Source organism: Oryza glaberrima, chromosome 5 (assembly GCF_000147395.1).
Source record: "Oryza glaberrima chromosome 5, OglaRS2, whole genome shotgun sequence".
NCBI lineage: Eukaryota > Viridiplantae > Streptophyta > Magnoliopsida > Poales > Poaceae > Oryza > Oryza glaberrima.
In genome coordinates, this window is record NC_068330.1 from 2,234,899 (window position 1) to 2,356,794 (window position 121,896).

General features: G+C 40.6%; 16 protein-coding genes, 1 non-coding gene and 3 pseudogenes across 19 annotated transcripts; 5 read left to right on the forward strand and 15 right to left on the reverse strand.

The window, feature by feature from the left end:
* Positions 1-876: 876 nt before the first annotated feature.
* On the reverse strand, positions 877-950 carry TRNAN-GUU (transfer RNA asparagine (anticodon GUU)). The gene has a single exon. It is a non-coding gene; the product is annotated as a tRNA-Asn (tRNA).
* Positions 951-9,830: 8,880 nt separating this feature from the next.
* On the reverse strand, positions 9,831-15,137 carry LOC127772522 (general transcription and DNA repair factor IIH helicase subunit XPD). Its single transcript, XM_052298458.1, has 11 exons — positions 14,188-15,137; positions 13,948-14,030; positions 13,437-13,840; positions 13,141-13,334; positions 12,717-12,897; positions 12,208-12,332; positions 11,485-11,574; positions 11,222-11,300; positions 11,034-11,110; positions 10,501-10,609; positions 9,831-10,237 (listed from the first exon to the last, which is right to left on the reverse strand). The coding sequence occupies exons 1-11, from the start codon at positions 15,009-15,011 to the stop codon at positions 10,127-10,129; spliced, it is 2,277 nt and encodes a 758-aa protein (XP_052154418.1). The 5' UTR covers positions 15,012-15,137; the 3' UTR covers positions 9,831-10,126.
* Positions 15,138-23,872: 8,735 nt separating this feature from the next.
* Positions 23,873-27,524, forward strand: LOC127773642 (probable sucrose-phosphatase 3). Its single transcript, XM_052299777.1, is given in 9 exon segments — positions 23,873-24,014; positions 24,630-24,721; positions 24,827-25,130; positions 25,213-25,310; positions 25,407-25,601; positions 25,704-25,991; positions 26,311-26,497; positions 26,722-26,768; positions 27,166-27,524. Coding segments are annotated over 8 exon segments (1,272 nt in total). The 5' UTR covers positions 23,873-24,014; positions 24,630-24,661; the 3' UTR covers positions 27,259-27,524.
* An 813-nt stretch (positions 27,525-28,337) lies between these two features.
* LOC127773643 (E3 ubiquitin-protein ligase SIS3) lies at positions 28,338-34,528 on the reverse strand. The gene is made up of 10 exons (XM_052299778.1): positions 34,236-34,528; positions 34,100-34,138; positions 33,334-33,400; positions 33,186-33,259; positions 31,697-31,835; positions 31,521-31,613; positions 30,972-31,037; positions 30,612-30,728; positions 29,958-30,071; positions 28,338-28,934 (listed from the first exon to the last, which is right to left on the reverse strand). The coding sequence occupies exons 1-10, from the start codon at positions 34,262-34,264 to the stop codon at positions 28,512-28,514; spliced, it is 1,161 nt and encodes a 386-aa protein (XP_052155738.1). The 5' UTR covers positions 34,265-34,528; the 3' UTR covers positions 28,338-28,511.
* A 151-nt stretch (positions 34,529-34,679) lies between these two features.
* On the reverse strand, positions 34,680-36,643 carry LOC127773644 (uncharacterized). The gene is made up of 2 exons (XM_052299780.1): positions 35,892-36,643; positions 34,680-34,756 (listed from the first exon to the last, which is right to left on the reverse strand). Exon 1 carries the CDS (start codon positions 36,613-36,615, stop codon positions 36,073-36,075), a length of 543 nt encoding a protein of 180 aa, XP_052155740.1. The 5' UTR covers positions 36,616-36,643; the 3' UTR covers positions 34,680-34,756; positions 35,892-36,072.
* A 4,709-nt stretch (positions 36,644-41,352) lies between these two features.
* On the forward strand, positions 41,353-44,454 carry LOC127773452 (CRM-domain containing factor CFM9, mitochondrial). Its single transcript, XM_052299510.1, has 3 exons — positions 41,353-41,800; positions 42,404-42,805; positions 43,101-44,454. The coding sequence occupies exons 1-3, from the start codon at positions 41,486-41,488 to the stop codon at positions 44,043-44,045; spliced, it is 1,662 nt and encodes a 553-aa protein (XP_052155470.1). The 5' UTR covers positions 41,353-41,485; the 3' UTR covers positions 44,046-44,454.
* A 270-nt stretch (positions 44,455-44,724) lies between these two features.
* LOC127773451 (VIN3-like protein 1) lies at positions 44,725-49,150 on the reverse strand. Of its 2 annotated transcripts, none has more exons than XM_052299508.1 (4): positions 48,837-49,150; positions 47,320-47,937; positions 46,304-46,605; positions 44,725-46,200 (listed from the first exon to the last, which is right to left on the reverse strand). In XM_052299508.1, exons 2-4 carry the CDS (start codon positions 47,751-47,753, stop codon positions 45,113-45,115), a joined length of 1,824 nt encoding a protein of 607 aa, XP_052155468.1. In that variant the 5' UTR covers positions 47,754-47,937; positions 48,837-49,150; the 3' UTR covers positions 44,725-45,112. The 2 variants fall into 2 exon arrangements, with proteins under 2 accessions (XP_052155468.1, XP_052155467.1); XM_052299507.1 differs by having other exon boundaries at positions 48,834-49,150.
* A 1,594-nt stretch (positions 49,151-50,744) lies between these two features.
* On the reverse strand, positions 50,745-56,848 carry LOC127774479 (pentatricopeptide repeat-containing protein At4g35850, mitochondrial). Its single transcript, XM_052300737.1, is given in 14 exon segments — positions 50,745-51,272; positions 51,534-51,635; positions 51,796-51,873; positions 51,953-52,018; positions 52,813-52,903; positions 53,342-53,418; positions 53,834-54,043; positions 54,131-54,248; positions 54,753-54,850; positions 54,966-55,031; positions 55,118-55,280; positions 56,450-56,603; positions 56,688-56,811; positions 56,813-56,848. Coding segments are annotated over 14 exon segments (1,491 nt in total). The 3' UTR covers positions 50,745-51,164.
* Positions 56,849-58,097: 1,249 nt separating this feature from the next.
* LOC127774504 (uncharacterized) lies at positions 58,098-62,649 on the reverse strand. The gene is made up of 12 exons (XM_052300762.1): positions 62,133-62,649; positions 61,648-61,791; positions 61,414-61,568; positions 60,450-60,725; positions 60,230-60,357; positions 59,771-59,888; positions 59,555-59,647; positions 59,373-59,450; positions 59,167-59,254; positions 58,701-58,763; positions 58,485-58,553; positions 58,098-58,318 (listed from the first exon to the last, which is right to left on the reverse strand). Exons 1-12 carry the CDS (start codon positions 62,536-62,538, stop codon positions 58,275-58,277), a joined length of 1,662 nt encoding a protein of 553 aa, XP_052156722.1. The 5' UTR covers positions 62,539-62,649; the 3' UTR covers positions 58,098-58,274.
* Positions 62,650-63,291: 642 nt separating this feature from the next.
* Positions 63,292-64,660, reverse strand: LOC127774920 (uncharacterized). The gene is made up of 2 exons (XM_052301209.1): positions 63,820-64,660; positions 63,292-63,695 (listed from the first exon to the last, which is right to left on the reverse strand). The coding sequence occupies exon 1, from the start codon at positions 64,658-64,660 to the stop codon at positions 63,839-63,841; it is 822 nt and encodes a 273-aa protein (XP_052157169.1). The 3' UTR covers positions 63,292-63,695; positions 63,820-63,838.
* A 1,534-nt stretch (positions 64,661-66,194) lies between these two features.
* LOC127773092 (uncharacterized) lies at positions 66,195-74,750 on the reverse strand (annotated as a pseudogene).
* Positions 74,751-76,173: 1,423 nt separating this feature from the next.
* Positions 76,174-78,584, reverse strand: LOC127773984 (uncharacterized; annotated as a pseudogene).
* Positions 78,585-80,841: 2,257 nt separating this feature from the next.
* Positions 80,842-88,276, reverse strand: LOC127773983 (uncharacterized). Of its 2 annotated transcripts, none has more exons than XM_052300241.1 (8): positions 87,960-88,276; positions 87,108-87,821; positions 83,574-85,789; positions 83,221-83,490; positions 83,060-83,140; positions 82,618-82,723; positions 82,461-82,527; positions 80,842-82,365 (listed from the first exon to the last, which is right to left on the reverse strand). In XM_052300241.1, exons 1-8 carry the CDS (start codon positions 88,033-88,035, stop codon positions 82,266-82,268), a joined length of 3,630 nt encoding a protein of 1,209 aa, XP_052156201.1. In that variant the 5' UTR covers positions 88,036-88,276; the 3' UTR covers positions 80,842-82,265. The 2 variants fall into 2 exon arrangements, with proteins under 2 accessions (XP_052156201.1, XP_052156199.1); XM_052300239.1 differs by having other exon boundaries at positions 80,844-82,365; positions 83,574-85,828.
* A 196-nt stretch (positions 88,277-88,472) lies between these two features.
* LOC127773471 (uncharacterized) lies at positions 88,473-92,764 on the forward strand. Its single transcript, XM_052299538.1, has 14 exons — positions 88,473-88,603; positions 88,776-88,834; positions 88,961-89,052; positions 89,144-89,744; positions 89,836-89,903; positions 90,037-90,119; positions 90,218-90,317; positions 90,471-90,556; positions 90,633-90,715; positions 90,860-91,002; positions 91,091-91,192; positions 91,298-91,591; positions 91,676-91,798; positions 92,127-92,764. The coding sequence occupies exons 2-14, from the start codon at positions 88,828-88,830 to the stop codon at positions 92,511-92,513; spliced, it is 2,169 nt and encodes a 722-aa protein (XP_052155498.1). The 5' UTR covers positions 88,473-88,603; positions 88,776-88,827; the 3' UTR covers positions 92,514-92,764.
* Positions 92,765-92,925: 161 nt separating this feature from the next.
* LOC127773473 (probable calcium-binding protein CML22) lies at positions 92,926-94,689 on the reverse strand. Its single transcript, XM_052299541.1, has 5 exons — positions 94,330-94,689; positions 94,012-94,228; positions 93,513-93,712; positions 93,219-93,393; positions 92,926-93,117 (listed from the first exon to the last, which is right to left on the reverse strand). The coding sequence occupies exons 1-5, from the start codon at positions 94,420-94,422 to the stop codon at positions 92,999-93,001; spliced, it is 804 nt and encodes a 267-aa protein (XP_052155501.1). The 5' UTR covers positions 94,423-94,689; the 3' UTR covers positions 92,926-92,998.
* A 125-nt stretch (positions 94,690-94,814) lies between these two features.
* On the reverse strand, positions 94,815-99,497 carry LOC127773472 (T-complex protein 1 subunit zeta 1). The gene is made up of 15 exons (XM_052299539.1): positions 99,208-99,497; positions 98,629-98,692; positions 98,394-98,529; positions 97,794-97,945; positions 97,644-97,691; positions 97,455-97,547; positions 97,097-97,203; positions 96,692-96,806; positions 96,526-96,612; positions 96,141-96,345; positions 95,962-96,056; positions 95,588-95,656; positions 95,396-95,503; positions 95,198-95,316; positions 94,815-95,123 (listed from the first exon to the last, which is right to left on the reverse strand). The coding sequence occupies exons 1-15, from the start codon at positions 99,339-99,341 to the stop codon at positions 95,048-95,050; spliced, it is 1,608 nt and encodes a 535-aa protein (XP_052155499.1). The 5' UTR covers positions 99,342-99,497; the 3' UTR covers positions 94,815-95,047.
* Positions 99,498-101,731: 2,234 nt separating this feature from the next.
* LOC127774319 (protease Do-like 2, chloroplastic) lies at positions 101,732-109,662 on the forward strand. Its single transcript, XM_052300545.1, has 21 exons — positions 101,732-101,990; positions 102,073-102,192; positions 102,778-102,831; positions 103,017-103,090; positions 103,507-103,570; positions 104,039-104,083; positions 104,758-104,865; positions 105,060-105,137; positions 105,797-105,863; positions 106,028-106,086; positions 106,870-106,969; positions 107,336-107,415; positions 107,536-107,592; positions 107,725-107,828; positions 108,201-108,288; positions 108,373-108,458; positions 108,542-108,566; positions 108,648-108,719; positions 108,810-108,860; positions 108,943-109,003; positions 109,094-109,662. The coding sequence occupies exons 1-21, from the start codon at positions 101,838-101,840 to the stop codon at positions 109,336-109,338; spliced, it is 1,791 nt and encodes a 596-aa protein (XP_052156505.1). The 5' UTR covers positions 101,732-101,837; the 3' UTR covers positions 109,339-109,662.
* Positions 109,663-110,137: 475 nt separating this feature from the next.
* On the forward strand, positions 110,138-113,059 carry LOC127772639 (pentatricopeptide repeat-containing protein At3g05340-like). Its single transcript, XM_052298592.1, has 2 exons — positions 110,138-112,108; positions 112,821-113,059. The coding sequence occupies exon 1, from the start codon at positions 110,264-110,266 to the stop codon at positions 112,043-112,045; it is 1,782 nt and encodes a 593-aa protein (XP_052154552.1). The 5' UTR covers positions 110,138-110,263; the 3' UTR covers positions 112,046-112,108; positions 112,821-113,059.
* A 160-nt stretch (positions 113,060-113,219) lies between these two features.
* Positions 113,220-115,498, reverse strand: LOC127772640 (uncharacterized). The gene is made up of 2 exons (XM_052298593.1): positions 114,242-115,498; positions 113,220-114,014 (listed from the first exon to the last, which is right to left on the reverse strand). The coding sequence occupies exon 1, from the start codon at positions 115,428-115,430 to the stop codon at positions 114,249-114,251; it is 1,182 nt and encodes a 393-aa protein (XP_052154553.1). The 5' UTR covers positions 115,431-115,498; the 3' UTR covers positions 113,220-114,014; positions 114,242-114,248.
* Positions 115,499-116,370: 872 nt separating this feature from the next.
* Positions 116,371-121,627, reverse strand: LOC127774851 (uncharacterized; annotated as a pseudogene).
* Between the last annotated feature and the right edge of the window lie 269 nt (positions 121,628-121,896).

Consider the following 121,896-nt stretch of genomic DNA (forward strand, 5'->3'; position numbering starts at 1 on the left):
CTACTAACTAAACTCATAGCATGAGATAAATCCGGATGGGAGCAAACCATGGCATACATCAAAGAACCAACAACACTAGAATATGGAACTCTTGACATGTATTCTACATCCTCATCAGGACTAGCACATTGTAAAGCTGATAATTTAAAATAAGGTGTAATAGGAGTACTAACTGGCTTTGCATCATGCATATTAAAATGCTGAAGTACCTTCTTAATGTAACTTCGCTCCGGCAGAAATGGACCTTTATTAAGTGCAAATGAATTTGGACCACAACTTAGCAAATCAAGTGGCAGAAGGGCATGAAAAAAAAAACTCCAATCTCTAAAATCAAATTTAACTCAAGTGGCAGGAGGAAAAAAATTCAAATCAAATGACAGAAAGGAAAATTTAACAAAAAAAAACTCCAATCTCTAAAAATCAAATTTAACTCAAGTGGCAGGAGAAAAAAATTCAAATCAAATGATAGAAAGGAAAATTTAACTCTCTAAAATCAAATTTAACTCAAGTGGCACGAGGAAAAAAAAGATCAAATTTAACTCAAGTGGCAGGAAAAAAAATTCTATCAAATGAGTGGCGGAAGAAAAATTCAAATCAAAATCAAATTTAACTCAAGTAGCACGAGGAAAAAAAAGATCAAATTTAACTCAAGTGACAGGAGAAAAATATCAAATTCAACTCAAGTGGCGGGAAAAAAGAATTCTATCAAATAAGTGGCGGAAGAAAAAGTTCATATCAAATTCAACTCAAGTGTCAGGAAAATAAAATTCTATCAAATAAGCGGAAGAAAAAGTTCATATCAGATTCAACTCAAGTGGCAGGAAAAAAATTCTATCAAAATAAGTGGCGGAAGAAAAAATTCAAATCAGATAAATCCGCTAGAGGGAGGGCTTGAACCTCCGACCTTGTGGTTAACAGCCACACGCTCTAACCAACTGAGCTACTCCAGCTCTTTGTTGGAAATTCCCCAGTTCAATATTTATTTCTGAAAAAAATTATTTAAAAATAATTGTACTTAACGAAGGAAGTTGCATAGCACTTGAACCCTTAAACTATTTCTTGTCTCATTTTAAACCTTGAATTATTAAAAAAAAGGGGTAAGCTTACTCTCTAATGGCATTTCTCTTTTCTTTTTCTCTCTATAGATTGTATCTTGCTCTGGAATTGTGTACCTTGCAATGGATTTGGGTAGGATTGATAGATGCATTATTTATCTCTCAACTCTTTTAAATTGTTCTATCACTATTTACATACTTCCGCTGTTTCATATTATAAGTTGCTTTGACTTTTTCAAAGTCAAACTTTTGACCAAGTTTATAAAAAAATATAGCAATATTTATTGCACCAAATTAGTTCGGTTAAGTATAGCATTGAATATATTTTGATAGTTTTTTTATGTTGAAAAATATTGCTATATATATTATTCTAAAATTTGATCAAAACTAAAGAAAATTTTAACTTAGAAAAAAGTCAAAATGACGTGTAAATATGAAACGAAGGTAGTAGGTTGGAAACCATGAGACTAATTTAACATCGAGATTTTAAATTTCAAGCAAATAATCATGAAAAATATTTTGGAATAATAGTGTCATCTATGGATCTATAAAATTTTAGCTTAAAATACGACCAGTATAAAGAGAAAAAAAAGTAAGCAGTAAAATGAATCAATTTTAATAGTTTAGGAAGTACAACGAGTAAAAAAATAATTTAGGTGTTACATGATCCAAAGAATTTGGGGGAAGTAAAATATAATTCCTTTTCCCAACTCATCTTTCTTAATTTAGGCTGTGTTCTTCCCCTCTTTCCTAACTCATATTTCTCGTTTTTCACGCACACATTTTCCAAACTACTGGAGGTATGTTTTATAAAAGTTTTCTATATAAAAGTTGTTTTAAAATTCATATTGATCCATCTTTTAAGTTTATTTTAATTAATGTTTAATTAATTATGTGCTAATGCGTGCTGGAGAGGAGGGTTCCCAACCCCTCTTTCTGAGCACAGCTTAACGCTATGTTTGGAGGTGGAGTTTAGAACTCCGCCGAAAACATGGTGGTTTATTTATGTTTAATTAATTAGGTATTAATTACAAAAATTTTAAAATGGATTAATATGATTTTTTAAAGTAATTTTTCTATAAACCGTTCAGTTTAGTAAGCGTGTACACGAAAAACGAGAAAATGAGTCAAAACGAGAAAAATGAGTCGGGAAAGGGAAAATTTGAGAAAGACGAGTTGGAAAAGGAGAGGAATAACACAGCCTGAAGATCTCCAAATTCATACGGTAATGAGATGACGCTAGCCCGTCACATTGATTGAAGAGGATTTCCTTCTCTTATACTTCCTGGTTAGTGATTAGAGTCTCTGGGCCTCATCGGTTGCCCGGTACCTTATAAGCCAAAGCCAAAATTTAAATTTTAAAACTTAATTTTGAATTTGATTTTAATGTTTTTTCAACATAGTTTTTTTTTCAATTTTAGCTTTTCGATCACTAAGAATATATATATATATATATATATATATATATATATATATATATATATATATATATATATATATATATATATATATATATATATATAAGTTTTACTTATATATTATTTTTTAATCGCTAATAAGCCGTTATGGCTTATAATAAAAAGTGGGCAACCGATGGGACCTCTCCTTTAACGATTTCTGTATTCACAACTTACCATTTGCTCAAGAACGCATACATCCTATAACAACCTGCATGCGGAAGTGCAGATGGATATGCTACGGCGCGTCCCCTGCTTTTGCTGGTGAGTGGTGACGGAGGTCCCGCCGAAGAAAGTTTCGTGGACTTATCAGCTAAAATTTAAAATTTAAACTTTTAAATTTGAAGTTGATTTTAAAGTTTTTTTTATCAAACTTTATTTTTTAGCTTTTGCTTTTAGATAGCTAAGAACAATTATATAAAAGTTTTATTCACAAATTACTTTTTATTTGTAAATATAAAGTTTCGCTTATTCACGATGGTTCGGTTGATCGTCTCGCTACATTTTGGATCTTGGCACGTGGTGATGCCCCCCTGCACGGTTGTCGGCGTGTTTGCTGCACTGCCTCCGTCGCTGATGGATGCCACCAGCTCCTACTGCTCCGTGCTCTGTATACCTGTATTACATGTCGCTAAATTTGTTTCAGCTTTATTAAATTTATTCAAAAATATAGTAGTACTTTAAACATAAAATAAACATGTTATCAAAATATACTCAATACTAGATTTAATAAAATCAATTTAATATTTTAAATGTTGTTAACTTTTTCTATAGGTTTAGTTAATAAACTTTGACGTAGTAAAAAAGTGAAAGCGATTTAACATAAAGTAAGTACGGTTGTCTACATGCAAACTGATCCTCTTCTCTTCTTTTTTCTGTTTTCTGGAAAGTATTCTCTGACTTGACTACTGTGCAGTTGAGTCACTAACATATGAACCATAGTAAAGTGGGACCCACATATCAATGAGTCAGACGGTCTGCTGTTTTCTCATCCTGGACCTTTACGCTTGGACCAAGGAGGACGTCTTCATCGTCACGTCTAAGCGTCTTCTCTATATTGCTCTTGTGCCTCCTCCTCGCCTACATATCCTCCCGTGAGTCCATGCTTGCCATGGCGATGCTCCTGGTTTGGGCCTGACCTAAGGACATGTTCTTTTCTGATTATCCTCGGTTTCGTGCGAAAACATTTTATACAGAAGTTGCTCTAAAATATAAATTAAATTCATTTTTAAGTTTTTAATAATTAAAATTTAATTAAATATATGTGGACCCCCGATTTTGAAAATCGAAAATCTTCTGTGTTTATCTGTACCAATCCCTGGATCAGTATTTGATACACACATACATAGTTGGATCACAACATATCACGAATGAATTCAGGCTAAAAGAGTTAAATACTTACATTAGGGCCAGGTAGGCCAACAACTATCAGAGAACAACAGCGGAAGACAAAATAATATAAGGGCCCGGTTAACATGCCACAGGCAGTCGACTGAGGAAACGAGACCTAGAACAAGACCGCACTCCGATCATCTTGTTGGATACGCAAGCGTACCGACAAGGGCTTCTCTTCAACACTCTCCTAAAAGATATATAAATAGCAAGGGTGAGTACCAACCGTACTCAGCAAGCCACCACAACAACAATGCATATGATAGAGGGTATTTCAAGGAATGGCTTCAGGTTCTTTTGCATAAAGCTAGTTTTGCAATTCTTTTCACAAGCCTAAGACCTAGTATAGACTGATCAAGTTTTAATACCAGTGTTCACATTAAACAACGACGGTTCTGTCCACCATCCATTGTAATCCCAAGGATAGCTTCCCGCCATTGAGTCGTCATGGTTTTCTGAGGACGTCTACCTTCCCTCCTCTCAGGAAGTGTCTCCATCAGCATAAAATTCATCATGCAATATCCCATCCCACACAAGTTAAGAATTTAGAGTCTAGCCAAGTGTAATACATGTCCTGGTGCTCAATAACTGCGAGCACGGCTATTCGAATAGATTTGGTTTACTCACACTGCAGTGGATGTACACTTTACCCGCACTCCGCGACTGCCCAACACATGAGCCTCGTCCCAACACATGAGACGCGCCACGGCAAAGCTTTTCGATAACCTCGCATTGGCAGTACCCGCTCCATGAACTTTTCATCCTCATGCACTCTAGGCGTACACAGTTTCTAGCAGTGAGAGGAGTTCTGGCGCTCCTGGGAAAGGAAGTCTCACACACTCATTAAGTTAGTTTCTCTCTCACACACTCATGGCAGTCCTACCAATGGCGACACCGATGTAGGGCACGCCTCTCGGCCCTACCTCAACGGCTGTCCCACGGTAGCGCACCTGCCTCACTCAGGGGTGAACCATCTATGCAGGGATACTGCCTCCGCTCGGCTATCTAATCCGCTAGGTTTATACCCATACGAGAAGTGCGGTTGTACGGGAGTCGTTTCATGCTTAACTTCATGGCTCGGTCCTTAATTGACCGGGGCCGGTACTAGCCTTTTCCAGATACCACCCAAATCCTCCGTCTGCCCCAGTCGAAAACAGTTGTTTAGTTTTATTTCTCCTTTCACAAATCATGTCATCAATATCATGGCAATGTGGCGCTCATGTCTCCACATGCTGCATCTCAATTACCTTCCCAAAGGTAATTGCCCAAGCATATAGCATTTGATAAACATGAGTATGCATAATTCTAGAATAGCATTCCTAAGCAATTGTCATAATTGACTAGGGACTCATACGTAAACATGGTTACGAAGGAATAAGGGGTAAACAATAATCAAGGCATGGCATAATCACAAGTAGGATGTTCATCATTGCATGCAATTTTATTTGTAAACAAAATAATTTCGCAATTGGGATCAACATGTTCAAAGAATAGTGATGACTTGCCTGCTCAGAATAGGCCTTATTCTTGATATAATCTTGATCAACCTTCACCTCCTGGAAGTTGCAAACGTTGCCTCACGACTAACCGATACACAAGGTCTATAATACGCGAGAAAAACCAATATTTAAACAACAATCAAATATGCACAACAAAATGTACTATTTGTGTTTGCTAATGGATTCCAATCATGCTAAGGGCTAAAGTTTCTTAATCTTTCTTTTGTCATCGTGGTCTATTTAGGAGTTAACAAACATAGCATTTATGGTATACACATATATTTGGCTAATCGATGGTTTAGTCTATCAAATGGCTATGGAAGGATTATGGCTATATATGCATCTATCTAAATAGCACTATTACATAACAGAGGTTCTGTTGTTAGATGGATTTAGGATCAATCAAATAATGAATCATTTGTATTATTATTTAATTGATGGATGCTTTACTTTAATTATGAACAAATTTTACTTGTCACAATAAATTATAAAAGGTTAATAATTATCCATGCTTTGAATGTTAGAGTTGTTTAGGTTAATCACATTATGGTTACAGATTATCCCTTAATGAACAATCCTAATTTACAGTTGAACTATAATTATATGAGGTCAAGATTTATAACTAGTATTTATCTAATATTCATGTTTGTCATAGACTCCTTAGTTTACTATATACAAAAGATTGTCCTTATGTATGAATTTAAATGGATTGTATAGTATATGTGATCTAAGTGGGTTGACAAGTGATTTTACTGTTGGAGTAACTATTGGATGCTAACCAAGTTAACTATATGCTATTCCGTATGCTACTGATCAACTTCATTTTAGTAGTCTATTTATAATAGGTCTGTTATTGTTCCTCACAAATAAGCTAAGGAATGATCTATACGTGTTTATATTTTTAGTTACAAATATGAGGCTAAACTTTATTTAAATAACCTATCAGTCATGGGTTTAATTATATTTGGACATAGATTAATAAATGGCACTATTATTTTCCTATACATCCATTAATCTGAAACATTGATTATGATTAATTTATGTGGTTTCTACAGTGACAAAACATGTTAAGGACCAATATTATTACATCTACTCTACTGTACAATATCAAATCTATTTATTAGCACATTTTTAAGTTGACTATTATGCATTATCTTAGTATTAATTATTTAATAATTATAAATGTATTTTATCAAATAGTGAATTATATACCATTGGAAAGCTTATGAATTTAGATAAATTTAGGTTCAAGTTTCACTCAAATCGGAGCTAAAATGAATAAGTTATGCTAGTGTAAAGATTCAAATTTGAATTAATTCTAATAATTGCGAAATGGTACTGTTCCTAATTCATTTATTTATAATACAACCTTATCTACAAGCTATAGTGACTGACAGGTGGGGTCTTCCTATTTTCTTTTCTTTCTTTTTCTCTCTTTCTTTTCGCTCCTCTCTTCTTCTTTCTTTTTCTCTCTCTCTCGGCTCTCTGCCTACTCGGGGCGGCAACGGCGACCGAACGAGGGGGAGGGCGGCGGCTTACCGACGGCGGCGGCGGCGACGGCGGCGTAAGGCGGAGCGTCGCACGGCGCGGCGCGGCGGCACCGAGGGCGGCAGCGCGACGGCGCGAAGGCGGCTGCGCGGCGGCACGAAGGCGGCGGCGCGGTGGAGGAGAAGGGGAAAATGGGGAAAGAGGAGGTGGGGTGGTGTGGGGTGGAATGGCGACGGGGGGGGGGGATTTATAGGGCGCGGGGAGGGGTGGCCGGCCCTAATGGCGATGGGACGGCGCGGGGCGCGTGGCGACGGTGACGCGCGGCGACGCGGGGCTCGGAGTGGCGACGCGACGGGCGGGCGGCGCGGCGCGGGGCTCGGCACGGGGCTCGGCGCGACAGGACGGGCGGGACGGCGACAGGCGAGCGGCGCGCGGCGGCAGCGACGGGCGATGGCAACGGCGCGGCGCGACGCGGCGAGGGTGACGGCGACGGGTGACAGCGACGCGCGCGGCGCGGTAGGGGCGCGGGGCGCGAGGCGGCGCGGCACGGGGCGCGACGCGGGGGCGACGACAACAGCGTGCGCGGAGGGGAGGGGCTCGAGACGATGCGACCGACGACGGCGACGGCGATGTGGGCGGCGACGCGACGGCGATGGGACGGCGCGCGGCAGCACAGGGCTCGGGGCTCGAAGGTGCGGCAGCGCGACGGCGATGGCTCGCGGCGCGCGGCGATGGCGACGCGACGACGACGGCGCGGCAGCGGGGACGGGATGCGACGGCGACGGCGCGCGGCGTGGCAGCGGCGACGAGACGTGACGGCGACGGCGGCGCGGGGCGCGAGGCGACGCGACGGCGCGTGGCGCGGCAGCGACACGGGGCGCGACGCGATGCGGCGTGCGCAGGGCTAGGCACGGCGCGGCAGGGGGAGGGCGGCGATGGGACGCGGGTCGCTGGGTGTTCGGCTTGGGCTCTGGTCGAGCACCTGGCGGCCCATGAACAGTAGCCGACTAGGAAAATCACAGAAAAGAAGAAAAGGGAAAAAAAAAGGGAAAGATGGAGGGGCCAAACTGAAAAATGGCTGGGATTAGAATTTTATTTGAGATGCAACCTATACATTTTGTTTTTGGGAACTCAAATATTTTATTTGAATTTTTATTTATTCATTTGTTTGTTTCATCCTAAATGAATTTGCTTTCAATTAATTTATCCTAGAATTATCCTATATAACTTCTAGGCTTTGATAGTTATAGAATTAACTAAAATATTTTAATATGATCTATATTGACACAATAGCACATTGGTTGATCTTATTTGCATAGCAATATATTTTACATGGATAGGTTGAATCTATTTATTTTATAAATAGTAGATTGAGACTCAGTACAACATTAATTTAATTGTTTAGTTAAACACTCACATATTCTTATTTATATATAAAGCTTAATTTATTTATATGACCATTATTTTATATGAGTGATTTTCATGTCATGAGGAACTCGGCGAAATGTTCTAAGTATCAATCTATATATTCTGGTGAATTACTTATTTATAAACACGATCATTATAGTGGTGATCATCATTTCATGTGTTCTTATATTTCATGTGAGATTGGATTAGATTCAATCTTACTATTTCTTTAGCTAATTGTGACATCAAGCTATCAATCATGGTTCAAATATTTAATATCTGATTTGTAATTTATATAGAAATTAATATTTGACTTTACTATTTTGTGCATAAATATTGGTAGGGTTAACAATAATATATTCTCGTAAATTATATATCTATTGCTTAAATGTCGATCTTTTCTCTACTTTCTTTGTAATCACTTACGGTTTGGCAAGCAATAGCAATCATAACAACTGGCATGATGCAAAAGTTTTTAAAAAGTTCAAAATTTTAGTGATTTTTATTATTGAGAATTTTCAGGATGTTACAATATATATGTTAATGGTTTGTTTTGTTTTACGTGCGCCGAAAAATCTTTATCTTAATCTAATTCGAACGGAACCATAAGTAATCTACATACATAAGGAGTTTGTATTGAACTCTAAACTATGTGTGCAATCGACTTTAATATTTAGGTGATGGGCATTCTATTTGGCTAATGGTTGATGAGTGATGTCACGTGTGTTTTAAATTATAGACTTTTATGAATATGTATTACATATGTATGCCAATGGGAGGCTATCAAATTTATAGGAATTGACATTTTTACGTTTTTTTTCAATTATCTGACATTTTTCTATATTTTACTGATAAAAACAAATTTGATTTTTCTCGTAGGTTTCTTGACAAAACCGATCAGTTTTCACTAGAAACCGAATGGTTTTTAGAATACCTTGTCTTCTAGTTGTCGAGTAAAATTTCGATGGTTTATGTCGGAATTTCACCAAAGCCGATTCATTTTCGTGAACATATCGGTTAGCTCAGAAATTTTGAATTCAAATTTTGGTTCATAAAATTTGTTCGGAATCTGTCAGTTTTCCACCGGATTTCGTGAATTCAACATACCGCCAGTGCCTGGAATGGTAGGACATTTTGGAATTGTAAACCCTGACTCAGGAATCACAGCTTCATCAAAATCTAATCTACGGGAATTGGACGAGAGCCGTACCGAGTCAAGATCGAAATTGAATCGGATTCTCAATCAAATGCTTGTGTTGGGATCTGATTGGGACAGCAGCAGGAGAGAAACCGAGAGAAACTGAATGGATACGAGTAACCAAAACGTTCAGAGAAAGTAAAGTAAAATTCATACGGAAATAAACTTCACGATGTAGACATCATATAATCTTACATAAGAGTTCAAAAGAGTACATGTAGACATCATATAAGCAGCAGAAGGAATATTGAGATATCGTATGTCTAAAAACGTGAAGCAAATAATCCGTGGTAATAATACGGTGAATAAAGTTGTAAAGAACAGAACGGTTGGCTGTAGGCAATGTAACGACACGTCTGAAATTCAGAGGCCGCCATCATATTCAGATATAAGTATCCGGAAGGACTTTAAGGTGTACATACCTATATCAGATGCAGAGTAATATCACATGTGCTTGGAAGGACCAATTTGTTAGCAATTTAGCATGAACCGTGCAGCTCGAATTCATGCTGGTTCACATGAGTAGCCAAAATTTTTTTGTACATTAGTGACTTCTACCTCAATTTTGAATGTATTGTACAGCAGAAAACTCTCTCTCCCCCTCCCTCTCTTTCAATTTCTTTCATGGTTTCACATCTCCATGGCGTCCTGCGCCATATTCTGCAAATCCTCTTCGGTTAAGAGAGTCTTGTTGCCGCCGCTCCCCGTCTTATCGTAAGGCTGCGCCATCCTCCGTAGGAACTGTTATACAAGATGGTAATACCAGATGTTAGAATATATTCAGCACAGAATGCGACAAGTCTGAACAATTTCTTGCACAGGTTGCTATACAAGAATGTTTATCATGCAAATTGTGCTTGTGTTGGAAAATAATAACACGGGCAAGCATAGCTTCATTATCGGTTAGAGATAAACTTGCTCTTTAAATGATTACAAGTTACAGTACTTGAAGCAATTCAAACTACATAGCACCAGTCAAAGAAAAATAAATGTATGGAACATACCTCACGAGCTATATGCAAAGCCATATCAGTGCTCAGATTTAGGTGCGCATCATGCAAGTGTGACAGTATCCACCCAGGCAGTTTAGACCGTTTATCATGGCGACTGTATCTGCAGGTGAGAAATACCATGATATTAACAATCCTGGAGTATGAAAGCTTGGTCACCAGTAAGGCAGGGAAATGGACAGGATGCGTGTGACAAATTAGAATTGCTTTTTTTTTTCTTTGACAGAATCAAATGGAAACATAGAAGACCTCAGGACCAAAATACCCAAAACAAATTTGCAAGATATATTTAAGTAACTGTCGTTTGTCATAAAGTAGGATGTGATATCCAAGGCCACATGCTCAATACAAGAAACCGGGAGCCTATTTGTTCAGCATATGCAGGTCGAAAATCAGGTTGCTAATCTACGCAGCACAAGAATTGGAGCTTTCTTGTCAACCATAGGCAGCTAACTATAACGAGGCTTTCTTGATGATTGGCGAGGTTCTAATTTTCTGAGTTAAAAGTCAAGGCAGTGATCAAGTACCTCTTGTCAGCAAATATCATCATTCCATAATCTGCTTTAGAACGGATCACACGGCCAACACATTGCGCAGCTTGCCTCTGGCATTAACAGAATCCAAAATGTCAAGAAAACTTTGTTGGATGTCTCTAGAAAAATAAAGCTACAAATCATCCAGCCCTACTTTCCCCTGGCAGAAGTAGTATTATTACCAAAGCATCGAAGGTCAGGAAGTCACCCTCCTTTATTTGAAAAGTTTCTCTTAGGTACTCCAACCTAGCAAGTAATATCCTGCAAACAGTGTAGACACAAAAGAAGCTGTCATTATGCCAGTAAGTATCCATGGATGTTGCTATTGAGTAGATAATGTTTTATAATATGATGAACCATTCGTAGGCACAGAAGTAATGCTCAGGTATAGAGATCAAGGGTTGCACAAAAAAATGGATCTTAAGTTCAGACAATAAGTCCTCACCTGCTGAGTGTGTACTGGAAAGGAACACCAAACATGATCACAAGTCTGCCATAGTGTCGATCAAAATCAATACCTTCGGCTACTTTGCCCCTGGATTGAGCATAGTGGTAGTTAGCTATGAGCCATATGTCCATCATATTATGTAGCCATGAGTCAAGACCACTTAAACATTTATAATAATAACACTTGAACAGAAGTAGCCAATCTACAATATACTGTAATGATGGTAAATTAGCTCGTGGTGCCTACTGGGTTATGCTTATTGTAGCCTATTGATCAGCCAGATGATTAGCTAATGGCAGCAATTTATTTGAGCATTCAGGGACAAGATAATTTTTTTTTTGCAAGAAATAAACTTAAAAACTCAACGTATGAGTTCCTCATGTTTACACATCAATGAAATATTGGTGGATGCCTGATTGAAGCATTTTCTGAAATTACTTACTGAATTGCTGTACCAACTAGGACATTCATTTATTTTGGTTAACACATAATTACACCTATTTTTGACTAATACTGTCTTCGTTGTTTCGGATATACTAGGAATAAAGAAACCATTGGCCAACCAGTAATTATATATCACCTTTGACATAATTATCACCTACTTGGGTCGATGTTAAAATAGCTGTAATAGTCTCAAGCAATCCAATCAATTGCGAAGCTGAACACTGACACTAAATTTGAAGGGTGCTTTTCGACAAAACCAATATAAAGTGAACCAACCTGGCAACGGAAAAGAATATAGCACCTCTTCCACAATCACACGACTTTCTGTAATTATCAAGAGCCAATGTTGTCTCAACAACATCTGGTGTTTCAATGAATACCAACTTATGCTGCATGATGTCCTGCAAATTGAAGTCATAAGATTTTCATATTAGGTGCTAATGCATTGCGTGTTATCAAGGCTTTGCCAAGAATGCTGTATTCATGAGAACAGTAAAAGCATTAATCATGTGAAATCAGCTCAGACAATGCACTTTTTAGCAGTACAATGAACTGCACATGTAATAAGAACATTAGAGGCTTAGACACCATATATAGTACTACAAGTGACTGTTCCAGAGCAGTACTACAAGTTTTTCCAACTGAAACAATGCATTTGTGAAATTGTTAGACTTTATATGGTGACATAACGAGATTCAATGTCATAATCCATGAAGAGTTTTGCACTAGATTTATATTCTATAGACTGCTCGATACCAGAATAATGTACTGGTAAAGAAACTAACCTGCAAAATACCCATCTCATTCCAGCTGTTGACAATGCCATCCATATAAGAGTAACTGACAAAAAAACAAACTATGCCATCTGGCACAGCAGAAGCCATCTCCAGCAAGAGCCGACCATAATTCCTTACAACGCCAGGATCGCTACGCATATCAAACTTCGTACTGACAGGTAGCTGGTCACTGAAAATGTGATGGAATATTTGAAGTTATACATCAAGATTTTGCAATATCACCAGTAAGACTAGAATTTTGAGAGCCAAAACCCAATACAAAAACTAAACTAAGTTCATGCGATGATGCTCTAAAGGATGAAGAAAGATTCAATAGATGCTATGCTAGTATTTAAAACATGCAATGGATAAATTAGTTGCTTGCTTTCAAAATAATATATGCCACATGAAATTTTGAAGGCCCGGTCCATACCTTCCTCTTGTCAAGACCATGGGACATATGCAATCCCTTGTTAAAGACATTGTGAAGCTCCTGCTTATAACAGGATTAAAGTTCAAAAGGCGAGGGTAGAGGTCTATTGGGCTGAGAGTACCAGAAGTTATGACTACTGTTTGAAAACGCTCAAAAACAGGCTGTATTGCAAGCGATGCATCATGGCAACTGAGCTGCAACACATAGAAATTGATTAGGATATCAATAATGCACTTTGATGACTTTTGATGACAGTTAAGATTAGAGATTATTGTCATATAGAGAAGAATGAGTACCTGAATCACAGGATCACGGATATCAGGCATTCTCTCATCATAGGGTTCTATTATTATAGAAAAGCCCCGTGTATAAGTTCCAATCAATGTGGCAAAGTCACAAATTGTCTGGATGTGCATGAACTCATCTGTATCGGTTATCTCCAAGGTAAGCATTAGAGAGTGTAGCCGATCATAACAAAACCTTAACATTTTCTGGTCAATTCCAGCCTGGGAATGGATTGAAGCAACAAAGGCAACAGGCATTTCATTCTCAACATTCTCTGTTTCCAGGCGTCCATCTAGGAACCTGACAAGCCTCCGCAAAACAGCAAGAAAATGCTCAGCCCTCCTGATGTTTCCTGGTACAGCCTCCTTCAGAATGTCCTCAGGCAAGGCCGGGTTCGCGAGCCAAGCATCCGATACTACATCACAAGAAATATTTTATCGTAAACTATTAACTGACCCAGAAAGACCAACCACAATGAGCAGTCTAAGACACAGAATTAGTGAAAGAAAAAATGGTACTCACTTGGCAGGTTTCCCCTCTGTGCCAATCCATCAACCAGCCTGTTGTATTCAGCACGAAGCCTATTGGCATCAGTGGCCTTGAACCTTCCTCCCAGATAAGGCAATTAGTGAGCAAGCAAGCTTCAACTATTTATCACAAAGTTGGATGCTCTTAAGGAAATCATAAAAGCAATCCTGGAAACAAAGAATTCATGTTTTTTTATGCATATTAGTAGCTGCAAGCTTCTTCAACACCAGGTACCTATCGATCTCTTGCGAGATGCGCCGCAAGTTTCGCTCGGCACCTTCGAGCGTCTGCTTGCGGATGCTGACACTGAGAGCCTCAATGCAGACATTATCGATGTTGTGCGCCTCGTCGAAGACGACGACGCACTCCTTCTGCATCTCCCTGGACACAATGCTGGCCACCTTGGGATCAATCAGGTACTGGTAGCTGTAGACCACGACATTGGCGTACTTGACCATCTGCCTCGCGAGGAAGTAGGGGCAGATCCCGCGGTCGCGGCCGAGGGCGCGGAGGTCGGCGAGGGTGTAGACGCCGGGGGGCATGTAGGAGGCGAGGTCACCGGCGGCGGCGGCGCGGTCGAAGGACTCGAAGAAGTCGCAGAGCGGGGTGGAGTCCGGGTCGGAGGCGGCCCTGTCGCGCACCCACGACGCGGTGAGGCGGCGGCAGGCGGTGTCGACGGAGTCGCGGGCGGCGGCGGCGGAGGCCTGGGGGTGGACGCAGAGGTTCTTGCGGGAGGAGAGGCCGAGGGCGAGGAGGGAGCGGGAGGCGGCGGCGGGGAGGTGGGCGAAGAGGAGGCGGAGCTCGGCGAGGGTCTTCTCCATCTCGTGGACGGTGCGGGTGCAGTAGATGAGGCGGAGCGGGCGGGACGGGCTGGCGAGGGAGTAGGAGGTGATGAGGGAAATGAGCGCCGCCGTCTTGCCGGTGCCCGTCGGCATCTCGAGCAGCGCGTGGCCGCGCGCGTCGAGGGCGCGCTTCAGCTCGCCCATGTACGCGTGCTGCTCCGGGTAGATCGCCGCGTACGGGAAGTGCACCGTCAGGCCCTCCAGGTCGAACTTCATCGCGGCGGCGAGGTCGGGGCCGGTGGGCCGCCGGAGTTTGGAGGAGAGGCGGAATCGCCGGCTGCAAGCGCCGCCGCCGCCGCCGCCGTGGGGAGGGGAGGGTGTGCGCGTGAGGTGTTCGTTACAATGCCGTGCCCGTGCAAGAGCAACACGACTATGGTGGGCTAACTAGGCCGGACAGATGGGCTGGATTATGGGCCATCTCATGGCCCAATACTAGCAGTAAAAAATTTATTCTTCCGCTACAATATATAAATCTTGCGTTAACAATGCCTAGCTAGTATTGTATAGTTTCAACGCATCAGATATGGTTTTGTTATATTATCTCTTTTTTAATATATACATACATATATATATATATATATATATATATATATATATATACATATATATATATATATACATATATATATATATATATATATACATATATATATATATATACATATATATATATATATATATATATATATATATATATATATATATATATATATATATATACTATTCTACACCCCCTCCCTCCAACCCACCTCATCTCCTTTTAAGGGCCCAAAACCCACCTCCCACCTCAGTCAAAGAAAGGTCCCTCACGTCGGTCAAATCTCGGTCAAACCCGCCAATGACTTCCCCCACCACCCCCTCTCTTCTTAGCTCTCGTCTCGGAACGATTTAGTAACGTCTTGTTCATCGTGCAATAACACCGTGTTTTACTTGCAGTAACAAAATTAAAATTCAGTCATAATATAGTCATGATAGATCTACTTTTAATAAGCACTTTTTTTCGAACATCATGGTGCAAACAGTTTTTAAAAGTAGTACATGATATGAGAGATATTGCCCTTCAAAGATTTGTTCTTAAAAATTTAACTCTCCACAAACAGTAATAGTATATCAAAGGTGTTACTAGTGAATGTTTTGCGTTACTGCAATCACATCATGTCGTTAGTACAAGATGTAGTAATGATTATAAGTTTCATAGTAACATAGTGTGTTACTGCAATTACTTGATAACATTACTAAAAGAATATGGGGAATTGGCTCGGTTTACTTGTTTGTTTTAACCCGTATATTTTTTTATTCCTGGTTTACTACAATTTCATCACGATGTTACTGCCAAATTAAGATGCAGTAACGCTCTATATGTACTAAAGTAATAAAGTGTTTTTTACTACAGTTCTTGGATAGTGTTACTGCATAAACATGCGGTAATGTGTAACTGTCAGGTGGTAACGTGTATCTGCCGTGCAGTAACATTTTTACTTTTGTGCAATAACAAGTATATGGTTAGCATCTGAGACTTTGAACCCATATATTTTTGTTCCAATTCCAGATGTACTACAATTCACCACAATATTACTGTTAAAAGTGCAGTAATGTCATATACATGCACGCAGTAACACTATATTGGAGGGAGGAGACCGGATTTCTTGAGAAGAGGGAGGAAGAACGATTTCTTGAGGAGGGGAGTATGTAGATGAATTTTGAAGTTTAACCCTCCACATGCAGTTGCACTATAGCATTATGGTGGAAACGGTTTTAAAAAATAATGCATATCTTGTAAGATATTGCTTTTCAAATATTGGCATTTTGAACTTTAACCCTCCACATGCAGTAACAGAATGTGTAATATGTAGTAACAGGGGAATATACATGCAGTAACATGGTTTGACCAAATGTATAAAATTGTTGAAAACACTCCTACATCAATCAGACCTCACTCAAAGCCAACTACAGACTTTACCTATGGCCCACCTATTCAATCTTCATCTTGTAAAAATGACATAGTAAAACTACAATTATCATGCAGTAACATAGCTACTTGGAAGTGGTAACATGCACCTATTATGTAGTAACACTTCTACTTTTGTGCAGTAACAAGTATTCCCTCCATTCCAAATTGATCTACATATTTCATAGGTACACTAAGACCAAGAAAAACTAATAATTCTCTTATACTACATTTACTCTAGCAACAAACTAATACATGCACCATCCCCACTATTTTCTAGCCAATAGCAAATCAAGATATTGCATGTGGGTTATAAATACTTGTGTGCATGGATGCATGCATCAATGTCTATTTACTCCAATGCACAGATAACGAATAGACTTAATGAATGAACACAAATATGTTGATCATTTAGGAGTAACCTAAAAAAAATATATGTAGATCAATTTGGAATGGAGGGAGTATATGGTTAGCATGTGAGGCTTTAACCCATATATTTTTGTTTCGATTCCTGGTCTACTACAATTTTACCACGATGTTACTGCCAGAACTGCACGACGTTTCTGCCAGAACTGCAGTAACGTCCTATGTGTTCTACAGTAACGTGACGTGTTACTTACTTTTACGATAATTTTACTACTGGAGCATAGTAACATGTTATGAGTTTCGTAGTAACATATCTTTATTTTTTGTTTTACGGTGGTAGTGAAAGATATTAGAATTGATAATCATATTACTTTCTCACAAAATTTTTGAAACAAATAATATCATTAGATGAATTGGTTAGAAGAATGTGCTTTGAACTATGAGGTTATGGGTTCAAGTCTTAAATTTGACAAATTTATTTTTTATTTTCCTAGAAAAGAGAAAAAATGTTTTGGGAAGAAAAAACCAGAAAAAAAAAGGGAATAGAGAGGAGAAAAAAAAGGGAATCGGGAGGAGGGGGGAAGTCGGGAGAGGGTGAATCGGGAGGAGGGGAGAAGTCGGGAGAGGGAGAGGGAGGGGGAGGGAATCAGGACGAGGGAGGGGGAGGGGAGGGGCGAGGAGGGGGAATCGGGAGAGGGATCGGGTGGAGGGAGGGGGAGGGGTGGGGCGATACGGGATGGGGACGAGCTGAGAATACATATGAGAAAGGGAACTATTCTATACCCCCGGGTGTAGAATAGTCTCACATACATACATATACATACATACATACACACATATATATATATATATATATATATATATATATATATATATATATATATACATATATATATATATATATACATATATATACATATATATACATATATATACATATATATATATATATATATATATATGGGGATGGGCAGTTTTGACCACTATTTTTTTTATAATAATAATAATAATAATAATAATAATAATAATAATAATAATAATAATAATAATAAACAAGCTTATAATATAGCAAAATTACTTATAAATAAAAGAAACAAAAGTCTATTTTACTACTCCGACTACATCACCGGAACACAACACTGTAAAGTATTTATTGGCTCATTTTACCACCTAAACTAAATTATTAAAAAGTCGTTCACTTTACTCTTTAATAATATTTCTCTTGTTTGTTTCTCTTTATACGAGTATTATTTTAAACTAAAACCTTTTAGATCCATAGATGACACTATTGTTGAAGTTTTTAAAATATTTTCACCACTTTTTGCTTGAAATTTAGAACATGTATGTTGAGAGGTACTCCCTCCATCCCAAAATATAATAATTTATAGCATCTAGAATTTGTCCTAAAATATAATAACTTATACACCAACATTCTCTTCTCAACCAATCACAAACCTCCATCATTCAAATTTCCCACCTACCTCCACTTCTCATTCAATCACAACCCTCCTCTATTCAAATCTATCTATTTTTTTAATAACCGTGTCCAACTCTAAAAATGTTTATATTCTGGAACGAAAGGAGTAAGTTATAAGGCATCTGTCAATCTCACCGATTTTTAATGCAAAGTACGATTTATATAGAGAGAAAACAAGAGATAGATGCCATTAGGAAGTGGCTTGAATTGTTTTCAGTAGCTCGGGTGTAAAATGAACCAAAAATTGTTTTTGAGGTTAAGTGCTCCGGCGAAATAATTTATGGAGTAAAATGGACTTTTTTTTGTCTAAATAAAAATCTGCCATGTGATTTTTATTGTTTTCAAACTAGTAAATATTCTGAAAGGTAACGATGGTCAAAGGTGGTTTTTATAGTTTGACCGAATAAATCAAACGGTCACATATTTTTCTTAAGGCTAGACTTCATGATAGACTCTCTACATTCACTTGATAGTGTATGGTCACTTGTTCAATTCCCAACACAATATTTTTTTCTTTTAAAATATTTAGAGGGACATCTTTTCCGCTAAATCTCTCCTTTTTTTTTATGTCAGACTCTTGGAAATTCCTAGGAGAGCCTAGTCATATTTTTATCACTTTATGGGAACACAAGTGTACCTTTTTATATTCTTATTGGAAATAAAAGTTGAATATGAATATGGTTTGTCAAATTTTCCACAAGCGAAATCTGGAGAAGATCGTTCGCACGTTCCATAGGATGGAATGCAGGAGGGAAAACCTCCCAAATCTGCAGTTTTCTGCTTCTTCCTTGGTCAATATATATGTTTCTAGCTAGAACTTTCAGTTACCGAGTTCTTGGTTTTCTGTGCTAGGGAGAAGTTGCAATCTTAATTAGGTTCAGAGAATTTGGTTTCCACCGTGGAGTTTGTTCTTTGATTGTGTATGCAATGCTCTTGGACGCTCGATGAGAATTGTTCATGATGCAGGAAGAATTGACCAAAGATCTCGTGAGGATAGAGAGATGCATTTTGAAGGAAAATTGGGTTCGTTTGCCATGTTGAAATGTTGAACACCCTGGAATGATTCTGTGTCCCACTATTTCATTTCTTGATACGTTTTCCCTCAATTAGTGTTTCAGTTTTTTTCTTAATCAAAGACTTTAATCAAGTCTATTAGAAGAAAATAACACATCTAAGATACCAAATAAATACACTATCAACACATATTTCATGATGGATTTCAATAAAATTAATTTAATGTTGTGCTATATATGCGTGTGTATTTTTTATATGTAAACTAATTTAATAAAACTAATTTAATTAGGAGTTGATCTGTGTGGCTCATGAGAGTTATGTGTGCATGTTTAGTACCACATTACTAATTTAGCAGGATGAAAACAATTTATAAGGGCTTGTCCCTCCAACCATATTATTCGTGGGTTTACCCATTTTACACGAAGGGATGATGAAAATATAAGTTATATGGTATGTGTAAGTGTGCCCGTCCGTTGGATAGATAGATATGTGCGGTTCTTGAGGAATGGCTGTTATGCGAGTAAGTTGGACCGACGAGAGTTGGATTGCATGGGTCGGTTTGGAGGGAGCTCTGTTACATAACAAAACAGAAAGAACGGGAACAGAGAGAGTAGTTCAATTACTTCTACAAGCAAGTACTCCCTCCTTTTTTTAATATATGATATTGTTGATTTTTTATATATATTTAAACATTTGTCTTATTCAAAATAAAATTTATATAATTATCATTTATTCTATTGTAATTTGATTTATCGTCAATGTTTTTTAATGTTTTTTAAATATGACTTAATTTTTATTTTTTAAAAAATTAAATAAGACGAATAGTCAAATGTATAAAAAAAAAGTTAACGACGTCGTATATATTAAAAAACCAGAGGTAGTATTCAGTTATGCATTCCCTCGTGATATGTATTTCCTATTAAGGCGCCGATTGTGTTGATAGCGATGGTTTTGCCTTTTGTGATATCACTGCCGCGATAAACTTCATACTTGGATAAACAACAGTTTGATGCTTCAGTTTAGAATTTATTCTTGTCTTTTTCTCACATGCTTTTGTAATATGGGTTGAAATACTTACACGGTACACGTGCATGTGCATCACATTATTTGTGTTCACCTTTTTTTTTCCTTTTCACGTGCCATTTCAGTGACATTCATTTTAGATTCATACGTGGTAACCATTTTTATGCTAATTGTATTCATCAGCTTGAATACAACTCTTTGTATGAAATTCAAGAGCGAAGTAGTTGCATGGTTATATACATATTTTTTTGATAATTAACATGGGCTATATATATGCCACAGCCGGAAGATTGAGAATTTTTGTTAAAAAATAAATGTACAACGAAGATATGAATTTTTACGTAATTTGGATCCATGCCATTATAGTTTTGCAAAGTTTGAGATATGCCATCGGTATCTCAATGACATGTAGGACCCACATGAGTCAATGACATGTGGGTCAGGATGACATATCTCAAATTTTACAAAATTATAATGGCATGGTTACAATTTTTCCAGGAAAAAAATCCCCACATGCTCCAACTAGCAATAATCACTGCTGAGAAATTAATTACAAATGCAAGAGATAACAAAGCCACTGTGCTCTCCCCGTAATCCATGGTGGATACTCTTTTACTACCTTCATTCCAAAACATAAGTGATATTGCCCGTATAAACACACGTCAAAATTCTTTTATTTTTGGACGGAAATATTAGTTACTACCTTCGAGCTGATAATACTTATTATTTTGGATAAGAATATGTTCTTCAAAAATATTTTTGACCACTATTTTCTATTATAATATATATAAACATATTAATAAATATATGATTTTATTGAAGTACGTTTTAAGACCAATCTATACACATGATCACCATATTTCTAGGACAAATGTTTTAGATATTATTTATAGCCAATTTTTTTTAAAGTTTGACAATAATCTTGTTTAAAACGATAAGTATTATCAATCCGGAAGAAGTAGGAAGCACGAATTCAGCAAGTGTGCATAGTTGTTCCTAAGCCGCAATATATTCCTTTTATAAAGGCAATGACTCATTTGCTATTAGAGCATAGAAGAGATGATGCCAAAATGCCAAATACGCTGTCAAAGTTTTCTTTTTCTTTGTCCCTTTTCTGATCTTGGTGACAAATAAAGGATTTCAGTTGGAATTTACACAATTAAGTTTGCTATGACAACCATGCAAAAGTATAATACCCATGAATCAAAGAAAATTCATCAAATTGTATAAAAAAGGGCAAACGACTTTTTTTTTAATTTTAAACTCCTCTTATATTACTGTGTAACTTAAGATTGATTGAACTACCAATTTGTTACTCCCTCCGTCCCATAATATAAGGGATTTTGAGTTTTTGCTTGCACCGTTTGACTACTCGTCTTATTTAAAAAATTTGTGCAAATATAAAAAATGAAAATTTGTGCTTAAAGTACTTTAGATAATAAAGTAAGTCAAAAAAATAAATAATAATTTCAAATTTTTTTGAATAAGACGAGTGGTCAAACGGTGCAAGCAAAAACTCAAAATCTCTTACGGTCTGTTTGGTTGGAGGGAGTTTTTAGGAGGGATTGAGAGTTTAGCGGGATGAGGCTATTAACTGTTTTGTTTGTTTAGGGGGCATGGGAATTTTTGTAGGATGGGGATGGAGAATTGAGGAATGAACTTCCTCCTTTTCAATACTTGGGTAGGGGCAGGTAATTGGGAGGAATTCCTCCTTTACTTCGCCTAAACAAATCTCAGCCATCCGTTTTCATTAATGATCTAATCTCCAACTAAACTCCCTATCAATTTCTACCACCTCTACCAAACAAGAGACTGGGATGAAAAATCAAATTCTCATCTTAATCTCACCATCAATTCCCTCGTGTAAACTCCCAATCCTCTTCCCTCAAGTTGCCAAACAAGCCGTTATATTATGGGACGGAGGGAGTACAAATTTATGCTTTGCCTGGCTATGCAAGCAGCAAGCACAATGGTTATTTGTTGATGTCAGCAGCAGAGGCGGATCCAACGTGGGTGCAGGGGGGACTCGAGTCTCCCCTACACCCACAAGACCCATAGATACCTTCGGAGCATCCCTTTTAATTTCTTCATCATGAATGATAAACTAAAGGTTTCTAGATGGATGGAGGTTGAAGAAACTGTGTAATTAAGCCCTTAATTTTTTGTTTGGGGATCCGCCCCTGGTCAGCAGGGAGATTTGGAACAGTCTGATTTTATACTCGTTAAGCCCTTAATTTTTTGTTTGGGGATCCGCCCCTGGTCAGCAGGGAGATTTGAAACAGTCTGATTTTGTACTCGTTCAGTCCACATCTGATGCGGGTGGTCCTTGCAAGAACTTTATTTTGACTATGAGGGCTCCGTTAGTCTCTTTTAATTTCGTTAATGTTGAATTCAAAATGCCAAGATATTTAAGTAATAATGAAAGCTTGACGCAACTATGTACATTGATTGTACAAATAGAATTACATCAGTTTGAACATTTTATTGAAAAAAAAGTGATAAGATAAAGCTCGTGCCTGACGTGCTACGAGATATTCTAGCATACACTACCTAACATAGGCAGAGATACGTGTCAGTGACACAATATCACCTTACGTTATAGACGATGAAATGCTACATGGATATAAAAGACTTTTACTTGTTGGAAGCCTTCAAAGTATTTTTCTACGTTCTAGGTAAAGATGTAATTTCATTATCAATGAAGTGAAGTTCTCATCATCGAAAAATTCTTCTTCATCCAAAGCCACTTTCATGATTAAAAAAAAAGTGAATTATATTTTAGGCCACATTTTATTAGCAAAGTTTTACTTTGAACCACCCTTGAAAATATAACGCTTTGGACCGGATAAATTTGCCATTATTACGATTTGGACCACCATTAACAATTTTTTTCAGTACAATCAAACGACCTTAAACACATCAGCTCTAGTATACAACCGAACTCCTCTATGTACGGTTCATATGTTTGCTGAAAGGGAAGTTAGACATGACGAGAAAAATTATTCATGGTAGTCCAAACAACAACAATGGTAAATTTACCCAGGCCATATTGAAAAGATAGGTTTAAGGGTGGTCCAAATTGAAACGTAGCTAATAAAATGTGGACTAAAGTGCAATTTACTGTTAAAAAACAAAGATACGTATCTTAATTGGAACCAAAAAATAATATTTTTTAGGTGTAAAAAATAATATTTTTAGGAGTATAATATATTCTCTCAGCCTACTTGGACGCAGGCAGCATATGATTCATGTTCCCAGCTAGTAATAAAAGTCTCTCCTTTTTGTCGCCGCCTCGGCTCCTCGCCTTCGCCGGTCGCCGCCCGCCTCTCCTTCTCCGGCCAGTCCAGCCGCCGCCGCCGCCTCCTCCTCCGGCCGCCGTCCCGCCACCTAGGTGAGGCAAGAACCTTCCTTACTCCCGTATCATAAGCTATCTTGGTAATCGATTACAAGATGCTGGGCTTAGCCGGCGATTGGCGATTCACATTGTGCATTTCGTGTCGCGGGTTCGAATCCGTGCTCGGCTAGTTGATGCTGATCGTGTTGCTGTATCCTGGTTGGTTCCGATTCCTTCTGGCCATCGATCTTATCTGGATTACCCCAAGCAGACAAAATCATCTAATCGATGCGTACACTCGTACTCCAGTACATTGCTTTAATTATCTCATGTTCTTGATTTCTTTCTTGTATATGGATAATGCCAGAGGGGACAAATGTAGTGGGGACTCATTGGTAGGTGGATCGTGGATACCAGGAAAGTGGTGTTGGACAGTTTGATAGGCTGCTTGCCTGCTTCCCTACTAGGCTATTGTTTGGGGGTAGTTGTCTTATTTGTAGCTTCCTTTTTTTTTCCTTTTTCTTTTTTTTAAAAAGAAGACCTTACTATTTACCAGAGATTGACCAAAATGAGTATTTAAGGATGAGGATGTGGTTTTGCACTTCCATGTTTGTTCACTTGTTCAGGGAAGTGTACAGGTTAGATTCTAAAAGTTTTCAACAATTTGCACAGGGATTACTTCTTCAGCTGCACCGCGAAGAAACATGGATAAGCTCGATGGCTCTGCCCGTCTTATGATAGTTTCCGATCTTGACCAGACAATGGTGCGTAGTTAAACTCATCCCTTATCTATCTAGACTCAAGAACTACCCATACTGTTATGTTCTGTGGCTACAAAATGATTGATCTTTTTTATTTTTTGTTTGCAGATTGATCACAATGATCCGAAGAACTTGTCCTTGCTTAGGTTCCAGGCGCTATGGGAGTCCGAGTTCTCCCAAGATTCTCTACTGGTCTTCTCGACTGGAAGATCACCTATCAGTTACAGGGGTTTGAGAACACAGAAGCCTTTGATCACTCCAGACATCACTATCATGTCTGTGGGCACTGTGATAGCATATGGTGAAGAGATGATTCATGATGTTGGCTGGGCTGAATTCCTTAGCAACAAATGGGATAGGGATATCGTTGTCGAGGAGACAGCTAAGTTCCCTAAGCTGAAGCCTCAGGCATGTTCAATGAATTGTTTGATTACAAATCCTAAGTAGGTTTTCCATTTCAATGAGTGCACTAAAAATTGTGTCGATGCAGCCAGAGAGGAGTCAGGGTCCTCATAAGGTTAGCTTTTTTGTCGACAAGGAGGGTGCTCGGGAAGTTATGGATTCTCTCCCTGAGACGTTAAATCGGCGTGGGGTAAGTCTGCGAAAGTGTGGGTGACTTACTTTTATTATGAGTGACATTGCTTAATGTTGTTTTAATTTTACCATGCTCCTTCTTTTCTATGATCAGCTAGATGTTAAAATAATCTTCAGTAGTGGTGAGGCCCTTGATGTATTACCGCAAGGTGCAGGAAAAGGCCAGGCTCTTCTATATTTGCTGAAAAAGTTCAATTCAGATGGGAAACCACCAAACAGTACTCTTGTTTGTGGTGACTCTGGCAATGATGCAGAATTATTCAGTGTCCCATCTGTTCATGGTGTCATGGTCAGTGAGTCACTGCACAAGGAATCACATGAAACTGTCCACTAAACTGATGGCAGTGGTTTTCGTTGTAAGCTTATTACAGGGTTTTGAAATCATGTTCAGGTCAGCAATGCCCAAGAGGAGCTGCTTCAGTGGTATGAAGAAAATGCCAGGGGCAATCCTATGATGATTCATGCAACCGAGAGGTGTGCTGCTGGCATCATGCAAGCTATTGGACACTTCAATTTAGGACCTAACGTTTCCCCAAGAGATCTTGAATTCCCTTACCCGAAGTTAGACGCCATCAAACCTGCAGATGTTGTGGTGAAGTTTTATGTTCTCTATGAAAAATGGCGGCGGGGTGAGGTTCAAAAGGCCCCATCCATTATCCAGTATTTGAAAAGGATTACTGTAAGTACATTCCTCAGCTACATTCTTAGAATAACTCAGTCTAGCTTTGTTCATAAACCCCTCCTTTTGAAATCAATCATACCTTTTGTCGACTGCTATAGTTAGGTTATGAAAAGAGGTAACTATATAATTTGTGTCAGCATGTTATCTATAATTTTGCAAAAGTAATTTCAGACCATATGATACCACTTGTCTCTTGTCTGGCGAAATGTACATATTTCTGATTTTTTTTTTTTTTGGCGAGGATATTACTGGTTCATATTGGTTTCCTTGAGCTACATTTAAACCGATCTTCTTCTTCTTCTTTTATGTGTGTTAGCATCCTAATGGAACAACTATTCATCCTTCTGGAAGGGAGTGTTCACTTCATGCATCCATTGATGCACTGAGTTCATGTTATGCTGATAAACAAGGCAAGAAGTTCCAATTATGGGTGGATAGAATTGTCGCTTCATCAATCGGTACAATTAATTGGCTGGTGAGGTTTGACAAGTGGGAAATGGAAGGTATATCCTCAGATTATTTGCACAATAGATTAGTCACAGTAGTTATTCCATCCCTGTAGTTTTTCTTTTCCTTTTTTGTTCAAAATTCTAAATGGTTTCTTGGCATAATTTTCCATTCTATTGCTCCATGATTATTTTATTCTTCTTATTTCCTCTGTCCACTTGTCCATTTTATTCTTTTTCATTGGCTTGCACGTCAATGTTAATGGTCCTGCTAATCTCAGGCAATGTTCGGTATTGCTGCCTCACAATTCTTCTGCTGACTATGAAGGTACACCCTCACAGGCTCACAGCTTTGTACATATACTAGCTGAATGTCCATGCTTTGCTGCGGATAAAAGAAAATACATCATAATACTGCCTAAAATAAAATTTTCATGAAATGTGTTATCCATTTTGTTTTCTAAAGAGAAGATTTACCTTAATTTGATTTTATATGTGGATATCCATTTAGATTTGATTGTTTCTTGTATTAAGAAGTTTAAGGGGTATTTGCAAATTTTACAATGGGAGTAGATGGGGTGGCAGATTCACTGCCACCACCACTAGCTCATTTTAAAGGAATATAGATTTCTATATCCTTCATGTTTACAGACTTTCTTGTGTACATCTATGTTCATATAAAATCTATATGTATCCTTAAATAAGGTTATCTGCTTAACTCGCAGCCTGAGACTGAAGATGGCTTCGAGATTACACACATCCACAAGACCTGGCTTGAAGGATACTCTGCAGGAAATGAGCATGCATGCATCCTGTAGGCCATTTAAATACATGCAACTTACACAGAAACATGAGGAAATTTTCATCAGGAGTCAAGATAGAATAACAAGTGTACTCACTGTTGCGTGGATTTGATCCCAAATACTCGTAGTGTTATACTGGGGTACTCACAAATGGATTGATGCTCTTGCTGATTCATGTACAGTTCATGAAATTAAGCAAATAAACTCACTGTACCAGAAATTTTCTCGATGTACATGGATCTTGATACTTTCTTAAAGCTCATTTTAAGGTTGTCATTTCATATTTTTGGCATTCTTTTCTGTGGTTAGCTAGATGTGAGAACAACTTTTCTGAGGTGAAGATGAGATGCCATTGATGTATAATGTATTACCAGGTGCTGAAAAAGGTCAGGCTTGTTAGCTCAAGAAGCTCAATGCAAATGGAAAAACACCCAGCAATTTTTGTTTTGGTGACTGGCAATGATGCACAATTATTTCACAAAAGGATCTTTACAGGTTGTGGATGCACCTGGAAATCCTGGTTGTAAGTTGGCAAAATACCTCACCTCTGCAATTGGTTTTTTACTTTTTAGTAGTGCAACCAGCAATTTCTTCCAAAACCAAGCAAGCCATCAAGCTGGAGAGACACGTCCAATTTCTGCTGTGCATTGGTAGAAACAGATTCACTGCCTGTATCCAAACGAATGGTCTGGAACTCTGATCGATCACATTGGTCTGAAACGATTGGTCCTTTAAAGGACTTTGATTTTTTTTTTTGTTTTTACGGGAGAGAAGAATATTTTTACTCGTGTGCTATTTCTTACACTCCTTAGTTCAAACTCAAACACTCGTATCAATCTAAATTTGTCAAAGTAGAGTAAACAAGCGAGCAACATTTCTTGCCCTCCTTAGTTCAAATACAAGCACTCGTATCAGTCTTGACCCAAGAAGCGTGAAACAAGGGAATGACACCCTTTCATTTCGTAGCTTCCGCCCCTGCCTATCTCCTGTACCTCGTGGCCGAGGAGACAGCAGCGGCTTTGGGCAGGCATCACCGGGTACCCTGGGAAAAAGACAGCTGGCCGTTTTACATATGAAGAAGCAAGCGACAAACATAAGGAAAAGGGAAACAAAAGCTTGTAATAATGATCTCCTTTACATAATATTTATATACTCTGCACACAGGAGATAAGATCAAAGAAAAAAAAAACATGCTGCTGCATAGCTTCGATCCTCCCCTTCCCCACACATAATACTATCAGTCTACATCACGCCGTCCGCCGGGCGCTTCAGCGATCCGGCAGCTGATGCCCACCATCAACCACTATGCTAGGCAGCTCGCTCTCCACGCCGCCGGTGGTCGCCGGCACAGTCACCGCGGCGGCCACATGAAGAGCGCCGTTCTCGGCGCTCGCCATGTCGTCGCTGCCGCCGTGCCGAACCACCACCTGCCGCAGCAGCAGCCCCTGCAGCCGCAGCAGGTAGCTCTGCCCAGCCGGCTGCGACGACCTCACGTACCGCGCCATCGTCGCCGCTGTCACCTCGCTGGCCGACGGCCGGTCCGGCTCGGAGGATGGCCGGAGGTTGTTGAGCGCGCTCAGGTCGAGGTTGGGGAAGACGGAGCACCGGCAACGGGGGCACTTGACGTTCAGCCGGAGCCACTGGTCGATGCACTCCACATGGAAATTGTGCGCGCACGGGAGCCCACGGACCTGCATAATGGAATGGGAAAAGAAGTCTGTCAGTCCTTAAAATGCTGGAGAACTTAACTTCATAAACCATCCCTAGTCTTGTTTTACCCTTGAACTAACAAAAATGCTCCACTTTACTTCTAACCATGCTTTTTTTTTTCTTTATACAAGTTATATTCTTCGTTGAAATTATGGCATGTACACATTATTACTTTTTTTTTGAATTTTTGTTCACTATTTGCATAGGTTGGACACACCCAAGATAAAAATTTAAATATAGAGATTCAAGACTGCATACAGAATTTCATGATAGAAGTATTTTGTAACGTACTCCCTCCGGGCTAATAATACTTACTCCCTCCGTTTCACAATGTAAGACTTTCTAGCATTGCTCATATACATATAGATGTTAATGTATCTAAACACATACATATGTCTAGATTCATTAACATCTAAATGAATGTGAGCAATGCTAGAAAGTCTTACATTGTGAAACGGAGAAAGTATCGTTTTAGACAAGGGTGGAGTCAAACTTTAGAATCTTTGATTATTAATCATTTTAAAAATATTTATCTTTCAAATATGGTGACTACATGTATAGCTTAGTCTTTAAAAGTACTTTAATAAAATCATATATTTGTTAACATTTTTATTTATATTATAATAGAAAATAATGGTCAAAGTTGTTTTTTGGAGACCATACTCTTGTCCAAAACAAGTATTATCAACCCGGAGGGAGTAGTTTATTTTGTCATCAATGGTTGTACAAATTTTAGCTTAAATATGACTTGTATAAAGACAGAAAAGAGATGCGTTACAAAGAAACAAGATAAGCTGTTTTTATATGTAGTTTAGGGGATAAAATGGGTAAAAAAAATATTTCAGGGAGTTGACTGCTGACAAAATAAGTTCAAGGGAGTTAAATGGACTGGACTTTTTTCCTGATGGATTCATGCCACATACAAATACATGAAGAAGCACCATGTGCAAATACTAGTAGAGTTGCAGTTCAATCAAGTTCTCTACTTGGTGTCTGTAATTTACCTCGTTGCCAACATGGAATTCTTCAAGGCAGATTGGACACTCACTGCAGTCTGTAGGAACAGCTTTCAGTCTGAACTTCGGGAGTTCTTGAATCAGTGCCTCAACTGCCTCTCTCTGCACAAAAACGACCAATTTAAAATCAATCTGCTCAATGACACTGTGGATTCCAGTATTACTGCAGTGTTCAACAATGGTCCCAAATGCATGCATTTGGGCAATATTGGAAAGAAAGGAATCTAAATGCCTTTGATCAGGAAACATCCCTCTCAGTTAGATTATCACAAAAAGATCTGCCAGTGCTTAGGAGCAAGATGAGGCAAAAATATTGCGGTTGCTAATTAGTACTAGTTTCTTTCCTGTCCTTTTCTACTGCCTCTATTGAGCTCTATTCCTTATACTCTCTGTTTTGCACTGACCTTTGCTCCTTAATACAAATCCAGAAGTCTTCAGAGACTACTTTGCATCTGTGAGACCGCTAGCAATTAAAAACATGAAAATTGTGTCTAGCTAGATTAGACCAACTAGCAGACAGTACAACCCCTTGAATCGAATGTGCAGCTAAATGCCTAAATATAAGCAAATAACAGAATCAATCAAAACAGAGACTAGCAATATGTCGAAAGGCGATTCATCAAATTGCGCAAAGCAACTTACTTGAGCAGCTGTTAAATAAAGACCAGGATGATATGCAGTATCTTGGCCCATTCCTCTCATTTCCAAGCCAACGGCCTCAAATGCCCAATCAGGCACACGGATCATGTCAACCAAAACCTGTAGATGATGACAATTAAAAAAAATGAAATCCTCTCCTCCCTACTTAATATAAAGCTAGTAGTTGAGACAAGTAAGCTTCAATTATGATTTGCCATAATGCAAGAGTTGCACATACTGAATTGAACAGGCAAGCATGAAAAAAGAATGGGCAATGCTGTAGTTTCATATTTTTTCAAACTTCTGCCATTGACAGTTCACTGGACAAAATCAGCAGCTAAAACGAACGAAAAGAATCTTTACCCCATATTCAGAGACTGGTATTCCCTGTTGTGCCCTCTGCTGGAGAGCATGCCTTCGGCTTAGCCACTGCAACAAAATTTAAATTAAAACATGGCGATATGTCCTCTGTGAATTTAAATATACTTTTTTTAACAAAAAACACTGTAGCGGAAGCCCCCACAGTTAAAGCTTTATTAAAATAAGAAGGCAAAAATAAAATTACAAGAAAACTACCAAAATTCTGACTAACAAAAGATCTAAAGCCAGTACAACCATGAGGATTAGGGTTCTGCTATCAGTATGGCTTCTGCACTAATAGTCAATACGAAGGAAGATGTACACTACCCTTCATGCTTTTAAAAGAAGAAAAATTAGTTGGATATGATTTCTAGATGATGCAAAGAAGATATGAAATTATGAATACATCAATGCCAAATAACTAAAACCTTAACATCTTCAATCTAAATGACATCTAGATATGGTATGTATGACTGATGAAAAGCCGGTGGACGATAATATGCAGATCCAATGCAAGATTGCAGTTTGTACCAATATATCTTATAGCAGTACCTTTCCAACAGCCACACATGCAATACAGGCGAGACCACAGTAGCTGAAAAGCAGCCATATAAGGAAGCCCCATTTTTGTCCTTCCTCGGGTAACTACAGATAGAGTGAGTGTATGTTAAGTAGAAATTCTATATAATTGGTGATGAGCATAATACTATCACAATAAGAAAACTTACACAGCCTCTTGCAGTGCTAAACCACAATGTTCCTATCACAGTCCAAACCCAAAGAAAGGGATAGAGAAGAAGCACAAGAACCGACAAGACAACAATTCTCCCACAAAAACGAGCATATCTCTGTTGCCATCCAAGATCCCTACAATTCCCAGCCACAAAAAAGACAAACGTCATACTTTGGAAAAGTTTAGAAGGAAAACACCAACATACAAAGGTGGACACTGGCAAGTAAGCAACTCTATTTTGTAGACAATACTCAAGCCTCTTACAACTGTAAGAGGAAATACTTATGTGCTGTCCTATTGCACAGTGTTGCTTTATCATAGAAACACCTATTGCATACTGTTTCTTTATCACAGGATGATGAATTTGTTATATGTACTCCTTTAGAAAGAAGGTGGTGTGGTGGCAGGGAATCTGCTACCAACACCTCCACTAAATTACTTACTAGTTGCTCCCTTAATTCCTGAAATGACACTTCGGCCTTCCTTTTTTTCCCTTTTTTTTTGTATTTGGCGTTCTAAATTCGCAATTTTACATGGAAATGCCAAAGATGACCAAATTTTACAAATAGACATGTGTAGACATTGTCAAATGCTTCTTGTAACAGAAAAAAAAAAGGTTTTGCAGGTTCAATGCAACAATCACATTTATATGTTCCGAAAATCCAAACAGACTTATTTTATTCATTTTTATCTGTATCAAACATGTGGGCATACAGGTAGTCTTAGAAAATATTCTAAGAGCATATTCTGTTTGAACTTTGAAGTTACACGTTAAAATGGTAATACTACAAAAAATTGAATATGAAATATTTCAATGGCATATTACGGCAACTCTTCAAAATAAGACAGTAAGTTGCACAGAAGAAAATAATACAGTAATGGCTAAATAAAAATAAATTGAGACTTCTATCTTCTGAAATGTGAAACTACAAACTATATTGTTTTGCGCCATGAACTCATCCAAATTAGCAGACGGTTAAAAGGTTATATCTCATCTACTCAGGTAATAACCATGCAAAGAGGGCTGTTTAGCCTTATGTCCCTTCATAATCGTATTTTAATTATAATTTGCTCGTTTAAAAAGAGCGGAGGCTGAGGTTGCAATCAAGATGGTCAAGACAAAAATTGGTCAGGTTGCCTATTACAGGAATTTCCTTTTCTCCCAAAAGGGTACAAACGTCATTGTTAATTGTTTTTCTTCCTTTTTTGCTGGGCTGCTTTTCTCGATTTAGGGGTGACATCAAAATTTCCTGTATGCAAATTTCATACTAGTCCATAATTAAAAAGAACTAAACCCGGTGGTAAGTTTGGGGTCAAAATGGTACAGATTTGTTCTGTCTAGCAGAACAGAACAGCCCACCCAAAGCAGAGGAAAATGACAACCACTGTCTTTACCCCTACAATCTATTTGTAGGTCTACCATAGGTATATTGTGACAGGAGATGTGAGGTTGAAATAGATGGAGATAGTAGTTACAAACTTACAATCCCATGCCGGCGGCAAGGCCATTATCGACGAACATGAGAAGGCGGAAGATGAAGACGGTGGTGTAGTCGACCTGGGAAAAGACGAGAGAGTGAGATAGAGGAATAGCGGTTTGATTTGAGATAGATGTTGGATTGAGGAACTGACCACGATCCATATGTGCAACGGGTGGGCGCAGAGACGATACCTCTTCCAGTTGATGGAGACAATGATTCTGGACAAAGTTGAGGAGGAACAATAGCAATTGACGAAAATGTATCAGTAAAATACACATTGAACTCGGTAAATTGTTTCATTTTTCCACCAGGTTTTGTACATCCCCCCCCCTCCCCTTTTTTTTCTCCCTCTCTTTCCCTTCCTCTTTTTCATGTATCTTCTTCCTGTAAAACTTTGTAACCATCCATTTTATTGAGCCTCATCTTTTGGCTTATGCTTATGCTTATAAGCAAAAATTTAAATTTTGAACCTTAAATTTGGAGTTGATTTTAGGGTTTTTTCATCGTAGTTTATTTTTCAACTTTTGCTTTTAGATCGCTAAGAACACGTATATGAAAGTTTTATTTGCAAATTATTTTCCGTTTGCAAATATGCCGTTTCGCTTATTCCATCAATAAGCGAAACGATGGAGTCCGAAATGGCTATAAGTTAATAAGGTAGAGCTGGCTCTACCTTCTTATGTCAAAAAAAGAAAAAAGAAAATTCCACCAGGTTTAGTCCAAACTTTCACTTGGCATTCACATAACACCCGCCCAACCCATTTGGGTAAGATGTAGCGCACCTAGTCCGGTGCAAAGAGAAATGTAGGTTAATCTAGCTGGTGCAAAATGTAATCGACTCTAACAAAAACTGAGCGCGCGGCGAGCGAAATTCTAATAAAAACTGAAAGCATGCTGAGGAAATGATGAAAGGATACAGGCTGGTGGCGAGCATGGAGAGGAAGAATCCATCGTACCTGAGACCAATCAAGCAAAGCAACAGATGAATAGATTCCTCAAAGCATATTACAGCCATAGCAGGGAAGGGGGGGAGTAGAGAATAAACTTAAGTACCACTTGAAATCGACCCCCCGCATCGCCATGGCCTGCTAGCTAGATCTGGCCGGAGGAGCGCGGCAGCATCCACGCCCCGCACTCCGCTCACTTCAGTGAGCCCCACACTTCAACACCAGCTAGGGTTTCTCGCGAGGAGAGAGAGAGAGAGAGAGCGGCGTCGCACTCGGCGGCGGGGCGACGCGAGGAGGAGGGAGTACAGCGTCCCCCTCCCGGCGTCGACGCGAGTAGGCCCCCCGCGAGCGGCGGCGGCGGCGGCGGCGCCGGGAGGATCGCGAGCGGCGAACGCGCCTGAGGGGGAGGAGGCGGCGAGCGAAGAAGCTTTTCAGCGGCGAGTTCGTCGTCAGTGGGAAGGGGAAGTGGTTTGCGGGGGGTTTCACGCTGGCTCGATCCTGACGCTTCGTCTCTGATCCGACGGCTGATGAGATGCCACCGATCTGCTAAGAAGGGGTACAGACTACAGAGGAAGAAGGTGAACGACTGCATCTACCAGTTGGAACACGGCATTGTACTTGTACTACCTAAAATCAAGCAAAGGAAAGCAACAGATTGATAAATTTCTCAAATTAAATTTCTTTTTGTTTCTTTGATGATGACAAACTTCTGATAAGTATTTGATATGACAGAAAGCTGCTTGGACAGTTGTATTTAGGTACGATATAGTTATTAATTTATATTATCCTCTTTTCGATCTCCTACAATGAAGTAGAAGAGTGGCATTATGCTTTGCTTCAAAGGTAACTAAGGTTTTGACATCTAATTCCTTTTCAAGTTGAATTTGCACAGTATTTCTGTGTTTAATTTGGTGCCGATTTATTTCTTGACGTTCTAACATGCATAAATACTGAATTGAATGATTTAGAGCATAACAAATCGGTGGTGCAGTGAATCTGTTATGAAACTTCTAGTAGCATTCATATTGTATGACTCCTCCTTTTTTAGTTCCTCGGCAACTAAGGAGAAACAAAGTTTTTAATTAAAATCGCACTAATTTATTTCTTTGTGCAATTCTAGAACAAAGAAATTGGTATTTAAGAATATGCCTAGAAAATTCCAACCGAGGAATATGATTCATTTCATAGGAATTTTAAAAGTTTAACATGAGCCTAAAACCATCTCTCTCTCTCTTTTTTTTTTGATACATTCAAGCAACCAATTTCAACACTTCCTGGATTTTAAAGTTAGTATTACGGATTTAACTACGCATAGTGGTTCAGATTTGGAAATAAGTTGTGCAAAGTTCGTCTTTAGAAAAGGACAATTAGAAAGGTTAAAAAAATTAAAAAATAACTGCAAGGTGTTGTACCAGTCTAGATGGAGAGGGAAAGGTTTCTGTAAACAACAGCTATGCATAAGTTAAGTGTAGCATAGAAAATGATGCTCCCTCCGTTTCACTCGTTTTAACTTTTTCTAAGTTAGACTTCTTTATATTTGAATTATTTTATAAAAAAACATAATAATATTTTTGATAAAACATTGTATCAAAAATACATTCGATGTTAAATTTAATGAGATTAGATGTTGAAGAGTTACTATATTTCCAAATCTACAGAAGTTTGACTAAAAAAAAACTAAAAGCATCTTAAATTATAAAACAGGGGGAGTACCTTAACCCCTACAATTCAGTGCAACAAAATTAAAAGGATTTGCTCTTACATGTCCTGAATCTTTTGAAGATCTTGACCAGTGAAGCATGCATGTTCTGCATCACTCTCATCTCATGCAACCTTGTACAATTGGGAAACAAATCCAAAGCTGCTAGCTAGCTGTGTACATATGGATTACTGCTGATTGGCACGAACTGAATTATTCGCACGTAATCAATCCAAAAAAACTATTAGTAGCCATGGGCAATGCAAGCCTCCCAGAAGAGCCTGTTGCTCTCGGCCGTGTGGCCTCCGGCGTCCTCCACCGCCGCCGCCGCCGCCGGCGCACGACGAGCGCCGCCGTCGGTGGCCTTCGCTTTCGCCGCCGTCATCGGCGCCTTCTCCGCCGCCCAGCACCACCACGGCACCGGTGTCATCATGACACCGGCCTTCTCATCCACCGCACTCTCCACGCCCTCCTCCTCCTCGCCGCCGCCGACGACGTATTGGCCATTGCCGTTCTTCCTCCCGTATCCTCCGCCGCCGCCGCCGCTGCAGGACTCCGCGTCGTCGTCGTCGTCATCCGCCACCGATGATCCCTCGCCGGTGGTGAGCGACGACGACGACGACACGGCGGCTGCAGCGTCGTCGTACTCGGAGTCGCCGGTGCGTTCTTCCGCCTCCGCCGCGGCCGGCGGCGGCGGCGGCGGAACGTGGCCGCGGCGGCGGCGGTGGTCGTCGTCGGCGTGGTCCATGGAGATGATGGCGAGGGGACGAGACGTGAGGCGATCCATTTTTTTTTTTCCTGAAACGAGACGAAACCGTGAGCTGTGTTGTGTTAATTATCTGAAAATATTCTTGGGCTTGGCGCGAAATATATAGAGGGGGATGGCCCACGGAGTCGGAGTCGGGTGACGTGGAGAGATGAGATGATGTGGACTCTGGTTCATTAGCCGACATCTTTGTCAACGACCTGACTCAACACGATAAAATGCTAAACATGGATGATTTCCTTTTAGGTAGGAGAAAATAATCCTACGTACTATCATCCATCTGCCGTAACTAATTAAAGTGCTAAACAACACATTTTTTTAGGGAAAAAGAATAGCATCCTTTCTAACCACGTAAGGTTTTACTCCCTAAAAATGCAAACATTTCTAGTTGTTTACCAAAGATTGACATTAACGAAAGAAACAACAATTACCTTGTTAATTAAATTCTAAATTGGTTATATTCTCTTCTTAAGCTTATGATTGGTTGAAAATGCTTGAGTTTCCATTGCATTGAAAAATCATGTATCCTTCTAAAATGACATTGTAGTCTAATGTTAAAAATACTTATGTTTTAGGGGTAGAATGGAGCGAGTACAAATATTCCTAAGAATCCAGTTGCTACACGGAACAAGAAGATGTTCTGCTTTTCTACTCAGCCAAGATAGTAGTAAGCAAACTGAGAAAATATATATAGCGCTAGCTCAACAGCTGGTCACATAAACGTGAGAAACGAACAGGGATGAAGCGCAATGCTATTCATTCACAGAAAAGTTAACTAATATAATATCACTGCTAAGAGAAGATAAAAGATACCGGTTTTTCCAACCGGCAAAGATGACATTGATGATACTTATCATTGGTGCCGGTTTTGACCACAAAACCGGCACCTATATGGTTGTTATAGGGGCCGTTTCTAAGCCAAAGAGCCACATGGCTGTTAAATAGGTGCTGATTTTGACCTCAAAACTGATATCTATATGGTCCTAATATTAGTGTCGGTTCTAAGCTAAAGAACCACGTGATTGTCAAAATAGGTGTCGTTTTTATAAACCGGCACCTATATGGTCGGGAAAGGTATTATAAATGTCGGTTTTAGATGTTCCGGCACATATAGTGCGACACCTATTTGTATTTTTTTATAGTGTATATTAGCTATAATGTTAGCCTATTTTTCTCTCCTCTTACTTATTTTTAACTATGAATTTAATGCAAATATCTTAGAGTAAGTGTATAGCCAGCTATTGCATGAAAACCACCGTTTCTCTTTTTCACATAAGATTTTTTATCCTAGATAAGGCTTCCATCGAATGGCCTAATCAGCCAAAGAAAAAGCCAAATTTTAAATTTTTAAACTTAATTTTAATATTGATTTTGAGATATTTTTAATATAGTTTCTTTTTTAACATTAGCTTTTAAGTCACCAAGAATACATATATAAAAATTTTACCTACAAATTTATTTTTATTCTCTAATAAACCGTTTTAGTTTATTAGGGAAAAAGCCAAACGATGTGCCTTTAAGTTTATGGTTGATTTATACTCTACTAGCTCCAATAAACTGATGATGATGACATGGATGACGAGATCGATGACGTGGCCTGCATAGCTAGGTCGATGACTCGACGTGCACCCACTGCACGCATACGCGACCAATCCAGAAAAAAATGCATGTATACGCAGCCTGTGTAGTACTCCGTAGTACATATGCTGTGACACGTGCACATGCATGCACATAATCTGGTGAGTTTCCTTCTCCTTTTCAAAAAAGAAAAATAAAAAGGTTAATTTTCGATCCTCTGTTCATTTTGATCACGTCGAGACCGTCACGTACTCACGTTGTGCATGCGGCGGCGGCGGCTACCGCCGGATTTGTCGGTTTAGCTTTGGGAATCGGCGTGCGTGCGTGCTCCGATCGAGACAGGGGCGGCACGGCACGATGGAGTAGAAAGAGGACGCATGCGGTGGGGCCGGATGGGTTCTAGAAGCTTTCCATTATTATCTGCCTACCTACTTGGCGTTCTAGAAGACAACTTTTTCCTTTTTTTTGTTGCGGCAGCCGGCCGGTCTCTCGTCCTCTCTCTTGGCTAGCCGGCTGAAAGAGCCAGCATGTTTAAAGATAGGGCATAGGATCCACAAGACGAACATACTATTGCTGAGAGATCATTGGTGTTTCGTTGGATAGTGACGTGAACGGATCATCACCATGCCATCGTAATCAGTTACAAGAGTGAGGGCCCCATCGGCCACTACTACAAAAAACATCTTTCGTGGTGGCTATTTTGAATTTTTGTTGGTGGAATTTGGAGCCGCCACAAAGCAAAGGCCAGTGAAGATCAAGATCTTCGCTAGCGGTTATCAAGACCAACATAGTATTAGTGGGAGCTTGTTGGTGTTTTGTTGGATAGTAATGTGAACGGATCAGCACCGTGCCATCACAATCAGTTACAAGAGTGAAAAACGAGAACACATTTATCACATTTCGGCTCAGCAGTTCTATGGACTAGTGGCCTTTGGCCTCGCTCCGTCATCCCTTGTCACGTGAATGGATATAATCTTAGGAGGGACTTGCCGAAACAACGCCGCTGCCATACAAGTCCACTTAGCTCCTTAGTTTTATCCTTGTACATACTAGCAATTACTGTTTCAATGCAGATATTGGCTAAAATAATTTAACTCTAATTCGTGCAGACTACGTGTTTCTCTTATACATTTGGCGCATTAATCATTTTCTTTTTCCTTGCTAAGAATTGATTTTGGGAAAGAGCAGTTATTTATCGAAATTGGTATTCATAAGCACGCGTTGAAGCAATATAATAGGCATGTACTCATCTGAATTCATTAGCCAATAAGAATAGTGGACAAACTCTTTCAAACAGAGACCTCAAATAAAATGGGAAATTGCTATACTTGTAGTTAAGTTAAGAAAGACAAGAAAAAAAAGGAAAAGAAAGGTAAAAGCGAGAAGCAATGTAGTTTGTTAGTACACGACTAAGAAAAAAATATTGATAGTCGATTGCATTAAGGATGTTTTTACCTTTTTTTATAATGCACTGGCAGACCTCACTCCTCAAACTCTTTGGTATCATATAGGTTACCAAACTCTCAAAACATATTTTTTAGGTCTCTAAATTTGTTCCAAGCATCATCACTAGTCCAAACAGGTCTCAACCCACCCTGCGCGCCAACATTGCACGCCACAGTGGATCATTCATGGTCCCACACAAGGGTAGGGATCATTTGACAAGTGGGACCCACTTAGAAATCTTCCTTTCATTTTCTTTTCTCTTCTTACTCCTTCTCTCTCTCGCTTTCTTCTTAATGATCCATCATGCCATGCCACGTTAGCGCACTAGGTGGGATTGGGACTTATTGGGACTAAAAATATATTTTGAGAGTTTAGGGATCTGAATTATACAATGAGACAAGTTTGAGAACCTCAAATACTGCTTTCATTTACCACTTTTCTCACTCGAACAACATTTCCTTGTTGACGGTAAAAGTAATTTTTGTAAGTGTTTTTATAGTCAGATAGTGTTGATCACAGAATTATAGGTTTGGTGTGACTGCTGGACCAGCCAAGAGTTGGTCCATCTGCTGCTTTGACGCTGAAAGAGTGAAGAGAGAAAATCATGAAAAAATATATATAAATGATGAAAGTAGCAAGGCAATGACACAAATTTCAAAAAGAAATTATATTGCTTTAGTACAATCTTTTCACTTATTATGTGGAAAAAATATAAACCATATGTGTATTTAGAAAAACTCGAGTATATATGAATTTGGACTTTTGGCTAATAATTAAACCTACAACATATATATTTGCGTATTTTCACACCCACATAAATGGGATCGATGGATTCGTATTTGAACCTACTTCCGAATGATATTAATCAATTTCCTAGCCAGTGATGTTAAATGGTGAGATAAATTAATAAACTATTGAAGTTTAGGAGATAAATATGTATAGCACTCCCTCTGTTTCTCATATTAAAGTCGTTTCGATTTTTTTCTAATTAAACTTCTTTAGGGTTTAACTACGTTTATAAAAAAATAGAAACATATGTAACACCAAATTAATTTAATTAAATATAACACTAAATATATTGAATAAATTGTGATAATATATATTTTTTATGTTTAAAGTATTACTATATTTTTTTATAAATTTGGTCAAACTTTAAAAGTTGACTTATACGGAGTAATATATTACCTACGTCACATAATAATTGCATTTCTAAGATTCGAATTTTAGAAAAAAAAATTGTAATGAGGTGTGAGACCCAACAAATTTAATTAGTAGTAGAAGATATATTGTCTTCTAGTCTCCCATCTTTCCATCCCAGTCTCAATCTCCTACCCTCTTAATCAGTAAACAGGAATATGCATCCTAATTAATTACTTCTTGGTATTTGAAATCATGTCAAAACGTCAATAAAATTGACACCGGAGGGAGTAATCAGGTTTACGTATAAAATGTATGCACGAAGTGTGGTTATTAAATATGGTTATTGTGATCATTTGTTTGTGCTGCTTATTAATTGCGTACACGCATGCATACACACACGCATTGTATTATAAAACATATGGAAAACATAATTTACCTTATATTTGGAATTGAGGGAGTAATAATTATTTTTGTGAAAGTGTAAAATGGAGCGAGTAGGCAAAAAAATAAAAATAAAAATAAAAATGATTCAGGTGTGCTCGACGGTTGAAAAGTGAACCGCGGAAGTTTGATCCAAAGATCGGACGGCCCATCTCGACCAAACCCAATCCAACCCAACCCGCTTCAGGGTTTATCGCTCACGCCGCGCCGCCTCCTCACCCCCGCCTCCCGCCTCCGCCGCCGCCGCCGCTTCTCCCCGAACCTTCGCCGGCGACTGGGGCCGGGCATGTGGGCTGTGCGGAGTCTCCGCCGGAACCTCCTGCGAGCGGCCTCCTCGCCGCTCCACCCCAGGTGCCCTCTCCCCCCCGGGAGCTTCGCGGCGGGATGCGGCGGCGAGGCTGCGGCTGCGGCTGCGGCGTCGGCGCGGTCCGCGTCGCTGCCGCGGATGATGTCGACGACGAAGGGGAGGAGCATGCGGAGCAAGGTGGAGAAGCGGATGGCGAGGGAGACCGGGCGCACGCAGCGGGAGCTGCGGCGCGCCGTCAAGCTCAGGAAGAAGCTCATGACCGACGACGAGAGGCTCATCTACAGCCTCAGGAGGGTAACGCGCCATTTTTCTTCTTCCACCCATCCCCCTTGTGTGCTTTTCTTGCCGGAGAGAGAGAGAGAGGGGCTGAAATATCACAAAATGGTGCTTGGTGTATCCTGTAGCAATGTGATTTCGATTATGATGTTTGTCTTTGATGATGTTTATCGTAGCTTCCTCGTGCTGAATGAATGCAGTGGATAATTTCTGCGCATAGTTGTAGTTTAACGGTGACTGAATTGGCTCCATGGTACACTTCTGGAGAGAAATTAGAAATGTGTTGTCATCTCTAATGCTAGGGAGGAAAAAAAAGAAGTTAAAAACATTCCCATTGCTTAATTATTTCAGATCATTGTGCACCCCACCAAAGAAATACATGATATGTAGATTGTTAAGGTTTTTTACTTTGCCACTGAAGAAATTGATTCTTAGAAGTAGCAAATCTAACTTCTATGCTTGTCAATTAAGGTTAGCACTCTTTCAAAACCTATCAGTCGACTCTCAGTCAAAAACTCAAATGTTTGTTTTCACCACTATCTTTGTTCCTATTACAATATATATAATAGTTTGAACATAGTGAAATCATGGTCTTACTATACCCTGGTTACTTTCTTCCAGGCCAAGAAAAAAGTTGCTTTGCTTCTACAAAAGCTCAAGAAGTATGAGCTACCAGACTTGCCAGCTCCTCGACATGATCCTGAGCTGTTGACAGCCGAGCAACTACAGGCTTACAAGAAGATTGGATTCAGAAATAGAAACTACGTGCCTGTAGGAGTTCGTGGAGTTTTTGGAGGTGTTGTTCAAAACATGCATATGCACTGGAAATTCCATGAAACTGTGCAAGTTTGCTGTGACAACTTCCCAAAGGAAAAAATCAAGGAAATGGCAGCGATGCTGACAAGATTGAGTGGTGGCATAGTGATCAACATTCATAATACCAAGACGATTATCATGTTTCGAGGAAGAAACTATCGTCAACCAAAGAACCTCATACCTTTGAACACACTAACCAAAAGGAAGGTCAGTTTCTTGCAGTTAAGCTGTTTGTGGCACTTGCCAATTGGAGTTGTCTAGTTACTTCTATTCATGTGTGTTTATGCTTTGGATTATGCAAGCTATGTGTATGACATTCGCCACTTCCCATGGATTACCCTGATTTTTTTCATGTTTGATTCATCATTCATCTAAATTAAATCATGTTCTTTTAAACGTTTTGTGTGAATGACTAATTTTATTTACTTTTATACATTAACTTTCCTTGCATTACTTGCTTTGTGCATGGATAACAGAGCTTGCTATAATTGCCCTTATGCAGGCTTTATTCAAGGCTAGATTTGAGCAGGCTCTAGAGTCACAGAAACTAAACATCAAGAAGATAGAGACACAACTCCGTCGTAAGGGTATCAATCCGGAGGACCCAGTTGCCATGGCCAGCATACAGCGAGTTGCATCAACATTCTTCCGAGCCATAGATGAGCAGCAGGGTACTCCCTACGTCTTCCGTGGTGATACACAACCAACTGCTGGGACCACTGAAATAAAGGAACCACATGATCAGCAATCTGAGGATAGCGACCAGGAAGAGCTTGATCGCTTTATAGCAGAAATAGAGACTGCAGCTGAGCAGCAATGGGAGGAAGAAGAGGCAGCGGAGAAAGAAGAATCTTCTCGACTGCGATACTGGGACAGAGAAGAGGGGAGTGAGAGGAGGGGTTTCAATAGGAGCTACGACAACCCAGGCAATGAATATAGAGACCAGGGAAGATACACGAGAGATAACAACAGAAGGACAGCAGATTCAAGGAGGTGGGACGATGATAGCGAGATAGATGTGTCAGGTGAGGAATGGGACTCTGATGACGATAGGGATAATGTAGTTGGATTTGACAATGACGTAGATGCTCCTGATGAACACCCTCGACGATTTGAAAGCATGAGAAGCGAGAAGAGCAGATCCGATCGCAGTCGGAATTATACATCTAGGGGTTCCAGAAGTTCCATTGAGAAACCAAGGAATTCAGCTACTGCTTCTGGTAGAAGCGTGTTCAGGGAAAGTGAGGATGATGAGTTAGATACTGAAGATGATGAGTTGTGGGGACCAGATTTGAAGGAAGAGAGAAACTTGAGAGCCCCTAAGGTGAATTTCGCTAACTATCACAGTGGCACCAGCAGCGAGGAGGACACTGATGACAACTGGAAACAAGACTCCAGGACTGGCAATACGAGGAAGAATACTGATGAGAGCTGGGACAGTGACTAACGAAGAATAAGAAATCGAATATTTCGAAACTAGTAAGATATTTCATGGCTGCCACAGGTTACATTCTCGCCTAACGGTGAACTGGATGGAAGACAATACAAGCTTTGGTGAGACCAACTGTTCTTTTAACAGTTCATATTGAAACCTTCAGAGTTCAGACATTGCTTTGGTCCCAACTGACATCGCTATAAATTGCCTGCACTGGATCTTAGACTTCAATGACACTGCTATCACATCCTCAAATCAGGGGCCTGCATGTTTTAGACATGCGAATTCCTTGGGCTCTTAACAAAGGGACATGCACATATGCATACTTTGATGGTCCTGTATGTCATCGTCTATGTCGAGATATATGATGTATTCATTGAATGCTCTTGATAAGCTTAAGAAAGCACTGCCATTTATTTCAGCGCCTTTCGAACTGCAGTGAGCCTGTCTTGCCCTAGCTAGATTCAGGGCTTGTTTGAAATGCAGAAATTTCATACTCCAAAATTCCTTCATAACAAAGGAGGTAGAATGTTTTTCCCCCCTGTTCCCAGCCATACTTTTCTAGTAGTTCAGGCGTAGCACTAGAGCCACATTGTAATTAACCATGATAGAACATATAATTCAGACTCTGATCACTATCAACTGAAAGCCAAAGCAATGCTCAACGACTATCAACTCAATGACAAAGCAATGCTCAACGGGAAACATTTGAAAGATGTATACTAACCAAATTAAGTAACATATACACGAATATGAGCCTGTCTAGCCAATATCTAGTGCCAAAAAATTATTCGTAAGTTTACCTAGCAGAGGTAGCAAGAGATACAACACCACGAGACCTTTCAGATTTCGACAGGAAACTAGAAACTACTGAACCAATGAAAAAAAAAATTCCACAAATTCTTGGTGGAAAAAGAATTCTTTTGGTGCAGCCTATTTGGTGCCTAAAAATTTGTCACCTCCATCAATGTCCTCCCTCTTTTGCTGTTGAATCCTAAATGTAGTGGTCAACCGAAACAGATGTCACTGCATTTGATCATAAAAACAGTAGGATATCAATGAGTTAGCAAAATCTTGAATTATTGTCCTTTGTCATCATGCCAAAGCTCATTGCAGAAACCATTTCGTTGCCTCTTGCAGTTTATGGCTTCTCCAAAGGAATCAACAAGCTGCTCAGCCAGACCACTTGGCTCATTGATTAGTGTTTTGATGAATGTAGTTACAACTCTACGGTCATTCTCTGTTGATCTTAGACTAAACCAGGTCAAGAACTTCATCCTGAAATCATTATTTATGTGTCCCTTGCATTCCAGCATCCTGATCTTCTGCACACAGTACTCAAAGTCCTCATCCAACTCCCTCGGTCTTGCAAGCTGCTTCTCACGGCAAATAGTGGAAGCACCATCTTGTTCACAGCCCTCTGGCCGAGATTCAACAGCAGGTGGTTCAGCTTCAGCACTCCGGCCCACCGCGCAGGTCTCTGAGCCACCACTATCATTGGATCTTACTGGTACAATCTTTGAATTGTAACACTTGTCCGGGGAGATGTCCATGGGGACAGGTGCCTCAACGTTTAGGTCAGGAACAGAAAATGTGCTGAACTGAAGTTTGCGGCAAGCACCAAATAACAATTGACCCTGTTCACTGTTCTCTGTTTGCTCCACGTCTGTTACACTTCTGTCACATGAAGCTTCATGCATATCTTGACAAAACCCTTCAAAACGGCCTTCCTCAGTCCAAGCTTGCCGCAATATCTTCCCAACATCTCGGATCTTAAATCCAGTTGACTTAAAAGCCTGTGTCTTCTCTCTTCTATGTGTATGTGCATCTGCTCCCACTACATTCTGTGTGGTACGTTTAAACAATAACTCCTTGCTCCCCGTATAACATTTAGATTCAGAATGGCCTAGTATCCCATCATCTGTGAATGATATAATTCTGAAGGAATACTGTGTGCATGGGGCAAGGTTAAAAACAAGTACTTTTCTTTGATCTTTAGACAAAACTACAGGCTCTTCCATGCTTGGCTCCTCTCTGCTCTTCCAGTACCATAGTTTATAACCCCTTATAGTGTCAGAGGACGGTAATGGAGTTTCTTTTAGAATAATAACAACGGAAGAAGATGTTATCTCTACAAATCTGAATCTACAGGCAGCAGGTAAGGAATCTGCATGATAAGAAGTCCATTAGCTTCTTTTGCACTACCATCACCACGATTATATTATAGATACCAGTATGTAACAATGAAGGCATGCAAGGAAGACCATTACCTCGAAGATGCAGGTCTGGGGAACTCAGCAACTCATCAGCTCTTTCAATAGCTAGAGAGCAAAGTTTCTGCAAATCACTACCAGCAGGCAACCTGCTTACAATACCACGTGCCATCTTTGCCGACATTCCATCCAGTGGACCAACTTCACTTTCCAATTTTGCTTTTGCATCTTCAATAATACCATGCAATTCTTTAAAGCGGCTAGTTCCCCCCAGTAGCCGATAACTCAAATAGATGCGGTGGCAGAGCATATCTACTCGGCGTGCATCTTTGGCAATCACCAACTGCCTTTTCCAATAACTGCCGGAGTAAATATTCATGTGAACCACACGAATTAAGCATGTCAGTTAAAAAGTTTCCAAATAATCTAACAAGCAATACTACCTGTGAATTGAAGCTATAAATTCAACATCAGACAATGATTTCAACTATGCTCAACATGAGACGATTTCAACAATGCAAAATTAGTATATGACATCTTGAAGTGCGGCTATCTGGTATTATATTTGGTACCACGCAAAATTAGTATATTGTAGTGTGGAAAGTAACACGGAAATACTAACATTGTTAATGAAGACAATGGAGTTAACTTATCGTACACACTGTATCTTGGTCATATCTTATGCTTTAAATTAGTTTACAAAAGAAGAAAAAGGTCTGGGTTATTCTCTAGCTTATGCTTCTAGGGAAAAATGATGAGATGTTCTAGATTCCTAGTTGAGTTGAATAGTGCCTATGCACTATAAAAAATGTCTAGTTGTTCTTTTATTGATTGCCACTGAGATGTTACCTATCAAAGAAAAAGGAAGGACATAAAGTTTATAAACGAGCTTTTAATTTAATGCGCATAAATATATTGCATAGACAAAATGCCAATTGCAGCACTGTTTTCCATTAGAGAATTGGGACTAGATCATGTTATATTTTGACATTTTAATGAAGATGATAATAAAATTGTGACTAGAAACATATAAAAAGAATAAGGTTCGTATAGTTGCTACAAAGTGTGCTTACCCTAGTATTCCGGAAACCTTTCCACATGAAGCGCAAGAGTAACTCCCATCAAGTTGAATAATATTCCCAAGATTAAAGCAGCCAACCCTCTTGTGTTGGAGCGCACACTCAATATGGCAAGAAGACCCACAGCAGTTCTTGTCATCATTTTCAGATGCACAAACCAACCATAGACTAGGATCCTTATTGTCATCAAACTGATGGCAAATACAACATGAGCACCTCTTGCAGAAGGAATCTTCAGATGTTACAACAGCTTTACAGGCCAAATTCTTACAGATCCAAGTGCTAATGCATTTCACATCACGGACAGGACACTCGCCATTCACCACTTCCTTCTTACAAACATGGCCATTTGTTTCTTTTAAGTTAGTTGGAGATTGTTTCTTCAATTGAAGGTTCTTGCTTGCTTTAACAGGAGTAGCTTTGGTCATTTCTTCCCTTCGGTTAAGCAAGCCACCTTCCTTTTTTCTTTTTCCGTTCACGTACTAGCATCAGTAATAATCTTCTAGGGTAATAATTTCTAAACCCTCTCTGAACATCTTGCAGAATCTTTCGAAACACTGACCCACTTTATTGCGAGGACGTCATCCACCAAAGATAATCAATGTCCAATAACTGAAATGAAATATCATATCTTTGATAAGCAAGAACTGTTATTCCGAGTTCTAAACTAAACAGTATATGGTATATAATCAATGCAAGAGGGGTCCACACCGCAGGCAATCGTATAAAAAGGAATTAAAAAAACATCAACATGGCAGGATCCTTATAATAGTCTGGTATAACTACCCACATCATAAGACAATGTCTAGAATGAAAAACGCTATGTAAATTTTCTTACATTTATTAATGTAGCATCTTATTAATGAAGGCATGCCTGAAACAAACAGATTTGTATAACGGAACCGATGAAGAAACGCCTCAATCATGTTAACGGTAATTTAATGACCCAACTGTAATAACTTCAAAAACTACCAAGATCTATTTACTAAAGTAACATATGCATGGTTTGTTCCGATCTCATCATTAGTACAATCACAACATGAACAAATTTTAAAATGGGATTTTTGTGCTAGGGTTTTTCTGTCGGTAAAAATGGCGGGCGGAGAGACAGCAAGCAAAAATGGAACAAGTTACTAATATTGACCTATCGTTGATTAATCCAGAAATCATTTGGTTACTTCTGCCTATCCAACAAAGCTATTACACAAAAAAATGAAAGATAGCCCCATGAGGAACAGCAGCACAACTTCAAGGCATCGAGTTTCCATCTAAATGAGCCTAGAATCATCGTCAACTTTTAGCCGTTGGCACAATCAAGCGGCGAATCAACCGAGCTCCCGCCCAATCTCGCATCATCGGCATACAAACATAAAAACAAACAAACGAATCGCGGCACAGAATCACGCAACACCAACGCCCGCTCATCCTAAAGCTAGAACCCGTAACTCGCGAGGTTTGAAATCCACGGGTCATGTGGTGAGAGGGGGGGCCAGAGCGGGAGAGCATACCACCTTCCGCACCGCTCGATCCCCTTCCCGCCACCGCCCCTCACCACGGCGGCGGAAGCTAGGGTTTGCGGCCGCGTCAAATAGCCTTCCAGCGGTGCGCGGGGGACGGGGAACGGGAGATCCCCAATGTGCGAGGCGGCGACGCGGGAGGAGGAAGCCGCGCGCGGCTACCGCGAAGGGGAAGGGGAGGCGGCGACCCTCCGGCGAGCTCGCGTCGTCGCCGCCTTCGTCGTCGTCGTCGTCGCGAGTCAAGGGGAGGGAGGAGGAGGCGGCGGCGGCGGGTGGGAGGAGCGAAACAACGGTGGGAATTGAGAAGGCAAAAGAGAGAGAGAGAGGAGGCAAGTCAAGTCGAACAAGTCGGCGAGGGCGAGGCGACGTTGGAACGGAAACGGTAACGGTAACGGAACGGGAGCGGCGGGTCGCGTGTGAACTGGTTACTGGAGAGACTGGACGCGGTTTCGTTGGTGGGAAGCGGGCTGGTGGGCCGGAGCGACCCGGCACGTTGAACATTGGCGTTATCAGTTCATCGGACGGCCCATGGTCTTGCCACGCGGGTGCTGGAAGCCTGGAATTACTCCCTCCCTCCTAAAATAGTATAGTATACTGTACTAAGGGTGTGTTTGAGGAGAAAAGAATTGAGGAGATTGGGAAGATACACAAAACGAGGTGAGTCATTAGCTCATGATTAATTGAGTATTAACTATTTTAAATTTTAAAAATGGATTAATATGATTTTTTAAAGTAACTTTCCTATAGAATTTTTTTTTATAAAAAACACACCGTTTAGTAGTTTGAAAAGCGTGCGCGCGGAAAACGAGACTCAAATCTCCCCTATCTCCGCAGAACGAACAGAGCCTAATGGTACCAATTCGGACATGTTCACTACTAGTATCATGTATTAGTACTATTAATTAACAAAATATTATTACCATGAATCTAGACATGTTATCTATCCATATCCTAGACATGCTATCTATCCATATCCTAGTATTACAAATTGAAGATAAGGAACCTTATCTGTCTTACTATGAATCTAGACATTTCCCTATCCAAATACTAGGATTACGAATTTAGACCGTGTTTAGTTGTTTTGGCAAAAAAAAAAAATTGACGTATACGAACACACATTTGAAGTATTAAACATAGACTAATAACAAACAAATTACAGATTCTGCCTGTAAACTACGAGATGAATCTATTAAATCTAATTAATTCGTCATTAGCAAATGTTTACTGTAGCACCACATTGTCAAATCATGGCGTAATTAGCCTCAAAAGATTCGTCTTGGCATTTGCAATTGGTTTTTTTTCATCCACATTTTATGCTCCATGCATGTGTCCAAACATTTGATGTGATGGAAAAGTTAGAAGTTTGAAGGGAACTAAACACAGCCTTAGACATGTTCGCTATCCATGTCTTAGTATTACTAATCTAGATACGCTACTTGTCTAGATTTGTCGTATTAATAGGACATGTCCAATATTGGGTTTTATATTTTGGGACGGAAGAAGTATAAATTTGTAGCGTTGTACAGCAAATTACAAACCAAAATGATTGAATTTCAAAGTTCAGATTTTAAGGATAATTTAAGATACTTTATATCACTTTTCTTCTTAGCAATAGTGAAAAAGGGCTGGCAACATAAGTGACGAAGAAAAGCCTCTAAAATTAGTCTGTTCGAAAATTCTAAAATTGAATATTATCTCTGAATTATTATAATACAAAGCCTTGCCAATAATTATAGTCAAAAGAATTGCCAAGCTGGTACAACGTGTCAGACTAGGCTATACTACATGTTATTAGCACGATGGTATCTTGGCAGTTAATATGAAAGCAACATTGTTTTCATAATTATCACTTCTCCTTTTTCTACGAAGCAAAGCGTTTTCAAGAAGCAGACATGAACCAGGGAGTCATAATATTCCTTTGCATAAAATTCTTCCACGGATTCTTTGAAGTTGAGCTCACAACAATTATTTGTCAAACTGAGAAATGACCATTCAGATACACTCGCAGCTGAAGCCTGAAAGGTAGCAATGGAATGGACATCTAATGTCAAATTACTCAGTAGAATAAACTCTCTAAACCAGTGTGATAAGTAACATTCCGACAACAGTAACCAAGTTAAAATAACTTGAGAATCAGATTTTCGGCGACAGCGGATGAAAATCCTTCAGGTTGTCCTTGTCATCACGTTTGATGGTTTCATCTTTGCTTTGCGCTATCCTAATTTCAGTTCGTTGATCTTCTCAAGTCCTAACATATTGATGATGTATCCAGCAGCTTTATTAACACACAATCTAACTCGCATTGGATTAGTGACGACGACATTATGCCTGTGCGTTACTGTTTCTCCTTGGTCCAAAACGGATGCTCAGATTGTCCAAAACACGGCTAACATTCATGAGGCGTGGATCATCGGAAGGAATTTCACGTTCCTGATTTTGAAAAGAAGGGACGATGAGATGTAATTATAATAAAAAGAGAGAAACATGAATAAAACTCCCTATACTAGTAGTTTATAACAGTGACTTTAGGTCAGCATACTATGATATGTAAATATCCAATGATTTCAAAAAAAAAATCAGGACGGTACGCAGCTAATGAATTTACTCAATGCAATATAAGGAAACAATATCATGGGTGATTCCAGGGTGAATTAAACATACTAGCCACAATATTGCAAAATCTGAGCTTACCTTCAAACCCTTGTAGTATGCTTCAACAGCAGGAAGTGATGGAGTGATTCTGCGGTTTTGCATGAGATCCCAGACATAATTTGCTATTGTATATCCACCAGTCTGAAAGAATCCACAGAGTTTCAACCGTAAGTGATTTGGGAAGCTATTTGGATTCATTTCAAGAATATGACATAAGTAAAATAATTGTGTTTTCTTCAAATAGATGCATTAGCATTTGTAGGACTTGCAAGTACAGGAGGGTGGTAGCTGTGATACTTACCTTTTCACCTGAAGCTGCAAGTAGAAGATCAGTTCCCATCCTTGCGTTTAAGAAGAAATTTCTCGAAGTCATCTTCTCCTGAAAAATATTCTGAGATGTAAAAAATTGAATTTCTAAGTTGGAGAAACTAGAAAACCAAAACAGAAGGAAAAATTACTATGGTTTCTTGAGCAAGTTGCATTCCTCTTGGTGTATGCCCAATCATAGCTCCCTCAGCAAGTGTCTGCATGCCAATTATGCATAGAATACACACAAATATATATGAGAGCACAAAGTTCGAAACAAGAGATAGAGTGTCAACTGAAATGGACTACTTTTTTATGATTTCCATGTAGATCCTCAATGAGCTCCACCATGGTAAAAGTTATTTATTTATTTAGCAGTGCTGTAAAAGACAACGCTACTGTGACTAATAAGCAAGAAAGCAGATAGTATAAATCCTATATAGTAACTAAAATGTAAGAAATGGTATAGTGCCTTAATTTGTGTTTCAGTTCAAAAGCTTAGAAACGGCACAAAACCAGAGTAGGTTCAGCAGTGTATACTGTATAGTAAACCTGTTATTCACTAGAATTGTAAATTATGTAGAGGAATCCAAAGTTCCAAACCTATGTTGCTTGTCAACCAAAAAAGTAACAGTATCACTTTTGACAAGACAATGATCAAACTGATTTTTAAATTTCATGAAGCCACTAGGAATTGATGTAGTGAACACAAGAGGTAAGCTAATCGTGTGAACTTAACAGTGATTGATCTCAAACTTGTTTTTTTTTTTTATGACATAAGAATAGTAGGATCGTGCAAACTACACTACCTTATCGACTCGGTCTTTTTTTACTCTGTAGAGGGATTAGGTACTAAACATAAACTTTGTACTTTCAGAATACAGTTAGCACTTATGGTTAATGATTAATGATCTCAAACTTGTTTCATATTTTTTGTACTTAACTTTTTTCCCTGCCAAAAAAAATCACTTCCTCAACAAAAGTTTCCCTTCTTACTAAGGGTTTTACTCACCACATACAACTCTGCAGGCGGGGATTTTGAGCTTGTGTACTCTTCAAAAATCTTAACGGCGGAATCAATATCTCCACATTGAAGATAACACCTTTTTCAGTTAAAAGAATAACAAAATAGCAGCTAGAATCAGAAACTAGTTGGTAGTACAATAAAACAGGACACATGAAGGGGTAGCAAAACAAGGACAGACATGCCCAAAAAATAGAAAATATACCATTCCCAAAAGGAATCCATTAAAAAAAGCAATGATCCTTTGATATGAACAGTTATAATATATGTGTACTCAAGAAGGTTTTCAGCAAATATAATACTCAAGACTGAAAATTTAGAGAGCAGAGAAACACCAGATATTTTTTAAAGATGAATGTTCTTTCATACTTTAACAATAATAATGAGGGCATAGTGGGACATACTTCTATACTGTACACCTCTGGAACAACTAACAATGCAATTTGATCACTACATCATATTGTTCAGGCACTAAAACTTATATCAGGAAATGGTAAACATCCATAGAATAGATTACCTCATAGCTTGCATCGCAATGAAGGCATCATAAGTAAATCCATCTTTAGTAAGCATGTCAAGAAGTACTTCAAGTGTCTGCAGAATAGCAAAGTAAATTGAACTTCTTCATGGAACTAGGACATATAACTCAATGTTGAAGATTTTGGGCAACAGTAGGGTATGCGAAAGCAAACATTTATGTCAACTGTTGAGGCTGCTGAACAGCAACCACGAACTCACTCCGTCCAACAATATAAGCATTTCTAGGTTGTTTAGCAAATAAGGTTGAGGAGAAAAGATTTTAGTGCCCCTCATTTGATGGGAGATGGTTGGGGGGGGGGGGTAATATAGGAAGAAATTTGTATTAGAGATTGAGAAGTGAGAGGTGATTCATGTGACAAGTAGTGTAGGAATGCTTATATTCTAGGACAAAATTCAAATGCTTGTATTGTTGGATGGAGGGAGTATTAGTTAATGCAAAAAAGGTAACACAAAGGCAAAATAAGCACACCTCTTTGCTCTTCAGGTCTGCACAAGCATTGATAGCAACATGATAAATTGTCATCTGTTTATAGACAAATGCTCGTCTATGTACATATTCAGCTGTTGGCAGGTTATAAAGCTCTTCCTCTGACACATTCATCATTATATTTTCGGAGCTATCTTTTGATACTCTTTCAACATTTTTCCAACCTTTTGACTGCTGAACAAACTCGACAATCTGATAGAAAAAAATTGTAGTTCAAATTAACTGTTTGAACATGTTAAATACATCCATCTAATAATTGCCCATGTATGCAAAACATACTTTTGTCATAGTCTCCTCAGTGGTTGGTGCCTTGTTCTTGAATGCGGTTATTAGTCCAGCATAACAAAACTTGTTTAATCCAAGCCCAGCAGCGGTCATATCACGAACTATAGCATACCTGTCAAAACAAAATATTTATGAGAAGTTTCTCACAAAAGGGTAAATGGTTAAAGTAGAAACTGTAGTACGTTAAGTAACATTTCTATTAATATGGATGTATTGGCATGGAAGTAACAGCAAGTTAATTGTACTGCAACCTCCAGATCGGTTACATTGGTACTAACAATTCCAATATTCTTAAATTCAAAACATAAGTTATATATGATTTTACATTTTGTAATATCTTTCTACATTTTTTCCTCGCATGCTCAATCAGGCAGATCCATGCAGATTCAATAGAGTGATTAGCAGTTCGGATGAAGTGAACAGAAATAACAAAGGTAATGAGTTATTAATGTCAATTAGGCCTTGGCTTATTCATTGCTAGATGGTATTCAGTACTTCATGAAATCATGCTATGCATAGTGAACCACAATGTGTATAGACCAAACGATTTTATATTTCAGCCTCAGTTGTTGCCGTGGTCTACTGTTTGAGCAAAAGAATGTTGAGGAACCCTTACACTTGATCTGTACGCCCTGTTGCTGCAAGTGCATTCAAAAGACAAATGTATGTTTCACCTTTCAACTTAACGCCATGTGCCTTCATTTCTTCTAAAAGCTTTTACAGGTAGCAAGATGAAAGCATTAGTGAGCATAGGAACAAAGATAATACATTCCAAATAGGAGAACAGCACCACATGACCACAATAACAAAAACTCAATTATTGTCTAACCATGATCGCTGCATCTGAGTTCTTGCTTTTCCCACAAGTTGAGATCAAGAAGTTGTAAAGGTTAACCTACAAAATATAATGCCTTTAGCCCAACCAATCTCACAAAACCCTAAACAAGAGATGAAATTAATTCAAAGAAGACACGGTCTAACATCAGGCTGCAAACCCATTTCTTTCATCTGATCACGAAAGTAGAATGCATCTTGTAGCCGGCTGCCTTTCATGGCACCGACTATGAGATTGTGGAATGTGTCCCGCACAGGCTGAACCCCATCAAGCATCATGTCATCATAAGCATCACGCAATAGGTAGTGCCTAAAAACAATGCAAAAGTTCTGTTCAGACTTGATAAAGAATAGAGCCTAAGCAAACAGAGGTTACTACCATGGAACTGCTACCGACAAAACAAAGACTCACAATGGCACAATCATGCAGAACAAAACACATGGACGTATCAACATAGGGCATCAAATGGTTGGTAGTCCAAGCTACATAAATAAATTCTCAAGAATGGCTATCAACCAAAAGATATAGCTTAATGTGGCAAACATAAGGTGAAAAAGTGTTTGCCAAATACACCAATTGCATAAATGTACTGATAAATACTTCCTCCTTCCCAAATTGATCATCATATATGTTTATGCACCAAAACCAAGGATAATTTATAATTTAAAACACATCAATCAAGACATCATGCACACATTCTCCCACAATGCATGCATCGATTAAAACACCATGTCAATTACTCCTTAGCATGCACACATTCTCCCATGTTGCATTAAATGTATTCTGATGAAATCTGTGTTCATGCAGTTATATGATGATCAATTTGAGAAATTTTGAATTCCATTATATAATAATCAATTTGGGAAGGAGGGAGTATTGTATAAGAAAAAAGCGTTGACCATATATGATATATCTTATAAAATCAAGATGGAAGTTGACATTATAAAATGTGCATATTTTGGTCAAGAAAGCTACAAACTTGACAAACCAAACATGTGTACTAACTTCTGAACTTAGATGGTTTGCAAGTAATTCAGGTGAAACTAAGGCACTCTAGCTTCCTAGGCTCAGTGATAAGTACTTAGGGTCAAACTGTGGCACTAGAGCTGCCCATGCTCACTGGCGTATTGTATTGAGACAGACTGGAGGAAATACAGACGAGTGAATCAACCTACATTCAGCACAAAGACAGCCACCAGAAACAAGAATGCTTCCTGTACAGCACTAAAAATCCTTGTGTGCAAAATAGTACAATGGTCTACAATCGACACCATGTATAATTGTGTTCATCTGGCATTCTGGCCGGTAGCATGCCCGGTTGCAGAATGGCCACATTTAGGCTAGCGAGCGTTGTGCTCTTGTACAAACTAAATCATCGAGGAAGCAGGAAAAAATAATCACAACTAAGCCATCTCAACAAGCATGCCAGCGCTCGGCATTGCGTCGAACAGTTGGCATGCAAGAACCGAGAGACGTGCCTGCGCTGCGCGGTGAGGGACCCGAAGACGGTGTTGTACTCGGAGACGTTGTTGGCGTAGTTCCGGCGATTGTACTCCTCCGTCGACGTCGCCACCCCGCGCCGCCCCATCGCCGCCGCCGCCACCCCTGAAGCCGCCGCATGGCGCAACCGCCCTGCACAGCCAGATCCAAAAAGGTCAAGGAGATCTTGGACCACGCACAGGGCTCGGACCTAGGAGAAATGGAGGGCGGGTGTACCTTGGAGCAGGAGGGAGTTGCTGAGGAGGCTCATGGCGCCGGCGGCGCAGTGGAGAGAGCGGCGGAGGTGGTGGTGGCGCTGCCGCTGCGTGTGGAGGAGGAAGACGAAGCGAGAGAGAGAGAGAGAGAGAGAGGAAGAGGGTTTTAACTCGTGGATCCATTCGAGCGCTGCACCATCCGATCGTACTGGAATGGAATGGACGGCCACGATCAAAATGGGCTGAGATAAATCGAGCTCTATCGGAACATTCGACGAGACGGCCCAAGACCAACAGTGCAAGGGTTGTTTTATTTTTTTTTCCCTGGCAAATGTTGCCAGCTCAATGTGAATTTTACTGTTTTCTTCCGGGATAATTTATTTTTACCTGGACAATGTGAGATGTGAAATTTACCAATACGGGTAATAATATTATTCCCTCTTTTTTAACGATTTCGCAACGTCAAATTTACTCTAAAATACGAGTAATAATTTTGCTTTCCTCCTGTAACGATTTCTATGGGTGGTATGGAGGCGAGGCAAACACGATATATATTAAGCGTAACGCGAATATTAGGTAAAGACCAAATATCAAATAATTAAAATGAGTGAAATAATTAAAAAGAATGAGACTTCGAACCCAAATCGTCTATCCCACCAAATTGTGAAGCTAGCCGGAAGACCCCTGGGCGTTTCTCCATATTATACTAAGCATCGTGTATCGGGATAAATTAGCGTAGTTTCATTCGGCTAAATTTGTGTTTTTGTAAAAATAAACACTCGATCAGATGTCAACTGTGGCATACGGTTATTTGCATAGCTCATGTGTGCAAATAACGATATGTTCCACGGACAAGATTTCCATGTACACATATAGCTATGACTGCATAGTTAAGGAATAAAAAAAGATAATACCTCTGTGTTTTTTTTTTCTTAAATAGATGACGCCGTTGGTTTTTAAATTAACGTTTGACCAGTCATTTTATTAAAAAAAATTAGTATAAACATGCTAAAGTACAAGTTGTACTTATAGTTTCTTTAATTTAAAATAAGACACAAGGAAATAAGTGACATTTTTTTGGGAATAAACTGAATGGTCTATGTTATGCAAAGTCAATGATATTCTCTATTAAAAAAGGAGGGAGTGTACGAGAAGACATTGAAATTAAGGTGATGTTCTTTTCTGCTGAAGATGAAGGTATTAACGTATGATTAATTACGTTTTATTTATTACAAACTTAAAAAATAGATTAAATTGATATTTTAAAGCAACTTTCATATAGAAAGTTTTCGCACTAAACGCATCGTTTAGCAGTTTAAAAAAGCGTGCCATGAGTATCCAAAATTTTATCTAACTTTTGTTGGAGAAAATAACATGGCCTAAAAACACAAGGAGTATAAAAGAACAGTTGAATTCCAAGAAAATGGAGAAGAGAACAGAAGAAGCCACTAGTGTACAATGAAAGAGGCAAGTGGCGTATAGTGAGATTACAATTAGCAGGGGGTAGAAGAGCAAGTTGTGTATGATGAGACTATCTATGTACAAGTTGATAATAGCAAAAGTAAGCACGGATCAGTTTAAAACGAAGCTTTGGTCCAGCTGGTGATATTCAGGTGGGTGTCCTCTCTTCGCGAGTGGGAGAATGGGGAGAACCTGGAAAATGAATAGTACCATATTTCAGCAAAATACAATGCTCTCAACTTATCAGCAATTTATAGAAGATAAAATCTGAACAGATGGTCAGATAGCAACAACAAAGAATGACACCAGATCGTATCACATCTCATGCAATGATGCAATTCAGGTAGAGACTCCCTACCTAAATCTTCATGGTCAAGTGATCTTGGTGATGATGATGTTCTACCCGTGAGAGAGATTTGAGAATTGTCTGGCCAAAAAAACTAACCTTTTAGACCAGAGTTACTGAAAATATATCATAGATTGGCTAATAACCTACCATAAAATGCACAAGACATAAATAATATAATTGGCAACAACATATTATGTTACAAAAGACAAAGAAAAGCTAGCTGACCTGGATCTGCTTGGTCAATTGGACAACTTGTATAAATCTTTTCTCCGGTGATGGGTAAATCGCCTAAAAAATAATAATAATAATCTTGGCTAATGAGAATGCTTTATGATTTCAACTAAAAAGGTGCGCTCAGAGATACAGTTTTTTTATGTTGAAAAAATGAAAAATAGAACAGCACAACACGACATCAACCCCGAATGCTGTAGTCCAAGAAATATTTAACTCAAATGCTTCAAGATCATATATTATATGAAGCCATAGTGCCCCAAGTACACTAAAATCTTGTCTAGTACTCTAGTCTACCTATATTTCCAAAATATCCATCTGATCTCTACCATACTGGGTATAGTGCACCGTATGTATGTAAAACTTAGATTTAGAGTTGGGCAACAAACTCAAGATTTAGAAGCCCTTGGCATTATCATTAAAATAGGGCCAGAATTGAAGTGAAGGGCATGAAACACACCTCTTACAACAACTTCTCCCTTGTCAGATACATTTGTTGTCAAATTCAGTGTGCTCCGAACACCTTTGCGTGTGTGGAATACTCCAATCTATAAAGATGATAGAATATATTCCTTAGAGTCAATAATTTGCTAATTATTGTCTCATGTTAAGGCACAAATAACACAAATAAAGCAATTTGGTGTTAGAAACATAAAGTGAACTTACCTCAATATCTATTGTAGAATCAAGACTATTTCCTTCATCAAAATGATCCTCCAAGATCTGCAGCAGCATATTTTCTAACTAAAACCAACAATCAGAAATTACATTAGAACATCATGTAATGCTACTTTTATTTTGCTTGTAGGATACTTAACAAACCTTTTAGAAACATACTAACATATTACCTCAACAGTAGAAGAAATACATTTTCCATTGAAGCATTCAATAATATCACCAACTCTAACCCCAAGTCTCTCAGCGCAAGAACCTATTGACACCTATGATAAAATTGAACATAGTTACTCCATAATATGCAAAAGTAGGCATTTCAAGAAAAGAGAATGAAAGTCCAAAGCAAAAATAACAAGAGCCCTAAAATAGCAGCAATAAACAATATTTACCTCTTCAACAATAAGACCATCATCAATGTTGCACTTGCAAGATATTATCTCTATATGGGCAGGCTCAAGAAATTTGATGCCCCAGAGCTTCAACTGAAGATGTGGTCGAGGGATGTAGCTGTACAAACAATCGTATTACAAATATTATGGGAAGGTTTTGGCACTACCGAATTTGGTAGGGTAGAACTTCTACTAGTTAGAACCATATATTAATAGTGCGGCCAAAAAACAATATTAAACAAAACATCTAGATGCTATTATTGAAGTTCCTGTCTCCAATCCAAACCAGCCTTAATATTCTAGTTGGACAGCCTTGATATTCTAGTTGGATGGCTCCCACTATCTTATGAAGATTAAACCAATATAATCAATAAGCTTCTTTTTTTTAATTGCAGAACACGCTCGATTAGTAATAAATTAATTTGGCAACATCATGACAAATGAGAAAAGAAGACATACTGAAACTTCTTCCACAACTGCAAGCACTTAAGTAGGATGTTAGAAGGAATAAAAGACCCCCTTGTACTGAGGTTATACATGCCCACAACATCTCCTCTGAAGTCAATGACTGGCCCCCCGTTGTAGTACTACAATTAAATTGACATTGTTCAAATTAGTAACATGTAAAAAATGAATTATACGAGATATAACCTAAATAGGAAATGCAATCTATTTGTACCTCAGAAGCTGCATCGACACCATGAATGTACATATAGTGATGGCGTTCATTCACATGTGCATTTAAATACTGCACCCTACCATGGCTTATCCTCAGATGTGAACTTCCATCTCTTCCCAGTATGAAGACTTCTTCAGCCCATTTTACTCCCTTATTAAAAGAGGGCAAGTGAGTGGGTTTATCCAGCACAATCTTATAGAAAGCAATCTTGTAATGCTCCTGACAATAGAGAAATTGACCCTCTACAGTGGTACCATCCACAAAGTGCACAACAACCTGAAACAGTAGGCACAAAATGACATTATATTTGGTTAGCATGGAAACTAAACAGCACCAGATACACATGATCACATTATAGTAGAGAAAACCATCATCGAGATATATGAGACAGTAGAGCTGAGGATTGGGACCAATAGCGACTAGCGAGAAGGAAGATAAATAGGTTGTCTATAGAAAGGAAAACAAAGACCACCCATGGCAGGCACAAAAAATATAAATCTAATGGTTTCCGCATAACTCCATCCATTGTTTGTAACTCTATTGAGCCAATCTTTCATAAGTAAAAGCAAGACGGTTTTTTAGGATAAGCAACCCATATATTCCATTGATATTCTTTCTCACTATTCGGTTGAGTTACATAGAAATTGTCCATAGGGCAAGTACTAGTTACTTTCACCCTTTTTTGTTGAGTTCCGTAGGAATGGTCCATAGGGAGAGAACTTGTTACTCTCTTCTGTTGAGTTACGTAGGAATGGTACATAAGGAGAGTAGTAGTTATGGGTTGGGAACCATTGATACGTAGGCACGCAGGTATGGATCATCTAGTTTATCCTCCCCCCCCCCCCCCCCCCCCCTCTTCCCTCCACCCCAAAAAGACCTTAAACCATATGAATGGAGCATTGTATTGGCAAAATGTAATAGTCTAGAACTTGGAAACAGATTTGTATTTCCCATGCAAACTCACCTGAGCATCAGTAGCATATTGGCTTGCATATTTCCAATCGTCTGTGTGTGAAGACTTTTTGCAAATAAGAAGTGCTGATGTCATGATAATTCCCGTCTTGCTCTTGTCATCCCAATCGACAATGAAACCAGAACACTGTGATAGTGGATTACCATCTGAAAATGCATTTACATATTAGCAGTCAATTAGATTTGTAAACCTTAATCCTCATGAATAAGACATGATGGTGTTTACCTACAGAAGATGAAAGATCCATGACAAACTTGGCAGCGCGAAGAACAGTTTCAGTTGAAGATTCACGGATGTGAAGAAGCTTCGGATCGACTAGGCATGTGGGAGGTATGCATGGTTTTAGAGTGCACAAGTTCATTTGCCGATCTACATGGAAGGGGAGCTATTGAGTCAGTGATAGTGATTTTGAACACTTAGTTAGTATACATGAAAGGAGAGAAGCACTCATTATTTCAAAAAACTTACTGCAGGCAGAACTAAATTAAAGAAATAAGTTCTTAACACATTTTCAGTCCTCCCCTTAAATTAAAGAAATAAGTTCTTAACACATGTTCAGTCCTCCCCTTCTTTGCACTTTTATCCACAAGAACAACTTGTTAATTTTCTTCAAAATTCTTACAGAGGAACTAAATTCAGATTTCACTTGTTTATTTTTTTTCTTCTTCAAAATTCCCAGTGCAGGACTAAATTAAAGAGAGAGAACAAACCTCTTTTTGCCTGGTATTTCGCTTCCCACAGATCAAGTGCCCTCAACTCCTCACATTCGATTGGCTTATGAATCTCCTTGCCCTTGGCATTGCATCCAATCACCACTCGAGGTATGTATGGCTCACATAGCGGAGAACTGCAAGCAGAGGCCTCCTCCTCCAGTGGCATCCTCTCCTCCTCGTCCTCCTCCTCCAGATGTATCTTCTTCGCCGGCCTCCCGTCCTCACCTCTCCCATCGGACGAATTCCTATTCGAACTTCGGTTCTTCTTCCTCCGCTCTGTTGATGCCGCCGATTGGGAGCCAGGAGAGGCAGCCACGCCGCCGTCCCGGCGGCGCACAGGGGATGATCGGGACCCCGCCGGCCGCCCCCTTCCTGCCCTCGACCGCGTCTCCACCGGCGCCATGTGAGATCGCACGGCCTGCCAGAGTGGGCTCCGGCCGCCTCCGTCGACGTGATCGGCGGCGGGTGTACGACGGGCTCGTGCCCTCGTGGGTTTCCTTCCTCCTCTGCGTGGAGTCGTCGGGACGTGCTGGGCCGGATGGGCCTGCAGAGACTTGGGCTAACATTTTATTTTTTAATTTGATTTTTGAATAGATGTGAAATTTTAAACAGAAATTTGTATTAACGATATTTTTAATTTTTAATAGAAAGTTGAGTCTTGAAGAAAGAGGCCAATCCTAATAATATAAAGGGCGTGTTTAGTTCACACCAAAATTGGAAGTTTGGTTGAAATTGAAATGATGTGACGGAAAAGTTGAGAGTTTGTGTGAGTAAGAAAGCTTTGATGTGATGAAAAAGCTGGAAGTTTGAAGAAAAATTTTGTAACTAAACACGCGAAAGAACTGAGAAAACAAATATTTGAAACTCTTGAGAAGCCCAGTTTGTGGTTTGGCAGTGCAGGTATGAATATTTTAGATGATCTGCCAATCAAGCTTCAGGCTGTAGTGCAGCTAGGGAAGAAAGAATTCATCAATTGCAGCTAGCAGACACCGAGCGTAAGACCAAACAAAGGAATGAAAGGAACCATCTCAACATAGGGTGTGTCTAGTTCATACTAAAATTGGAAGTTTGGTTGAAATTGGAACGATGTGATGGAAAAATTGGAAGTTTATGTATATAGAAAAGTTTTGATGTGATAAAAAAGTTAGAAGTTTGAAGAAAAAGTTTGGAACTAAACAATGCCATAAGTACATAACAAACCAAGCCCATGCGGCCATGCCAATGAAAACTAAAATCAGGCTGAAGCAAAAATAAGATCATCTTCACCAAACAGATAGAAGTGCAGAAACAGAACCAATAATGCTTTACAACTAGGGGAATGCCTCTCCCACATAAATTCTCCAAAAGTCCCCCTGAATGTGGAGGTGAATGCTCATTACAGTAAAAATATGTCCTAAAAGATAAAATGTATCTTCCTTTCATTTCTGGCCAGCTGCTATCACAAAATGTTTTCTGATGCTCTTTCTTACATGGTCAAGTTGCCCAAAATCAAGTGTGTGAGGCTAGAAAACTGATCCAGGGATTCCGACGACGACGAGCAACATAAGCGCTGAGGGAACACTGCAAAGAATACAAGGCATCATAAAACTACTGATAATGTGTAAGCTTTAAACAAAACAAAAACGGAAAGAGAAATGTTGCAATTCAACAATTTGAAGAACTCCTGAAAAAACTGTACATTTACCTCTTAACAGCCATATTTGCTAAGTAACAATAACACCCCAATCAGTTAAAGCATTGCAAATGTCAGGTAACGATATGAACCAGGAACATCCATCTGCCCCTCCATGGAGCAACCCAACAAAATCTGCGGCAGAATCAAGCAAAGGAGAACCTGAGCCCCCTTTATCACTTGGTATGTTAACTTCAACCAAAGTCATGTCGTACCCAATCAGATTTGTTCTACTTATATCATCATACTCTCGAGAACAATTGGAAACTTCTCCAACAGCAACTGTCCTATGTCTGTAAGGGGGCCAGGAAACCATTAACACCTTCTCCATTGATTGCAGAGTCATCTTACTTGGAGCCAAGGCAGGATGTGAATGCTTGCAAGCCCTTCCTTTTGGCCCAGCTACACATACGACAGTTAGAAGCATTAGATCTTTTCCACAATCTATCTCAGTAATTCTTGCCTCTGAATAGCGCCTCTGTTTGTTCACTGCCTTATCTTGGCGAAAGCTATCCTCACAGTGATCACAAATAACAACAATCTGATACAATTTATCTAGCTCTTGTGCTGATTTCGGTTTTCCTTTGGTGAACAGATGGTCTAGACAGTGAGCCGAACTCAGTATCTTCAGTTCTTTGGGCTTCTCTGACACCACAAAACCAGTACAGCATCTACCTTTTGTACTTCGTTCCTCTATAAGCTCCTCCGGTACAGTTTTCAAATTAGCAACAATACCTCTGATTTCATTAAGATGATCCATTTTGGGTATGCAGTTGATAAAGAAAATTGACTCATTGCTTTTGTGGTAAATCCATTTCTCTAAAGGATTTGAAAACGAGGTTGGAGGAGCCATCTATTGACAAACAACATATTTTTAGACATATATAGTATTATGAGTGAACTATTATTTCCAAAATTAACAATAGAAATAAATGGCCAATCCCTAACCAGACAAGTAAAATATGCACAACAAATCGATCATGCATTTTCTAGCGAACGTGTACCTAGTGTTCAGGGAGGTGCACGCAGGCACCCCTGGTGACCCGGCGCGGGGAGGTGGTGGCGAGGAGAGCGCTGGTTGAGCACTCGTCTGGGGCCACCGCCGCGGGGCCGCACGGCGGGAGGGAGGCGAACCCCGGCCGCCCTGGACCTCCGGGAGCGCTGGTCGGGGACCGGCGAGCTGGCGGCGACGAGGACCTGACCCGCCGCGGGGATGTACGGCGGGAGGGAGGAGACGGCCGTGCGGGCGTAGTCGACGAACGCGGCGCGAGGAGCAGGCCGCGGCCGCCGGGGACCTCGCCGCGCGCGGCCGCCGGGGAGAGGGTTTTGGGTTTTGCGTGCGTTGTCTCCTCCACCCACTCTCTCCCCGGGTTTTGCGGAGGTGTGCGCGAGCGCGACAGCACGAGTAGCCTCACGCGCATGGGCCTGTACTAACGGATTTGGGTCGAAATCTAAACGATCCGTACACACCCAAATCCACTAACCGATTAGATATTAATCATGGGGTTTACCTTTTTATTATTGTTCTAAATCACCTGCTTAAAGCAACAATATGTGAAGAACTGATGAGACGATTTTTTTTAGTCATGAGAAAATACTAACCCATCCTATAATGTAAGAACGTGCTCTCTCCGTTCCAAAAAAAAGCTACCCCTCGTAGTAAAACGAATTTAGACAAAAGAGCTGTCCATTTATACTAGTATAATGTATCTTGACACCCCTAAAAGTAAAACGAGTCTGGACAAAGGGCTGTCCATTTACTAGTATAATGCCTGTCTTTTTTGGGTATTAGAGTATATTTTGGTGGTACATTTTGGGTATTAGAGTATATTTTGGTGGTACATTTTCAAATGGACAGCCAAAAAGACACCAAAATATGGACATGGAGTCTGTCTTTTTTTGGGTACTAGAGTATATTTTGGTGGTACATTTTCAAATTCGTTCTTCGATGTCATTGAGCCATTTTTCCCTATTTCATGATTGGTAGCAAGTAGGGTATCTGTAGGATCTTGTAATTTTTTTAGAAAATAAACCGCAGAATATGTTGGCTGTACAATTTGGGTAAACGTAGTAACCACTAACAAATCCTCAGATCCTATGACCTTTGACAGGTTCAACATCATCAGACAAATCTCATACTTAATTTTAGGTACAGTTTTCATGGATTTTTATTTGTTTTATGGTTATCACCTCATAGTCTACCTTTTACTTACGTTAGCTATATGCACAAATTCAAAATGCCTACGCCCTGCAGAATGCTTGAGTTAAAATGGGACATTTTGCATGAGGTTAAAGGTGACAATGGCAAAAAAAAATTCATTTGCATTTTATAGAACTTGTGTTCATATATGGCAATTCATAGAACTGATTAACTTCTTAATGGCCAAACGTAGAGTTTCTAAAAAAGAAACATTCTAGGTTTCAACTCTAAAAAGAGAAATATTTGCATAGCTCCATGTGGACATAATGAAAAGCTAGAACATGCTCATGGACATCATCTCCATGTTCATAGATAGTTATATCTATATGGTTAAGGAATCCCAAAAAGGATAAAAGAAAAGACGCACTCCAAGAAAATGGAAGACAGAACAAAGATGGCCAGCAGCGTACAATGAGTCTATCCATTTACACGTTGACTAATACCATAAGTGGGAGATGGAAAGATGACCAGCAGCGTACAATGAGTCTATCCATGTACACGTTGATTAATACCATAAGTGGGAGATGGCCAGTAGTGTTTGATGAGACTATCTATGTACACGTTATTAAAATCTTGGATCAGATTATGGTGGATCAGGTGGGTGTCCTTCCTTCAGTAGAAGTAGGGGCATGGAGAGAACCTGGGAAATGAATACTGCATTTCAGCAAACTGAATATTCAACTTATCATCAATTCCATAGAAGATAAAGTATTAACATTCACATAGCAACAGCAATGAATAGCAGCAGAACTTATCACTTCTCAGGCAATTCAGTCAAAGATACCCTACCTGAATCTGATGATGATGACGATGACGATGATGATGTTCGATCTGTGAGAGAGATTTGAGAATTGTCTGGACAATAAACATCATTTTGGATCAGAGTTATTTATAACCCATATAACTGATGAAAAGTAAACACCAACTGGACTCCAATTTATATTCCTAAGAATGTACCATTTGCATATCACCCAATATCCTATTGCTTTTGTGTGGAATACTAAATCAAGGTCAGTCCTACAAAAATATTGTCTAACATCAAGGTTAGTCCTACAATAACGCTTTGTCTTATATTTCTCCTATATGTACTCTTAATTCGAGTCCTGAAGTCGAGAAACAATATTTCCTTTAAGCTAAAAAAATAGTATTACAAAAACTAACTACATCTGAAAAAAAATATTGACAGCATGAAAGCTCATTTCGTCAATATCTTTAAAGCAATTTAAATCAATTCAACTATTCAAGAAACCATTTGCATAGTTTCTTGATAACCATAAACTGTAGAAGACACAAGTACAAGAATTGGCTAACCGGTGATGGTACAAAAGGCACATGCAAATTGCAGGACATCAGCCACTACATGTAATTCACATCACAATATTACAAACAAAGCAAAACTTGCTACCTGGATCTGAATCTGCTTGGTCAAGTGGACATCTTGCATAAATTGTCTCTCTAGTGACAGGAAATTCACCTAGGATATAAAAAACTGTTAAGAAAAATCTTTTGTGTTTACGTAAGGGAGAAAACATGCACATGTAATTCTTTGCTGTTTATTGCATATCATCTTAAGATTCAACATGTATGTCCAATGTACAACTATTTCTAAATAAGTGCTCAGAATCATAAGGTAGGACAGTTCACTTGCTCTATTTCCCTCCGAAAAGTAGATATTAAGTTTAAATAACACAGGCGTTGCTCAAATAATTGAAATCATTTAAAGAATATCGCAAACAATAATTGGATTTATCTGGTCAAACAAATAAAATTTGATAAGTTCATGCTAGAATTTCAACTAAAACATTGGCGACGTGCTCAGAGATATGGCCTCACTTATGTTTTAAAACAGAACACAACAAGGCATCAACCCCAAATTCTCTAGGGCATCTAGTCCAAGAAATATTTGAATCATATGCTTCCCGATCATATTACATGAAGTTGTAGCTCCCTTTTTTTTGCACATGATTATTCACTAAAATGATGCCTAATCTACTAAAATTCCATACTGATGGATTCCTACCATACAAATCTTAGAATCTTCTAGAAACCTTCGTGGAAGTAATGCATTGGTGCAGTGCACAGTATGCATGTAAAGCTTACAAATTTGAATTGGGCTACAATTAAATCTAAAACCACTGAAAAAAAGTACCCCTCAGGTTTAGAAACACTCAGCATAGTTATCAAAAAAGGACAGACTCAAAAGACATGATGTACCTCTTATAATAACTTCTCCTTTGTCGGATACATGTACTGTCAACTTCCGACTTCTCCAAACACCACTGCGTGTGTGGAATACTCCAATCTATAAAGTTCAATAAAATATATTCCTCGTAGTCAATATTTTGCTAATTGCACTGTCATATTAAGGCATAAATGACACAACTAAAGCATTTTTGTGTTAGAAACATAAAGTGAACTTACCACAATATCTATTTTGGAATCAAGGCCATTTCCATTGTAAAAATGATCCTCTGATATTTGCAGCAACAGTAGTTCCAACTGAAACAAAACCAACAATAAGAAATTACATGAATGTCAAGAATGTAAAACAAAATAATATCGCATAATATTACTTCTTTTGTTTTTCTTATAGGAGACTTACAAATATTTACTATATTACCTCAACAGTAGAAGAGATATGTTTTCCGTTGAAGAATTTAATGACATCACCAACTCTAACCCCAAGTTTCTCAGCAATAGAACCTTCTGACACCTATGATAAATTGAACATATTTACTTCACAATATAATAAGAAAAGCCATTTCAAGAAAAGCAAATGAAAGCCCCAACAAAAGTGGCAGTAAACAATAGTCCTAAAGTAAGTAGTAGTAAACAATATATACCTCTTTAACGATAAGGCCCTTATCAATGTTGCACTTGCAAGATATCACCTCAAGATGAGCAGGGTTAAGAAATTTCATGCCCCAAAACTTCATTTGAAGATGTGGTCGACGAATGCATCTGTACAAATAATCATGTCTCATTAAAAATGTCAAAAAGAACATAAAATTCAAACGAGAGATTTGGGTTGACAATTTTAAATGCCTAGATTTTGACAAGCTGTCAAAACTAGATCATAGCATATTGTTTGAATAGGCTTGAATAATTCGAGAACAAGATGGTGTGATATTATTTTGTACTTCTGTACACTTATTACAGTTGTCAGAAGGGTTCGACTCATGCAGCAGCAACAGCAATACACATTACTGCTACGACAATAGCCTACACTGCAAGCTATACCACTGCTACATCAAGCTAAAGCGCAAGAAAGGAACACCAATATGGGATTGCTTCAAGGAATGATGTCACTTATGTTCTGACTGCCCAATTCATGCTAATCCCCTTGGCAATATAGCAGCACTCAAAGAGTCACAGGGACTGTCAGAGAATATGCAGAGAAGGGATGATACAGCAGCACTTCACAGTTAGGAGCAATGTTTTAAAAAAGCGTTACGTGGTTTCGTGCTGTCACCCTCACCCCACCTTGTAGCGCATACATGGCATAGTCAGCTGTACAAGGTTGGGCACATGTTCGTTGTATGTGGTCTTGTAGAATTTTGTTAAAAACACTGGTTAGGAGAAAAGAATAGAATAGGAGTTAAGTTTGTTAGAGCCCAAGTCCAAGGTATAAGTCAGGCAGATTTATGAAAGGAATAAGTTCATCCGAGGTCCCTTAACTTGTCAATGAATCCGATTTTCGTCCCTCAACCAGAAAACCAGACACAACGGGTCCCTCAAATATCAAAACCAGTGCAGATGAGGTCCCTCGGCGGTTGAGGGTGGTTTTGGCTGACGTCGCACCTATGTGGCTAATTTGACTCGGTCTTCATCTGACGTGGCGCTTACATGGCAATTCGATCCGGAAAATAATAAAACCCGTGGGACCCCATGTCAGTTCCACACACAAAACAACAAAAAAATGGTGAGACCCACATGGGCCCCACATGTCATCCTCACTCCTCCCTCCTCCCTCCTCTCTCTCCCCTCTTCTCTCTATCTCCGGCCGATGGAGCGGGGCGAGCGGCGGTTGGCAGAAGCGGGCGACGGGCGGGGCGGAGCGGCTGGCCGGTGGAACGGGGCGGGCAGCGGCCGACGGCGGGCTAGGTCAGGTCCGCGACGCGTAGGGCCATAGAGCGCAGATGGAGCGGTGCAGGGAGGGAGGTGGCGACGAACCTGGTGAGTGACCACAGGCTCGGCCTGCTTCATTGCGGCGGCGACGCCGTCGAAGGCGTCTCCGGGCGATGGCCGCGACGGTGGGCGGAACCCAGAGATGGAGGCGGTGGTCACGGGGGAGTCCGGCCTCCCCGCCCCCCACGCTAGCCTCCTTCCTCCCCCACCCGATGCTGCCCTTGATGGCCTCGATGTCGGCGTGGAGGTGGGACATCTCCCTGCGGATGATGGCCTCAATGTCGGTGGCGAGGTGGTTGACGCCTGGGGCTGGGACAACCACTCCAACGGCGGCATGTCCAAGTAAAACTATGTCAGCTCAGCTACGTTTGAAACGATGTCAGCTCTACCGGCCAGCCGCTCCGCCCCGCCGTCGCCCGCTTCTGCCGGCTGCCGCTCGCCCCGCTCCATCGGACAGAGAGAGAGAAGGGATAGAGAGAAGAGGGGAGAGAGAGGGAGCGAGGATGACATGTGGGGCCCACGTGGGTCCCACCATTTTTTTTTATTATTTTGTGTGTGGAACTAACATGTGGGTCCCATGGGTTTTATTATTTTTCCTAACCGAATTGCCACATAAGCGCCACGTCAGATGAAGACCGAGTCAAATTAGCCATGTAGGCACCACCTCGGCCAAAACCGCCTTCAAAACCACCAAGGGACCTCATATGCACCGGTTTTGATAGTTGAGGGACCCGTTGTGTCTGGTTTTCCGTTTGAGGGACGAAAATCAGATTCGTTGACAAGTTAAGGGACCTCAGATGAACTTATTCCTTTATGAAATGTAATATTTCAAAATCAAGCAAGACAAATAATTCTCTCTTCTAGCTGCTCTTCCCGATCCCTCTAAACTCTCTTACTTCCAATTACTAAAAGGGGCATTGATTTTGATCTAGCAAGCTGTTTGGAGATCGAGGCTTCAGTTGGAACTTTTGTGAAGGCTCTCATAGAACTTGGTTCATTGGATATGAGTCTAGAACTGTCTATCTATGTCTATGTATCCAACGGTTGGTATTAGTTCTTTTGTTTTATCCAATGGTACTATTTAGTTGATTACGTGGCCCAATGAGAGCGCATGAAAATATTCTGTTTTAACTACTTTAGATTAGATTGCATAACACACTTAACATTTACCTGCAGCTACGTCAGTATTTTTTAGGTTGTATCTTCTCCAACTAATCAAAAAGGAGATGATGCTATAGTTAAAGAATTCAGAATGCTACCAAAATAAGAATATTTACTCCCTGTAGCACTAGCATTTAAAGATAAGTGATAATCCAACATTGTAAAGTCCCTAGCATGCTCTCCAGCACATATGACGGGTTTTAGATTTTAGGTGAAGATGTCAGGTTTCTTGACATTGACTAGGGAAAGGAGGCAGCATGCGTAGTTTGCTTGTTACACCCAAATCCTTGGTCTATATGTCTTTTCAATTAGATAGTTTTCCCCATACTTTCATAAGATTAAAACAAAGTTATCCATGCATATATACATTGATCAATTATGTACATTTTTCCACTTCTCATTAGTCATCATGCATTCATGCATCAGTTACCAAAGCACTAAGCATGTCTTTAAATTAGAATGATATATCGTGTTCAGCCATAATATAATGCCACATTTGGTATGCAGGAAACACACATGAACATTTGCACAAATTTACCAAAGAAGCAATCTCTGAAAACGTCCAGTGTATGGCGATTAAGCTGGCACACTTAATAACACATTCAATAAAATTATTTTCTATTGCAGCGCCCATTCAGCTATTAATAAATTAACTTAGCAAAATCATGACAGTTGAGGATAAAAAAAAAAACATACTGGAACTTCCTCCACATCTGCAAGCACTTGAGGATGATGTTAGAATGAATAAAAGACCCTCTTGTACTGCGGATAGACATGCCCACAACATCTCCCCTTAAGTCAATGACTGGTCCCCCGTTGTAATACTACAATATTTACATTGACAATATTTAAATTATTAACCACAAACAAAAATAATGAAACTATAATAGGAAAAAATGAGTATCATAATCTATTTTTACCTCAGGAGGTGCACGGAAACCATCAATATATACATAGTGACGGCGTTCATTCATATGTGGATTCAAATACTGAACCCTACCATAGCTTGTTCTCAGATACGAATTTTCATCTCTTCCCAGGATAAAGACCTCTTCAGCCCATTTCACTCCTTCATTAAAGGAGGGTAAATGGATGGATCAGTCCACTACAATCTTGTAGAAAGCAAGGTTGTAATGCTCCTGACAATATAGAAAATGACCCTCCACAGTGGTACCATCCACAAAGCGAACTACAACCTGAAATAGTAGTTAATTATTGCATTATATTTGTGAGAGCATAGAAGCTAAAACGGACCAGATTGAAATCTATACTCCTTATATAAGGGAGTGGTGGTGGTGGTTCCACCACCCCCGCTAACTAATCCCAACTTTTTTTTAAGAAAGAGAAATGACATGTGAGGTTAGAGGGCCCACATGCCAAACAATTCCACCAACGAACTACTTTTTTGTGGGAAGGAAAAAACAGTGTGGAGCTAAAAAGGTCCATATGCAAGTAACAAATATGAACAACAATTAAGAGATGGTAATAACATGTTAACGATAAATTTCTTTAATTAAAATCATGTTGCAAGGCACAGGAAATATGCTAGTTATTATATTTAAGAGAAAAGCTTACATTACTGCCTGTATTTTCTAGAGAAGTCTGGCATATCCTATCCAATATGCAACTAGGAACCTTGATATGATATAGTACCTCCCAGTTCCAAGCTTTAGTTAAATAATGGCATTATAACCAAGCCCATGTATTCCATTTATATTCTTTCATCCCTTATAGGAGTCATCCATAGACAGAGTACTAGTTAATGTTGGGAACCATTGATGCGTGTGGATGTGCAGACAAGGATCTATCTAGTTTATTTTGTCCCCACCCCCCTTGTGAGAGATACATGTTGCATCATCTTCAATAGCATGTTCCTTCTTCACTTTTGGCAATATCCACGTCTTACACGACTAATGAGAGTTATTCAAACTGCTTTGAATTAAGACTAACTAAAACGAAATTATGTCAAAAGTACCTAACAGATGCTCTAAATACTGCAAAAAAAGTTAGCCCACAATTTAGTACTGATATAGGGCCTTGTATATGGCTAAAAGTAACACATGCTAGATTTAACTTGAAAACATATTTTTACAAAATCATTATGGCCTCATATAAGTGAAAGTAGAAGAATCAAATGTGCCAATTTCCTATGTAAACTCACCTTAGCATTAGAAGCATACTGGTTTGCACTTTTCCAATCATCTAAAGAAGGGGACTGTTTGCAAATAAGAAGGGCTGATGTCAAAACAGTGCCTGTTTTGCTCTTCTCATCCCAATCGATCATGAAACCAGAACTCTTAGATAATGACTTGCCATCTAAAAATAAATTTACAAATTACTAATCAAATAGCGAGACTTGTAAATCTTAAATGCACATGAATAAAATAGGATGATGTTTACCTATAGTAGACGAAAGACCCACAACAAACTTTGCAGCATGAAGAACAGTCTTAGTCGATGATTCACGAATGTGGAGGAGGTTCCGATCAGTAAGGCATGTGTCAGGTACGTGTGGGAGTAAAGTGGGCAGTTTCATTTGACAATCTAGAAAGGGAAGAGCAAGAATTTTCACCTGTTAGTTCTAATAAGAAATGCATGATTGCCAACTCCTTTTTTCTTCCTTTCTTTTCTTTTTATTGCAAAATCTAGTACGGATAAATAGCCCTTCTTTTCTTTCCCCAAAATCTTACAGGTAATTTGTTTTCATTTCTTTTTACCAGAATGAAATTAAAGGAGTATAAACCTCTTTTTGCCTGGTATTTGGCCGGGTAAATTGTTTTCATTTATTTTTACCAGAATGAAATTAAAGAGAATGAAATTAAAGGAGTATAAACCTCTTTTTGCCTGGTATTTGGCTTCCCACGGATCAAGTGCACTGAAATCTTCACCTCCGATAGGCTTATAGATCTCTCTACCCATGGCATTGTGTCCAATTACAACACGGGGTATGTATGGCTTACGGAGAGGAGAACTGCAGCAAGAAGAGGCCTCGTCCTCCACTGGAATCCCCTCCTCCACTCCTGACGCTGAAGGCAGCGCCAGTGCGCCACCTTCTCCTCCTCCTGCTGAACCCCCAAATCCATCGTCTTCGCCGCCCTTTCCCCCTTGTTGCTCCTCCGCTACCGACGCAGACGCTGAAGGCGGCGCCACCTTCACCCCCTCCTCCTCCTCATGCACCCCCAAATCCATCTTCTTCGCTGCCCTTTCACCCTCGCTGCTCTGATCGGCCAGAGTTGCTGACTTTTTAGCTGATCGCCTCTTGGATCGCTCCGCGCGCGCCGCCGATTGGGATGCGAGCGAGGCCGCCACCCCGCCGCCGTCCCGGTTGACACTGCGGCGTCGCCTTGCGCTCGACCGGGTCTTCACGGACCCCGACGCCTCCTCCGCTCCCGCTGTGCCAGGCGCCATGGGATGCCGGAGGGAAGCCTAGGGTTTCTTGCTTTTGCTCGAGGAATTTTTGGAGTTGGGGGATTTTGATCGAGGGTTCGGAGAGAGGGCGAGCAAAGGCCGTTGCGGCGAGCGGATCCGACCCGACCCGACCCAACCTCATCGGTCGGTTCTAGGAATGAAATGTGATATATCCTATAAAATAAAAAGATAAACATAAAAATCGTAAATTCAAAGACAAAAGTAGTTGTAAGAATCTAATTTTAGTGCATAGTAACTTAGTGTAACTGTACTATATAATTTAATTTAAATGATTTTTAATTAAGTGTAACTGCAAGTTGGATTTATATGAACACGAATATGTATGAACAAAAAATCGAAAGATAAAATTGCCAGTGAAATAACAAAATCAGACCGGAAACAAAATCAAATGTTATTGAATACACGTAAAAAAATGGATACGGTCATCATTGTGATTCCAAGATCAACGAAGACTTATATATGATTGTAGTTCTTTTATCTAAAACAGTATGCTAAATTCATGCTAAATATAATATGGCACTATAAGTTAGACTCTTTAGTTTTTAAATTTAATCTTTTAGATTATAAATAAGAGGTTGTATCCATATTAAATCTCATTTTAGAATTTTATTTATTTATTCTAAAAAAATTCACAAATGTAATTGACATGTACTCTTTCTTTATAAAATAAGCTATTACATTGAAAAATAATAGTCAATTTATTTAATACACCATTAAAATTTTAATATTTGTAATATCAATAATACTACGCAGTACTATACTGGTTTGGACCAGTAAATACAACATATTGATACATACTATGTTTCTAAAAGAAATATATATTTCACAAATAAGTTGGGTTAGAGATATATAGGCCTAAAGTTGAAGGTAATGTGGGGTAGAGAAATTTTTTGGATAGTTTGAGATCGAGAATTTTTTTGCTTGAGCTGGATACTATCCTTACTGTATTTATTTCTATCTCCAGAAAAAGAAAATCTGATTTTGTTTTTATTTCCCAAAACATGTAAAAATTATCTGACAAACACTGTTTGTTTTAGAAAAGTGTCCGGAGTGGAAACTATCTGAACTAAGTTGGGTGACAGACTACAGCCTTTGATTATTGATCCGATGGCTATCGTTTATCCGAACTAAGTAAAAACGTCTGATTGTTTATCTGATAATAGTTAACATACATGTGCATTGTAACGAGCACATATGATTTAGGATGGGTTGTATGACACAGTACATAACTATGTATGTCCGTCCCTTTTGCATTGGATTAGGGATGCTTCAAACAAATTAAATGAATCGATTTTTCAGGCCTGATAAAGGAACTTAACACATCAAGTTGTCCAATAGACTGAGCAGGAGGTCCTCAGCAAGATTTTCTCACATCCTAGCATATTCTTCCCTCATATTGATTAAGCATGCAGGACACTCATTAACAAATATAACAATACAACAAGCATCAGCACTGCCAAAAAATTTGCAAGCAACCACAAGCAAAAAGCCCACACAATTCGGAAACTACATTTATAATGAACCAAACAAGCTCCACGCATATTGTTCCCTTTCGTCGCTCATGCAGCTGTGCCCCATTTTTAACCAGCTTAATAAGCATCATTGCAAGAGCGCCGTAACCGCAGCAGCAAGTAGATTACTCATTTTGTGCACCCGAGTAGAAAATGGAAGGGCACCAAGCAATAGCTACAACGTAAGAGAAAAAAAAAAGAAAAAAAAGAAGGATGAAAGGAACCATCCCGGAAAATAAAAGATCTTCAGCTCCCTGCCAATGAAAATTAAAAGATAAAAGCAGGTTGAAGAAAAAACAAACATCTTCAGCAAAATAAAAGATCTCAGAAATTAATGCCTCTTCCACATAAATTCATTGCAGTAAAAGTCTGTCCTACAAGATGAACTTTATTTTTTCTTGCTATTCTTCCCAGTACTTGTAACCACAGATGATTTCTGATGTTTTTTCCTTGCATCATTCGGTGGCCCAAAATCAAGAGAATGTTAGGCAAGAAAACTGATCCATGACTCCAGGTGGCCCAACGCTACAAATGAAATTCTTTGATTGGAACTACTTGCAAGGATGGCAGGGAGCACTGCAAAATTAAGAAACAAGACATCATAAAACTACTGGTAATTGGTACACATAAAACAAAAGGAAAACAAAAAGGGGAAATGCTGCAATTCAACAACTAATTAATAATACCTGGAAAAACTATATGTTTATCTATTAACAACCATATGGTTATTAAAATCATTGCTGCTATTATAGGATCAGATATGCTAAAGTAACTGTATGTTTACCTATTAATAAATAACAACCACGCACTCTAGAAAGATAATAAAGTAACTGTAAGTGTTTTGGAGTGAGCAGTGAGCAAACAACACATTATATATTACCTTTTCTTTTTGCAAGGTGCATCTAAGTAATGTATATATTTGCTTGTGTGAATTTTTTGTGGGCTAATATGTGTCCATGTAGGACTACTTGCTAAAAAAATGGTGCATATGATGTTGCTAAGTACCCCCAAAACCCTGAATTCACAAATAGGCCTACAGCTAAAATACTAAAAGCTTCTTTAAACTACCAGATCCAATATCTCTAAAATATCATGACAAAGGGAATAACCAAAAGGAGCTGGTTCTCTTTGTATAGAGGAGAGGGGGGCGTGCAAGAAACCCCGTGAGAAACACGCTAGATTCAAGATTGGAACCTAGGTGGGGTGGACGAACACCTTCGCACCACACCACCTAAGCTATGCTCAAATCTCAAAAATATCATTAACAATAGCACAGTTTTTGGAGTAGAATATATAAAGAATAATTGTTCTGCTCATAAAACAATATTTGTAAGTTGCAGAATAATGAAGTTAAAACTACTATGGTACTGGTGATTAAAGTTATACCTACTGAGTAAGGATACCCCAAGAAGTTAAAGCCTGGCAGATGTCGGGTAATGATATAAACCAAGAACAGCCATCTGCCCCTCCATGCAGTACCCCAGTGAAATTTGCATCAGCATCAAGCAAAGGAGCACCTGAGCCCCCAGGTTCACTCTGTATATTCACTTCAACCAGTGTCATAGTGTACCCGACCAGGTTTGTTTTACTTGTGTCAGCGTACTCCCGGTCACAATGAGAAACCTTGCCCGATGCTACTGTCCTGGGCCTAAATGGTGGCCAAGAAACCATAAGAACCTTCTCCATTGGCTCTAGATGTCTCTTGCTAGGAACCAACGCAGGATAAGAATGCCGGCAAGCCCGTCCATTCTTCCCATATGCAAGCACATTCTTTTTGCTTACATTTAGAAGGATCAAGTCTTTGTCACAGTCAATCTGAACAATGTTTGCTCTCGAGTAGTATCTTATCTTGTCCGGTGTCTTGTCTTTGCGGAAACTACATTCATAGTGATCACAGATGATATTAATGTCATATAAATCACCTATCTCTTGAGCTGATATTGGATTTTCTGAAGTAAAAAGATGGTCAAGGCAATGGGCAGAGCATAATATCTTAAGTTCCTGAGACTTGTCATCTACCACAAAACCCGTGCAACATCTATCCTCGAAAGTTAGTTTCTGTCTCTTGTCCTCCGGTACAGTTTCCAATCGATTAAGAATTTCTTCTATCTTTCCATCAGCATCCTTTTTGGGCACAAAGTCCACCAAGAAAACTGACTCCTTGGTTTTGTGGAAAATCCATTTCTCAACGGATTTGAGAAAATGGTTGGTGCAGCCATCTGGTGGAGATCCTTCTTCTGATTGACACAGCGAAAATCAAAGCACCTGCAGGTTGGTCCGTATGAAGCAACAACCAGTGCACGGAAGCAGCCGCGCTGGCCCCAGTAAGGCCTGTAACAGTACAACATATAACTAGGAGTAAATTCCCTGTATGCACCTCAAAACTGACTCAATCCCTTTCATATCCTCCAATTTTGCCCAATCCCTTGTGTGCCCTCGAGATTTCACTGTGATCCCTACCACATACACTATCTTACTACAGATAAAATGCAAGCAATCCTAGAACAAACATTTCTACAACTTTATCATCCCCACCCTCACCCCATTCCCTAAAAAAGCATTCCTACAAATAGTCAAATAGTGAATCATAGATAGATCAATAGGCCAGGTCTGGGATGTATAAGTGCAAGGGTTCAAGTGTATCCACTTATATAATCCTTCATCCCTACATAGGCAAAATCAATAATAGCGAATCCACTTAAACCCTGCACTATCAGAGTAATCAATAATCATACATTTCCAGGACATTGTTTCGGAACGCGCCATAGATAGATTAATAGGGTCTGAGATGTAGGTTCTAGGAGCATACCAGTGAAGCTTGATGATGGTGAACAATGAACTTTTCCGATAAGGGGCAGCACTCAGTGATGATCGACGAAGAAATGCTCAAAGCAAGCCGCAGGTTGGTTCCGATGTAGCAACGACCTGCAGGGCCCCAGCAAGGTCTGTATCAGGACGCGCCGCGCCGTTGGCGAGCAGATAACGGGGGGGCGAGCTGGCGTCGGAGACCGCGGCGCGCGGGGCCGCACGGCGGGAGAGGAGGCGGAGCAGAGGCAGAAGCAGCTGAGGGAGGCGAACGCGGCCGCCCTGAAGAGGAGGCGAGGGCCGGCGCCGAGGACCTGACTCACCCGCGACGGACGCGGCGCGAGCTGACGCCGCTTGGTCGGTGAGGCCTCCTCGGGAGCTATAAGCTTGTATGCGTGTGGGCGGCTCGATGGCGAGGGAGGAGGCGCTGCGCGGCGGCGGCGACGGCGGAGGGAGGCGTCGCGCTGCTCTGCGCCCGCGCCGCGCCGCGTCGCCCGCGACGACGACGGCGGCGGCGGCGAGGAGCAGGCCGCGTCCGCCGGGGAGAGGGTTTTGCGTGCCTTGTCTCCTCTCCTCCACCCCACCCACCCACTCTCTCTCCCCGGGTTTTGCGGAGGTGTGCGCCAGAAGCCTTACGCGCATGGGCCTGTAACGGATTTGGGTCGAATCTAAACGATCCGTACACATCCAAATCCACTAACTGATTAGGGGTGTGTTTACAAGAACAAGTTACCAACACTCCTCTCTTGTTTTCCACATGCACGCTTTTCAAACTGCTAAATGGTGTAATTTTTGCAAAAAAATTTTATACAAAAGTTGTTAAAAAATCATATTGATCCATTTTAAAAAAAATTAGCTAATACTTAATTAATCACTTGTAAATGGACCGTTCCGTTTTCCGTGTATGGGAGATGGGTTCCCAACACTCACCTCCAAACACAGCCTAGATATTAATCATGGGGTCTGTTCTTTTTTTATTACCAGAAGAGATGTCTGTGTGTTGCAATGGTGAGGGTTATTTTAATCTTATTATTGTTATACGGTTTAATTAAGGTGAAATTCAATGTAGAAATTTGCTTGGATATTTAATCATAAGTTGTAATTAGGAATCCGATCATCTAAGTTAGCATGCGAGTTTTTTTATAGAGATTTCTTATACGATTCCTTTTGTATTTCAAAAGCGAACGAAATTAAAAACTGACGCAGATACGGATATGTATTTCCAAAAGTGAACGAAAAATAAAGTTCGACTCATACACGGATAACATATCAAAATACCGGCAAAAACATCTTCAATTTTTATAACAGTAGAAATATTCTTATAATCACCTACTTAAAGCAATAAGATTATTATTTTTATATAGGGAAAACAACAAGATTATTATTTTTAATAACTTTCAATAAATAGACTTTTAATATACATCTGACCGATTGTCTTATTAAAAAAATTGTATATAAATATGCAAAAGGTTAGACCTAATTAAAGTATCTTCAATAATAAATTAAGTCGTAATAAAATAAATGATAATTGTATAAATTTTTTTTCTTATGGTCAAACCAAATAAAAAATGGCAACATGATACATGACAGATACACGCAAACAAGCAATAACTCAACATTGCATGGCAATTCTTTTGCTGATTTTGAATACGTTTTCAGGGCACTATTCTGAATATGATAAATTGTTTTCTTGGTTGTTTGCTCCCATCCTCTACATGGATGGACCTGAAGTCTGCTGTCAATTCTTACAGAAAATCAAGAGACTGACAACTTTTAGATAATACAGTAGTTTTTTTTTTTTACAGAAGATAGATAATACAGTAGTAGACAGCACAGAAGTTGATCGATCTGCCTAGCTTCAATATTCAGAGACACTCCTGAAAACTCGCCTGTTCTTAATTGGTCTTGCCACAAGCTGTGGTATTTCATGGTGCTAGAGGGTACATTTTGGGTGGTATGGTGGATATCCTTTTTCAACTTAATAGCAACTATAATGAGACAAACGAGGGCATATACACAGGGGATGCGAAACAAGGACATATTGCATGAATAGAGAAGATCAAATGAATCCAATAGCGTGTCATCATATGCATCTCACAGCAGGCAGTGCCTACAAATAATGCAATGCTGTTTCAGGCTTGAAAATTAATACTAGCTGCCTAAGCAAACATAGGTTACCTAAAATGGACATTAGGGCATCAAATGGTTGGTAATCCAAGCTACATAAATAATTCTCGAGAATAACTACCAACCAAAAGATATAATAGCTAAATGTGAGAAGCAGAAGGCATAATTTGCTTCAACAGACCTCTCATAACATCAAGATGGAAGTTAACATTATAAAGTGCATATTTTGATCAATAGAGCTACATACAGGCTTGATAAAAACCAAACGTGTGTACAAACTTTAGAACTTAATTTAGATGGTTTGCAAGGTTAAACTGAGGCACCTTAGCTGCCCCAGGCTCAGTGATAAGTAGTACTTGAGGTTAAACTGTGGCAACTAGAGCCGAACAGGCTCACCGATATACTGTATCGGGACAGACCAGAGAAACTGTATTGAGTGAATTGACCTACATTTCAGCACAAAGACGTCCCAGGCTCACCGGTGTATTATACCAGAAACAAGACTGTTCCTGTACAAGAGTGAATTGACCTACATTTCTGCAGGTTACACTACACTACTACTAGTAAGTTACATAGACATTTGCTGTTCAGGGACAGCTTATTTTTCTAACTAAAGAACAGTTCAACCAGAGGTACACGCTGCGAAGCATGTAGAGAAACAGAGGTTCCGAAGTAGACCTACAAAAATAATATCGTTCTCACAAACTACAAATTTACATGTGAGATCGAGCTACAGAGACCACCGAAGGAAGAAAAAAAAAGATGAACCATAAGAAGAAAATGAAAACAAAAACAGGCTCCGCGACTGGCGCAAGGCAAATATTGTCCGTGGCTACAAATTCATTTACAATGGGTTGGAGAAGCTGGCGACAGAAAGAACAGGCATAGTTCAGTGTTACCTGGACACCCGTGTCCAAAATATTTTGCCAAACCAGGGACCTCAAGTCCGAGTTGGATCCCGACACCAGTGTCGGATTTCAACTGTCCAATTCTTGTGTGCCGATTCGTACAGCTAGTCCGAGTCGGATTCCGACACACGTGCCCATGTCCAGGTAACACTACCTATGGTATCTGCAGTTACGCTGCACCACCCTTAGCTATGTACACTTGGAGACAGGTACAAACCTGCCATGGGATGTGTCTTTCAACCACCTCGTCGAACGGGTTTGTTTAACGCGATCCAAGAAGAGGCGATGCCTGCATTCACATCAAAAGGAAATGCATTGGTCTATATGATGAATTCATGTTGTGAATTGTGTGAAATAGGTATATCCATGTAGTTCCAGATAAACCTCTCATACTCCAGCTTCTGAATAACTATGCCGTTCAGTATAAGCTCTGATTCGAAAATACTGGCACCTGTTGATTCATGGTCATTAACTGGCTGTCCATATTCTTTGGTGAAAACAATATGCACACTGAGATATGAAGATTATATCTCATTCTCACCTCTCTTTAGAAGCGGCGAACAGGTTTCATAGTCCTCCTCACATGAGATTACCAGTAGGTCATCTGGTACTTCCTTCGTCATGGACCTTCCGATCCTTTCTAATGGCTGCACACAATAAAGAGAACATTCATACAAATGCTTATATCGTAAAAGAAGAAAATGTATGGAATGTTAACTAACTTGTTATAAGCTGCAGATGGGGTAGTAATTCATGGAATGAATCATACAAGTCGCTCAAAAATATTTGAAAGGGTATTAATGTGTTCATTTGATTCAGGTAACTATTCCCATATACTTTAACAGTTAAATGCAAAGGAAAAAAACAAAAAGATGGGAAAGAAAAAGGTAACTCCCTACCTACATAAATCCAGATAAAATAGATAAAAAGAAGTGCACACCAGGCTAGAAGATGTCTAAAATGTTACTAAATATAGCAATAACCTGCCCAGAAGATGCTAACACCAAGCCAATCACCACCTCTCGACTTGGCTTCACGTTCGATGTTACATACACTCGTTTTCCCTGTAATGAGTTTTTCTTTAAATAAATTAAACTGTCTAGGATCAGTGTTAGACAAAACAAAATTCTAGAATTCATTTTACCAGCAGCAGAGGATGCTTGCAAGCTGCGGCAAGTGATGTAGGCATGCTGAAACCTATCTCCCTTTCCTTTTTGGCATCCCTCAGAATATACTTCTTTTCATCAATGAAACAGCCTGCTTGACCACAATTTTCAAGCCACATCGACGTAACTACTGGTTTGCCAAGAGCTATTGCTTCCAGCATTTTCTTTGTGCGGAAAAAACTATCTGCCACAAAGTGTGTTGCATCCGGAACGGAAAGCGCTTCGCACACTCCCAAGCGCGCCAAGATCTACAGCATAGAAAATTACCATGAGTATACCTAATTTCAGTTTTAATATTTTAAATGCACCAACAGTAAAAGAAATACCATACCTTCTTCTGATGCTTTATCACATCTCCATGCAAATGGTGGCTGAATACAATACTAAAATTGGTCATATTTTTCTTTCTTCTAGAATCTTTGTGCTGACAATTTGATGGATTGTTTTCAGGATCTAACTTCAGCAGTTCTCTAGCAACAGAGGGTTTTGACAAGCTCCTATTTGAAGATTTTGATGGATTTAGAGGACTGAAAGTAGGTGACAATTCATTGGCCGATTTTGAAGGTGTTTTCAGTGCACTGCTGTGAATGTCAGAGTTGCTTCTTGGTGATTTGCTTGCATCCTCTATATGGGATCCCTTATGTTTATTTCCAGAGCTACTAAAACCAGAAGTTTTGCTATCAGCACTTAGAGAAGAATTAAGTATGTGAGAAGCAGCCGATGACTTTTTGATAATAGTGGACAGCAGAGAGGTTGATCTTCCATTGGAAGGTTCTCTCTTTGCATACCTAACATAGTCAGAGACACTCCTAATGAAAACCCGCCTTTTCTTAGATGGTCTTGGCTCATCTTGAGGTGTTTCATGATTGGTAGCACTTTGGGGAACTGCAGGATCTTTTGGCTGTACAATTGTTGTTTGTGTTCTTCTCTGTTTGGGAAAGTGAGAAGAGCTTTCTCTGCATGCGTCTTCAATTGTTGGTTTGCTTCTACAAGGTTCACGATCCAGTGCAGTATGTTCATTAGTGTGCTCTGAGCTTCCATCCCTATGCAGCTGCAGATTCTGAGCATCAGTTGCACTGGTATGCTCCGCGCTTTCTTTTTCAACATAGATTGAAGCGGATTTTGCAGTTCTTTCACTGATCATTGGCTGCCCGGGTTCATTTGCAATATGATCATTTTGAACTTTTCCAACTTTGGAGACCCCACCTCTCAAATTCATGACTCTCTTTGAGTGCTTATTAGAACATAGCTCGGTATGTTCGTCAGGGTTGTTTCTACTAAAGTGCCTTGTCCGGCGAGCAACAGGTGCACCATGACACTCATCTCCATCACGAGATATCTTCAAAACATTACTCTTAGCTGGTACTGACTTTGCCTCCTTATCTTTTGTCTTTGCTTTAAGATCTCCTGGATTTCCTTGCAGTATAGACCCTTTGTACATTTGTTTCTCAGGTTCAGGGGTCATCTCAGTTAGTTTTCTTCTTTTCGAACGTGTCGTGACGCCTTCCTGGATGCTGCTAGTTCTCTTCCGAGGGCTGTTCTTTGAATGACCTTTTGCCTTTTTAGACTTTCTATTTACCAACGGAGGTTTATCTTTAGCTGATAAATTTTTAGCAGGTGAACATTGTGCCAGAGCCTCCATAGCTTCCAGAGCAATTTGAGTATCTGGACCAACATCCTGCAAAGCTACACTTTCTTTTTCCTGCTGTACTTCCAAATACTTGCCATTTGATAGATCATCTAAGTCCAAGTCTTTCAAAAGGTTTTTCTTAGTCCTATTTGCAGAAGCCCGCTTACCCTTTACATCGCTGCTGAGCATCCTTGAGTCTGACAAAGGTAAAGCTTCAAACTTCTCAGATAGATTGGCATTTTTCCCCTTTTTGCAGTCCCCAATTTCGATTTCGCCAGGTTCAATTTTTGTGGGGCACTTCTTTGCTCTGGGAAAATGACTTTTTGATTTCCCTCTACCAGCTGATTTATGCAGCAAAATGTCCTTATTTTTACTGAAAAACTCACCTCCTCCATCATCCTCGCGGCTATCCACCCACGCAAAGATTTCTGCAATTCCATTAGAACTTCTATTACAGTCAACCTTCTCAGCCAACATTAAAGTCCCTCTCTTATTCGACACATGTGGCTTTGCTGAATCCAATTTCTGGGGAGTTGGTTCTTGAGACGACATGCCACCGATTGATATCAACCTGTCCACAAGTTCCAAAGCATTCGCCTGAGACAGATCACCAGGCTCTTGTGATTCAATATAACTCAATCCAGCAAAGCATCTGCCATTGTTTTCACTCTCTTTAACTGTTGAATCAGCAAAAAGCTTTTTTGCTGTTGAGCACCTGCTTCTGCTTTTAGTTCCATCTTTATCATGGTTCTGTACATAACCATGGGAGTCACTATCAATCCCGCAATCTGGGTGGTCACCTAAGGATGTGCTAAACGAGGTAGAATTGTCCACAACTTTCCTCAGAAGATGTGCTCCATGTATTGAATCCTGTTCTTTTCCTTGCTGCAAACTGTTCACAGTTAATGCTTCACAAGCTGCAGCAAGGTCACACTTTCGTTCAGATGCCTCGCAAACTGAGACACAAAACATATGTTCACATTATAAAACAAAACAAATAGTTTCAATACATGCCAAATTTAGCTTGACAAACAAAGGTTATATAAAATAAGCAGAAGAATTGTTCTCCATTTTCTAATTCAGGGATATATATTTGATAACCAAGGATCGTGCAAAAAACATAGCATAACCCCAAGAGAAATGGAGAACATGGTAAGATGGAAAACTGAATCATATAGATGTTCATAAATAAATCTTTCATGAGATTAAAGCACAGTGATCATGAGATAAAAATATAGTAACTTACTTGTATGAGCCTCATAAGTGAAATATTGTGTATCAACAAAAATTTCAAAATGTAATGAACAATATGGATCCAGCATGCTTACAGCAAAATATAGCATATGCATCACAGAGATATAGTGCCGTAGTGCCTAGCTGAAAAACTTCGATAACTGAGAACTTAATTGGAATGGAGCACACAAGCAGGCAACAGATCAAGTCAAATGAAACAGGAGGATAAAATAAAGTGAAATTTCAATAGCACACACCTGTTGAGTTTGAATATAGCAATCTCCTGATAAAAATATCAGAGGACGCCACATTCAATTAAAACCAAAAAAGCACCACTTGGTGCTTTAGAAATGGTGACACTAACTGCTCATATTTGATTGCCACAAGATTAGCTAGAACCAATAACAAAATAAGCCCTTCTGTAAGAACTAAGTACAAGGTTAAGCCAATAGAAGTGTGAAAATTCTGGAACATCTGTACAAGTTGACAGAATTTTCTCCTATTACCTAACTGGGAGTGAAAGAAGAGTATGGGTATAATCACACGAGGCCACCAGAATGAAGATGAAGTAAAGATCAATCAAATATTTACCGGGAAAAAACAAAGAGAGAAAACAAAAATGTAATTGAACCAAGGTAGCATTAAAAGGCTACATTTTTTTCTATGCAACTAATGAAATAATTATGATATATGAAGCACTTAAGTTTAGATAGCAATAATATTTTTTTCTATGCAACTAATGAAATAATTATGATATATGAAGCACTTAAGTTTAGATAGCAATAATAAAAGCATTTAAGCACTCAAATGCAAGACTCGTTGTAAATTTGTGCATCTCTTCATGTAAAACCAATAGAAACTGCTGGTCATATTCTGAGTCTGAGACTGTGAGGTCTCACAGTATAACTTTCCAGAATGATTTTCAGGAAACTTTGACAGTTGAAAGGAATTTCATTGTCATATGGGACTAGTAAAAAGGCATATTAGCAATTGTTAACTAACCTGTGTCGCCCTCTTCATCTGTTGAAGCATCCGAATCTACCAAATTCTTGGTATGATGCTCCAATGCACCATTTACCCTGGTATTGCTGCCCCCCATGTCAAATATCACCTCTCTCTCATCATTTGATAGGCCCTCATCGTCACTTAGAACTTGAGTGTCCACGCTCAACTCATCGTCACCATCATCATCTCGCTCTTCATCCGAGTCTTCGACCAATTGGGTCTTCCCCAACTCACCAGTATCCTCATCATCTCTGCAATTATTCACCTTCTCCTCCTCTTCCGGACATTCCTCAGCGAATTGGGTCTCCAACCCATCACCAGCACCCTCATTCCCGCAATCCTCTCCCTCCTTGTGTTCTTCAACTAACTGGGTCCTAACCAAATCACCGGCATTGTTGCCACATTCCGCCGCCCCACCCTTCGCCAGAGCACAGGCGCCACCAGCATCATCCCCCTCACCCTCATCATCCTCGCTATCCTCCACCAACTGAGTGTCCTCCTGATCGTCGACGCCACCGCCACGCTCCTCCTCCTCCTCCTCACTATCCTCCACCAACTGCGTCTCTCCCCAATCAACAGCCACACCATCCTCCTCTTCCCCCAATCCATCATCAACCATCTGCGTCTCCGCGTCATCCAGCGCCTGCGTCTCGCCGTACAGCACGCCATCCTCGCTCGGCGTCGCATCGCCATTACCACTAACCGGAGACCCTAAAAACCACATCACATCAAGCATCCACCAACCAACCCAACAACAACAACAACAAAAAAAAAAGAAAAAAAAATCAGCACCTTTACACCACCAAGAACTCAATTCAGCACAACACAAACCGAAACATCAACACTCACCCAACGGAGGCGTCGCCCCTCCCTCCAATGCCTGGGTCTCCCCATCCCCTCCTCCATCGCCCGCATCCCCAGCCATCACAACTCAAACCTTCAACCTCCTCCCCTCTCAACCCCAACACCGCACCTCAAAAAAAAAAAAAAGAAACCACCAAAACGCGATTGGAATCGGGAGGAGGAGGGAGCGGGGGATTGATCCGGCGCGATAAAATGCGAGCCTCTCTCTCTCTCCCGGGGGATTCGGAGGCGGGTGGGAGTGGGAGAGTGAGAGGGGCTTAGGTTTTTCTTTTCTTTTGTTTTTTTTTTTGATATAGGAAGGGGGCTTAGGTTTTCGTTTGGGAGGGAAAGGAAAGCAGAAGCCGCCGCGGCGATGGCGCCGAAACGAGGGGAAGGGAACCGCCTCGGCCACGCTCAACCGTCCGATGGAGATCCGACGGCCGGATCGAGGTTACCGGATTGGGGGGGTGAGGTGTAATTAGAGGGGGGTTTGAGGGGCCCTTTTGTAAATGTGTAGCCCTTCACTTGAGAAAAGGGAGGAAAAAACCCTTGCTTTCTTTCTCGCCGCCGCCGCCGTCGCCGGAGCCCGACCGCCGTGGAATCCCCGGACGCTCGCGCGGCTTCGCATCCGGGAGGAGGAATCTGGCGAGGTAATAGCGCCTATCCGCTCCCTGTCTTTCTCTCTCTCTCTCTGTGAGTGGATGATGTCTTGTTGTTCTTAGTAGTTCTGCGTTTCTTGTGCTGTGTTGCTTTCTTTGTATCTAGATGGTCAATTTGGTAGAGGATTATATTAGTCTTATGATTTTATTTTAATTTTTCCAGCTCAAGCTTATAACGAGCCGGGACAGAAAGATTTCATCGAAGTGGAGGAGCCATGGCTGGTAAGCTTCTTCTCAGTCTGACAGTATAACATGACTCTGCCGTGTGAAGCATCGAGCATTGTTTCTACTCTGGTGAATTCTGATGCTATTGCAATGCTTTTCTTTCCTGTTGGTGTTTGTTTGCAGGGAAAGAGGAGAAGAAATCGCGCAAGGAGAAGCGGAAAGAAGCTAGATCGGAGAAGCAAAAACTGCGCTTTCTCTCTTGGGTTCAGCATCAGGTTAGCATGCCAAATCCTTTATGCAAAGAAAACTGACATGATTTTCTAGTTTGGGGATTTTAATTTAGGTCCACAAAATTTCTTGCATTAGGGTGGCAAAAGCAAAAGTAAGAAGCCGGTAGAGCCATCTGCAGAATCAAGTCCAGTAGAGGAAAAGAAACCAAAGAAAGAACCTACCAATGTGAAGAAGAGAAGGAGGGATACTGAGGCTAAGCCCAAGTCCAAGTCCAAATTCCAGGAATATCTTGAGATGGAGAGGGGTGGAGCTGTGAGCAGAGAGGAGGATCTGGAGACAGAGAGGAGGCTAGCGAAGAAACTCAAGGTGAAGAAAGGAAAGTTGGGAGGTCCAGATGATGGTATGGACAGCCTTTTCGCGGACCTTGGGTTCGAGGGCGACTTCGGTTCAGATGATGAAGCAAAAGAGTTTGATTGGAATACGGTGGATGATACTAAAGTAGACAAGAAAAAAGGGAAAAAGAAAAAGAAGAAAGTGAAGAATGATGCCACTGAGGAACTATATGATGGGGGTGTGGGTGAAGAGAATGATGAAGCAGTTCAGCAATCTGAGAATGAAGAGCCTAATGTGGTTGAACTACCTATGGCGTCAAAGGCGAAGTATGTACCTCCGAGTTTGCGTGCTACTTCCAATTCAGAATCAGAAGAGATCGCTCAGATTCGCAGGAGAGTGAGAGGTGTGACTTTAAATTCCTTCTGCATAACATGCTTCTTATCCCTTTTTTTGCATGTATTATTATGCATGACCTATTGTTTTGTTTGTTTCAGGGCTATTGAACAGACTCTCAGAATCGAACGTGGAGTCCATTACTCAGGAAATCGCTGCGCTATTTAGTGTATTGTCCAGTACCATTTTTTCTCTTTCCATTCTTCAAATATTATGCTACCAAATTTCTCCAGATGTTTTCTTTTGGTTTGATTAATCACAAGTCACTTTTTATGATTTTGTTTCCATTTATCTGTTTGCAGTCAGTTCCAAGAAGTACCGGTTGCCAGGTAATTGGCGATGAAGTTTTGGCAAGTTGTTCACGAGGACCTCGTGGAAATGAACAGTTAAGGATCTTTCACAATAGTCACGGATGTATCTGTGTCCTTGTGGGTGTTTATTATCAATAACAAACTAATGAAATTGCTTTGTTAAACTGTACAGGTATGCTGCTGTATTTGCATCATTTGTTGCAGGTATGGCAAGCCTGGTTGGCATTGACTTCAGTGCCAAGATCCTTGCCTCTCTTGCAAAGTCGTTTGAGGTATGACTATTTCTACTATTACAAAGATGAATTGCAACCTGTTGTTTTCTTTCATCTGTTTTGGATACTTGGGTTATGTTCTATGAGTGACTATCGCAGTTTATTTTTATTTTTAGATAAGTTAATATGTTTTCTTCTTTCCCATTGTGACAGGATGAGTACTCAAAAGAAGATGGTCTATCTCTGAGGAATCTTACTTTACTGCTCTGTTATTTGTGCATATTTGATGTCATTTCAAGGTCGGCATTTGAATGGAACATTACACTTCCTTTCTTTGGAACAGATAAATCCTAATCATCCTATCTAATATTGCAGCGATCTTGTATATGATCTGCTATCAGTGCTGAGCAAGCGCTTGACAGAGCTGGATGTCTCAACTATATTGACCATCCTACAGTGTATGATATTGGCAGTTCTTTAAATAAATAGTAATAGTGCACAACTCACATTCCAGACCATTGTAGCTGTTCCACTGATTGGAATACTGCAGCATGTTTTATACTTAAGTTAAGCTGAGGATATGTTTTCATCTGGATGTACAGGCTGTGGAATGAAGCTGCGTGGAGATGACCCAGGTGCAATGAAAGATTTTGTTCTCAGTATTCAGAACTCTGTAAACCAGTTGAAACTGAAAGCACACCCAGCAGGTCAAGATAATGGACAAGCAGAGATGCATAGCAAAAGAGTAGGTTGCCTGTTTTATGGCTATTTAAGGTACATTACATGTAACCAATAGTTTTTGAGTTTGGTATCTGTTATATCTTACCGTGCAGATGGAATTTATGCTCGAGACAATATGTGACATTAAGAACAACAAAAAAAGGCCCAAAGAGGATCCTGCACACCACACTCGCATAAAAAAGTGGCTTCAAAAGGTTTTTACAAGAACTATTTCCCAATATTGAATTGTAAATTGTGAATTCAGAAATACAAACTTCGCTGTTCATTTAACATTTAGTTTCTCTTATATGTGCCTGCAGTTGAAAGCAGAAGGTGTCCTCTTGCGTGGGCTAACATGGAGTAAGCTTTTGGATCCTGATAAGAAAGGGCAGTGGTGGTTGTCTGGGGATGTTTCATCCACTGTAGGCAATATTGAAGAAGTTGCAGCAGTTATAAGCAAGGAGGTTGTTGAAGCACAAAAACTTGTTCAGCTTGCAGCTGCTCAGCGGATGAACACTGACATACGAAGAGCAATCTTCTGCATTATAATGAGTGCTGAGGACTATGTAGATGCTTTTGAGAAGCTCTTGAGGTTGGACCTTTCTGGGAAGCAGGTGTGCTATATCTTCTGTAAGTTCCATTGTTTTGCTCGTGTCTCTCTCAGTATTACCTATGCTATTTCCTCTATTTGCATGAAGGATCGGGAAATCATAAGGGTCATTGTGGACTGTTGTCTGCAAGAAAAGATGTTCAATAAGTATTACGCAGTCCTCGCTTCGAAGCTATGCAGCCATGATAAAAATCACAAGTTCAGCTTACAGGTATTGCATTTGTCATCTTTGTTATCTGCTCAACAACTGTCCTGTCTAACAAATTAGTGGATTGCTGCTTTGCTGATGTTGCTAGTAGATTTATTTTTCTTGATTGACTTAATAGGATGAAACATGTTACACGTATACATTATAATAAACTGATGGCCTGTTAACTTGCATTTTTCTACTATTGTGTTCTGTTTGTGATGCCATTCTCTCTAGTGATGATAGTTGTAATATGCTGGCCACTTGCGTACTTCCTTTTAATGGGTGATGGCAGAAGTTAACATTATTCTTCTAACTATGTCTTCTCTGGTTTATTCTGCCGCTGTTGCAGTACTGCATCTGGGATCATTTTAAGGAGTTAGATAATATGGAGTTGAATCGATCCATGAATCTTGCAAAACTAGTTGCAGAGATGCTGGCAAATTTTACACTCTCACTTGCAACCCTGAAGGTTGTCAAAAACCTGGCAGTGGAGATGATTCCAAAAAGGATCATTCATTTCCGAATGCTGTTTGAGACCTTACTACAAAAGGATGATGCGGTGGTGTGGAACGCCTTTACACGCATTGCTGGACTTCCAGAGCTTGAAATTTTGAGAGATGGCATCGTGCTATTCATCAAGCAGCATGTTATTGCTAAGGACACTGGCAAGGACTTGGCTAGCAAATTCAAGATCGCAAAGAAAGCGCTTGATAATACTGCTGGAGTTTTGATGTAATTTGTCTGACATTTCAAGGTGTTACCTCCCTTTACCCATTTTTGACTTTGTGTCCCTCCAGTTTCCCTATACAACCAGCAATCATGTGACACAGCTCTAGGTTGTAGGTTCATTATTGTGCTCTGAGAAATCAGAGGATTTTTTTCAAAGTTACCCACATGAGGAATTTGAGAGAATCTTCATGTGTGACACTGATGCATTCGCAATTAGAAAGCTTGTCCTTCTGAGAGACCTTGATGGGGCTTGAATGTTAAATCAAAATTTCTGGGAGAATGAACACACATGTCAATTTAGAGTACAGTTTCTTATACAATACCCTTTACATCTTGTTTGTATACATAATTTAGTTCCATGCAATCTGAACATTGAGTTTAGTTGCAACAGTACTTGGCCACAGAAGCAATGTGACTGAACAGTAAGTGCACTCTGAACTTGCAATTTGATCTTCTGCTGTACATTTGACAAATTGTGAAGATAAAAGAAGACTATGGAGAAGTCTCATTTCTTGCTTCATCATCATCAGTCTCAATTCCTGCCCATCTGATAATTGACAAGAGAAACTCCTTCAGGTTCACATGGCCATTCCTGTTCAGGTCCATCTCTTCTGCAAGAAACAAAAAATTCACTCAAACCTGAACACTAACAATGGCATAACACCAAATTAAATTAATGGTGTGACAGGAAAAGGAGAGGCAGGAGTTCTACTGAATAGCTGTGACGTTATGTGGCTGGGGGTCCTCTCCTGATGAGTAGCCTCATTCATCCTCTGGGTTACATCTTTCCTCTTCATCTTGCCATTTCCATCCTTGTCGAAGAACAGGAAGGCGTCGATGAGCTCATCGAAAACATAGTTGAGCCTCGCGGATTCAAACTCTGAAACCTGACTCCAAACATTTCAGAAACAAAAAATCTATGATCTGGCTTCAGCAACACACAACAAATGATCACTCTATGAGTTGAATTTACCTATAAGAGCAAAATGATCAAGAAAATACTTACACGGTATGTGACATCTGAACCAAAAAGAAGGTACATGAGGCAGAGGAAGACGACGAACTCCGGGAACTGGATCCCCTTCCTGTTGTCGATGTCGCAGTAGCGATGAATATTGTCGATCTCCTCCTCTGACATCTGGACCTGAAGCTTGTTCAGGCAGTTCCTCAGCTCCTCATTGTCAATTGTCCCATTTGAGTCCTCATCTGCAGTTTCAGCCACTGCAAAGGTTAACCCAGAAGCCGAGTTGCGAAACAGAACAAGAGCCTACTATTCTTTTCGGATTATTAGATAGGATTAGTTACTCCACTATTTGAAAATATGTTTCTTATAATATTTCTTCTACCGTATTGATCAGACCACTTCTTTAAAGCTATTTGTTAAGTTCATTTCTCAAAATATTCAATTTAAGATGATCTGTTGCAACAATCCACTCAATAATCTAAATCAAACGGGCTCATCAGTTGAGCTATCACATAAGTTCGGTTACGACCCGACACATTACCATATTGGTCGAAGACATCCCTGATGTTCCTGAGGCCCTCCTTGAAGCGAGGGAGACCCATGGTGATGCTGTTCACTGACCTGAAGGTCTTCTTCTTCGACTTGGTCCTCTCCTTGAGCGCCTCAGCCACCTTCTTGTCAAGATCCTTCTCCACTCTCCTGTACTTGATGGTAGCAACCAGCTTGGATTCTACACATCCCATCTCTGCTATGAAATTCTGCAAGATCAGAGCGAATTTGGCAACTGAAATGGACATGTAAACATAGAAAAATGAACAAAATGAAACAATGTATTCAGAATTTCTACGATAAATTTCACCTGCAGCTGGGAGATGAAGTGGTAAGCAATATTGTTGTGCAGATTGCTGTGCAGCTCGAGAGAGCTAGATGGGACGTTTCCTGATGCAATCATGCAATAAAAAGTGGAGGAATCTGTCTGGTTTGGGCAATCTCTGTCAGGCTAAGGCAATAGGTGAGGTAGAATCTGATGCAAAGGCACACAGCCTGGAGCTGGAGCTGGTCAGCTAGCTCATGTTGCCGCTTGGATATATATACTCTTCGCAATTTGACACGCATAAATATTGCAACTATCTGATTACAATAAGCTGCTTCATGATTAAACATTGACATGATACGATTGCGGCTGTGTTCATTAATCAAGAAGCTATTGAACCTCTCTTTTCTGCTGCATGTATCAGCACGCATTAGCCTCTTTTTATATATAGCCAAAGCAAATGGGTAATCGACAACTAACCAAACAAAATTTGGTGCATTCCGCTTAGTTCAACGTGAGAACAAATGACATGAAAGCATAAGCACATACTGATTCCCAAATCATCAGGACGGCATAAATGACAGTGTGACAAAGATTACAAGTGAAATCTGTTACAGTCAAAGAGGAACAAACTAGCAGAACCTCCGGACATTTCACCCACCTCACTACTACGCACAAACTAAAGATAGAAAGGCAAAATAACCAAACAAAATGCGTAATATCTCCCACAAAACAGAGTACTCAGCGGCAGGTAGGGAAAGTATTAGGTTGGTTTCCTCATGTTGCGGCCAGCCCTGATCACTTCATCCACAAGCAATAACTGTGACGCGATGATGGGTCTGCACCAAAGAAAAACCAGTTAGGATTTAGGATGTTGTTGGGCAAATAAGGCAAGAATAACTTAATTACATACCCGGAATTGATGATCTGGCGTTTCACGGAGTAATTGTCGAAGATGCCCTCCATTTGGGGATCAATTGGTTCGCCAGAGTGATGGTTCAATCCCACCACCAATCCACGATCATGTTCATTCTTCAGAAAGCACAGAAACAGTTAAAATTACTGACCTCCAATTTAAGGATGAGGTGCAGCACTGAAAATGTGTTCATACCTGGAGAGAGACAATAACATCTTGGGTATCTAGACCTGAATTTTCTGCTAGTGTTTTGGGTATGACAAGAAGAGCATCAGCAAATGCCTCCACCCCAAGTTGTGCTCGCTGTTGCCAAGGTTCAGAAGTCGAGAGAATATCAATGTTTTGCTACATTGAAGTTAAAGCATATTGACATTGCAGTACACTTACTCCTTTGACAGTTTTCTTCACGTTGTCAATAAGATGCTTCTTCGCAGCAACCTCAAATGCTCCTGCTCCCTACAGTTGACAAATGACAATGTAAGAATCAAGCAGTCTGAAGATAATAAACATGGTTTCGTTTCAAAAATAAAAGATAATAAAAATGATTTTATAAGCAACCTTTGGAATACACATGCATCTAATGGCAACTCTGCAACTTATATGAACAAAAGATGTGCTAAAAATGTAATTATAGCTGTTTGGCCTATGCATCAGAAGCTGGTAAAGTATACTAAAATAATGGAATCTAAAATAACCAAGAGATGTAGCCAAACTTAATGTGCACAAGGTGGATCGTGAAGTTCTGTCCATCTCTAGCTTACCAGCACAACTGCTTCATCCTCAACCGTATTCTTAACAGATCTTAGACCATCGCGAACAGCATCCTTAATTTGCGCAATGGTGTGATCATTAGGCCCTGGAGATATTGACTTTACAGTAAGTTCACCACCAAACCAGAATATTGGAAAAAGATCATTATTATAGTTCAAGAGTAATCAACCTTTAATCAGTATAGTGCAAGAGCGAGGATTTTTCACATTCTCAATAAAGGTGTACTTTTCTTCACCAAGAGTATGCTCATAGACAAGCCCAGCCCAGCCAAGACAATCTTCAGTCAAATCATCAACTGAATCAACAGCTTCACCCCCACATGCTAACACAAGCCTCTCCATGTTTCTCCTCTTTGCTCTTCGGAGACCAATAATCTGTAGCATGTAAAAAAGCATCTTGAAGAATAAGCTCCAATAATAAAAATTGAAAGAACAGATTTAACAACAAATATTAGCTGTTATGATGCTTCCATTCAGAAACATCCTAAACAAACGCAGGAATCTAAATGGTTGAAGCTTGAAAGTATGTAGTTCAGATCCATCAGAGAACATTACCCCTGCTCTAGCTAGGAGATCGAGGGATGGAGGGTCAATACCCTTCTGATTGATCACCACAAAATTTTTATCATTTCCAGCACAAACCTGAAATTCATGAAACAATATGAAGGATTTTCTGGAAGTGTACAGAAAAAAGGCACTGCAGGTGAAATAAGTGAACTACCTTATTTTTCAATTCAATAATCCTCTTCACACGCTCATCAACTTGGCGCCTTTCTGCAGCAACCATCTTTTCTCTTTGTTCTGCATTCGAGTAGAAAAATCCTGCATTTATTTCACTGAGAAGAGTATATATCAGTTAACAGTTTCCCTTCAATGATGCATGGCAAATATAGGAATAATTTCAAGTAAAGGAACTAAGCTAAGTACAAGTGTGTGCAACCGGTCTTAACGGCAGACAAGGTAGCATACATGAAGAGCAAATATGGCTTGCTTTAAGTACGTTACTTTAACAGCCTATAAAAAGTCGTGCTTTCTTAGAGGCATGAGCAGATGAAATCAACACAAAAGGGCAAATAAGAATGTGTTAACCAACATAACAAAGTACATATTTGTAAAAGTCGTGTACCTTTTCTCATATTCCAGTGAGACATTGCAGGTCAAGATATAACAGTTCTCTGCCCTGCGTTTCATATCAGGGTGCCGAGAACCATGGTCCAAGACCAGACCCTCAACCTATAATAACAATATCAAAGCAGTGGGGTAAGCATTGTCACATTGTATCCATTACGAATTCTGTATAGTATGTAAATCAACATATTCATTTTAGTCTGCTGAATCATACAGAGATTAGTATTAGCATAAAGAATGGATAGGCAAGCTGCTCAGTTCAAAAGCTTAGCTGGGTAAAATAACTTGTTCTTCTAAAGGGAATATGAAGATCAGAATAAGTCTATCTTGAGAAATAAAGAAAAATGAATACATACCAGACGTGTGTCAACATCAAATTTGTGGCGCATGTGCATTATCTCAACCATAAAAAGATCGATTGGTTCATCAGGTTTGCGGATGCATAGAACCTAAAACATAGATTTTAATGAAAATTCAAATATGTTCATACAATGAGTAAACTTGAACCTTCCCAAGAAAAACAAATATCAGAAAGAAAATATTACCGCATTCACAACAATATCAGTCAACTGATCAGCCAATCCTTCGTACAGCTGCAAAATAGTCGATTTTATAAATGTTGAAATATTATATAGTCTATATGTTACCTGCCCAAGTAAAGAAAGCTTGAAAGCAAGAAAACAAACTGCGCCTACCTTTGTCCTTAGAGTAGTTCTTGCTATCATTTTCAAGATCTCTCTGTCAGGTTCATCGCCCATGACAACTGATGTCTTGAACTTCTCGAGAAATTCAAGAGTTGCTCTCTTGGCAACATCAAAACCATCAACCAAAAAACGTGGATGAGTGCCTACAAGAATGACAATCAGTTACTATTGAGTTTATAGTAAGTAGCAAGTTATCGTATAAAGATAAGGTTTTGCCTACACACATTTACGACTTGAAGACAATTTTGTGCTGTGACCTTAGCACAGAAGGTCTGCATATCCTTATTTTTCAAGATTAAATTTGTGCAGTGAGGATCCAAACTAGCCTAGAAATGCATGACAAGGAAACTAGAAAACACAATGAGCCATGCTACAACTTCTCATCGTAATATCTCCACATTACACATGTTTAACAGAAGGGAGAGCATAACACATAATCAAAGAATCTAGTTTTACTCTATCCTTCACCTTCATTTGTATAAGCTTTTACAATTCTCCTAGACGCGCAAGTGATATTTCAGATGTAATCGATATATTATAAATCCAGTCATATTGAACTATAGAAAAAGGTATAGGTTCAAATGAACATACCTTCATCGATGCACCGCTCAGATTGCTTCATAAGCTCCCCAATAAAAAGCACAGTGGAGGTTGTGCCATCACCGCTGGTATCGTCCTGTGCAACCGCGGTCCTTGCGATCATGATAGCTGTTGGGTTCTGGATTTGCTGTAAATCGAGACGCAAGAAGCCACAAACCAAAGATCAGATCACTTCCAACACTAAAATGCCCTTGCCACAAACACTAATTGCCAAGCGTAACTATACCATTTCCTTCAAGAGAGTGTTCCCATCCTTGGTCAGCTTGATGTCGCCAGCTCCACCCACAAGCCTGTGCAGCAAAATAGCGAACGCATTCAGGTAGAGCAAATTTCGCTGGATCACAGCCATTACAACACATCGTACCTCTACCTAGACATCTAGAAATCGCTATTCCAAAAAAAAAAAAAGAAGAACACCGCCATTGCAAATCTTAGCAGCTAGCCAGCTACCTCATTACCAAACCCTTCCAAACATCCGCCATTCCGAACCTACGAACTGGATCAAACAGTGTGCGGCACCTCGCCGCGCAAATCTAGAAATAACGCATCTGCAAACCACAGAAACCGCATCCACAGCCCAGCACACACAACAAAAAAAATCAGAGAAAGCCTACGCCTCGCGAATCTACTACAGCTACGCGCAAGCGCGCGCGTGTGTGATCTAGCCGATGCAACACCTCCCCCCGCATCGAACCAGATCAAACCAGCTAGCACAGGAGCGCCCAACGAGATGGGAGAGAGAGAGAGAGAGAGAGAGAGAGAGAGAGAGAGAGAGAGAGAGAGAGAGAGAGAAGGAAGGCCATACATCTTGATGGTGCCCTTGGGGCCAAGGTTGGTCTTGAGCACGTCCTGGAGGCCCTTGGCGGCGTTGATGTTCATGTGCAGCGCCGCCGACTTGTTGAGCACCTCCGCGTTCGGGTTCAGCACGCGGAGCGACATGGCTGACCGACCACCAGACGGGACCAGAGGCGCCCTCGATCCTCGCCGGAGATTCGCACGCGGCGGCGGCGCGGCGCGGCGGCGATGCGGGCGGAAGGGGAGGGGAGGGGAGTTGGGAGGGGAAGTGGCGGTGGTAGGGTTTTTGTGTTCGGAGGGGGGGAGGAGTGGTGTTGGGGAAGTTCGGGAGAGGTGTCGACGGGCGCGGAGATGGGCCTAGGGGCCCCGTTTGGATGGGCCGGGATTTGGGCCTATCGAAACAAGGCCTTTGTTTCCCTGGGCTGAATGGAGTAGCTGTTGTAGGGTTTGTGAGCCCATCGGTTGACCTAATAAGCTAAAGCAAAAAACCAAAATTTAAATTTTTAACTTGATTCAAGACATTTTCAAGGTAATTTCTTTTTAGCATTGGCTTTTCAGTTGTTATGAACAAATATATAAAAAATTTTCCTATGAATTATAAGCCAAAACGGCTTATTAGAGAATATGGGCAACCGATGAGGCTATGTATCTCCTACATTGGGTTTAGAGTCTTCGGGATGTAAATTTGTGATTTATGGTGCTTTAGTTTCTTTGATTCGCTTTTGCAAGTCCCTTCTATAGTGAGCACGCTTCTCAAACTGATAAACAGTGTGTTTTCTAAAAACATATATAAAAGTTTATCTAAAAAGTCAATAAAACCATTTTATAAGTTTGTAACAGTTAATAATCAATCGTACGCTAATGGTGTCTCTGGTTTCGCATGTGGGAAAAAGCAAAAGCTAAACAAGCTTTCAAACATAGCCTTAGTACCACCCAAAATTGTTTGTCCTTGGAATTTCTCATTTAATTCTTAAATAAATGATGTCCAGCAATACAGTAGAACCATTAAAATTAAACCGTTGAATGTATAATATAATGTTAGCTTAAAGAGGTAAAAAAATGATATTTGATTCAATGCCATATAAAAATATTATACAGCCTTGGCTCTAAAATATAGAGTTGATATTTTCAACTATGCGCCATAACAAGTACATTTTAAGATGGAAGTAGTATTAGATTTGCCATAAAAATATATTTGGATATTTTTTTAATTGTTTTTTTATGAATATATAATTAGAAAGATGAAGACAAACATGTACTCCCTCCGTCCCAAAATAAGTGCAGTTTTGCACTATTCACGTTTAACGTTTGACCGTTTGTCTTATTTAAATTTTTTTTATGATTAGTATTTTTATTGCTATTAGATGATAAAACATGAATAGTACTTTATGTGTAACTAAATATTTTTAATTTTTTCACAAATTTTTCAAATAAGACGGACGGTCAAACGTTAGACACGGATATCCACGGCTGCATTTATTTTGAGACGGAGGTAGTACATTGAAGAAGCTTGCCACTTATTACAGCCAGTGACACTTACGTCTCTTGATATACAAACAAGTTCAAAAAGGTTGTAGAAAAATGTAACCCAAATTTTGTGTCTCTTGTTTGGCACTTCAATATTTGCCTCGACACTGAAACTCTGATGTATGTTATTAGATTGTCCGTGAGCTATAAAAAAATACGGATATTAGAGAAAGACCTAATATCAAATAATTAGGAGGGGCGAGACTTCAAACCCAAGTCATGCCCACCGCCTTGTGGAGCTAGCTAGAAGATCTTGGAACGTTTCTCAGTCCTTGAGCTATACTACCCAAGCCAATGGTCAGTTTGTTTTGTTGCAAGGATATTGACCCATCATTCTATAATCTTATTTTCGGCATTTTTTACGACCCTAGCAATATTGCTATACACTCTTCATTCCTTCTACTGTAAGTTTTTCTTGGCATTTTTTAGTCCGAGTTGAAATTGGTCCTGGTCCATAGAACAAAAGGTGCTGGGCAAGCACGGAAAAGTCGTCCAAAAGGATGTAAAATATAAACACACGAGTCTTACCAGTAATATAGTTTAAGACAATACTACATACCTTAAATATCTCTTCCTTAATCCGATAAATCAACACTACATACCTTAACCTGAGACAACATCCTAACAAACAGAAAAGAGAGTACACTATATTGTTTGCACAACAAAAAAAAGGACACGCAAGGAATAATTTATTGGAGTTGAGCTATGGTCAAATTTGTATTAACCACAACTACGTTCAACATAACCACCATCACAAAGCCCGTACAAGTAAACTTGTTACCATAAAGCACAATGCCCATTGTTGTTTTTTAATGTCAAAACTGTTTTTTTTTTGAAAAAATGTAATATAATCAAGTTTGTTCTTGAATATTTTTACACACATACCCATATTTCCCCAACATTTTCTAAAAAAAACACACACACACACGTAAGTACCCATAACTCCATAAGAATAGACTTATTGAGATATTTATCTCACGCGCCCGGCACGTGCTCATCGTCTTCACTTTCCCAACTCTCTCCCCCCAATCAGAAAGAGGATAAGGAGCTCCGCCTCGGGGAGGGAGGGAAACCCGAATCAAACTCGCGCGCCGCGAAGCAGCAGCCGCAGCAATGGCGGGCGTCGCCGCCCTCTTCGCCTCCCCGGCCTTCCCCTTCCCATCCACCTCCTCCGTCTCCTCCTGCTCCTGCCGCTTCCGCCCCGCCGTCGCCCGCGCCCCGCGCCACCAGCCTCCCGGCCGCCGCGTGACCCGGCGCTTCGACGAGGTACGTGTCTATCCCTCTCTGTTGCGTGTGGCCGGCAATGGCCCGAGGGAAGCGCGGAGGCTTGACGTGTTTGGGTTTTCAGGTGGAGGGGGTGTCGAAGAGGCGGCGGGGCATTGGCGGCGGCGGCGGAGGGGGCTCGCAGGCGTCGTCGTCGTCGTCGCGTAAGGACAGAGGGCTCGCCGTTGACTTCAAGGAGTCGCAGGTACGAGGAGGATTCCGAGATGTTCTGCTCGTGAATTGTGTTTGCTCGGCTTTGCAAATTGTGTAACGCATATTTAGACGACGAGAGTTCGAATTAGGATTTAGGACTTTAGGACGATGACTCTACGTTTTGGTGCTCTACATTGTCCTCCACTCCTCTGCATGAGCATCACGAGAAATGTGTTTTAGGGGCATATATGCTTGTTTAGTGTCAAAATTTGCAATCATCACTTTCTACATTTCAGGTTGCTGCAGGCTGTATTTAGTTTTGTTTTGCTATGGAAATTCACCACCTCGGCAATATTTTTTGCTCATACTTCAATCATTGCTGTACATATTATTATTTCTCAGTTCTCATTTTATTATTTCGCGGCTTTGATAAATCATTGGCATCTCCATAGTGTGGTCTCATTATCTACTGCATGAACATATCAACTATGATCTCTAATCAACATACCTGTATCTTCCAAGCCATTTATGTTCTGTTTCTCTGAGAAACAACTGCAATTTATGAACAATTTGATTCTGTGCTGCAATCAAGCCATAAAAGTCACATGATCTTCATCTAATTATTTTACTGTATCAGGTCTCAGATTTCGAGGACCTTGAAGAGGACAAATTCCTTAATGCTGTAGTTAAGGTGTGTTTAACGAGTACGCCTACTCTCTGTAGGTGATGCTTGTTTTGGTTACTCATACTTATTTTGGCCCATCTTATCAGTTATAAATATTTCTTTAGTTACCTTTACCTGTTGTTGTGCTGTATTTCTGAAGTTAGTCATGTCCTATTGTCTTCTTTGTGCTTAACTGCCTTCTTTACTGTTAGGTCTATTGCACTCATATTGCACCTGATTATGGGCTTCCTTGGCAGAAGCAAAGGCAACATGCAAGCACAGGGAGGCAAGTATTGATCTAATATGCATATCTGAATAAGTTTTTTGTTGGACTCTTTTGTTTACTTTTGCCATACAGCACTGAGCCAGTGACTTCTGTCTACCTTTGTGTTCCGTGAGTGGGTGAGAAACAGTGGGCATAGATAATGAACTAATTATACTTCGATTAGTGGTTTTGTGATGTTGAAGGGGAGTTTTACTGACCTTTTTTCTGCAGTTATGTTTTTCACTGATTGAACAACTCAGCTACTCCAAAAATGAACTTGTAGATAAATGCTGTGTTTATTCTAAAATGTTTCTGTATCATCGTGACCTCTGTGCTCAAATGCTCATATTTTAGATGGGGTTGTCTATTTCAACACATAATCAACAATTTATAAATCAGAACCCCTGAGCTTATCTTACTTGACATTTGTTTCACAGTGCCTTTATGATTGGTGATGGCAAACTATTGACAAATGCACATTGTGTTGAGCATGACACCCAGGTGCCTACTTATGTCTATCAATTTCATTTTCCTATTTTGCAGTGGTATTTCAGATCCACATTCTGTATGTGCGTCCATACGAATCAACATTTTGCTTCATATTGTTAATTTTAGGCAGAATACAACTAGTGCTAACTTGTAAATCGTGCAGACTCTGGAAACCAGGTTATTTTTGCTGGGAGTAATACTCACATAATCACATACTATGGATGTAAATAGAATCTTTAATACAAACTATCAAGGTTCCAAATAATACAGGAATTGCATCTTGTTATGCTTTGAAATTGCACAGTCCTAATTGAACCACCTGTTGATTTAATTTGGTTCAAGTTTTGAATCATTATTCACTAGATTACTCGATATCAGATGGAGTACCTCAAAATTTCTAGCAATATTTCTGTACCTCTGAATTTACAATAACAGTTTACTTATGCCATTGACGCAAACTAAGTTTGTTTTGCAACACAGGTCAAAGTAAAGAGAAGGGGAGATGACAAAAAATATATTGCCAAGGTGCCTTTGTCTGTTGCTGTACTGCTTTAAAGTGTTTTAGAAACTTTTACGTGCATTAATATAACGACCCTCTTTCGCTCTAGACTCATATTGGGTAACTACTAACTATTCATTTTATATTTCTTCCACAATTATCTGGATTAGCTGAACATAAACTTGCACTCTGGAATTTTTCTATAAGACCCTTCCATTAGTGAACCTACTCAGTCCATTGCATATTAATTCGGCTACCCAAATAATACTGATTTACTACATTTATAACTGATAAGATGGGCCAAAATAAGTATGAGTAACCAAAACAAGCATCACCTAAAGAGAGTAGGCGTACTCGTCAAACACACCTTAAGTACAGCATTAAGGAATATGTCCTCTTCAAGGTCCACGAAATCTGGAACTTGAACTTCTTTGAGGAGATTGATGAGAAATTGTTGTGTCGTTGCTTTATTGACAATGTAGTCGTGGTAACAGAAAAAGTGATGAACATATTTTGAAACAGGATTTTTTACATCGTTGTTCAGTGTCCATACCCATTGATAAGAAATGGTGGTTGTTGGTTAATAGCCTTTTAAACAAGATTTTCTGCCAGTTGATTATGATTTTATTTCACTTTTTGAAAATTTGGATTGGTTAGATTACTTGGATACTAGGATGTTGTCTGATAAAATGATTCACAGGTTCTAGCAAGGGGTATTGAGTGTGACCTTGCATTGCTGTCTGTTGAGAATGAGGAATTCTGGCGAGGAACAGAGCCACTTCAACTGGGTCGCTTGCCATGCCTTCAGGTATTTATCCCTGTTTTTTTTTTGAAAGAGTAAGTAACATGCGCTAACCAGGAACATGCCAATGGCCTAAATGTAAAGCAGTCATTCATTGTACTGTGTATCTATATTTGCTTAAATTCTTGATAGATGTTTGATTGCATATATTTTTTTTTGTTGTTTGGTTTTCATTTGACGTGGTTGTTTGTTTATCTCAGGATTCAGTAACTGTTGTGGGATATCCTCTTGGTGGAGACACGATATCTGTAACTAAAGGCGTTGTTTCACGCATCGAGGTTCTATTTCTTCACTTATTCAGTTTTCTATAAATCATGCTTTCTAGATGGCTTGTTCCCCATAAGTAGGAGAAAAACGATGGTATTTCATGCTTGCAATGATTATCCTCTTCCTGAAAAATACCATCCCTAGTCATGGTGCCTTTGTCAGAATCCATTTTTCTAAAATGTGGAAACAAATTAAACTGTTGCTTCCTGTGATAGATGCTGAACAAATATTAGATTCGTGTTGTTTCTGCTAGAAAACCACCCCTGCTATGTTAAGGCATAGTTAGCACTAGTTTAGTTTGGTATTCAAGCAGTTAACAGTTGTCAGATAAAAGATTATCTGCATCTCTTGGTTTGTGTAATTCGTCTACAATGGTCGTGCTAGGGGTTTTACCGGTTTTCCTGTCCGGTTTCCTTATAAATAGGATCAACTCTATTCTTTTATAGTGTGAATCGCACGAGCTCCCTGCCTTTCTGAAGGTTCTTCGGGAAAGAAAAAAAAATCATCTGTCCTGCACTGAGCTTGTTAATGGAAACATGATAGTACATGAAATATTGTCTTTGAGTCAGAAATTTATGCATATCGATTCTATAGATGTTTATATGCTAGTAAACTGTTATGATTTAATTAGATTATTAAACTTACACTATTTTGCTTTGGAATAGCCCAGGTCACTCCATATGCACATGGAACTTCAGATCTTCTTGGCATTCAAATCGATGCAGCAATAAATCCTGGTTAGTGTTTCCCTTGAACTTATGCCTTCTCTTAGGAAAATGAATTTCCTTGCTATTTATTTATTTGTTAAAAAATCATCAGGAAACAGTGTAAGTTAAATAATCTGCTTTTGCTTTGGCCTTAACTAAAAGATGAATTATATTGTGTTCTTTTTCTCTTTCAGGAAACAGTGGTGGACCAGCCTTTAACGACCATGGGGAATGCATCGGTGTGGCATTTCAGGTACTTCTACTCACTTATTTTTAGTAGTTGGGTAGCTCTAGGCAGATTTAAATGATGTACGATGTACCAGAACATATCAAATAAGTTCCATAATTTCCAGTTTCAAAACAAGCAGGTTCTGTATTCAGAAACTGTGGTGAGCTTGGATCATTTTTACATATGCATTACACATTTTATAAGTGGATAATCCATAAAGCCATAACTGCTTGCATTTTGCACTGAACTTAAAAGGTTGCCTTTTTGAAACTTTTGATGAACACACATGTAACATGCACTTGAAGTCCCGGTGAAGTGTAATTTTAACTTTTGATGTATTTGGTGTGACTCCAGTGAACTAATAGATCTCTTGCACTTAAGCTTCCTTTTGCAATGCAGTTGCTTTTAAAGCTCTTACATGAACTTACTAGGAACTAACTAGATTTCAGAGGACAACAATGTCATAATGACCTTACTATTCATATTAGGAGAGAAATATTGAAAAAAAGAAGAAGAGAGGAGCTGTGGGTGGGTTTATTTGCGAGTTCTAATACAAATGTGCCAATATACTGTTTATGCTTATTTGGATGTTATTAATATCAATCCACTGTATTTCCTAGTTGGATATCCTAATCCAAATAACAAAGTCCAAACCAATGGGAACATAAAAACCTAGTCTAATTATGTATGTGTATACAATAACCATCTAACAATTGATTTTACTGTAGGCACTGACTAAATAAATATTTTAGTAATTTCTATCTTGTCATTCTATCTTTTTTTTTTCTCATTATGCATTTTGTTTAGGTGTTCAGGTCAGATGAAGCTGAAAATATTGGATATGTAATTCCAACTACAGTTGTATCCCATTTCTTGAACGACTATCAGAAGAATGGAAAATATACAGGTATTTTTTTCTTTTTAAAATTAAGTCTCTTATACTTTTTGAGAAATAGGAAAATGAAAGCCATGTTTTAGTCTCTTAGAGATACTTCACCTTTTGGTAGATATTAACCTATTAACTATTACAGTGTGTACAGAAATCGGTTTCTAGTGTCAGGTAGACATTTTCATTTTGACTCCGTATCCTTAAAACCTTTTGAATTCCTTGTCTGTTCAAAGGTTTTATTCAAAACTGCATTTTCTAATTGTATGGATATTGAGCGCACACTGCTTAGTATAACTGCATTTTCAAAATTTATGTTGGTTTTATGAAGTGGCATAACTGCTGCCTGTTGAAATTATTGTGCTTAGTATTTCAAACACTCTGTAGGATTTCCTTGCCTGGGTGTTCTCCTTCAAAAATTGGAAAACCCTGCGTTGCGTGAAAGCTTAAAAGTACCTTCAAGTGAGGTATGCTCATCTATACTTGACAAATTTCAGCATTTGAATATTAAAGTTCATGAGAGATTTGATATATTCTGAAATTGTTCTCACCTCTGTCCTTGTCATTTTTGTCTTCCTTTCTTGCAGGGTGTTCTTGTCCGCCGGGTTGAGCCTACTGCTCCTGCAAGCAAAGTTTTGCGGAAGGTAAATTGCACCACTTTGATGCAGTTCATAGGTTGAATGCTTGTTAGTTTTCTCCCTGCAAATGAATCTTTCTAAACTATTAATGGTTACTAAAAAACTGTAATTTGTTTCATCTGATCATTGTCTCCCCAGGGAGATGTGATAACAAGTTTTGATGGCGTCGCGGTTGGATGTGAGGGAACTGTACCATTCCGCTCCACAGAGCGAATTGCTTTCCGCTACCTCACAAGCCAAAAGTAAGTCCTTAGAAATTTTATCCTTCAAGTGTCTTTCCCCAAATTTGTTAATTCATTTCCAGAAACTTAAGTTTTTTAGAAATTTAATTTACAAATATACATGAATGTATCCAACAGTGCTTTGTTAATTACAAGTGAAGCTTTCTCTGGATATGCATGACACGGTTACAAACTTGATTCATCTAAAGCATCCTTCTTTTGTCCTCTTGATCTGTATGCTTTCTAATAAGCTGTGCCACCTGGTCATCCTCCTGGTGGCATTTCTAAAAGATGTGTTATGGTCATCCGCCCATAAGACATCTTTACTTGAAATCAAAAGAAGCTATTACATTCCTGGCCATAGTGAATAATTATTATTTTTTTGTCAATCAGGTATGCAGGTGATGTTGCCCAACTAGGTATCATTCGGGCAGGCAACACCATGAAAGTACAGACCGTTTTGCAGCCAAGAAAACATTTAGTAAGATACTATAAACCCTTTATCCTAGTGATTTAAAATTTCACCAATTTGCACAATTTACAATAATCTTCATCCTCAAACAAGGTGCCGTTCCATGTTGAAGGAGGGCAGCCTTCCTATCTGATAGTTGCTGGCCTTGTCTTCACACCTTTGACAGAACCATTTATAGAGTAAGCAACCGATGGCTTTCTCTTTTAAACCCTCTGCCTTGGTATTGGGAAGCTTATAGTTGTCAATTTCTGTTGGTTTGCAGGGAGGAGTGCGAAGAAACTCTAGGGGTTAGATCAACATGCTTGCAGGTTACCTTTCCAAAGCTCTGAATTTTCTCATCATTATTAACATATTATCTTCATTTACAGTTGAAATTGCTGGCAAAGGCACGCTATTCTCTATCAACATTTGAAGGGGAGCAAATCGTTATTGTATCACAGGTATGCTGCATTCGATGGTTGTACCATTGACTAGTCCTCCATGCTTCATTGTTATTATCAAGTCATCTTCAATTCACCAATGGTATCTAGGTTTTGGCACACGAGGTTAACATTGGCTATGAACACATGGGCAATCAACAAGTAAAGCTCTTCCACCTTTGCTTATACTTTTTACGAGTTTGAATTAAATCCTATGCGTTCTATTAACCAACAATATTATCAGGTCATTAAGCTAAATGGAACCGTGGTAAAGAATATTCACCATCTTGCCCACCTTGTTGACAGTAAGTACAGCCTCATGCTGAATAACCTTTTAGTAGTAATATCTTACAATTCATGCTCAACTTTCCATGGCTAAATGTATGAGTTTTCAGACTGCAAAGACAAGTTCTTGACGTTCGAATTCGAAGACGACTTCCTAGTTGTTTTGGATCGGGAAGAAGCGACTACCGCATCATCAGATATCCTAAAGGAACATGCAATTCCCTCTGTAAGGTCATCTGATCTATCAGAGCCATATGTCGACACAGAGCAAGAAATCCAAAAACCAAACGATGATTTTGGTGACAGCCCTGTCACAAACTATGAAATGGGAGTTGACTGTCTCCTCTGGGCATGAACAGCCAAGGATGGAATTTGAATTTCAGTTCAAACAGTGACAATGCCGGTGAATTTCATGCATCTGGATGGCAGGAAAGAGCATTTCCCCACCATGTTGAAATCCACTCCATAGAGGCGAAGCCGGAGTCATGTTTGTTAGTGTAGGAAGTTCAGAGTTATGTTGTACCTTAGAAAACCACACAAATGCTTGATTCATCATCAATTTTTTTAGGGGATGGGACTATGGGACTGTGGGAGATTGGGGGAGGGCTGTAGAATTTGGCAGGGTGTAATCCTGTAATTTTTTGGGCATGCAATAAATCGTCCAGAAATTTTGTTGCTTTATTTTTACCTCTTGTTTGTACTCCCATCATTTTTAGAGAACATTTTATGAGTGCTAGTATTCGATATTCACATAAAAAATTTCAAGTTTCCCAGTACTCCCTTAGTTCTAAATACAAGCATATCTACTATTCGAACTTTGTTTCACAATATGCATTTTCAATATAAGCATTTTTAGCATGATTTACAATACTAATCATATAATTCACTTGCTGCGCTCCCCCATTTTACCTTCAATCACTCTCTCATCCTAACAATCCATTATTTAACGTGGGTACCAAAGTATTTTCTTTGTTAACTTTGATCTCATGTAAAAAAAAGATAAAATATAAAAATACTTATATTTTAGAACGTATAAATACTCAAATATTAAATTTTTTATGCATCAGAGTTCATGACCGTTGCTTTCTGATCTGACGCTTAATAAGTATCCTCATGAGTAATCTGCACCAATTTTCCCATCCCTTTCGCGCCGTAACTCATCATCGGCCATCGCCGCCGCCGCCGCCGCCGCCTTTCCCCTTCCGGCGGCGTCGTCTCCATTCCACTCCCACCGGAGCAGTACTCCCGACTTGCCTGAGCCCGAGTCTCTTCTGTAGGGCATGAGAGATGCGTCCTCCGGGCTCCTCAACTACGCCCGCTTCAGCGGCCTCCTCGCCAGCTGCGGTCGCGAGGGAGACCTCCGCCTCGGCGCCGCCCTCCACGCCGCCGTCGTCAAGAACCCCGCCCACTTCCGCCTCTGCGCGAGCCGGCCCTGGCTCCGCCACGTCCTCGTCGCCTGGAACGCGCTCGTCTCCATGTACGCCAGGTGCGGCCGCCGCGAGGACGCCGCCAGGGTGTTCGACGAAATGCGCGTCCGCGACGCCGTCTCCTGGAACTCGCTCATCGCCGCCTCCCGCGGCGCCGGCGACGCGCTCGCGCTGTTCAGGCGGATGCTGCGGTCGGACGCGCGCGCCTGCGACCGCGCCACGTTCACGACGGTCCTGTCGGCGTGCGCGCGCGCGGGCGCGGCGTCGCTCCCAGCGTGCGCCATGGTGCACGGGCTGGTGGTTTCGTGCGGCTTCGAGGTGGAGGTGCCTGTCGGGAACGCGCTGGTGACGGCCTACTTCGAGTGCGGGTCTCCAGCCTCGGCAGAGAGGGTGTTCCATGGAATGGCAGAGAAGAACGTCATCACGTGGACAGCGATGATCTCTGGGATGGCCAGGGCAGAGCTGTACAAGGAGAGCTTCAGTCTTTTTGGGCAGATGATCCGCACGGTGGATGCCAACAACGCGACGTACTCGTGCGCCCTGCTAGCTTGCGCCAGATCTTTAGCAGCAAGGGAAGGTCAGCAGGTTCATGGGCTTGCTGTGAAGGCTGGATTCGAGGCTGATCTCCATGTCGAAAGCGGCCTCATGGATGTCTATTCCAAATGCGGTTTGATGGAGGATGCTCTGACCGTCTTTCGCTCTTGTCGAGAACCTGATGAAGTTTTTCTGACAGTGATCCTGGTTGGATTTGCTCAGAATGGGCTGGAAGAGAAAGCATTCGAATTGTTCGCCGAGATGGTGGGTGCAGGAAATGAGATTGATGAAAACACTGTTTCTGCAGTTCTGGGGGCATTCGGTGCTTCTGCGCCATTTGCTCTTGGGAAGCAAATCCATGCATTGGTCATCAAGAGGTGTTTTGGAGTGAATACCTATGTCTGCAATGGTTTGGTCAATATGTATTCAAAATGCGGTGAATTGAGAGAGTCTGTCCAGGTGTTTGATGAAATGCCCAGTAAGAACTCAGTTTCATGGAACTCCATCATTGCAGCCTTCGCCAGACATGGACATGGTTCAGAGGTCTATCAGTTGTTTGAATCCATGAAAGCTGACGGTGCCAAGCCCACCGATGTCACATTCTTGTCGCTGCTTCATGCTTGTAGTCATGTTGGGTCAGCTAAGAAGGGACTGGAGATCTTGAATTCTATGTCATCACAGTATGAAGTTCTTCCAAGGATGGAGCATTACGCATGTGTGGTCGACATGCTTGGGCGAGCTGGCTTGTTAGACGACGCAAAATCGTTTATAGAAGATGGACCTTTCACGGACAGTGCTCTTCTTTGGCAGGCTTTAATGGGAGCTTGTAGCTTCCATGGCAACTCCGAAGTTGGGAAGCATGCAGCAGAGAAGTTGCTCCTCCTGGACCCTAGTTGTACGGCTGCTTATGTGTTGCTGTCAAACATCTACTCATCCGAGGGAAGATGGGATGATCGAGCCAAGGTGATGAAGAGGATGAGCGAAATGGGCTTGAGGAAGGACACTGGCAAGAGCTGGATCGAACTCGAGAAGGAGGTTCACTCTTTCGTTGTCAGATCAACATCTCATCCTAATTCAGCTGCTGCTGTTCGTTGTGTATGATGTGCTGCATCATCTGTCCAGTGATCAAGACCTGATGGAGAACACCGCTTTGTGAGATTTCAGGTCTGTATCTTTCGTTCAGCTCTACTCCCTCCGTCAAAAAAAAAAAAAAACAAACCCTGGTTTCCGTGCCCAATGTTTGACCATCCGTCTTATTTGAAAAAATTATAAAAAAAATTAAAAAGACAATTCACGCACAAAGTATTAATCATGTTTTATCATCTAACAACAATAAAAATACGAATTATAAAAAAATTTCATATAAGACGGACAGTCAAAGTTGGACACGCAAACCCAGGGTTTGCCTTTTTTTGGATGGAGGGAGTACAATAATATGAAGTCTTGGTATACACATCTGATTCTGATACATACAATATAGGTTGTGTTTAGATCCAAAGTTTAGATCCAAACTTCAGTCCTTTTCCATCACATCAACCTGTCATACACACATAACTTTTCAGTCACATCATCTCCAATTTCAACCAAAATCCAAACTTTACGCTGAACTAAGGCTGTGTTTAGATCCAAAATTTAGATCCAAACTTCAGTCCTTTTCCATCACATCAACCTGTCATACACAACTTTTCAGTCACATCATCTCCAATTTCAACCAAAATCCAAACTTTGGATCCAACTAAACACACACTAAACACAGCCTAGTCTAGTACAAGTTTGTCAGGATTAGTTTCCAACTTTCTGGTAGAACATATCCATATTCTACCTGAATATTTTATAATAGTAAATTCAACGTTGCTTCATTTTCATTGTGTTATAGAGTACCGAAAGAAGTATGCACCCTCAAAGTCAAAGCCATAGAGATTCGCCGTCTGAGATGTGAACGACTCAACTGTCATCTTCCTCCGGTGTCGCGCGCCGCCGTCGCACCATGGACGTCGTCAGCATCGTCGGGCTACAGGACGACGGCAGCGAGCCGGCAACCGGAGGGTAGCAAGAACAGCTTCCCGGCGGCCAGTTCACGCCGGCGAAGGTCGCAGGGTGAGGATGGCGTGACACGTACGCCAACTGGAAGATCATTTCTGCACCAACATCACTGAGTGACAGAGACCAGGAGGAGCCATATGTAATTGTGTGACAACAACGTTTCAATGTACAAGTATCCAGAGTGAAGAGCCTCATGAAACAATCCATATATTTTGCCACAAGTATAATTATCAGAGCAGTATGAATCTCCTTCTGAACAGTACCAACCTATAGTTTTGCATAAGGTTTTACAAACTTAGACATCAAATACTGTAGAACATAGGAGGTTCAAACATGTAAGGAAAAAAAAAAACTAGCAACAAATTGTTCCTACGGAATTGCTAGAAAACTTGCGACAGTTTTCTTCAAAGAAAATTGTCAAATTTTCAGCCCTTAGATCCGCTTCAAGATTCGTGCGTGCAACAAGATAAAAACAGCATATAATGTGTCGTGGACAGGAATCAATCCTTGCCTTGCTCATACATAGGGCAGCATTCAAACCACTAAGCCAGCACAACTTCATGTTTGTTAATCTACTTATATAGCATTTACACTCTAGTTACATAGTAGTTACACACTAGTTATATAGTAGTTACATGATAGTTACAGGGTAGTTACATTTGTATAAAATTAGTATTTGTAATTTTTTTCAAGAGCATGTGTTTTACTTTTGAATTATTTTTCCATTATACATGTTGACCAATTTCTTACCGTTCAATCAACTTGGATGCTAAGATTAGTGGTTTGTACTTGTGTGTACCCATTTCAACTGTTGATGACAAATCATATGGTTAAAAATTTGAAAGTTTTGAGCCTCAAAAACTGTCGACAGATTACTAGCTAGTTCCTTGTTCCTATCATCCCTCCGATTCTTCATATGGATAACTGAATTTCATACTTTTCCATCATAACCTTTGGTAGCACCAACATAATTACATAATTGATCACCATTAGTTGGAGGTTCAGCATAGTGTCACCACCCACATTCCTGCACCAAACTCAATACAATTTAAAACATTCCTTTTGGTAATCAGAAAATCTCAATGCCAGTCTTGAATAGTATACAGACAACATTTTCTCCTAAAAGTCATGGTAGACATAATTATATTTGTTGAAGTATATCACTGATACATTTTCTCCTAAAACTCTTTGGTAGACATAATTATGTTTCAAGCACATCATCAATCAAAGGAAATATAGGAATCGGCTGGTTACCATTTCATCAAGCACCATGTTCAGCAGGATTCAAGAACGATGGCGGCCAAGGCATCGCATACGGGTAAATCGACGCCGACGAGCAATCTTCATCGGACAACTTCCTCAGCTTCATGGTTTCCAGATCAATGGAGAGCAGGCAATTCCAGTGACGCAAGAACAGGACGCCGGCAACGACGCCGACGACATCCAATCCATGGTGGTACATCTCCACCGAATCATGCTGCAGCATCGCCATCGCCTTGTGGAACCTCACCGACTTCTCCACCCGCGCCCACGTCAGCTCGCCGGCGCCGCCGTCCTCCGCGCCGGCCCACACCTCGACGCAGAAGCCGCGCATGGTGAGCAGGTAGAGCGGCCCGCCGCCGCCACCGCCGTCCTCGTCCTCCCCCTTCTCGACGACGTCGAAGCTGAGCTGCCTCAGTGGAGGCGGGAGCTCGAGGACGGAGAACTCGTTCGTCGCCGTGTTGAGCGCCACCACGCTCGCGCCGCCCTCGAGCGTCCAGTACAGCGACCCGTTCGCCTGCATCGCCCGGGAGGCGGCGGCGAGGTTGAGGCGGTGGGGGTGAACGGCGACGTCGGCCCAGGAAAGCTCGCCGGGTGAGAGGACCATGGCGCGCGTCTCGGAGGAGACGCCGCCGTCGCCGCCGCTGTCTTGCGCAATGCAGAACACCCGGAACACCGAAGAGTCGCCGTCGTCGGCGACGAGGCCGTACCCGACGGCGCGCGCGGCGGGGGGCGGCGGGAGGGAGACGCAGCTCCAGGCCAACGGGTCGGCGACGGCGAGCTCCTGCGTTCCCCGATTCTTGAGTAGGACGCGGCCGTTACGGCAATCCAAGAACCGCCACGGCGCGCCGCCGCCGCCGCCCAACCAACCGCCGTGGGGGAGGAAGGAGAGGGAGAAGTCGCCATCAGCCCTAGCAGCGGCGGCGGCGGCGGCGGGGGAGGAGGGGACGAACACCGGGGCGGGCAGGTCGGCGTGGTGGAGGAGGCAGCCGAGGAGGAGCGGGCCGTGGCGGCGGCGGAAGCGGCGGAGGAAGCCGGCGTTGCGGGCGGCGCGGAGGAAGGGCTTGCAGGCGAGGGAGGCGCGGACGAGGTCGGCGGCGGTGGGGAGCAGGAGAAAGACCTCCCGGAGGAGGTCGTCGGACAGCGCGGCGACGACGGCGGCGGCGGCGGCGGTCGGAGCCATGTGGCGCGGCCGGAGAATGGCACGCGCACCGCACGGGCACGGCACACCTGGATCGGAATGGGGGAGTACGACCAAGTCCAAGTCTCCTACTAGTACTCCACTTCCGTATCATATTATAACCGTTTTAACTTTTTAAAATAGAGCGAAGTTTAATCGATTTTTTTAGAAAAATATTGCAACACTTATACTCCCTCCGTCCAGTTCTATCGTAGGTTGCTATATACTGGAACGGAGGGAGTAACACTTATAACATTGAATATATTTTGATACTAGTTATTTTGTTTAGTGTTAAAAATATTACTATATTTTTTTATAAATATAATCGAATTTTAAAAAGTTTGACTTAAAAAAGTCAAAACAAATTGTACTATGAAAGACAGTGTATATTGGAACAGAATCTGGGCCACTGATTCTAGGATGGACGGCGTAGATCGGCCCAAAATGAGTCAGGCGATCCAGATTCGGCCCACGATAGGCGATATTGGTAGCGAACTGAATTCGGACCAAATTATACATGGATCGAAATACTGAATTAGGCTGAAAACTTGGTCGCAAATTATTGACGAGGAGATCAAGTGTTGTTCATGACGTCGGCGCGGTGGCGGCCGGCGGCGATCACCGGAGATAGCAGAGGTGCAGATCACGACGGTGCTAGCCGGAAAAGAAATGACTCACCTGCACCATGATCTTCTTGCGCAAGAAACCATCAACAATAAGATTTTTTCTTGAAAATCATGCTGTTCTTGCTCCGTCTTCAACAACCTGAACTGTCATTTTGCACTATTCTGAATCTGAATCATCAATGTTCTACGAGACGATACGATCGACATCGAGAGCAACATGTTCTAAATTCCATGGGCGAACGGCCATATTTCCAGACCGAACTACCCAAAGCAAGTGTGATTTGTTCGCGAGATATATGGAATTAATCGAACGAAGATCCTCTCCATTTTTACTACTGCTTGAATTCAATATTTCAATGGCAGAATAATGAGAGAGTCACGAAAATAGCAGGAGAATTACAACAAAATGGGGAAAAACTAATTCCAAATGTTGAAAGCAAAAACCGCCACAAATTTCATTCGAATGTTTGAAATGACAAATCAGGATTCAATATTCATTTGGAACGATTTGATCATCGGGCACCTAGTCGGTAGGATTCAGGAACGGCGGCGGCCACGCCATGGTGTACGGGTAGATCGTCACCGGCGAGCAATCCTGCTCCGATAGCCTTGTGAGCTCCATGGTCTTGAGATCAATGGAGAGCAGGACGCCGGATTGGCGGAAGAAGAAGAAGCCGTCGACCTCCGACGATCTCGAACTCGTAGCCGCCGCGGCGGCGGCGGCGGTGGCGGTCGCTCATCTTTCGCTCGCCGAGCATGCTTTCCAGCGCCCTGTAGAACCTCACCGAGGTGTCTTCGAGCGTCCATGGAGTCTCCTCCTCCTCGTCGTCGTCGACGGCGGCGGCGGTGGCGGCGGAGGAGAGCTTCCAGGTCTCGAGGCAGAAGTCGTCGCTCATGGCGAGCACGCGGAGCCCGTCGTCGTCGTCCTCCGTGTCGATGACGTCGAAGGCGAGCGTCGCGGGGAATGGCGGGAGGTCGAGGATCGAGAGCTTCATCTTCCCCGGCGCCGCGTCGAACGCCGCCATGCGCGTCCCGTCGTCGAGCTTCCAGTAGAGCGACGTCTTCGCCTTCATCGGCCGCGCGGCGTAGACGATGCTGGCCTCCTCCTCGCACGGGATGGCGTCGACCTCCTCCCAGTAGTAGGGCTCGTCGGAGGAGAGCACCAGCGGGCGCAGCGTGGTGGAGTCGAGGCTCCGCGCGATGCAGACCACCCGGAACGACGCCGATTTGGCGGCGGCGAGGCCGTACAAGACGGGAATGTCGGCGGTGGGCAAGTCGAAGGGGTAGCAGGCGCGTCTCGATGGGTCGGCGACAGCGAGCTTCATGTCGGCGCCGTGGTTGTGGATCAGGAGGAGGAGGCCGTCGCGGCAGTCCAGGAGCTCCCACTCGGCGGAGGCCCAGCCGCCGCCGGGGAGGAACGAGAGGGAGAAGTCCCCCGCGGGGTGCGGGCCGGAGGCGGAGGCGGCGGAGAGGAGGACCGGCGGCGTGGTGCCCGGGACGACGAAGAGGAAGCCGAGGAGGCGCGGGGCGACGCGTGGTGGCGAGCGCGGAAGCGGCGGAGGAAGCCGGCGTCGCGGGCCGCACGGAGGAAGGACCTGCCCGCGAGCGCGGCGCGCACCAGCGCGGCGGGGGAAGGGAGGCGGAGGAGGATCTCGCGGAGGAGGTCGTCGCCGAGCACATCGACGCCGCCCGTCGCCGCCGCCATCGCCATGTCGGGATCGGAGGAAGCGGGACGACGTCACCGATCAGCTTACTTGCGAATGAAGAAATACAAAAAAAAAAAAAATCGGCGTGTGCTGCTATTTTTAATTTAGAGCACATGGTGATGTTTTTTTTTTCTGAACATGAAAATGAAGATGAAGATGAAGATTAAGTTTTTTACGCAAAACGAGATGGTATTAACGTATTGTTGATTGAGTTTTAATTATTAAAAACTTGAAAAATAGATTAATATAATATTTTAGAGAAACTTTCATATAGAAATTTTTTTGCACGAAACACACCGTTTAATAATTTGAAAAACGTGCCACGAAAATTTTAATCTTAATCCAACTTTGTTGGAGAAAAGAACAGGACCGTAGTCCTGTACATATATATACCGGTTAATCTAAGTCCGCGACGCGACCTCCGTCTCCCGGTCCAACGAGCTCCGGTGAAGCTTACCTGCGAAAAAAAAGAATATTCTGATATTTTGTTTTATAACCTATAGTCTCATAAATGTTGCTTAATCAAAATATCATTCGATAGTAAAAAGTTTGATGTGAAATCTTACAAACCGTTTGACTTTTGGATCAGGTCCACCATTCACGACATTTGTTTCCAGCTCCGATGAACTCCCATGAACTATAATGAGTTAGTCTCTAGAGCAGGGGTGAGAGTGGTAGTGGCTCAGGCCCTTCACAGTGCACTGATGTGACGAGTTACCTCATTAGTCGCTAGGCTCAATGTTGACGTGGAGAAGAAAAGAAGGTGGGTCCCGTGTCTTTGCAAGGTTATCGTGTCCTAGCGAGGGTTCAGTTCCCTCACGCCAAAAAAAAGAAACTACGCCTCCCCTTCCATGTGCGCCTGCTGCTTCTCCGTAATATAGTGAGGTCCGTAATATAGTGAGGCCCATATGAAGAAACACTGCACTGGATGACCTGTTGCTTTATACATGTCTTCATCTCCATTTCTTAGGTGGAAGTTGGAAAGATGGGCTAGAGGCATGGTGCACTGCTATTGCCCTGGGGGGTAAAGAAAATGAGTATAGTAAGAGGGTGAGTTACACGAGTTTGGAAGGTGAAGCGTCTAGGCCACTGGACTTGGAGAAGAAAGGAAGATAAAGGCCCTGTTTAGGTCCCACATAAAATTTTTCACCATATCACATCCAACATTTGAACATCTGCATGAAGTATTAAATCTTAACTAATTAAAAGATTTCTATTTTACCTTTCGTCACAATCTTTTGTCCGTGTTTTTTGGTCCGTCATGGCGCTATTTTTTCCACCAACGCGCTAATTTTTCATCCGCATCCGATTTCTGATCTGATTTAGTTAGATCCATCCACAAAGCCAGTTAGGTTTATCCACAAGCCCACAAGCCCACATTGCTTCCAGGATTCAAGCCCATACTCAGGACTCTAGATCCATCTATAACTCCTAGGTTCATCCAAAAAAAAGCGCACCGAGAAATAGATCGCATACAAAAAAATCGCAGAAGTCCAGGTTCACTCAAAAATAAAGATCGCATAAAAAAAAACGCATGAGTCCAGTATCACACACAAAAAAGTTGCCCAGCCCACGTAGGAGTCAGATTATATCCCGATTCTATGTCGAGTCCGATTCTATCCCGCTATTAAGATCACAGGCAATATAAATAATAGAATCACACAAGAAAATATATATCACAAGATGCAAGGCTCTTCCTCTAGGACGTCAAGCCACCTCCAATCAGGCAATAGCAATAATAGAAGCACACAAGAAAATATAGATCGCAAGGCTCTTCCTTTAGGACGTCAAGCCACCTCCAATCAATGTCGATTCCAGGTTATCAACGAACTCAACCCTGAATGCAATTTCAATTTCATTAGATTTATGAAATTAATATTGAATAAAACTACCCAAGGTCACATAAGCACTTCCATTAATAATAGAAATATCCTAATAGAATTTCAATTGTAACAAGACTTCTAAGGCAGCTTATGAATGAACTAACAGTACCATCTAATTAATCAACATATAGTGGTAAGATTATCAAGATTCGTTTTACCGGCGAAGGGCAATGCAGTTGTTATGTATCCAATTCTTTTTCATGTCGATGCAGAACAAATAGCAAGTTAGCAACAGGCATATTTTTCAGTTGTTCAGTGGCACATAGCAACATGGAAGTTCCAGACGGGTCCTTCGATTCAGACATTCACATGAATGCAGAACATAAATCATGCACACAACTTTTGATAATAATTGTCAGGAGTATATTATCACAACATACCAAATTCCGTCATAATCAGACCACAAAATCTAGGAGTTGCAAACCCAAACATGAAAATCTTTTTTTTTGTAAGAATGCAAGATCAATTTGTTGGCACAAAAGACATTATTGGGACACAGTCACCTACTAGATCTCACCTAATGTGGAGTACTGCCATACCCACCATCACCCCCAGAGTTGCCGAAATAACCAATAGCACCAGGCATCCCAGTGCCGCAAAAGCCTTTGGGTTTAGTTAACCTAGATCTGTGACCTACAAGGAAAGATTTGGTGTCAGTTGGAGCACACAGGATTAGACAGTGTCAAATACTGCATGTGTCCTGAATCTAATCAAAATTGTAGATCTGAATTTCATATTTGATTTGTCGTAGTGAATATTTTTTGAAACTATGTGATCACACATGAATGCAACAGAAATTGATCTTTATTCAATAGTAGTCCATGTTATACTGATTGGAAGAGTATTGACATTAACATATTACCGCATAACAAACTAAACCTTATCTAAATCAGGTTTCTTGCCTTCATCATCCAATGAATAAAATTCCAGCAAATGAATGGGAAAATATTAACAAACCAAAGGTTGAGTGAGGTCTGAAGACACTGAACAGGGTATATGGTATCCTTTCATAAAAATTTGCCCCAACAAATCAAATAAATTGTGGTCCGATCTAATTATTCTGACAAAAAGGAAACCCAACTCTAGAATTGCCGAATCGTCAAACTAAAGAAGATACCCAAAGCCCATATCAGCTTAAAAAAAAACTCACCAGTTCAAGCACCTTGATTGTAGCTTCCGAGACAACCTCCGGTGACATCTCCCCTCCATCCTGGCCACCATCTCTGCCTCCAATCCGCTCAACCCACCCAACTTCCCTTCACCACCAAAGAACTCCCAATCCAACCTTTCCACAACTAGACAAAGCTCGATTTCAAGCTTCAAACGACCCCTCTCGATCGGACTCCTCAACAACAACATGGAGCAGATGGACAGTGTGCTCCTCCTCTAACCCCTCACACGGATACACCACGGAAGCTGTGCAGCGACAAGGAAGAAAAGGAAGTGACCGGATCCAGGAGAACCGGCCATTCTAGGTGATCCCGAGCCTCTGCCATGCGCTGCGCGACCCTCCAGCTCTCCACCGATGATTCCGAGGATGATGCCACCGTCACCGCCAAGAAGATGACGACCAGACCCTGCGGACTCAAGCTCCAAGGGGCCGGCAGGGCGGCAGAGGAGCCGGCGATGGAGATGGCCGTGACGATGGCTGGATCCAGGCTAGGAGGGGCGAGGTCGCCCCAATCTGCAGCTCGATCCAGCAGTAGCGAGGGAGAAGAGGACGGATCAACAGCAGCAGCAACGACCACCCCAACGACGGGAGTGAGAAGCACACAATTGGAAACCAAATCCCAAATCCACCACCTAGCCGGAGACGGACGCATTGAGCGGCAGCGTGAGGATGGCTGTGGGGAGGATGGGGGAGAGCAGCTGTTGGCGACAGGAGGAAGAGAGACGGACATCTTTTTTTCCTCTCCCTGTCCGCTCTACTATTTTCGGGGCCGGTGGCTGAGAGAGGGAGGAAGAATCCAGAGAGAGAGAGAGAGATTTTTTTCCCTGCCTTTGCTTTGGTTTATCCGCTCTGGTTTTTATTTTTCTTTTTCCCTCCCCCGTCTGATCTGCTTTAGGATTTTTATGTCCCTTCTTTCCATCTTGTCTGCTTTGCTTCAATTTTTTTATTACCTATTTATTACTTCTTCTATCTAGAAGTATCTCACACAAAAATGTTACAAAATGTTACACCCTGTCACATGTAGAAAGTATTAAATATAGATTAAAAAATAACTAATTACACAGATTACGTGTAAATTGCGAG

What these genes read in the sequence shown, in the direction of transcription:
- LOC127772640 (XM_052298593.1), bottom strand. Translation starts at nt 115,430, where the DNA reads ATGGCTCCGACCGCCGCCGCCGCCGCCGTCGTCGCCGCGCTGTCCGAC.
- LOC127773473 (XM_052299541.1), bottom strand. Translation starts at nt 94,422, where the DNA reads ATGATTGCATCAGGAAACGTCCCATCTAGCTCTCTCGAGCTGCACAGC. An exon ending in ACTTCATCTCCCAGCTGCAG is followed by an intron (nt 94,229 to 94,329) that starts GTGAAATTTATC and finishes CTGATCTTGCAG; the next exon opens with AATTTCATAGCAGAGATGGG. An exon ending in CATAACGTCACAGCTATTCA is followed by an intron (nt 93,118 to 93,218) that starts GTAGAACTCCTG and finishes TGTTTCTTGCAG; the next exon opens with AAGAGATGGACCTGAACAGG.
- LOC127772639 (XM_052298592.1), top strand. Translation starts at nt 110,264, where the DNA reads ATGAGAGATGCGTCCTCCGGGCTCCTCAACTACGCCCGCTTCAGCGGC.
- LOC127773983 (XM_052300239.1), bottom strand. Translation starts at nt 88,035, where the DNA reads ATGGCTGGGGATGCGGGCGATGGAGGAGGGGATGGGGAGACCCAGGCA. An exon ending in AGGGGCGACGCCTCCGTTGG is followed by an intron (nt 87,822 to 87,959) that starts GTGAGTGTTGAT and finishes TGTGGTTTTTAG; the next exon opens with GGTCTCCGGTTAGTGGTAAT. An exon ending in TGATAAAGCATCAGAAGAAG is followed by an intron (nt 83,491 to 83,573) that starts GTATGGTATTTC and finishes TCTATGCTGTAG; the next exon opens with ATCTTGGCGCGCTTGGGAGT.
- LOC127773452 (XM_052299510.1), top strand. Translation starts at nt 41,486, where the DNA reads ATGTGGGCTGTGCGGAGTCTCCGCCGGAACCTCCTGCGAGCGGCCTCC. An exon ending in TCATCTACAGCCTCAGGAGG is followed by an intron (nt 41,801 to 42,403) that starts GTAACGCGCCAT and finishes ACTTTCTTCCAG; the next exon opens with GCCAAGAAAAAAGTTGCTTT. An exon ending in ACACACTAACCAAAAGGAAG is followed by an intron (nt 42,806 to 43,100) that starts GTCAGTTTCTTG and finishes GCCCTTATGCAG; the next exon opens with GCTTTATTCAAGGCTAGATT.
- LOC127773643 (XM_052299778.1), bottom strand. Translation starts at nt 34,264, where the DNA reads ATGGCGATGCGGGGGGTCGATTTCAAGTG. An exon ending in CTTGCCGCCGGCATGGGATT is followed by an intron (nt 31,836 to 33,185) that starts GTAAGTTTGTAA and finishes TGGGAATTGTAG; the next exon opens with GGATCTTGGATGGCAACAGA. An exon ending in TTTATTTAACAGCTGCTCAA is followed by an intron (nt 30,072 to 30,611) that starts GTAAGTTGCTTT and finishes GTTTTTGTGCAG; the next exon opens with AGAGAGGCAGTTGAGGCACT.
- LOC127773644 (XM_052299780.1), bottom strand. Translation starts at nt 36,615, where the DNA reads ATGGATCGCCTCACGTCTCGTCCCCTCGCCATCATCTCCATGGACCAC.
- LOC127774319 (XM_052300545.1), top strand. Translation starts at nt 101,838, where the DNA reads ATGGCGGGCGTCGCCGCCCTCTTCGCCTCCCCGGCCTTCCCCTTCCCA. An exon ending in TGACCCGGCGCTTCGACGAG is followed by an intron (nt 101,991 to 102,072) that starts GTACGTGTCTAT and finishes TTGGGTTTTCAG; the next exon opens with GTGGAGGGGGTGTCGAAGAG. An exon ending in TGCAGCCAAGAAAACATTTA is followed by an intron (nt 108,289 to 108,372) that starts GTAAGATACTAT and finishes TCCTCAAACAAG; the next exon opens with GTGCCGTTCCATGTTGAAGG.
- LOC127773472 (XM_052299539.1), bottom strand. Translation starts at nt 99,341, where the DNA reads ATGTCGCTCCGCGTGCTGAACCCGAACGCGGAGGTGCTCAACAAGTCG. An exon ending in ACACTCTCTTGAAGGAAATG is followed by an intron (nt 98,530 to 98,628) that starts GTATAGTTACGC and finishes CTCGATTTACAG; the next exon opens with CAAATCCAGAACCCAACAGC. An exon ending in TGAAGAAAACTGTCAAAGGA is followed by an intron (nt 95,504 to 95,587) that starts GTAAGTGTACTG and finishes CCTTGGCAACAG; the next exon opens with CGAGCACAACTTGGGGTGGA.
- LOC127774504 (XM_052300762.1), bottom strand. Translation starts at nt 62,538, where the DNA reads ATGGCGCCGGTGGAGACGCGGTCGAGGGCAGGAAGGGGGCGGCCGGCG. An exon ending in ATGGTCTTATTGTTGAAGAG is followed by an intron (nt 59,648 to 59,770) that starts GTAAATATTGTT and finishes ATTTTATCATAG; the next exon opens with GTGTCAATAGGTTCTTGCGC. An exon ending in GTATTTCTTCTACTGTTGAG is followed by an intron (nt 59,451 to 59,554) that starts GTAATATGTTAG and finishes TGTTGGTTTTAG; the next exon opens with TTAGAAAATATGCTGCTGCA.
- LOC127774920 (XM_052301209.1), bottom strand. Translation starts at nt 64,660, where the DNA reads ATGGCTCCTCCAACCTCGTTTTCAAATCCTTTAGAGAAATGGATTTAC.
- LOC127773471 (XM_052299538.1), top strand. An exon ending in CTCTTGCAAAGTCGTTTGAG is followed by an intron (nt 90,318 to 90,470) that starts GTATGACTATTT and finishes CCATTGTGACAG; the next exon opens with GATGAGTACTCAAAAGAAGA. An exon ending in TGGACCTTTCTGGGAAGCAG is followed by an intron (nt 91,592 to 91,675) that starts GTGTGCTATATC and finishes ATTTGCATGAAG; the next exon opens with GATCGGGAAATCATAAGGGT.
- LOC127773451 (XM_052299508.1), bottom strand. Translation starts at nt 47,753, where the DNA reads ATGACCAAAGCTACTCCTGTTAAAGCAAGCAAGAACCTTCAATTGAAG. An exon ending in AAGGTTTCCGGAATACTAGG is followed by an intron (nt 46,606 to 47,319) that starts GTAAGCACACTT and finishes TTACTCCGGCAG; the next exon opens with TTATTGGAAAAGGCAGTTGG. An exon ending in CCCAGACCTGCATCTTCGAG is followed by an intron (nt 46,201 to 46,303) that starts GTAATGGTCTTC and finishes CTTATCATGCAG; the next exon opens with ATTCCTTACCTGCTGCCTGT.
- LOC127772522 (XM_052298458.1), bottom strand. Translation starts at nt 15,011, where the DNA reads ATGAAGTTCGACCTGGAGGGCCTGACGGTGCACTTCCCGTACGCGGCG. An exon ending in ATGGTCTTGACAAGAGGAAG is followed by an intron (nt 12,898 to 13,140) that starts GTATGGACCGGG and finishes TCACATTTTCAG; the next exon opens with TGACCAGCTACCTGTCAGTA. An exon ending in ATGAGATGGGTATTTTGCAG is followed by an intron (nt 12,333 to 12,716) that starts GTTAGTTTCTTT and finishes TTCAATTTGCAG; the next exon opens with GACATCATGCAGCATAAGTT.